This window comes from Athene noctua, chromosome 4 (assembly GCF_965140245.1).
Source record: "Athene noctua chromosome 4, bAthNoc1.hap1.1, whole genome shotgun sequence".
In the NCBI taxonomy this organism is placed as follows: Eukaryota; Metazoa; Chordata; class Aves; order Strigiformes; family Strigidae; genus Athene; species Athene noctua.
This window is the reverse complement of record NC_134040.1, coordinates 42,849,052-42,993,230: the sequence shown is the minus strand read 5'-3', so window position 1 is coordinate 42,993,230 and position 144,179 is coordinate 42,849,052. Positions and strand designations below refer to the sequence as shown.

The 144,179-nt window shown below is 38.3% G+C and overlaps 2 protein-coding genes across 7 annotated transcripts; both read left to right on the top strand.

Annotated features, from left to right (window-relative positions):
• The first annotated feature begins 29,112 nt into the window (after nucleotides 1-29,112).
• INTU (inturned planar cell polarity protein) lies at nucleotides 29,113-89,413 on the top strand. 2 transcript variants are annotated; one of them, XM_074903897.1, is made up of 16 exons: nucleotides 29,113-29,252; nucleotides 33,807-34,393; nucleotides 45,603-45,688; nucleotides 51,965-52,168; nucleotides 68,103-68,221; nucleotides 70,813-70,902; nucleotides 71,471-71,548; nucleotides 72,338-72,527; nucleotides 77,574-77,627; nucleotides 79,035-79,097; nucleotides 79,964-80,185; nucleotides 80,759-81,181; nucleotides 81,715-81,812; nucleotides 82,524-82,713; nucleotides 86,299-86,453; nucleotides 88,430-89,413. In XM_074903897.1, exons 1-16 carry the CDS (start codon nucleotides 29,113-29,115, stop codon nucleotides 88,539-88,541), a joined length of 2,811 nt encoding a protein of 936 aa, XP_074759998.1. In that variant the 3' UTR covers nucleotides 88,542-89,413. The 2 variants fall into 2 exon arrangements, with proteins under 2 accessions (XP_074759998.1, XP_074759999.1); XM_074903898.1 differs by lacking the exon at nucleotides 29,113-29,252 and adding an exon at nucleotides 31,149-31,234.
• A 14,023-nt stretch (nucleotides 89,414-103,436) lies between these two features.
• Nucleotides 103,437-131,106, top strand: HSPA4L (heat shock protein family A (Hsp70) member 4 like). Of its 5 annotated transcripts, XM_074905120.1 has the most exons (20): nucleotides 103,437-103,753; nucleotides 108,127-108,184; nucleotides 109,573-109,713; nucleotides 111,239-111,361; nucleotides 112,814-112,913; nucleotides 114,680-114,813; nucleotides 115,756-116,000; nucleotides 116,087-116,163; nucleotides 117,361-117,512; nucleotides 118,026-118,132; nucleotides 118,539-118,672; nucleotides 119,816-120,030; nucleotides 122,087-122,092; nucleotides 122,551-122,652; nucleotides 123,188-123,325; nucleotides 124,167-124,292; nucleotides 125,476-125,583; nucleotides 126,683-126,802; nucleotides 127,363-127,524; nucleotides 127,971-131,106. In XM_074905120.1, exons 1-20 carry the CDS (start codon nucleotides 103,647-103,649, stop codon nucleotides 128,163-128,165), a joined length of 2,550 nt encoding a protein of 849 aa, XP_074761221.1. In that variant the 5' UTR covers nucleotides 103,437-103,646; the 3' UTR covers nucleotides 128,166-131,106. The 5 variants fall into 5 exon arrangements, with proteins under 5 accessions (XP_074761221.1, XP_074761223.1, XP_074761222.1 ...); XM_074905121.1 differs by lacking the exon at nucleotides 122,087-122,092 and having other exon boundaries at nucleotides 103,438-103,753; nucleotides 119,816-120,018; nucleotides 123,206-123,325; XM_074905119.1 differs by lacking the exon at nucleotides 122,087-122,092 and having other exon boundaries at nucleotides 103,439-103,753; nucleotides 119,816-120,018.
• The last annotated feature ends 13,073 nt before the right edge of the window (nucleotides 131,107-144,179 follow it).

Sequence of the window (144,179 nt, the reverse complement as noted above, 5' to 3'; positions counted from 1 at the left end):
TATCCCAGTGGAGCCAAAACAGATCACATATATTTTGGAAAATAAATACATAGCCATTATATTTCTCTGATAATACAATTATGACAAGGTTTTCCTTTTACATACACAACAACCTTGGAGCTGCTTTCATGAGAGTTCTATCATAAAAACAGTCTGGCAACTTGAGAACTAAGAATATTGCCCTACCAGGAACATCACTGAGAAAGATTTCTTTTTTTAAAATATTAAAAATAGTATTTATAGTTTGGACAGATGTCTATGCAGCCATATTAGACACTGTAAACCTCAAGGAAAGATAGGAATAGTTTAGGTTAATACAGGACAGTATAAATCAGGGTAATGGGATTATTATTCTTTGTTTTACATAATAGTATCTAACTGCCTGAAACTGTAGGAGGCTGAAATGCTACACAGTATCCAAACACAGCAGGTCCTCGCCCTATTGAATCAGTTTGGACATCGAAGAGGAGACACGACAACTGAGAATAGCATGTGGTGGAGGCTGACAAGGAAAGACAAAGGAAGTGTTACAGTAAGACATATTGCTATGTTGGCTATACAGATATAGACATGCTTCTAAATCACATACAAATTTAGTGAAATACGTCCCTTTTGTTAATAAATCTGGATAGTAGCAACCCGCACTGACTCCTTCAACTTTTGAAATCAAAGACAAGAAATGGTGATGGGATAAAGGAAATATTTTCCACCTGTGAGATGAAATGCCCAAGCAAACAAAGCTGAGAATATTTTTACTCCTCTGGTCATTTAAAGTGAAAAGGAACACTATAAATAATACAGACCAAAATATTTAATAGGACCTGTTAATAGCCTTGTACTCTAAACACTCATCTTAATGTGCAAGAAAGGGGACCTCCAATGAAAAATAAAATGAGAAATGGGAACAACAAAGAATGAACAAGTGTCAGTAGTACAGTACAAGAAGGGAATTGGATGGAGGGAGATGAGCTCTTAGAAACTCTGCAAGGGAAGTGAGGGAAGAAATAGAATCAACACAAAGCCTGGAAGAACGGTCAAAAGAGAGAAAAAAAGGAAGATAGCATATTTTTTTGTAGAAAGAAATATGTTCAAGGTTTGGGGAGGAGGGAATAATCTAGAACAGAAAGCTATAAAATTATGAGTTATGGCCTGGAATTTCATCTGAGGTTTTGTGACTTGAGTTTCACTGTTAATAAATTAACTTAATAAACCCACCCACTATTCTGATAGAAAAATAGCCCCTCAGTTTATACTGAACTGTTTATTCTATATTTAATACTCCCTGTAGGTGATGGAACACTTGAGACTGCTGTCTGCCAACACAGCAATCTGACATTTAGTATTAATGAGTCAATAAATATGCCCTTTTTGTTATGTATGAAGGCCCAAGATGTTCTTCTGTCTTCAGTTTTTCCTATTCATTAACAATGCACAGTCTTTCAAAGCACTCCCTGTCAAACAGAGATAATGGAGATTTCATTGGCCATTGCCTTGCACATGCTGATATATCTTCTAAACAAAAGTGTCAGAATATTTACACAGGAGGAATCTGGCCAGCTGGAGGGCTTTACTGAAGAATAAAATATAAAATTAAAGCATTTGTAACTGTTGCATTTAATATAAAAATCTACAAAAGATAATGACTGGATGGGTAATTTAAAATAAAAGCATCAGCACTCAGAGAAATACAACTAAAAGTTAAGCAAGGGGAATTCTTGTTCCAGATCTCTGGAGAGCATAGTTGGAACATGGCATGTATTTTTTCAATACAAAGCAATTATGGGCATCTCCAAATAATAAAAATCCATAAAATGTTCTGGTGCTCTGATTCATTTTTTTCATTACATAATGTTGAAAAGTTACAGGATCCCATTGCATGTTGACAGCTCTCCAATCTGATAGGAACACTGGGGAGACATAAATGCTTATGTAATCAAATGCTTTTTAAATGTACCCATTATGTTTAGTACAGCATCATGAAAATGAATATATGAACTTGTAAAAATTGAGAACTGTATTTGTCCCTCAAAGAGTCAAATTCAGTGCCTGTAGGCATGCTGAAACAACTCAAAGTGCAGCCAGTACAAGATGTAAAACATAACAATACAAAATTTGGCCTATAATAAATCATCTAAATTGACTTTTGCAACCTACTGTTGATGGTGACCATATCACACACTGTGGGAAAATCATGAACCTTTTCTTTGCATTCTGATGAAATTTTTAAATACTCAAAAGTAAAAAAGATTTCCAGCTATTTTGAAAACCAGGATGACCTGCTTCCAGACTCACTCTATAGAGTCTAATCCATTGGAAATACTATTCTAAATTTTAAAAATTTTCTTTCCATTCAAGTTAATCAAGATAGGTTAAGCTGTTCCTAATGAAAAATTATAAATGAAAAGTTGATATCACACTCAATTAATAAAATTTCAAGTTATAAAGAATAGTAAAGAAACTTTCCTTGGTTTATATTTGGCTTTGGACCAGATTATAAATGGAATGACAATATGTTTAAATTTTTCAACTATAAATGAAAAAACAAGTCTTTAAATTATCAGTAAAGAGCATGTTAACTAGCTTTAAAAATGCTTTATTTATAGATCTCAGAGTAGATATCCATTAGAAATTTTCATTCAGTAAGACTGCATGTAATAGGGTTTTCCTGGCATTAGTACCAGGGTTATTGGTATTCAACATTTTTATCAATGATCTGGAAGTAAATATAAAATTACAATTGGTAAAATGTGTGGAATCCATTAAGAGTGTCAGACTTGAAGGAAGGAAATAATGCCAAATTCAGAGTAATATCCAGGAGTAAAGATGCAGACTTTATTTGTAAAATAGAGGCTGCAACTGCAGGTAATAACTGAAAAAGATTGACAGTCAGAGTGGAGGGAACACTTGTATTCCTTCTGCTGTCAAGCTATGGCTATCAGAGTGATTTTTACCTTTAGGTCTATGAATGGGGATGACTGAATAGAAATAAATGGGTGTTATTATTTGGTGTAATGTTAGTGAGATCAGGCCTGCAGTAATGCATCGTTTTGATGCCAGTAGTTTCACTGTGTTTGCAAAGCGAGACAAGGCAATGCAACAGGCATTAAGATGATACAAGGAGAGAACATGCCTTAGAGTGAGAGACTGTATGTAGGTCAACCTTTTTATTTAAAAAAAAAAAAAAAAAAACCCAACCTGAAAAATTGCTATCTTGTTACTATCTAAAAGACAAAAGATAATAAATTCTGTTTAACAAAAAAGATGTGGTATGGGCAATGGCTGAAGCTGAATTAAGACAAATTTAAACTGGAAATAGGGCACAGATTTTTAACTGTGATTAACTACTTGAATGGACCGTCCAGGGAAACAATGGATTTTGTATCCCCTGATATATTCACCCTAAGGCTGGAAGTGATGGTTTGGACAAACCAATTATTTGGCTTGGCGTGTCAGTAAGAGAGAAGTGAAAAGGACAGTGGTATACAGAACAGACTGAAAGCTGCAGAGATGTCCTCTAGCATCTAAAAAAATTTAAAATCTATTAATTTGTCCATACTTGTATTGTGAATTACTAAAACAATGAAACATCATAACCAACATAGGGTACACAACTGCAGTCACCATTAAATCACTGTGGGCCCAGGCTGCCCAATGTTCTGCAGGGTCTCAGCAGGTTGGAGTTGCAAGAAATAGGGAGCTAACGGGATATGCATCCTATCTCTGGCACAGCTGCAGGAATTCACACTGTTCTAGCAGGGCTCCCTCAGCTCCTTCAGAGTCCATGGCAGTTGTAGAAATCATTGCTGTGCAGTCAGAAATGTGTCTTTCTCATTCTCTTTAGCTGCTCCACATCCCAGTACACAAACCGATGTCAGGAGGAAACAGCTTAGCCTGCCCTCACTTCAAACCAGAACTCTATCCATCCCACTTTGCCTTTCATCAGTTTTATTTCAGTGTTTTAATTTTTAACGGCTTCAGGAGGAAGTGCCAAAATACTTTTGAAGATTAGACTTTACTGCCTATCTCTGATCAGAAAGATATCTAGATGAGGAGAAGGCAGTACTTTCAAAATTCCTTAGAAAAAATTAGGGGAAAGGTTGAACATCTTAAAATATTTGTAAAATCCTCACTGCAGGGAGGAATTAAAACACATGGGGTAATGCAACTGTTTGTCATTCTGTCTCACTGCTGCCTTTTAAAAATTTTTATATTTTGCTGGCTACCAGTATCTCACATGTGTTGATTACAACATTTTGATTCTAATAGCTAAAGGAATATTTTATTACAGACATTTGATATTGAGTGAGCTGAACATAAAGGATGTCTGGGAGCAGTGAGATACCATTCCTTAATCTTGCTTGCTACATAAGATGCAATCAGTGTTTCATCTGTACAATTTGTATAATTTGTTCTGCCTTACTCAGCTAGTACCTCATTAGTCAAAAGAATTCAGCTATAACTCTTCCCACTGGAAAAAGAGAAATTTCAATAATTTAGTAGTGTAAAACATAATCCTTTATATTTCCTTTGGTGGAGAAAATACAGAAATTTTTATATACCCATCTGAGAACTTCTGCAATTATTTCATAAAGACCTACCAGTACCCTTGTAAGTTTCCAGTTTAAAAAAAAAAAAGAAGTATACATATTATTCTTTGATGGAAAAAAAAAAAAAGAAAATAAATGTGAAAACGAATTAAATTATTTACAGTGGAAGCACAGATCCCAATTCCACACATAAAATGCTCAAATTAATAGGAATTGATAGTCCACTGATATCCCAAATGTGGTCTGTATACTTAACACAATTAAAAATTCATGATCTATTAAATTTCTATATCTTTTCTATATATGCTTCATAGTTTTAACAGCAATAGACTCATCAATTATAAAACATACTTCAGAATACTAATGAGTTCATCATTCTTAACCATAGAGGTACAGGAAGGTAGAAGTATTGTTCCATTTATCTTCTTAGGAGTTCTTAAACTGCCTTTTTATAAGAGTTAGAATGCTGGCCAGCAACTGAAGGGATAGCAGATGAGGAAGGAAATCTTAAAAAAAATTTTTTTTTTCTATTATACCTACAAAGTTTTTAACTACATTTGCCCAAATTAAGTCTTCCATATGTGACCCAGAAAACATGAGCAAGATTGTCATTGCTACAAAGACCTACAAGCTAAATTATTAGAGGTATCAAACACTTGAAGCTCCAATACACATTTTTGCATGCTAATTGATCACTCCTCTCTGATTAGACTACCAAGTAAATCATGTTTTCTTCATCCTTTTAGTTCCTGAGGAGTTTTCTCACTGAGTTTAATGGAAATTATAAATTTTCTTACTGTCCTCAAAGATGAATTTGCTCATATTAACACATAGTTTGCTTTCCAGAGATCCCATATTGTCTCACAGTGTTCACTAGAAATCTGACAAATACCCAATTTCTTCCTGAACTAAAAAAAAAAAGTCATATATTTTGAGCTTTAATAAAATAATAGCAAAAATTTGAATGTACTATCTTCATTTCACTAAATTTGTAATTTTATCTCATTGGAGATTGTTTTATTGTCTTTTGTGACAGAGTGGAGTTTTACTGTTTGGAGGCCAAAATGTAGCCAAACCTCAGAAATGCACTCAGACTCATTTATTTCTTTCATGTCTCAAGAAGCCTCTAGGACAACCAAAAGGCCTGAGTGTGCTACTTGATTGGAGGTATGTATTTTAGGTCTGAAGTGTCTCAAGTGTCACAAATAAAATTAAGAAAAAAAAGTGGGGAATAACTAGTAGATATCAGATCAGGAAGTGAAGTGAATCCCATGTGATCCAATGCCACTGCAAAAAAACTTTGTTCAGCATAGAATACATTAACCTAATTGTCATGTCAAAATCATGTAAAAAATTGCTCTATGAAGAAACCTCAACTAAATTCATGCACAGTTTCAGTCACTGTCATTCAGGAAAGATATAAACATGGGGGAAAGCATTTGGAGGAGTACAGGAAGGAAACACATTCAGAAAACATGATGTATCAGGGAATTTTGAAGGAATTGAGTTTATTCTAGAAAAAAGTGAGGGTAAAACACGTCTTTCAGTCTATAAAGAGTGTTTATGAAGAGTACAGCATTCAGCTATTGTCCATGGTAACAGGAAGAAAAAGACAGGATTTTTTTTTTTTTTTTAAATTTAAAAAAATGTACATTAAAATCCAGTTGGATGTTAGGAAAAAACCTTCCAAAACTGCCAGCATCAGGAAATTCAGGAGCAGTTCACTATGAAACATTGTGTTTAGTTTATTGAGACCCAGTTAGGCCAGCTGTTCCCTAATTAGGAGCCATGACCCCAGCTGGAGTCAGAGCTTTTCTCATCTGGTATGAACAAGCCCAGAGTTTTTCTAATCTGGTATGAACAAACCCAATGGACAGCCAGCTGCCGGAGGGGAAGGCAAGGCGAGGCAAGGCAGAAGTCACACAGGGAAAAAGACTTGCAAGCACTGCTGTGTTAGACAAACATCTGCATTTCTAAGGATCTATCTGATTGCCTAAATCTAGTTTGCTTCAATGAAGTGAATTAGATTAGATCTGCAGGATCTCCAAACAGATTCTCCTTGCAACAGATGTCCTTGAGGCCTCTGCTCACCCTACATGTCTAGGATTCTAAAAGTTCACATGCATCAGTTAGATTAGATTAGACAAAAAAGATAACTCTGCTGCCCTTTCCAGTAATGGTAGATTATGTTTTTACATAATATGCAGAAAGAATATCTCAGCTGTAAAGTCAGTAGGAAGTACGTCATGCTGTTTTCTAGTTTTACTGAGGAGGAGAGACATTGTCTTGTTATATCATAGTAAAAACCCTTCTGTGTTATCATTGCACCATCATGAACTTCATATTTCACATTTATATATTCACATTTCACCATACACAAAAATGTATCTGTGGTTGTAACTCTCTATAGCCCATACAAAGGAAAATCTGAATCTCACAATATTTAATTGTAAAGCTTCCTAGTTGTTTATCCAGTTTTGTAAGCTTTGTAAGCTTTCTTATTCTGCAGGCTGCTCATAGACATTTACTAGTAGACAAAAATATCTGGGGATCTGCAAAATGACATGTGTTATCACAGAATCATATAACAAACCAGGTTGCAAAGGACAGCAGGACATTAGCTGGTATGACACCTTGGTCAGAGCAAGGCTAGGTGCTCTGAGTCATATTCAATTAAGTTTTCTATGTTTCTAGGAATGGATAATCCACAGCCTCTTTATCTCTGTTCTACTCTTTCTAAAATGTCCCTTTTCTGGAATAATGTATCATTAAAATAAGATGGACACTGAACAATTCTTAGTACACACCACTGTGTTTTAACATGTTGGAGTTTTTTTCCTTTTGCAGAGCTTGGATATTTGGTTTATCAGGAAGGTCAAAGGTACCCAACCTTGTCTTTTATAGTTTTTCACTCCTGTGGATTTGCCCAACATATCTTTTTTTGGGTAGGATAATTAATAATCAAACCAAGGCATCTCCACAGGGCTGCTCATAACCATAACATAGAAAACTTTCATCACTTGACACAGTTAAAGCTATTAATTCCTTAAAGATAAGGCAGTAAAGAAACTGAATTTCAGATTAAGTGCTATTCGGATATTCAAGGGAATTTTTTTAAAGTACCTATTTCTTTATGTGCCACTAAATTCCATAAACTATGTCATTATTATTTGTGAGCCACATTTACCTTAATAAATCCATATATCAGAGTAATAAAAATTGCAAATTTTGTCCAGTTTGGAAGTCAAGCCACAACTGCACTAGATTTCATAAACTCAAGGTTGCTGCCCTAAAAATTTTCTAAATGCCTTATTTCAGGGGTCCTGCTTTTGTAACTAATTATGACACACACTGAGCTGTATACCGAGTCAGCAGGAATACTCAGAATGTACAAAGCTAAGCATGTGTCTTATAATTCACCCTACCATCTGGACCCAATTCAAAACAATGCATTGCATTTACTATATAATAGGGAGAGAGCGGGAGAGAGAAGGATCATGCGTGTTGTCACAATTCAGTCATTAAAAAAAAAAAAAGGCTTTGGCTATGATAGCAAATAATAACCTCTCACTTCAATATATTTATTTTTGTTTGTCTAATAGGTAGGTAGCATAGAAATGCATATCGAAGGATTTTGAAGATGGTAATATTGATGAACAATGAAGTAGTTACAATAAGAAACTATGTATCAGAGTTAGCTTTAAAAAAAAAGAGAAAAATTGAGGAAGAAATAAGGGAGAAAAGTAAGTACAGCTTGATGAACAGAGGGATGGACAGTGAAATACAGAGAGTCAGATTAGGATGGGGACTGTAAATGTTTTTGTAGAAACACAGGACAGAAGGCTATTGAACTGATACTGAAGCTTCTGCAAAATAGTGCTCACAGGTTTCAGCCTGCTATTTCCCTGAGAGGAAACATGCATGTGAAACCAGCAGTTGGTCTGAGCCTGTGAAGTAGATCTGAAACGTTAGTGATGTTTCAAAAGTTGCTGCGTATGTGTAAATCACCAGTAGGACATAATAAAATGCATCCATGGCCTCATAGGCAAAACGTTGGAGAAAGAGAAAAGATCTTCAAAAGCAGGCCAGAAATTCCTGTGGGAAAAAGTGAACATATCCAGATATGGTAGCCATAACAAATGGTGAGAACATAAGAGTGGAAATCAGATCTCCTGAACGGTATTCCCTGGTATTTATGAGCAAACGTTTTATCTTCCTGTAACCTCGTTTATAGATACGAAAATTGTGGAGAGGGACCGTTTAATGCAACTGGGGTGCTTAAATAATGGGAGCACTATTTCAATTGCTTTTTTCTGGCAAAATTATTGTTACTAGTATCCTATGTAGCACAAATCACTTGTGATATTTTATGCATATTCCATTACTAAGGTCTGTGCTAAAATGTTTGCCTTTGGCTTCCATGGAGGTACAAACAAGTTTGATGTGGGTTTTTTTCTGATAACTGAGTAAACAAATATTAAATAATATGGGATTAGGCTACAGCATATAACAGAAGCTTTACGCAGGCATCTTCACTACTAACAAGCACACTGCTCTTTCAGGATGCTTATAATTTTTCATTCCAACTATACTGGCATGAAGAGTCTTCAGAATAAGCTGATTTATTGTAAAAAAACCTTCTCATTTTTAATTCACTGGTAGGCAAGGGAGAGGTATCTTCCAGTTGTTTTACTACAGTAAAATAATCTAGACATGAGAGGGAGGGTTAGGATATTTTTACATAATTATGTAAAAAGGACACATGTTTTATATTATTCCGGAAGATACCATATTAGTACTGCTACAAGGCAGATAATTACTTATTTTGTTCAGAAAGATGGTCCATGCAACAGCAGAGAAAATTGCTCTTTCAAATATTGCTTAATGAGCCATAGTATAGAGAAAGGATATCAGGAACTTGTTACTGTCATTTAGGGGAAGTATTGCAAAAAAATACTTTAACATATGAAGTGCAAAATAATTCCAGGCAATTCTTGGTGAATAACAATATACAAAGTAATTTGCAGTTCATTGTTACTTGGCCTCTCTCCTAGGCTCAGTACTCAAGCAAAGTTCCCATGATTTCTGGGGAAGCAACTAGTGGGGACTGTGTTCAATGGTATCTGCAGATAAAAAGTGCAATTTACTCCATTAAATCCTGTACTTGATAAAACACTTTAATTTTGAGTGCAAAGCACAAGCTTGAATTTTTCATTTTATTTCAGATAAAACCAGAAAAGCTTTTGAATACAGAAATATTATTTAAAGATTAGCTATACTATAAGTTGTTGTTAGGTATAATTATGGGTAAAATTAAAAATAATTTATTACAACTGATGAAATAAGTCTTTCTGAGTGTTTGCTCTAATATATTTTCAAATTACACAATAAGAATTTTTTCTTTAGTTCTTTGTAAAATAGTATTGTCTGCATTTTCCAGCCTTTAATCAATAACACCCTGCTGTTACTGTTGGCCTCTTTTGTGGAGGAGAGCAAACTGGGATTCCCTCCAGAAATATAATTCCTGAACCGGTTAGAGGCAATTCTTAGTGTTCTCCCTTCACAAAGCTGCAAGAGCTGCCTCTGTTGCCTTGCAGAGTGACGAAAGCGATCAGGGCACAACCCCATCTCCCAAGGATTCTGAGAAGTAACGTGTTAGTATTTTTATATTCTTTTGGGGGGACAAAAGAACATCCTGAACTTGCTCTCTCACTCCATTCCTCAATGCTTAGGATGAAATCAGAGAAATTTTTCTTAAGCCCTATCTTCTACTCATATTCCGACCTACCTTTTAAAAACTTGCACACATTCCAAAATTTTACTTATTATGGAACTGAAGAAAAAAAATGACTGTTTTATTGCTTTCTTCATGGCAGATCTTAAAGCTGAGAATCCAAGTCTCCAAGTTTAAGAATGTCTTTTTAATTGCACTGACCAGCTGATATTTTCCTAGATCTTTAGCTATTCCTGTCTGTTCTGAACATTCATATTCAGTGAGACAAAAAGAAAACTGGATATTTTAACAAATCAATATCCAAAGGTATGCACAGCAGCACTGTGGTATTTGTCAATACAATAAAAGGTGCCAGAACTAGTAAGATCTGTGACCTTTAAAGTGTTTGTATATTAAATGCTTTTCTTTTAGAAGTATTTTTAAAAAAAATGTCCACATGTAATACAAGCAGAAATATTCTAAATGTATCAAATAATACTTCAGAAAAAAAAGGTGTACTTTATAGTTCACTGTAAAATGGAAACCAGTGCACAATCCAAACAATATGATTACACCTTACCCTTCCAGCAGTCTCCAGTAAATTCATAGTATGACTTCATCAGTTACCAATCAGAAAGCATAAGCCTAAGCTACAGTATGACTTTTATTGCATACCTTGTCACAGATTTATTATAATCATGAAGGCCTGTTATGCATCTTGACATAACTGGGCATTAATAAAAACAGCACAGCACTAGTTCTGCCTTTATAGATGTTTCTGGAATGAATTGGTATTATTTTGGCATGCTGTTTTAAATTGAAGATACGTGCTCTGCTGTAAAGCAGTTGAATTTTTCTTTATATAAACCACTTGTCCTTAAGAGAGCTCTAGTTAAACATAAGTTGAAGAGGTTTGTGCAGCAGGTACCAGATATTACAGTTTTAACTTAGTCTCTCTTGTTCCAAATTAACAGAAAAAGATTTTTCTTTTTCACTGTATAGATCACGCCGGTCTCCTTCAACAGACTGTGGAGTTTTCACATTGCTTTCCTGTTTGGCAATACACTGATGTAGTTTCTCATCTTAAAAGCTTCCTGACATTTAATCGGTAAAGAAAACAAGCTTTAAAGATAAATATAATGAAAAAACACAAGGTATTTCTGGTGCAGAAGGTGCAGATAACTGTGTTTCAGTTCTTGGAGATCTCTCACTTAGTAACTTCCATCTCATCAGTGCTGGGCTTTAGCTCATCTGCCTGCATCTAAATTCCCTATCATAACAGCTGCTAGGAAAAAGGAAAATCCACAGCATCTGAGACTCTGAACAGAAACATTTTCAAATCCCACAGTGTAACTGTTCTGGTGAAAACTATAGCTAGTGGCGACTCCAGCAGTTTGTCATAATGAAAAAGAAAGCTATTCAGAAAAGCCTGAACTAGCAAACACAAACCTGATGCTACTCCACTGGGAAACACTATGGGAGTTCTGGTCTTCATTTCGCAAGCTTCCACTGCAGATTTTCTGTAATTTCAAACATCTCTGTGTGCCTTACAAATTTTTACTGACAAATTGTGAAGGATGGAATAAGATGTTTGCTATTTTTGTAAGGCCTAGGGCATATGGCAGGTAAAGTCCATTTGATGTTCTCCCTTGCTATAAGTTCTTCTTAGTATCCTTGTTGTTCTCTGTATCCTTGTTGTTACCAGAAAAATATATGATATAGTATAACCTTGCCACCAGTGTTCTCAGAAGTGGTTATATTTCGCTTTTTATCTTTAATTTTGAAGTGAATTTGAAACATTAATCCAATGATGAAGAAACTTCATTTCCCTTTCTTTTCCCCTACAAAACATACTTTTTTTGAAAGCCTCATCTGTATTGCAGCTGTAGTACATAATTCAGATCTTCAAATAATTTATTTGCTATTTGTTAAAGCACGATTTTAGTCACCATTACCTTATGTACAATCAAATACTACATTCTACCCTGGATTTTGTACAAAAGCTTCAAAATAGCAATAGACAATTATTCCCCTTTGGAAAAGAAGTGTTGTCTGTTTGTTTTGTTATTGCAGAACATAGGATTCCTATCTACTATGTGTTTTCATTCTCTAATGGGAATATGCCATTGCTGGGACTGGTTTAAAGTCATGGGACGCAACAGTTTCATTGGAGTTGGCTTTCTATTTCTCTGTTTCGCTGTAGTGACACCCCCGATAAGGACATCAATGTGTGTATGTGTCCAGTTCTGTATAAAGTATGCTACATTTCCTCTGATTTTTCCAAAAGAAAACAAGAGTCACAAAATTGAGTAATGTCTTTTTCTTGATATGGAAATCTCTAAAATACCTAAGAACAGTTCAGTTGTGACAGATGATGTTAAATAGCTACATGGGCTGGGTAGTAAAACAATATGCAAAAACACTAAGGAAAAACATCCAAGCTCATTCATTTTTGATTAAACACAGAACTGCATACAAGTAAAACAGCAGTAAACACCAGTATTTTGGATCCTGGCCTATGATGGTGCATAGCTCTGTGCAGGTTTGCAAAACCAATAGGAATCAGAGAAGCAGGAGAAGGCTGCCATTACTTGCACCACTTTACATCACTCCCTCTGTGGCAGCATTTGCACTTTTCAAAAAAATACCCTCTTTGAAGTCTGCCATATACAAACACATACAGATACCTAAAACAGATAAAGAGGTAAGGGAGGGTAAACAACTTTTCTCCTCAAAAGAAGACTTTCCTCTGTTATATCTTATATGTGCAATGCTGTCTCAAGAACTCTTGCATCTTCAGAATTTTTCCTGTGCTATTATTTCCAGCAAGAAAGACCAGTGACATGTACTGTAGGACACAGAAGTTTCTGAAGAGCCTGCCTTTTCTGCAGGAAAATCAAAGAACCATCTTGCAAATTCTATTCCTATCACTGACGTATACTCAGTCTGTCTTTCCTTCACTCCTTATAAGAACACATGGAGTTTAGAACTCACTTAAAACACACCTAGTGAAATTAACAGTATTTTTCTTAAATTTTGAACAGAATTTGCCCAATGCAAGCAGGAAAAAAACATATTCCATTTCTAAGACCATAGATAGGCTGGAATATACAACCCTACCAGCTGCCAGTCCCACGTTGCACAATTCCATTTTCAGAATTGGCTGTACCTAATACTGTTTTGCTTCCATTTTCCAAGAAATCCATGTGCAACTTCATATTATGTTGGTTTGTATTGTGTGTGCTGCATGTGCTTGCTGACCAAAGCAATCATTGTACTTGTCATTTAAATGCCAGAAGGGTTTTTTTCAGTCTGCACATGGCCTCCACAGCTTTTTCCATCATGTTAATAATCTTTTATTTGTTAATCACATTGAGAAGACTGCTGTTAAAGTAGAGCACTGTGGAGTTACCCAATGTATGTGCACAGAACTTTCAATGCCCTCTAGTGTTTCTTGCTTGCAAATTAAAATTTATAGTCAGTGAAAATTTGTTAGTACGGTTGTTAGTGGGATTTTTAAGTCCTTCTATGGATACTGAAAACAAACCCATTGTAAATACAGCTATGTCATGAAACACAGAAGATTAAGTTAAACTGTCCTCAACTGTGATGGGTTGTGGAATGTTTTTAGCGTTTGAAATTAAAACAGGGAATAGCGGGCCTTTCTCTCGCAAACTGTAAGACTGTTTGTTGGTACATCCATGCATTCGGGAAATACCTGCACAAGAAATGTGATGTATCTGCAGTCATACAGTGAGAAAGAAGCCATGACGCTACCTGTAGCTAAGGAATGAGTTGTCCAGAGGTTTGCGTCACAAGATTAGGTAGCTCTGTTTCTGCAGTGCCACAGTCTCGTTTTGGCTGTGTGATCCTATGCACTGGATCAAGATGATCAAGTGCATCTGCTATACAGAAGAAATAGAGGAAGTAGGAGACTATGTCAGATCAAAGTGCCTTGATAAAGCAAATAGCTGAGATTTCAGAGACCAGAAGAAACTAAAGTTGCACTATAGTCTGATTAGAATTGTGTTATCACAGTTAAGAGAGAGCATTCTGTCCTAAACAACTCCATGATTGTCCTAATGTTTGTGTGTACCCAGTGACAATTAGCATGGGTGCTGGAAGACAACAGGCAGTCAAACCGAGACATGACACAATGTTAATTACAAAGTTCTCTCCCAAATGACAGAAATCATAAAGATTACATTAACATCAGGATTTTGTCATCTAGCTAGCAACTATCTAAGAAATAACAATTGTTTTTAGAGCTGTGAATGCTTTCATTTCCTGATATGTAGCACAGCAGCAGTAATGTACCATTACAGCACTTGCCCAAGCTAACCAGCTTTGAACACATTTTCAGGTTCAGGCAACTATGTCATACAGTATCTCTCTTATTGTGTAAGTTTTTGGCTTGGTAGTTGGGAGATCTCTACTGTCCTGCTGTAAGGACTTGTGAAGATATGCCCTTTGTATCTCTTCACATTAGCTTCCTGGTCAGCAATTTCTAAACATAAAGGTGCTTAGTTCTGCCTCATTAATCTGAAAAAATACCATTTTTAGTTGCTTTTAACATTTCAAATATAATCAACATAAAATTTAAAAAAAAAAAATCCAAAACAAGTTTGTGACAAACTCACAAACTGTCCCCTAATCATTTCTGAAGTTTACCTAATTATTGACTTATTTTATGAATGTATTGGTGTTTATTGTATGAATGTATTGGTTTTATAAAAAGTCATCTTTAAAAAGTACATTTATAAAAGTCATCTTTAAAAAGTAGGATAATCAAAATAGTGACACACGAAGTGATGTTTATGGGACAAAGTGATCATAATGTTACCAACTACCAGCCACTGAGGAGGAACAAATTGTAAACTGCAACACAGAAAAACAAAACATTAAGCAAAAATACACCTTCTTGTTCTTCCATGTTCTTCACAGCGAGTAACAGTTAACACCAGTTAACCCTTTTGCCAATTTGTGAAGTTTTATGGCAGTTTGGCATCCAATAGCTTCAGCATTCAAGTTTCAGCAGGAAAAAATTAGGCACTGTGTTTTTCCCAAGTGGTTTTATTTACTGCTTAAGGGCAAGGTAAGTTAGCAGAGACGCAGCTAAACTTTGCAGGAAAGGGTTTCTTTTCAGTTTTAATGATGAGATATTGGTTTCCTTTTATTGTTTGTCCAGTCTTCAGAATCAGAAAGCCTTAAGAGTGACAGTGCTGCTGGGGACTGAAATCTAAGCTATAATCCTAGGCAGCTTCAAAATGTAGCTGGAATTGTTCCTGCTGGGGTGTCACATACAAAGGATTTTTTATACTTTTCAAGGGCTTTGGTTGAGAACTATATAAATATCAAGCAGGAAACAGACTACTTCAAAATGAGATGCTATCTTTAATTCTTTTATTTGCAGAAATAAATATATAATGCCTAGAAATTGAATTCTTAGGGATACATCCTCAGGCACTTCCCATTGATTTTGACACATTTTAAGCATCTGAAGTCCTTTCAGGATGTAGGTCTTAACCTCAATTATGCTTTTAATTACAAGCACCATGAGGAAGCCCAAAAATAATTAGAAACAAAGAAAAAGAGTGGTGAAGTTCACTTTCAGCTGTAGTTACTTATTATCCTTAAATCAATAATATTTATCACCTATCACCTGAAGAAAAATCTAGAAATAAGATTTTTACCAATAAATGTTTACACATGTCCAGAATGTTTAAGCTTCAAGAACTTTTTTTAAAAGTCCCTAAAAAATTGGTAAATAATGGATAAAGATTTAGGGGGAAAAGGGCTTATTAAAAAAAAAAAAAAAAAAAGAGGGCAGGAAGCATTAATAATAGAGATAGCGATAACGTTATGTCCCTACTCATTTGACCTGAAATCATGATTGTGAAAGGCAGTAGTTTATCTGTACAGCAATAATCTCAAAAAAGGAATTGGAATTGATCGTGAAAACTTTGCTCAGCACCAGGTGGTGCTATTCTGCTTTTTTTCAAAATCTTGTGAGCTACTAAAATATTTAGATTTTAAGAGTAACCTCTGATTAAATGAGTGAGGAAAGCATCTATTTTCTCAAGCGACAAGTCAATTCTGTCTTATTTCAGTGTTATGCATTTATATACCTAAGAAGCAGAGGATTCTCAGCACTCCTGATAGGAAAATTTTAAAAATCTTCAGCTTTTAAAATAATCCTACTTACCCCATGATTAAACTAGTTATATAAATTATTTAATCCATAAAAATTCAACATATGCTTTCTTGAGAGTCTCACACAAAAAAGAAACTTCAGCTTAATCCAAAGGCTCTGGTTGTGAGATGGCACATACCAAGTATGAATAATTTGCTGGTAAATTTTTAAATTAAAGGCAGGCTGTCTAATTGGTGTTCCATAATTTTCCCTTCCTTCAGAGTTAAATAAGATTAATACACAACCTCAACATTGCTATTACATGAATATATTATAGAATATTTTTTTGCCATGGGTTACTGTCAATGATTGTGACATATACTGAACTGCTAGCCGCAAATATTATTTAGCATAAGTCAAATCATTAACCATTAGATTTCTTTTTAATTATGAGATCTGAAAACAATAAAAGCATGGTTTTCCCCTCTTACTTAGTACCAATAAAGTTGAATTTTCACGTTCTACTTTGAAACCCCTAGGACTAGGTATAGAAACAATTTTCTTCAAAGTAAAACTAAATTTTCACATCTCTGGAAGCTGGACTTGGAAAAAGTGCTTATTTTTGTAAAAACAAAAAAAAATCAAGAACAAACATGAAAGTAAAGTTTTTGCAGACAAAACCATAATGCAACAACATTATGCTGCTTGTATTAGCTGAGTCAGGCAAACAGGCCTACTTGGTGCTTGAAGAGAGAAAAAAGATGGAAGGAGAGAGCTAGCTGAAGACCAAACTCTTTGCCTCCCGAAACTCAGACAAATCTAGAAGGTGGGGATAAGAGGGAGAAAGAGCCTTAAAATCAGCTCTAGAAAATAAATCTGGGGTCAAAGTTCAATGATTTTTTTTTTAATTTAGTATGTTTGCCAGATATTCTTATACTTCACCCAGATGTTCTTATAAAACATAAGTTGCCCCTTTTTATGGTTCTAATCTATTTCTCAGAAGACCAGATGGTCACAAATCATATTTATAGACAAATTTACAAGAGCTTTATCAGCTTCAGCTTAACAAAATCTAACTGTATTTTATCAGTCTTTGCAATATATCAGTAATCTAATAATTTTTAGGATAGCTTTTTCAATTAGATTTAGGTTCCTCATTCATACAAAAACTGCCTTTGAGGAAGTAATAAGAATCCAGCAAATTATTTTAAAGGCTATGAAGTAGCCACATGTTGCCATCCTGTTCCCACTATTCTGCAAATTGAAAAGTCTTTGCAGAGGGCAACTGACAGATTCGTATGAAATGAGTGACATCATCTTACGCGGCTCTTCAGTTTATCACTTAATCCTTGGACTAATGGTTTACTTGTAGACTCTTAATGCCTATTTCCAGGGGTTCTTGTATTGCTGACTTTGCCAGTTTGTCAAAAGCATTGCCCTTGTGGCTGGTTTTGAAGAGATTCCAGAATTACAGGAAATTTGTTTGACAAATAAACTGGATTTTTTCTCTTGCTGCTGGAAGGCTGATCTGAAAGCAGACATGGCAAGTGCACACGGTGTTTAGTGCCCCTGAACTCTGAAAAGGACAGATCATTAAACTCAGCCTAACAGAACTAAACCTGCTCTCCGCAGTACAGTGCTGATATAACACAAGTCAGTTAACAGGACAACAACTTGGGGAATCCGGCTTTATCCATACAGACAGAAAAGAAGGAGCTATTCTTCAAGCGATGCAATAACACCAAAATCTCTGTGGGGAATTCTTTTTCTTTTTTAATACACATCACCCTCAATTAGAATAAAAAGCAAATCTAGAGGTGGATATCCATATTTCATCCTGTCAGAAGTGAAAGGTATAGTATTCCCTCTGCCTCCCATAACCATGGTAGCTGGTTAGGGAAAGGTGGTAGGGCCTGGAAACATCTCCTTCGCAAAAATACCCTACCAACCCCACCCCTCAGTCTTTTAAACAGCCAACAGACAGGAAGTAGCAGCCTCAGTATGCATCTTCTGGTGAATAAGAGCCTATCCTCTTACCCGAGAACAAATATCCACTCCGCAAAATTGCCATCACTATCCACTGTTAAGCAGCAGAAGATCAAATAATATTAGATACAAATCACTGTAGGCTTGAAGACTGTCACTATGATTCTGATGATTCTGAAGAACTATATTAACTAATGCAAATCAACGCTTTTTACAAACCTTTGCAGTTATTCTTGAGTTTTTAAGACAGTAGAAGCATATTTATTAATGAACTCAATTACCAGAAAACACAATATAACACAACACAGACCAATCCAGTGCTAACAGATGAGTTTCCTTTATGGGGTCTCATTCCATGTAGTAATGTAAAGCCCCTCTTGCCTACTACATCCAAAGATAAACAAACTCCTATTTAAAAGTAAAAGGTAAACTACACATGGCCCACTTGAGAAAAAAAAAAAAAAATCCTTAGGCCATCAAATCTGTGTTTTTCAGATGAGTAGAAAATATGGTCTCTGGTTCATCACTCCTGGATCCCTTTGGTCACCGTAGCTTAGCACAATAGATATGCGAACCTGGCACTCAGCTGCCACTGTTTATAGCTTGGCACAGCAAAATAAATGGCAGTAGATGGGGACTTAAGTTAATAGGCTAGGTGATGAATTGCAGCTGGCAAGATGCATTCTCAGTGTCTGTTCTGCTGCCTCTGTTACAGGGGTAGCTTCATAAGCAAAGAGGTGAGGAAGGGTAGAATAGCCAGGAAAGTAACCTTGTGCTCAAACAAAGGTTTGCCATAGCCCTTAGTTTGGAAACTGAGTACAGTAAGGTATAGTCTTATTACTCATAGGTATAATCAAGCAGAAAAAAATAGCTTTTTCTACAAATTTATTACCAGGACAAAAAAATGCTATGGCCACAAATGATCTAAAAGAGACAAATACTCCAAATCCTCCCTGCTCGGCACTCCTAATTTCCCTGAGTTCTTACAATCTTGTCACAAATTTGTCTTACCCAGATGGAGTCACAGTCAACCCACTTTCCTTCAAGCCTCATACTTAACCCATTCTGGGTCTGCAGCCAACAACAGCCCACAGCTAGCTACCGCCAGGATGTTGGACTAGGAAGTATGTGTTGCCTCAAGAGGAGTGAAGTGAGTAATAATTATCTAATATATTCCCCTTCAAATTCAGTGGAAGGAATGGAGTCTCTTCCAAAAGATTTCAACTATCCCCAGAGTGCTAACAGCTCACAACTAATGATATAAATGACAAATCATACATATGAAGTAATGATAATCTGATTTCCATCTTGCAGAGCCAATGAAAGCAGGGTAGTCTTTGATCCCTAGGCATGCTAAAACTTACTAGCTGAGCCAAGGAAGTCAAAGGTCTTCAAATATAGCAAAAGTAGCTTTACAACCTCTTTTAGTATTTTGCAAAAGAGTATTATGATTCAAAAAATTTCTGACCCTGTCAGCATAGAAAATAGTTTTGCGATCAAGACTGTAACAACTGCTTCTTTAAGAAAAAAACCACAATATCAGAAAGAGATCTCTGTCATAAGCACAGCATCATAATACTTTGCTATTTCTTTTTTTTTTTTCCTCTTTTAGATCAGAAACACCAGAACTGTTCTTTAACAAAGCAGAAGGGCTTTCATAAGGCAGTTCAACTGGCAGTAAAAGTACCACAAACAGGAGGGGAGCCCAGGCATACTACAGTCATTTTGTATGCAGGGTGCCTGTTAAAATTCTTTATTGTTGTCATTGCTCTGGTTTTAACCCGGTTAAATTTTCTCCTTCCCCAATCCCTAATGGTTTTGCTTCTCTGCATTGCAGAACTTTTTAATCTTTCTCCAGTTGCACGTATTTCATTGGATTCAGGAAATATGCTGCAATGCCATGTTCTCTATATGTAGTTAAATACAAGAGCTGACAGACTTCAAATGGAATGGTGACGTCCGTTTTTCTGTGGCCTATTGCAACCATGCTAAAATCTTGCAGAAAATACAATTAAATGACACTTTGTATTTTAGTGAAACTTCAATCTGTAAGACTCAACTAAAATAATTCTTGTAAAAATCAAAGGCTGGCGGATTTGCACAAGTTATGTTAGAGGATTAATGCTAGCTCAGAACCCTCTTTTAACTCAAGAATCTTATGCGTGGCTAAGGTAGCATACATATATTCAGGGGGAAAAAAAATATGTCTCTGAAAGTATCCCCTGTATCACTTCTGAATTTCTCTTTTATTTTCCAGTTGAGCCTAGGAACACTAAATGTGATAAAGGTTGTAATTTGTATCTAGAAAAACATTTTATTTGATTTTAAAATTAGTAATTTTGCCTGTTTTTCAGCAGCATGGTGCTGTGGGATCTGCCATTTCATAAGCTACACACCCTTTTTCATTTTGGCACATTTTGAGGCTCCCTATTTATCTTTACATGTTCTAGTTTTGATGAGTTGTAAGCAATTCTAATGAAGACCTTCACAATTAGTTTTAAACCCATGTAAAAGTACAATAGTAGTAGCAGATATGTTATCATTAAGCTCAGCATTAGGTCAGTAGTTGTAAGAAACACAAAAAATGGTCTCCTGTGAGAAGGAACCCAGGGACAAAGAAAAGCTGACAAGCATCTTGGAAAGGCCTTCTGGCAATGCAGTGTGATTTTTGATGGTAATGTTTGGGGTTTCTGTTGTTTTCTGCCATCAAATGCCAACCCTAGAAGTGGGTTTTTTGTGTTGTCCTAAGCAAACTGGGAAAACACAACCCTGTTGTGTACAAAATTAAACATCTCTGCTCCCTCAGGGCATAAAAATAGTACTAAGATTGAAAAAAATTATAATGAAGTAAACCTCTGCAGCTTTTTGTTCTGCTGCTGTTACATAACATTGTTCTGAAAACCACGTTGTATGGCACTGATGGGAATCTAACGGTCCAGATAAACTGCTGAAGTCCCAGATCTACATGAAATTCTAGCCTAAAATTTATAGCTGCAGTATGCATCTGTAGAGACTTTTGCTTCTCATTTGCTTGAGGAAAATACATACAGCTCTGGCTCCTAATCATGCTGCTGTTAGATGCTTAGCTGCCAAAGCTCTTGATTATGTCAAAGAGGAATTACAAAATATTTTGGAGTTAGCCAATGCTACCTTAAACATCAACAGATAAACTTTCCTTTTTTTTTTTTTTTCAATTCAGCATGTAGAGTGAGCATGCAGCTTAAATTGACCTGCACTGTCTCTTCCCCACTTTCACAGAGCTCATTTACCATAGCAGACACTGTGAAGACATCAAAGTAACTATATCTATGATCAGGAGGAAAATTTCTAACCTTGCCATCTGATCCATACTTCCAGGAACTTTTGTATATGAAACATCCTGAGCTTCAGACCACACATTGCCCATCGGTGCAGTCACACAGAAACATGAATGGTGCCTAAGTGTTTTTCTAGAGCAATGGGGACATGACCACCATGCAATTTCCATCAGCTTTCTGAAATCAAGATGTGAGTATTCCAGGAAGTTCTTTGCTCAGTTCCCACTGCAGAAGAATTATGCTTATTTTGATAATGTCCATCCCAAGCTCCTCCAGCTACTGCTACTTAGACCCAAAATCCTGGTATACCTTCAACTTCCCTAGCATCATAGACCTGGAGCTAAAGATGATGTTTTATGGTCATAATCCTAGATAGTACTGCTGCTGTTGCTCACCTCAGTGGATGATGGTGGATCCCACATCTTTGACAGTAGTAGAATTCAGAGGAGATTGTCCTCTTAAGATTTCTAGCTGGTATCAAAGCAAGCAAGCAAGCAAATTTTAGAAAGGAAAAAATGGTTAAGACACCTAAATAATTAGAGTCACACTACTTGGTGAGAATCCCAGCCACAGACTCATGGTGATTCTGCATTCACCTTCTCCAACGTGAGCTGTTACCACTGTCTACTCAAGCCAAAGTCTTCAAGAAAGCTGAAGGTTTTACTCCATATAGTGGCCAACTGTCCCATGTAGTTGAGTGCTAAAATATTCAACGGCGTCCAATTTGTTATCCATTCAGTATCATGCTGATAGTCCTCCTCTTAATGGTCTTTCTGAGAAACAACTTTGTTGTTGTGTTGCTATGATTATCTCAGACACGATGACTGAGAGAAACTAAAACTGATGCCTTTACAACTGATTGCAAGACTTTATTAGCTATAGATCTTAAATCATCTACAGAAGAAAATCTGGAGGAGATGACATCTTGAAAAATTCGAAACATTAGAGGAAACTGATCTCTTTCTAAGAGGGAACAGAGAAGATAAACGATGGCAGTTCATGGGTAAGAAATAAAAATGGCGAAGATGCGGGTCACACCACTTGTATATGTACATTCATGTAGCTGTTCATTCGACGCTGTGTCAGAATTTCGCAGATGGGAAGCCAGTAAGGAGTCCCGTAGCTCAGTCATCATCTGAAAGCACTTGTCATTACTGTTTTGTGAAAGAAGAAATCAAAGACCGGATTAGATTTTGCGAGATTGGTAATTTTTCATATTAATACTTCGGGAAATAGAACGAACTGGGCAATTCCATTATTTTAACCAGCGGGAAAATACGTGGGGAAAAAACTGTTTTCCCACATAGCAGGAGCTGTGGGTGAAGCTCTGGGAAAAAAAGTCTACGGCTGCAGCTTGGAATGATTTTCCTTCATTTGCCCGAAACTCGCGTCTCGGGGCTTGCTGGGTGCCGAGAGAAACAACACCGCAAACAGCGAAGGGCAGCCGCCACCCCCGGGCGGGCGGCGCGGGGCTGGGGCAGGCGGCGGCCCAGCAGCCCAGCAGCCCCGCTGCCGCCCCGGCGCGGCGTGTGCCGCGCTTCCCCCGCGCCCCGCGGCGTGGCGCCGGCGGGCTCCCGGAGGGCGGGGGAGGCGGCGCAGGGGGGCGGGCGGGCGGGCGGAGTGAGGGGCTCCCACCTGCCGCCGGCCGCCCGCCCGCAGTCCCCGGGGCCGCGGGGCGGGCGATGTTCGGGGCGGGCAGGCGCAGCATCCCGCGGCCCGTCACCAGGAACCTGGAGGACCTGGACTCGGTGCAGAGCGTCCTGCTGCACAGGTCGGTGCTGGGACGGGGCGGGGGGGGCGGCTGGAGTTTGCGCCCCGCTTACCGACCGCTTCCCCTGGGAAGGTCGGCGAGGAGGGGGCGCAGGCAGCGAGGCCCGCGGGGCGGTGACGAGCCCCCGGCCCTCCGGAGGGGCTCCCCGCGGCAGCCTTTTGTTGGGGAGGCGGGAAGCGAGAGGCGCCGTGTGTCCCTGCCTGCCCTCGCCTTCCCCGGGCGCCGGCGGGAGCCGGGGGCTGCCCCGGTGCTCAGGGCGGGGGGCGCCGGGGGCCTCCCTCTCTCCCGCCCTCCGTCCCTGGGCAGCGGCGGGCCCGCAGGTGAGGGGAGCTCCCCGGTGCACCTTCGAAGCCTGTGCAGGACTGCAGGGGAGCCCCGGGGCCCCCTCTGGATTCCTGACAGGCATAAGGAGTCGGGCTGACAGCGGAGAACTCCGTGGCATCCATTCCGTCAGCATTTTGAACCCTTCTTTAAGGGGAGGGAAAAAATTACATCTGAACTCGCGCACAGATCCAAGATGGGCACTCCGTAAGCGGATGTGCGTGAGAAGAAGCTGCTTTCTCCCCTGCCTTCACCGTCCCTAATGTGCAGTTCTCCACAGCGTGCCCCACAAAGAAGTCTCGACAAGCAGATCATGCCCAACAGGTCAGTGCAGAACTTTCAAAGCCACCCCCAAGGCCATTTTCTTTGCGCTGGACAAGAGCCGCTTAAACTTTACGATAAAACCACCATCCCAACCAGCAGTACCCAAGAGGAGCTCATCTCCAGTTGTTCGGTAAAGGGCCCGTTTCCTAACATGCTTTCTCGGCTACATCGATTGATTTCCTACTGCAGAGAGAAAGTACACTTTCTCTCCGTGCCAATGCCAAACAGCTCTTGGTACGGAAGCTAACAACTAATTATTAACTCGGCTTCTCTCCGCCTCAAAGTGTCAAACTGAAGAGTTGCTTAAAATCCATCCCAGTGAAACTGAGGATGAAAACCCTGAGTGCAGCAAGGAGGGCACGCCCGAATAAGCGTCCAATAAATGTGCCCATATGCTACCAGGGGGCCCTCTGGTAGCCGAAACCCTGTGCGTGCATTTGTCAGTGACCTAACAGAAAATGTTCCGTTTCAGAGTTGGATTATAAACGTGCTGCCCCGTGGTATTGCTCATATTAGTATACCTTCAGTGTAATAAGGTACTACTCATACTTGAAACATTTGCATGTTGACTGACTGCAAGTAATGGTTTTCTTTCATGCTTGACATGCCTGCTATGCATAGCAGGTGATCCTAAAAAAAAGCCTGTAAATTTAAAGTGAAGTAAAAACAGTAGGAAAAATCTTATTTGAAATTACAGCTGCTTTTCGTGAGAGAGGCAACTCTTAACTCTGTAAGACTGCTTTCCAAAAGAATGAGATGGGTTGAACCAGTCTTCCCCAACTCTTCAGGGCTGTCTTCCATTGTTTTTATGTTCTTCCAAAATACTTTCTGTGATACAGTTGCATAGAGGGAAGTTGATACAGAAAGCTTAAAAAGTCAGAAGGAACAGTCTGTTTTATTTATTGAGACTGGAGTGTTTTCTCACAAAATTTCTGTTCCCTCGGTCATAAAGGTAGCCTTCATTCTCCATTTAGTTTGTTTATATGTAAATATCCCAGTTAAAATGACAGTCCAGTATCCCTGTTCAATTCATGCCACCTTGCTATGGATGGTCTCTATGAAATAATGTCAGAAAAGCTGAACAGAAGATTTTGCTTATAATCACATTCTTACTTGTGTAGTTTTATGTAAACCTTGTAATCACAAAATCTTATTTATGAAGGAATGCCTGTGAAGTGTGCCTTTTGTCTCCTAAGAAAGACTTTGGCAGGGTAGTGGAAAGCTGTATTGTTGGCACTAATCTTTAAAAAAGATAAACTTATTTCCGTCTCACTTTTGCTGATACTGTGTACTGGAGGAATAAAAATTCAATAGGAATCAATAGCTGAAAAGTCTGGAATGTCACTCTTTAGCAATCCAGATTTTCTGTTAGTTTTCTTCGGATGTTTGAGTAGAGCAGGTGTTAGCAGCAAGAAACAAAACTGTTAAAGAAAGATGAAAATATTTTCCTCTTAGTTTTATCTGCTTGTAATATATTGTGTTGTATTTGTCATATATCGTGTTATGTCTGTCCAGTTGTTGATAGAGCCTTCCAGGAAATATTATCTGATTTGAAAACAGGCAGAAAGGAAAAAAATAAACAATAATAAGTCACTTGGGCCTTCTTATTTCTTTACTAATAATGAAGAGCTGTAATGTATGTATAGAAGGGGAGAGAGAAAGCAAAGGGGCACTTAAAATGCCATTGATACACATAGCATAAGAAAGACGGATTCAACTGTAGTCCAGGTACATCCAGTGAGATTTCTCTCACAGTATTACTCTGGCCTGATTATACTGCTGACGCTGTACAAAATTGCTGGAAAGCTGGCACACCAAGTCATTGGAGAATTCTCCCAGTTTGGAGCACTGTTCAGATAGCGCAGAGACAGCACTGCAGTCTGTACTCTTCCTCACCCATGCTGTCATGTAGCAGGTGGAATGACCCTGAAGAAGGGGGGATTGCTGAAAATTCAGGGATCTGATATAATTCCTGGATTTGGCACCTCACGGGCATAAGCTGGGTACTCCTAAATATCAGGTAGCATTGACTCATAGCAGAGGGAGCGTTAGTTTGCCCCAGTATAGCATATATGTTGAAAAGAGCTCAACTACACCCACGGTTCAGGCACAACATTGCTGAACGTCAATCAGTGAAATCAATCTGCCATATCATCAGTGAATCATGGGTCCTGGTAAAATTGCTAAGATCAGGCCTGACTATACAAAACCAAACATGACAAGTTAGTCATAAACACTAATCCTAAATTTCCCTGTGCTCTTCCATCTAGCTGGTAGGAAAGACTATCCAGTCTCATTTCTTCATCATCAGGTTGAAAAAAATGAGCTGTCAGTATGTAACAATGAAAAAAAGTTAGTAGTTTAAATTGGACAGTGGTTGGAGTAGGTGTTCATAAGTATCCATGCAACAGTACCAAATAATAGTTATGCCCTAGTTATTTTCCCTCTTTATTAGAAAGGAGCAGTATATCTCTTTGGTGTGTCTTACACACTGTCCTCTTAACTACAGTCTACTCCTGAATATAAATGTAGCTCAAGGTAGACTGTTTCTTAAAGCACAATAGCTTTTGAAGCAAGTTAAGCCAAAAAAGTAACAAGGAACTCTTGTTCTGAAATGAATTTCCACACATGGGTTTAGTTCCTTGCAGGAACAGCTAATCAGAACAACCTTAAGGCAAAAGACAGTGGTTTTTAATTACCCATTTAAAAATGCTCATTAACCAGTTGTCCAGTAAGGGTGAGCAGTAATATTGATGCCCATGATGCCCTGTGGCAAATTTTTACCATCTGCTTGTTAATAACAGCAACCTAGCATAGAAGGCTTACGGGTTCCTTAGAAGCATCAGTCCAACTACTTGGACTAAGTGTAAAGGATCTGCCAGAAGACAAATTATTTCAAGTCTTTTCCTAATATTTATGCACAAGAAATGAGAGGCCTTCCTCTCCAGTGGGATTGTGTGGGAAAATCTGTGTCTTCACTAAAATAAAATCCTGCTGTGTGAGATATATTATATCTCACAATCTTTAATTGTTCCCACAGCAGCAAAAATTCCACATTTGTTTCAGAAAAAGACTTAGGTGACTCCTAGCTACCTCTCTCAGTGGACCAAAATCATCATCCTTTTCTTCATGATACGGTTATCCCTATAAAATAGCAAGTAGTGTAAGATTGCCACCTCCTTTTTAGAGAGCCTTTTTTTCTCACTTATTGAGCAAACAACTGGAAACAATTAACCAACTCTTGAACTCAGTGAAATTTAATGTAACTAACACAGGACCATCTGGCATGGACTATCACTTCTCTACAGAAACACTTCAGTGTGCTGTTCAGCGTATTAAAAGTGCTTGCAAATATACAACGAATTAGGGAGGGCAGGACTATATCTCACCTATTATTAATATACTAATTCCTGCAGTATTCCTCTTAGAAAATGGTAACTCATTAGGCTCTTTGGGAAATGCTGTTTATGCAGACTATTTTGTTTTCACAGAGTAAATTGTTTGGGAAGTAGGGTACTTTTAAAATATTTTTTCCACCTGTTCTTCTGGAAGCGATAGAAAGAATGCACATTGGTGCATATCTTGCATTCTGACAGTCGGAAACAACAAAAGATCAGTTAGTTTTTGGTTGGGGGTTTTTTTAAGGAATTGTCTACCATGCATGGATTATAATAAACTTTGTGTGAAGTGGTTGTTGCCAGCTCAGATAGGAAAGAAAACTTGAAATCATCTACCATATCCTGTCCTAAACTGAATGAAACCATATTAAAAGAAACTTTTTTTTTTTCTTTAGGTAGGGAATGTTTCTGTCTCCTCCTTTGTATAGGTTTGTAGTCTTAAAATCCACGCAACAGTGATTTATCTGTAAAATCAGTTCTTGTACAGGCACTTCAGAATGGCCACAAAATTTAATATAGCTATCTTTAACTATTCCAGTTGAAGCCTTAATTACATGGAAACGAGCCCAAAATGTTCCTGTCTGCTAATTCAATTGAAATCACGCTTATTAACAAACACTTCCCTAAAACGGCTTCAAGCACAGGAATTTCATACCAGAATTCTGTGACTCTACATAGTGCTCCAGCACTATAAAACCTCACTGCTGAAGCTGTGCAAATATCCCACTGAGCAGAAATTAAATCCAACGCATTAAAAATGTTCCAACAATTATTCTCCATCCCTTTCCATTCACCATGCGCGTCGTGATGGGTTTACTGACATGACTACACAGCAAGTTGTCTGCAGGGTTGCCATGGGTCTTGTTTTTCATGGATGTGAATAATTGAAGTCCTGAAAACTGAGTAGTTTGGGGTTTTTTTTCTCTCTCGCTCTCTCTTTCGACTGAGCATGATTTTGCAGTTGTGGACAGCGTTGACTGCTTTAAGGTGCCAAATCATCTAGCTTGTTTGGGTCCGTCTCGCATCCTTGCCTCTCTCCTCCCTAACCTAACTGCTCTCCTGACTAACCTAAAGAGGAGTTATCTTAGTTTCTCGTGACTCCTTAAATGATTACAACAGAGTATAACATAAAGCATGGAAGTATTGACTTGATGAGAATTACTACTTACCTCCTGTTTCTTTCTCCAGATCGGTTTTTGATTATAAGCAATGCTTTGAGGCTCACCCCAGGACCATGAGTTTCATTAATAGTGTCTTTTATGGGACCGTTGCTGAGACCGTGATATCAGACCGCTAAATAGTCTGTTCTCCATTATGTGTTCCATATTGACCCACTGAAAGCCTTCCAAGGGACTAGTGAGACTGCTCAGCTGTGCGTTTTGAGGAGGTAAATGGGAAGGTTGGGCACTTTGAAATGTTCTTTGTTGTTCTTGCCAGCCAAGGGGGGCAGGCGGGCTGCCCTCTGGGCCAGGTGCAGCCCTGGGGCTCGGAGGCCCGGGGCCTCCAGGCTTCCCGCGTCGCCATGGCGCCGGGCCGGGCCCGCCAATGGGGAGGGCAGGGCGCGGGTCACGTGTCCGCCCGCCTCGCTGGGGTGCGGGTGTCATGGCGTCCGGGGGGCATGGCGGGAGCGGAGCTGCTGAGGAGGGGATGGAGCCATCGAGGGGAGAAGGCGTTGAGCGTGCGAGCACCGGCAGCAGCAGCGAGAGCGGCTCGTGTGCCACCTCGCTGTCCGCCAGCTCCGAGTAAGGGCGGGCGGGGCGGGAGAGCCGCGGGTGCCCCTGAGGCGGGGCCGGCGGCGTGCGGGCCGGGGCGGGGGCTTTTGAAGGCTGCCTTTCTCTGGTGGAGACCTGAAAGTAACGTGGCGAACGGCTGCGTGAGTTCAGCCAGTGGGCAGGCCGTGGGCTGATCCCAGTGCCCCGCCAGGCGCTGCCCGGGAAGGGAAAGAGGGACCTGGCTCCTGGTTATACATGGTTTAGCGTTGGAGGTGCAGTCTTCCGAGTTTAGTGGCATGTCTTTGGGGAGGTGGTAGGTGAGAGGACAACTCTAATACCAGTGCATATTTTGAAGTCGTGTGTGCAGCCACTGGGCTTTTCATTCATTAGTCTTTGGTGTTTGTTTTTTTTTTTAATTCGTATAAAAATTATTATCCGTTTGTTCCCTGCATTAAAGCAACTGTGCTTGACAGTTCAGATGTGTATTTCAAGGTCTAATCAATGACATTTGGCACGTTATTTTCATTCTGTAATGAAGTGAAAAAGGAAGATTTTTGTGGGAGAGGTTTTAAGTGTGTTTAAGTGCACATTGTCTTGTAGTTGTCCCATACCTGTGGCTCAGTAAGAGACAAAGCTGTTGAATGTACACCTACCTTATTTTGTTCCTGTGTTTATAAACCAGAACTCAACTGTAACACATATCTGCCTGAAGCTGTGCTTTTTTAAAAATTGGGGGGGGGGGGGTGTTTTCTTGGGGTTTTTTCCAATTCTTTCATCTAAAATGTTTGTTTACTGGTGTTCTTCATATGTGTTCAGGGGACAAAGTTCCACTGCTTTCAACACAGAAGATGATGTATAATACTGTTGGATAAATTGAAATGCATCTTTCCTATCACCACATCAATAGAACTGTAAAGCTTTAATTTTGGGTCCAAAAGTTCCTTCTGTTGAACCAATAACACCCCAGTCTTCTGAGTACAGAAACAAGAGATTAAGATGTGACTTGTAATGAAGAACGAGGGAGAAATAGAGTACAGTTTTGTAAAGAAGCAGGTACAGTGATAGGTCTATTAGCTATTTTAAGGTAATAGCATTTGTTCCTCTATAAATGATTTGTATGTGTTTTTATAATTAGCCATATTTGATTAAATTAAAGAAATAAAAACTTTGGGAATGGTTTTCTGAAGTAAAAGTTACTGACTTCCAGAATAAACTTCTGGCAGTTGAAACTGTGCTGCTTGATACTACAGCAAATGACAAAACCCAGATACACCAAGGAGCATTCATGCAAGACTAGAAATAGGAGTGATAGCAGTGCTGCTTTGTCAGAGCCTGGGATTTTGTGCAAGGCCTCTTTTCAAACAGAGCTGTGAAGTGAATGCTTACATATGCTATTGTGAAAGCAGTGTGTTAAGTTTGTTGTTTGGTTGGGTTTTTTGGGTTTTATATTTTTGTCTATTTTAACAGAAAAATAGTGACATTAGCTGTCACTTTTACTCACTGTGATGGATCAGAATCCCTGGAGGCAGCCATAGCTATGAAGAGGATGGCAGCTTTGCATATTCCAAACTGGTGCTTCAGTCTGAAGCTGTACTTTCTCATTTCGTAGGCAAAGGTTGGGAAAACTAAAAGCGATGATCTTAATTTGTGCAAAGTATCATATGGGTGGAATATATCATACGATGCAATAAAATAGTTAACCATTGATCTGGTGTTTTCTTTAACTGCTTTAAAACAAGGCTTGTAGAAGTTAACTGCTTAATTTTTGTGCTTTTTCTTGGGTGAGAACAGTCTTCTCTTGCTTCAGAATCAGAACTTGGATCCTTTGTTTCTAGTATATGTTTCTTCCATACGTGGACAACTTCAACTGGCACATTTTTTCAGACATGTATTCCATAGAAGAAATGCCTGTGTGGGATCAGTGGAACTGCTCTTAGAGGGATGTGGGTCGTCCAGATTTTTATATCCCTTGACTGAAGCTTCCAAACCTCTGTAGAAGCTCACGTTATTGTGTAAGTGCTTGTTTTGACACAAGGGAAGAGAGGTGGAAGTTGGATTTTTTAAAAAAGTATTTATTTTTAAATTGGTTTAAATCAATTGTGAAATTACAGCATTAGGGAAAAAACCTGTCACCTTAGGTGCAGATTTGTTTTAGACTTTGCATTTTTAGATGTCTGCACAGATCTGTATTCAGAAAGTGATAGTTCCTTTATGGTACACTCATCAAAATGCCTTAAAGGAGAGGAATTCATGGCCCTTGTGACACTTTTTCAGTCTTCTTCTGTCTTAATCAGCTTACTTGCATAGGGTGACTTTGCCATATGTGCTCCTCCTTGACAATCTTCTCTGGAGTGCTTCTGTTTGAGTGGACCCAGTATGAACACCACACACTCTTTTTTTTTCTTCTTAGTCCATAGTAGTTTCTAATAAAAATAGACAATGAAGCTGGAGACCAAGAGTGTATGAACTGACATCCCAGTTGAAATTTTGACATCTACCCCAAAGAAAGAGCTTTTCCAAAGGGCACAGTCTCTTTTGAAGAGGGAATAAAAAGGCTATCATGCATCACAGGAGTTTCTGCTAAACCCAAATGTTATTTCTTTGTAAATTTCTGATGTTTATTTTATGGATTTTGTTTTTTCCCCAATTTTGCTTACATGTACCAGAATGCAGGAGTACTTAAAAAACAAACCAAGGAAAAACTCTGTCATGTTATTTCTTACCTACCACCTTTTGAGAGATGTTGGATCAGATAACTGTCTGGCCCTAACAGCACTTATGTGTTGTCATCGTTCTGATACTTTTTTGATTAAGATACTCAAGGTCTTGAGTAGGACTTCGTAGAAGATGAAGTAGAAGTCTGACTTACCTGTGACCATCAGGAATAGCCAAATTATCACAGGTGGTGGCTCTTCTTTTAAAACTAGCAACTTGGGCAAAATTATAGAAGCCAAGAAAGTGCACAATGTTTTTTCCTGTCTGCAACATCTGTTGGCTTCTGTAAGTCACTGGGGTTCCAGGAAGAGAGTAAGGCCAATGTTTTCTGTGTTCTTGGTCCAGCCAAATCCTCTCTGAGCCCTTAAAGGTGCTTTGGTGCAATGTCTTCGTATAAAGTTCTCTGTTCAGCTAAACTTTGAAGCTGTGTCATTTATCAGCATATTCAAATTAATGTTCTATATGAATTATATAATACTATTTTAAAACAAAATTTGCATTATTTATTCAGTAACGTTAGCTAGTTTTAGTATAAAATGTATGAATGTATTTTAACTCTAAACAATTAATTATATTAATAATTATATAAGTCTCCATTGTAGTTTTTCCTTGTTTTGTGGTCCCAGGTTCATAGAAAGGGAGGCCTGTTTGTCACCTAGTCAGGAAGAATAAACTGGTTTTGTCTGTTCCTGAAAATTTTCCATACAGAAAACCCAGACATTCCTTATATCACTTGCTAATGCTGATATTTCCATGTGTGTGTGTGTGTATGTAATCAAAAAACTCTCTTAATATTTAGCTTAAATACTCTGGTAAATTTAATTTGACCGTGATTGATCATCATCCTTCTGTAAGCAATGCTCTGGTTCACCTTGGGGTGGGGGAGTGGACCGTTTGGCCTGTTGCCTCTCAGCTATCATTTTTTGTTTGTTTTTTTTTTCTCAGCCAAAAGAGTATGATTTCCTTTAGTCTGTTTTCCTTTAAAACATAGTCTTAATCTACTTACCATTTGTCTCTGTGTTCTGGACTTGTTCCAGTTCTTACATCTTTCTTAAAATGGCCTGTCCAAAACTGGACATGGTTGACACATCACCATTGCCAAATTAGGACAAAAAATTTTTTGTGCTGTGCAGATGGCACTTCTGTTACTACATCCTGTAGTTGCCTTGCCTTTTCTTTGCAGCAGCTTGTTGCTGGTGAATTGGTGATCGCTCTCCAGCTGCTAGAACTTTTTCTATAGCATTACTGCCTCTTTTATTTTTTTGTTTTATATGTTTGCACATGAGCTTGAGTATGCTATTTTGAACTTGTCTTAAAATGTGTTAACTAGATTTCATCTTGGGTTTTTTGGTTATATTGAGGTGGTTTTAAAATGCTAATCTTGTCTTTCCAAAGGGCTTGCAGTACAATCTGTTTTACAAATGCGTAAGGGAAAGAATAATGGGAGAGAACAAATAGAATGGCATTTTTTCTCTATGAGAAAGCCCCATCACGTCCATGAATGTAGTTACTAATTAAAACTTGTATGATAAAGAAATGGTTTGGGGTTGGGGTTTTTTACTTGTTTTCAGAAAAGGGGAATATTGCTTTTTGCAATGGCTACTTTCCTTCAAGGCATTTGAAGAAACAATTTTAAGATGTGCAAGGGATGTCCTTCCTTGCCATATCCATCAGTTGTCTGAGAAGAGCTCTTACCTCATGGCAGACTTAAAGCAGTTGAGCTTTCAATATTCAAGGAGGCAACATTTTTTTTCCTTTTTTTTGCCTTGCACTCTCCCTATCCCCTCTCTACTTGAAGTAATCATATGTCACATGCATAGCAGTCTTCCTCATCAGAGCTGTCACTGATCATTCTTCTTTCTTTCCCAGTGACCTTGAGCCTGAATGGTTGGATGGTGTGCAGAAAAATGGGGAATTATTTTATTTAGAATTGAGTGAAAGTGAAGAAGAAACTCTGCTTCAGAACAGCTGTCCAGAAATGCCAGCAGTGAATCATGTCAGGTTTCGTGAAAATGAAGCTGAAGTTATTCAAGAGGGATCACGAAAAGAAAGAAAATATGAACTGAAGAAATGGACCAAAATATTAAAAAAGAAGAATCTTTTACCAAAGCATTCTAGTAAGAAAGGCAGTGGAAGCTGTAATGCACGCTCCACTGCTCCGGCTTCCATATTGAAACACCAGTCTGCTCAGAAAATGGGTGTCACTGTTCAGCAAAAATACAAAGATATATATGTTTATGTAAATCCCAGAAAACTGTGCAGTGCTGGAGAGGATGAGCAGCACAGGTTGCTGGAGGCCTTAGTAGGGATTGTCCATCAGTCTTCATGGAGCAGCAGAAGAGCAGAAAAACAAGGCAGGAAGGATAAAGCAATCAGAGGAATTGGTGAAGAGAAGCTTGTAGTACATGGCTTGGTGCCAGGTAGTTCTGCAATGAAAACAGGTCAAATCTTGATTGGTAAGTAATCGAATGAATGGTTTGGTTCTGCACTCTTCCTTTAAAATGATGATTTTAAAAATTATTCTTTTTTTACTTCAGTATTACTGAGACATAAGCAATTACTTAAAACAACTATTTTGTCAGTTCTTGAGGGATTATTTCAATAAATGTCATTGCATCTGATGTTTTGTTCAATTTTAATGTATTAGTGGCTTTAAGAACATGTGACAGAAACTAGAAACTGTTAATATAGTAAGGAGATGAGCGTTCTTTAAGCATACAGGGAATGAGCAGCTTGAACTTGGAGCAACGAGTATACCACCACCACCTTTAGTTTAATGCAGAATTTGCGCAGTAGATAAGTGGGACTGGGAAAAAGCTGTAGTCTGCCAGATACTCTATTTTGTTTTCATTCTTTTCTGCACCATCCCCCCTAGATAAAAACCTTTACTGTATGTGCTTTAAATGGATTTTGTACCATAAAAATGAGGAGGAAATACTAAGATACATTCATATGTTTCAAACTTTCTGCACAGACTTGTTTGGATATTCTGTTCAGCAAGTATAACAGCTGCTGCTTCAGTGGTTGTGATCAGAAGGCCTCCAAATAGTGGGGCTGCAGTTTGAGGAGGCAGTGAGCCAGTGTAGCAGCTCTCCTTTGTGTTGGTTTGGCTCATCAGACACTTCCATGAGCTGATGGAACTAATAACCTGGCAGAAAAGTAATCCAGAAGAAAAATTGCCTGTCTGTTTTTTCCTGGTGTAGTAAGTTAAACTTGGGTGCTCATCATACCTTCTGTGACCCGAGTGTGAATAACGGAGGGGAATGAACTTCTGTGGCTGGTAGGGAAGGAGCAGAAATACTCCCACTTCCATCATCAAGAGGCCATTAAAAGGACTCGGCACTCACAAGACCCCAACCTCAGAGACAGTAAATGTGAGAGAGCTAGCCTACGTCTGTCAAGGGTGGGAGATTGTTTAGTTACCCTTGAAGTTGGTTCCTTGTAGGGAGGGAGCAAAGATGTGATGTTGGTTAGAAGATCATGAAAACCTTAATACTATAGTAGCACAAATCCCACAAAGTCAGCATGAGTGTTTTCAGAATTCCAATGTTGTGTGTGTAAAAAGGCAAATCGTGCTTTGACTAGCTGATTCTTCTAGCACGTGTTTTTGGTAAGGATGCTAAAGAATACTACAGAGGAAAAACTGGATAACTTTCAAATTTTAGCAGAAAGAACTGATTAGTCAAGAAATGGGGGATGCAGAGTGAGGGGGATGAGGGAGTAAGTTTCAGCTTGATCTGCTTAATGGTATTTAATCTAATTAGTGTAAGAGTGGGTATTTCTAACCTGTAAATTAATTTTGGGACACAAATTTGTATGTAACTACATGTTTGTAAGAGCAGGTGTGAAATCAGAACAGCGTAGGCAAATACCAGATCCAGGAGATAAAGCCAACCTTCGAAATGGAGATGGTACTTCATGTGCAGCACTTAATGCTTCCCAGAGCTAGTGAGGATAAAAACTGTGGGTTTTTTGTTTTGTTTTAAATAGAAGAACATTTACATTAATGTAATGAGTCTAGCAGTTTAATATGTCCTAGGCTATCATCAACCAATATTGCCTTGTTTTTGCACGTTGGAAACAAATACTTTCAAGCATACTGTAGCTATTCAGCTCTTAACTGGGAAAATGAGCTGTATTCTGTGCCAACAGTATAAAATGTATAATTTTCATATAAAAATACCTTAAAATGATATATCTGTAGTGAACACTGTCTACTCTGGAATTTTTATGTGGTGCCTAGAAATAGGGAGCCTTTCATAAATTAGATGCTCAGGTTTCAGTGCTGTCTGCATAAAGAATATACAGTAAAAAAAATTTTGTTCTGGTCAAAAAGCTGTCTGTTTACTGCTTCTGCATTGCACATCAGAGGATGGGATACCTATGGTATACACCAAAAGCCTGATTTAGAAGCAACAGTAGTTCAGTTCAGCCTCCTCAGATCCTCACAGGGTCTGAAGTTGGACGGGAAGTTCAAGAAAAATACAGTAGAACTTTTTCTTGTTGTTAAAAGTTAGTTTTAGGAATCCTGTTGTGAATTGTGGAAACAGTCAGTAAAGCATATTTCTGTGGTCAGCCTAAAACTGAAGTATTTGCATAAAAGTTAGCAGCTTCTTCAGCCATCACAAATGAGGCATAGCTCATCAGTGTAGCGTGATGCCTGCTGGCTGCTTTGGTTATAACGTTGTTCATTGACTTGCATATGCATGGCTACTAACCTGTTCTTGGTTTGCTTTTTAATATTTTAATAGCCTTCAATGGTGCAGACCATTTTTTTAATAGTATTTTGTGAAACAAATACTATTTTCCTTTTAAAATACATGCTTTAAAGTGATGTAGTGTGGTCTTCTGGTGACCAGTTTGCAACACGTGTGGCAGGCAAACAATCTTGACTCAGAGTTGTTACTGAATTCATGTTTTTGCCAGTTAGCATAAAACTTCAGATCACTGTTTCAGGTACTAAGAAGATCAAAACACAACCCCAATTAAGAAAATGCCTTTTTCCCTGCTTTCTGCAGGCTCAGCTTCAATCAAACACCTCTCCTCTGCCCCTTCCTAGTCTCAGGTACCCTTGTTTTCACTGCACATTAACACTGTACATCCCAACCCCTTTGGTGAGGTAATGGGTGGCACAAGAGGCTGGGGTTGTGTGTGTGATGTTTTCCTTCTGCTGCTCCTTGCTGTTTACCTGTTTTCCTTTGCTGCATCATGACTCCTCTGCAAGCCACAGCCCTTCAGGGATGGGTCCCCTCCACGGACTACAACCCTTTCCCTAGTGACCACTGCTCCTTCTTAAATACATCTGGGCAGAGGTGCTATGGCTCCCCTGGCTAGGTGATGTTTTGGTATGCAGTAAGTTGCTTACCTACAAGGAGCACAAGGCAGCTCATGATGTCCTGCCACGCAGGTCACTCACTCCTGCAGCACCCCTGCTACTAAACTCTGTGAGTTGAGCCCAATAGAATGTTCTAACTCTCCCAATTTATTTAAAATTTGAGCTCTCTAGATTATTTTTCCCAAGACTTGGGTTTGTAATATGTTAAATAACCAAGTTACTGACTACTTTGTATTTTCATTGGCAAATTAGTTAATTTGTCTGTGATAAACATGGTAGCCACTTAAATGGCTGCCAAGGTTAAGTTGTGAGGGAGACTAAACTCTCTTTGTTTTTTTCACTCTGAATAAACAATTACAAAGTGGTTATTGCTTTAACATTTTTTAGCATAAATAACTTCCCCCCCCCCCCCATAATAACTTTCCTGAGGTGGCTTCTTCAGTTTATTCTGAAAAGTGTATCCCTTACAGCTTTGAACACTTAAAACATCTGTTTATTATTTGTGCACTACATTTCAATATTTTTTTTTTAAGATTGCATATGGAAGTCATAAGTCTTGTTGCTGTACTTTATTAACCAAGTAGAATGCAGGCGCTGACCGATTGAAAGTAAATACAACAGTTGCAGGCTAAAAAAACCCTGGTGCTTGGTAACTCTGTAAAAAGATGCCGCTCTATCCATGTGTTGTTTATCAGTACAGTTATCTTTTTATATTGAGCACTTCAGCATCCATCTTAAATTTTCAAAACAAAAAAGCTCTCATTGACTTTTAAATTCTTGCCATCACTTCCATTATAGATAAGATGAAATACAGTTGCTTTTATCTCATGTTTTTTAAGTGTCTTATGTATTTCTGGCAAAACTTTTTTATTGTTTGATTTCATTATTAACAAAATATACAAATCTTGGTCTGCGATCTAAAACTTTCTAGTCTCATCTTTGAGCATATCTTCAAAGATAAAAAGCTCTACTAAATATTGTAGACTCAAACAAATAAGGGTTGTAATAGGAAATGCCATTAATATTTTTTTATCCCCTCTTTGAAAACTATCCAATTCACAGCAGGGGATATGTCTTATAAATGCTGATGATCATCATCTTTATTATAGTACAAATGGAAAAGTAATTCCAATGACACTGAAAACACAGGAAAGCTCTTTTCACTAGCAGAGCATACTACTGTTACCCTCTTTGAAATTGTCTTCTGTTCTTATTGCTCTCATCACCGAATATCTAAACAGCTTGCATGAATTCTCTCACCTGATCAGTAAGTATACAATTGTTAAAGTGTGAGGACTACCCAGTGATGGGGATTAATCTTGGATGATAGTAACGACTGGCTCTAATAATCCAGTTTTGAATAAGTATGCAAAAGATGCAGGCTGCTGTTGCAAGCTTCAGTTGAAAGGTCCAGATCCCATCTCCATTTACTGACAAATGGTTTTCTATGGGTTTCTAATCCAATAGTTCTCCTGATGTTATGTGAGTGGGTTATTTGTTTGTTTTCCCTGAATAAATAAAAGTTTAAGTAGTACTTTTTGCTTGTTTTAATAGTAAAAACACAGATACTGCTGTTGAATTTCTGAAGTTTATGTAAAGAAGGCCATCATTGCTAGAAAGCCAAGTATATCTGTTAGATTTCTATAGCATATAGAAATATGCTAGAAATAGTATAGAAATATAGCATATAGACTAGTGATTTAAAACAGTAATCTATTTACAGAAATTAAGCAACTTGCAGTTATCTTCTGACAGTCAGAGTAAATGCTGCTGGTTTTGTCATTTGCAGACCATGGAACTTAGAGTCCTGTCAGAACAATGTCCTGAAAGGACCAAAATACTGTAAGAGTTTGAGATTTTAATGAGGAATTACCATATATGGTGTATTTGTTGAAAAGGCTCTCCAAAGTAGAAATGTTGGGCATACAAGACAGAAATGCAGAGTTTGCGTAAGCTCTGCTGTGTTCTCACTGTGGAGTTTGGGATGTCGTTTATGTTCTTTTAATCTCCTCTTGAAGCATAACAGCATTGGTTTGGGTAAAAGCAGCCTGCTAACATATAAAGCAAGTAATTGATCTGGCTTTCTTCAGTAGAATATGTTCCATACTTTGCCTTTTTTGGAAGGGAGTATGTGAACATCTATAAGTAGTTCCACCAAGTCATTACTAAGAACAGAGGAAAATAAATATCAGGATTTCAGTTAAAAAGTGTCCTCAGTCCTCTTCCATGTGAACAACATGGTTCAGATTTTAATTCAGCCAAAAATGTTCACTTTCCATCACAGTATGGAAGTGGTATTCACTTACTAATCCATGTCCCCTGGCTTAATGCAAAAATCTACTTTTAGAAATGGTGCTTGCAGGTTTATCTCTGGGGAATGGCTATTTAACAAAGTAATAGTCCTGTGCCTCCTGTGGCAAAGTGATAGGTAGTTCTGAAATAAGTATTTTAGGGATGCCAGCAGTCCCAAAGACTTCTAAAATTTGTCTTTAAAAAAGCAGGAATAATTTTGTCAGCCTTATGCAAACTAGGTGTTTGATATACACTGTTCTTAGCTACGACTGACTGGATGTGAGAAGTCTTTTCTAATAAGAAGATGGAAAGACAGCAGAGAAAATAGGAAAGAATTCCTGACTGTCTTCTCTCTGTTCCATCACTGTAGTAAAATTCAGTTCTGCTTGATGTTGTGTGGAGAACATATATGGACATCTTATAGTTTCTTTGTGGACAGATAATCTTTTTATAATAAGTGATAGATCTAAAAAGCTTTACTCATTATTATAGGATTAAAACCCCACCAACTTTATTCCTTAAAGAGAAGGACATGTATTTTTCTGAAGATAAATTTATTGACTAAATGTCTGATATTCTGGAGCTGCCTGAAAAAAAATTATTTTCTTTATTGCAGTTGCTTACTGTGTCTCTAAAAGTATAACTGAGTGAGACTTTGTTCTAATGTTTTCAGCTTCTAACATGTATACCGGTGACTTTCATGACAGACAATAGTGATTTCATTGCTGGTAGAAATGCAAGCCAATAAGAGCAGGTCAAGTGCTATTCTATATAGTATTATACAGTAAAATTTTTGTATATAACCAAATTGTTGAAAAAGCTTAAAGAAAAAGACAATTTTACGTTGCTTTGTATCAGGTTTGAAAACAACATTTCATGCAAGTATGTGCTTCCTGTCTTAAGTATATACATCTATTTGGGCAAAAAGGGAAAAGTTCACTTTGATCTCTGTACTTAAGAAAACACAGTTGGAGGGGGGTTTTCACCCACTTCATAGAGCACAAGAATGATTGAAAAATGTATTTGCAGTACCATCTGTGCAGCTTTTTCCTCTCCACTAATGAAATGTCTCTACATCTGAAATTCAGCAACGTTTTAGTCTGGGAAAATTTGACTTAACTCTGCAAACCGTCAAGTTAGATCAACTTAAACAGTTGCAAACACCGTTTACCCTTTTATTTTATTTAACCTAAATTAATTAAGCATTAAGTAAGTAAAATTAGATTAAACTTTATACATTTACACTTTTTTAAGACTTCATCAGTCTCACTTTCTTTAAGTTTTTCACACTGCTAAAGGGGAGGAAAGAATTCTCAAAGAAGGTGTAGCTGTGAAACTCTTAACAAAGGAACACTTGCATATGTAAACTCTTTTGCTGTCATTAATTATCACACTGGATAGATTTGTGGTCATGTTCAGCTTTAAGATACTCCATAGTTTTACATACTTCCTATTGTGCTGGTGATGTCTTCCATTCTGTTACTTCATAGTCTCTACTCTTTTAGTGCTGTTGTGTTTGGCTAAAAGAAAAGAAGGAAAAAAATGCAGACACGCCACCACTACCACCTCCTCCCTACTGGCAGGTGTAGAGTTTCTCAGTTGTACACCAAGTTCCTGTAATAGTGATACGGCGTTTTCTGGCAAAATGAAGGCAGCGTTACAGGACTGCTTTGCCTGTGTCTTTTGGAAAGCTGTTCCATTTATGGTGCGTGATTACGTTTTTTACAAATTGAGTAGAATAAATATTTACATCTGCAATGAAAGTTTTACATATGTACATTAGGCATTGAATAAATAAAACACTTTGAGTATATAACATGTAAATACTGATGGATCTTCTCCTTTCAAAGTGTCTTTGTATATTCCACCCTGGGAGATGTGGTTCAAAAATATTCCCATAAGTGCTAAGGTGCATATGTCTTCACTAATGTCTGCAGCTGGTTTGAATGGCTTTGTGGATTAGATGACTTGACTGTTGTCTTTACAACAGAATTGGTAAGGTCTCTAGTAAAACAAACAGAACACAAACAACTTTTGTTTGAACAGTGCTCCAGATGAGTACAAGAGCGATTTTTGCTTTCTCTTGTATTTGTGAGTGATGATCTTCAATACAGCATTCTTCAACAAAGAACACTGTAATTCTGTTTATAATTGAGTAGCCTGAATGCTCTGCTTTTGATTACTAATTTTCAAGTCCTGGGGCTCTGGCATGGACTTACTGAGTTGCTTTTAAATGCTGTTTAACTTTCAACTTTCCCGTCTTTGAAGATTGGGTAGGCTAAAACTTTTACTGTGCTGTGCATCAAGAAGCACAGAGGTGAGGGAGAGAGCTACTCTTACTTGAAATAGCAAAAAACAATTTAATTAATTCCAAGGAATGATAACACTTTTGTGTGTGTAATAAAACTTAACCTTTTCTTGGTTTTGCTGTAAGAAAGAGTAGGAATGTATTTTCCTTTAATGTAAAATAACAGTGAGCAGTTGGTTGTTGCCTACTGTATTAAAAGGGACCGTTGCTTGCATTTTGGGGGGATTCAGTATTTCCTTACTGATGGTTAGTTAAGAAGAATGTTCTTTCTCTCCTTAACCTTAATTGTGTTTTGCAGTGATTTTGAGCAATTGACCTAGTACCTGGGAGGAATTCTAGTTGTGTTTGTTGGTATTTAACAACAAGATAGAAGATAGAAATGCTAAACTGTCAGAATTCTTAACTTTTAGGTTCTGTTGATTTTGCTAGATTCTCTGGAAATAGAGAGACCTTAGAGACACAGATTCTGCTTTTCCTTAGTCATTATCATCACTGTGTTAGTTTGAGCTGAGCAAGGCTTCTCCCTAGAAAACTTGAAATATGTACTGAACCTCACAGTTTTTACAGTGCTTTATTTCTGCAGCTGAACCCATTTTTGTTGCCAAGTCAAGGCGTAAAATATAATTATACTACATGCACATTTGCTGCGAATCCACATCCTTTTACACTGCCTGAGAGAGTGATGAGCACTGCTCCTACTACCTGGCTGAGGATTTCTCTGTTGCAGGTGTAGCTGAATACTGCTGTAAGGCCGTCTTTGGCTTTTCACATGTTCTGGCACAGGAGAAGAGGTGTCATGACTGCAGCTTCTAGCCTGTGTGTGCCGGAATTCATATAATTCCCTGAACCCTGCAAGCACAGGGGGGCACTAGTTGTGATGGACATGCTGGTTTATTTCACCTTTTTCAGTAAGGCTCACTTAAGTGTCATGATACCAAATAATAAACTATGAACAGAGGAAATAATAAACTGTCCAGCTGTCTTTGGATTTACATTATAGCCATATACCTTCACTATGCCAGTCCCAGAATTCCTCCCCTCATGCCTCTCCCCACACATGGTACTGCTTGTGTAATACTATTCCCTCTCCTGGCCTCTAACAGCTTTTTGGACAAGTAGGTGTTTGCTGTGTCTGTGAACTGCCCTTGTATGGACTGGCCAGCCTGGAGCACAGACAGGGCAGGTGATGAGCTCAGGGTGCAGCTTTACCTGGGGCAGGAGAGGAAAGGAAAAGGAGGGGCACTTCTCTATCCAGCAGTCCATTAAAAGAACTTGTAGTGAGTAACACAACTTTGCCTTCCCTTCCAGCTTTGGCTGAAATTTAGTAATGGAATCAAAGCTATTTGTAGTACAATTGAAGAAGCCTCATTTCCTTAGAAAACAAAGCTCAGGAGTTCCTAGTTTGAAAGAAAACTGAGTACCTCAGTCACTCCTTTTTTCAGTCATTTATTAAGTGTCTCATATTACATGTTACGATCTTTTAAATGCTAATAATCTCAGAGAGGATGTGGAGGTACTGTTTAAGGTAGTCTTTGTGCAGCTCGAGCACAAAGCTTGGTTTTCAATTTGCTCTTCCAGAGCAGCTCTTGGTATTTTTAGTTCACACCTGTAAGTCATCTCATTCATGAGAATGACCTTGGAATCAAGTCACTTTCAATGTTAAGAAACAGAAAGCAGAGACAACTGAAAGTGACACCGAAGAAATTTAAGTAGAAAATGAGGCCTATTTTGTTACTCTGAAGTTGAATATTTGGCTCTGGAAGGGACCTAAATGAACCATCAAGTCCTATATCCTGGTGCCACTGGTAGTCACTTCGTATAGTTCTTTCCATAGCTCTATGTTACCTCATCTTGGGTACTTTGCCCTAGATAGCTTTATCGGAAAGCTTTTGAGAAATTCTCTGTTTTGAGGCTGCAGAACCTTCTGATTTCTATTCTAGCTGCTTTCACACCTAGCTTTTACTCACCTAATCTGTAACCAAAATAAACAGGTTCTCCATCACCAATGGTCACTGCAGTATTACTTCTATGTATCTGATAGCTTTTTATTTCATTTTTCTTGAGCACAGGTGGATAGAATTGTAAGGTGTACTCTGGATGGGATCCTGTCAGGTCCTAGTCATACTCACCTCCATTCAAAGGAAACCCTTTCCTAATGCATCCAGGTGTTGTGTTTGTCTCTTTCACATTTTGTGTTACTTGACTACCTTCTTGAGAATGAATACACTATTTATTTCCATTATATTTCTGTTATTCCAGTAATATTTATTGGTTTCTTCCTCTGTGATATAGTGTTTCTTTTATACTGAAAAATGCTTCCAACTTTGGATGTTGACATTAGAGAAACTGTGAAGGACTATCCTTTACTGACTTAGGTTCAACCTAAAATCTCACCTTAAATGTTGGACTGATGTTCTAAATTGCTTGGTTAAGTAATCAAATCTTTTGGTTGATTTGAAGTCCCACTACCATACCAGAAATATTTTTAGTATGTATCCTTTTCTTACTGCTGCTTGTTTTTTTAAAAAAAAAAGTAGATGGATAGCCAAAAAAACTTACTTTTCAATTTCTGTTTCCTTTTGATAGGTCTCAGTAGTTTTATCTTTTAATGTTAGTTTCACTTTATGTTTTCTAACTATGTTTTTTCATGGTCGGTCTCATCTTTCTTACATGCTTCATGCTTAAACATGCATCTTTTTGAGGGGGATGAGGCAAAGGTTATCAACTAGTTATGGCTGGGATATTTCCCCTCACTTTAGATAGAAATCCCAGTTTGATTTTTGTACTTTAATGGGGATTTTAAGTTTATAAGCTCTAATTCGGTTCTCTTTGTGTTTATAACTAGTGCCTTTAATTTTTCAAACCTTTTCCATTTGCAGTTAAAGACTTTTTCTTTGGGATACTGAGATTTTTCTCCCCATTTCCAGTAATGGGAAGAGTCAGATTTAGAAAATGCAAGATGTCATTAGGCAAGAAGAACTGGTAGATAAAAGCATAAAGAGGGCAAAATAAGGAACCACAGCAGTGGACAATCTCCAGCAGTATGGAAAAGAGGAGAAAGGACTGAATTGTGATGTGGCTTGCAAGACAAAGGAGGGATGAAGTGAGGAAGAGTGAATGGTTTTCTGCCAGTTTGGTGAATTAAAATGAGTTACTAAGGTACACAGTAACTGCCAGGACTGCTTCAAAGAGAGGGGCTCAGGGGTGGTGGGCTCCTCTGATAGATAGGCTCAGCCAACACTTGAAACCTTTGGTGTAAGCGATGGCCTAGAACTTGTAAGCTGCTACAGGAAGAATGAGTTCTGAAGTACTTTTGGCAAGAGAAGATTTTATATCAATGGAGGCAGCAGTGGAGAAGGATTGTCAAGTGAACAGAGGTGGTTTTGGAGGGGGAAAAAAAGTAATTCTTGTGCGTAACTTCATTGGTGAAGTTGTTGGGTTTTCTGATCAAGTAACAAGAGTGATATAAGCCTGGATGGAGGGGAGAGGCTTAGACAGTTATTTTTCTTAAATGACACAGGCGTGACAGTAAGACCTTGAGAGCATAGATGTAATAGAATAATGTTTCCAAACGTAGTTAGCATGTAGAAACCGTCTACTTAAATGTAACAAAAAGACATTTATGATTCTTTGAATATTGTATTTATTTTTTAAAAACAAAACACTTTGGCTTTGTATTATTATGTAATACCATCTAACTTTCTCATGCTTTTGTCTGTTTTATCTCCAGGAGATGCTCTAGTTGCTGTAAATGATGTTGATGTGAATTCTGAAAACATAGAAAGGGTTTTGTCTTGCATTCCAGGTCCTATGCAGGTACAGTAGTTGAACATTTATTCCAAATGTCCTCTGTGAAAATTAATATTGTTTCTAGCATTTTTTCCTTAGGAAACAGAGCTTAGGTGGGCTTTTTCTTAGAATTTCCACATTAATTTTTTGAACACATTGGTTGACTTCAGTCAAACTTAGAGTAGAAATTTCACAGTTTAATTCTGGTAAGTTTTGTGAAAATAGGTAGGTGCAAGTAAGTTACTCAAGCCAATGTCCCATTAAGGGACATTAGGCACAGTCCAGCTGTTACATATTCCGTTCGTCATCAGCCAGAGTCCAAAAGCACATGTAACATTTTGCAAGAGGTAGCAGCATACTTGTAGGTTTAGACTAACCGTAACACCTGATTTTTTTTGCCAGTGTGAGAATCAAGGTATTCTGTGCTTGCAGAATTCTGACTATTCATGTTTCTCTATGAGAACTAGAACATATATATGTGAAAAACCCAGTTGTATTACCTTTCCTGCTCAGAAAACAACTTCATTATTATGTTACCATTTGCATCAAAATTAATTACTTCTTTTTGAATACAGAGAAGTAACTCCTTTGACACTGGCACAAATTTTAACCAGTGATAGTTGTAGTTATGGGCAAAAATGGCAAGTATGGTTGCTTTGATAGTTGATATTGGGAACACTTTGATCTCTGCAAATGAAGGACAAGGTATGTAATGTTGTGATGCCTCACACCTGGTGGGTGGTAGAGCTGGAGATGTGCAATCTGGAAATAGTGTGTATGAAGCAAGATGATGTCTAGCTCAAAAATAAATGTAAGCTGCAGAACAGTAGTGGCTTTTTTTGTTAATTACCATTCTTAAAATTGTAATAATTGCTGTGAAAATAATTAAATAATTATATCTTCATCAATATAAGAGAAAAAAGAAGCCTGAATTAACAAGTGCTATTAAGGACCCTTAAGAACATTTAAATGGAGAAATTGATACCACTCTCATATTTAAATAGAAAAAATAATTCTTGTGTATTTAAGAGCTTTGAGATTAAATACTTGTAAAACCTTCCAAAATTGAACAGTGATGAAGATTGATAGAAGTCAGTAATAAAAATTGGTACAAAAAAACCTGCCAAAAAACTGACATGAGTAATGTTTCCTCCCCCCAACTTCTTCCCCCTACTGCATGTATTTTCTCTTCTAGCTGAATAATAATTTTAGAGTTATAATGAAGACCTATCTATCTAATTTTTTATTAGTTCTTTATTTCAGAATTGGGAGAGTGTTAATTACGATCTTAGTAGCGTAAAATTAAGTATATTGAGTTACTCTGCTTAAATCCACTTCCTGGTGGACAGGAAGACAAGGTAAAAGTTGCAATTTATGAGATGGAGCAGGATAAAATGATAGTGTCTCTTACAGTGTGTCTTTATCTCTTGGTAGTTTTTCTTCAGGTAGAATATATGAGGTGATAATAATAGAAATGTTTTACTGTCCAGTAAGACAAAAAGAAGTGGAAATTTTAGGTTTTGTTAAACATGCTTCTGTTCACAACTTACGTAGTGTAAGTGCCTGTAGAACTACATCTGTAACTGCAGTGAGATTGAGTACTAGTTTGTCAGTTTGGGAAGCTTTCCAAGATATTTGACAGTATGAAGCTTGCCTAAGCTACCAGAGTTGTGGTCAGGTATTGGCAGAGCTCCATGGCAGAAAACCCTTGTCTTGCCTGTCTTTGACCAAATATGGAGTTGCTGTAACTGTTTTGAAATACAGAATGATTAAAAAAGCAGAGATTATATAGTTTATTTAATTGTATCCTTGCTAGATTAGAGTATATACTTGTTGCTAAAATGCAACGCAACTCTTTATATAGTAGTTAATTTTAATGCAACATTACTGTTTACATTGTCAGTAAATCTGTCAAGTAGACAACGATTACTTGAAATGTATAACTGTTTGTCATGCTGGCTTTCCAAAACCTTTTATTAAAGTGCAATTACTCCTCTTTTACTGTGCAGTTTGATTCAAGCCAGAAGAGTGACTGCTGAAATAGACCCATAGAGAATTTAAATACAGAGTTCTGGGTTTTTTTGCAATATGTTCATGCTGCTGAAGAAACAGAGGGTTGTTGTTTCTGAGATTTAGTAATAAAGATAGCTGTTACACAAGCAAAATTGTTAATGTATTGTTATTCATCATAGGTTGCAAAATATTAAAAAAAGATACAGTTTAAAGCTGGTTTACCGTATAAGTTATTTACATAAGTGGAATCACTGTTCTTTTGGGTTCAGTGTTAAAAATTACTGGAAGTAATTTCAAAAACTAACTACCTAGATTCTCAGTTGCAGCATGTGGCATAACATCTCTCATTATTATATTTTCAGGATTTTATTTTCCTTATCTCAGTTTAGGCAAAGTAGTGTCTAGGCATGTAAGGGGTAGTTTAGTGTATTTATTGAGCAGTAGAAGTCCAAACACTACATCAGTCTTTTCTAGTTTTTTTAATGGCAGAACTGTTTCTGTTTGGGTGCTTGCATGTCACCTAATAAGATAAAGTCCTGGTTCTGATTAAAGCATTGGGTATCTCATTTAGAAGTTCTGTAGTAGTGACAGGCCAAAGAATACCCCTCAATCAATGCTTGAGATTGTATGATAAAGTTATATGCTGCAGTTTATACAATTTTTTATGTTGCTGTAATGAAAATAGCTGCTGTTTCCTAGCACCACAAGACAGAACAGGAAGATATGCGAAAAGAATATACTTTTCCTTACCCTGATACTCAGAAGTTGCAGAACCATTTTACACAAAACTTTCTAAAAATATTCAGCCTGAGGCAGACATTCGGAATCAGAAATTTCAGCCTGAAATTTTGAGTTACAGTTGCGCAAACCATAAGCACATGGAAAACAGAGACAACAGGAAATGGCAGACAATCTTAAAAGACAGGCAATGTCACCGTCTCTCTCTGTAATAAAATCCATATTCCAAGACTTACAGCTTTCTTACAGTAGATAAACAGAAAGCATGCCTTTCTGGGTCAGACCAGTGCTATAACAGCTGTATTTTCTGCTCTTTATGTTGACAAATGTTTAAGTGAAGAGAATTAAGAAGCAAATTAAATACAGAGTGACTTTCCCATCATATTTTCCAGCTTCTAGCAGTCAGTAGACTTGCTGGATCACTTACAGGTTTGTACCTTCTCCTTTTTTAATCTAGTTCTTAAAATTCCTTCGACCTCCACAGTATCCTGTAGCAGTGATTTACATAACTGATTTGTTATGTTCATTTTTGTTGTTTTTCAAACAGCCATCTAATTAAGTGCATTTCATACCCCCAGGTTCCTGTGGTATGAGGAGTAGTTAACTGTCCCTTTCTTACTGTTTGTATCATTCCATGATTTTGCAGAGCTCCGTCATGTTCCACTTTGTCACATCTTCCCTAACTGGAAAAATCCCCATCTATGTACCTCATAGTTTGCTGTTACTGTCACCTTCATCAGTGCCTTCTTGCAGTTGGATTAAATTTTTCTTGAGAACTGTTCTAAGTATTGAGAATGTGTGCATGCTATATATCTATAGAGTGGAATACTAATATTTTCTGTGCTTTTCCCATTCATCATTTCATTTCCCTTTTGTTTTTCTGACGTGCATTGCACTGATTTTCTTTAGGAGAAATGGAATCGAAGATTTCATAGTATTTACAAAAGGGTACTTCAGTAGTCACAGATTTAATCAGATCCAGTGCACTGCTCGGGATGAAAATTCTTTTCTCCTCCACAAAAAAAACCCAAAACAAAACAAAAAACCCCAACATTTTTTAGTGTATGTAGAAATGTAGTCTCTTGGTCATTTTCTATTACAGCATTTTCCAGCCTAGATGGCCTTTTCCCAATAATTTCTTTTAAAAGGCAAGAAACTTGGACAAAAGTAGAGAGGGACAGAAAATGTCATGTTTCAAGCTGTTAGAATTAAGATTTGGAAAGGAGCTTATAGTCAAATTGTGGAGAGAGGTATTTCTCAAAATAAAGTAACTTCACATCTGAGCAGTGTGGTATTGCCCACAGTGATGTGGGAGGCAGCATGAATGCCTACAGAAGGCGGGAGAGTTAAAGTTTTGTTCGGTCCTGTTTGTTTTGAGCTTTTGCTTGGAGGGCCATATGGTTGTGTCTCTAAGACAAGACAGACTGAGATTGGTTTTTTTTAAATTGAGAGACTAAAAGATAGACTGCAGCAAGAATGACATCTGTGCGTCATTAGTGTAGAGACTGTAGCTGTGATGACTGTGTCATCGATAAGTGTCCACGGGCAAGATCTAGTAGAAGAGAAATAACTATTGAGCCTTGAGGAAATCTGCAAGAAGTTAAACAAGAGTATGAGGAAAATCCTCTGAAATACATGCAGATGGCATGATGAAGGAAGAGAACCAGGTCACCGAATGCTGGAGAAGAAAACATACGTCTAAAAAACTGTGAATGATCAAGTTAGTCTTAAAAAGCCACTGCTTCTTAGCTGGGTGTTTCTGCTCCTTGAGTCCTGTTAATATGCAGTGTAACGGACTGAAACTGAAATTATGACAGAGCAAGGGATGAGTTGCTGTCAGAAAAGGAAGTGGTAGCACATGGCAGGAGAGCAGGATTGAGTGCAGCACTGTTCCAGAGAATGGGAAAAGAGAAAAAAATCCGATAGCAGCCAAAACAGGAGAGGAAAAGATTAATGAGAAGTGTAAAGTAGGGTGGAATGGGAAGGCGGCAGCCAGTGACACAAATGTTGTAGCTGGAAGAGCTGATGATGGCACTTCTCTCTGATCTAGTTTGACAGGCAGTGGGTGTTCTCAAGCATCGTTATTTCTTGCTGACACTCCTCTCTTTAAGTATGTAAATACACATACACAATTACAAAAATGTAAATTATCTATATTTAAGTGTGTAAGTGGCCTCTGCTAGGGCTTTTCAAATTTATTGCAACTGGAAAAATAAAAGCCTTTTTTCTTGCATCAATCATTAGGCTAAACTGTTGCTGACCTTAAAGAGAAGTGGGATTTGCTGTGATGTATTATGTTTAGAACTTCCCAATCAATAGGCATGTTAAGGATACCTTAAGACAGACAAACAGTCTTGAGTAAAAACATATGAAAGAGGGAACATAGAGCATGTCTACTTAGTCCAAATAGATATATTTTTGGTCACTTTGAGCATCATGAAAACTAAGCTATCATCCAAGAAAATAAATCAATTTATTAGAATTTATTTATCAATTTATTACAAATTACAATTTTATGCTCAGTCAGGAGCTACGTATTTCTCACATATCCATCTTTCATTCTTAGGTTGAAGTGTTCATTCACAAAAAAATAATAGTCTTATTTCATCACTGCTGGAACAAACAATTTTTGTAAGGCAGTGCTCATAAAAAGGAGGTCTGTAAAGCAAATTATGAAACATATTTCCACATCAAGTTTGGATTTTGTGTTGCTTGTGAGCCAGGAAATAGACATTTATTCTAAGATTCCTGGGTTTTACATTATTTGGGAAATAAAGAACGGTAAACATCATGTCATTTTTTGACAAAGTAAGCTTGACTATCTGAACTTTATTTTTTTTAAGAGAAAATGCTCTGTTTATGCTCGAGAGCACAGCAAGTGATGTAAACAGTTTTTATACTTCTTGCTGGTTGTATACAACTGTAAACATGGCAACAAAACTCATATTTGCTGACTTCACAGTTTTAAAAAAAAAAGTTAACATAGTGAAAACATTGGCAGATTGAAAGAATTGCTACTGAATAATAATGAATTAACAGACTTTTGTAGTCTAATAGAGATTGATTTTCCTGTACCTGTCGTGTATTGATGTACCTGTCAGGGCACTCAAAATAGCAAATGCAGGCTCATGGAAGAACACTGAGGATGGATACTTATGGAAGTGCTGACATTGTGAAAGCAGTCAAATTCTGTGTGTGTTTCAAAAGCATGGTAATGGGTTTTGTGTTCAAACAAACCCAGAGCAGTAAGTATGTTTTTCCATTCTCAAAACCATAAGAATTAAGTATGAAAACACACCAAACCACATGCATACTCGCATGGTTCATAGAGCATGTAATAGCTGGTTTTGTCCTTAATAATAGATGGTTGTGTAATGCTGAATATATAATAGGTTTTCTTGAAACAGCAGGAATTTTTGAACACTTACATCTTTGTCAGTAAAGCTAAGAAAACTTAATCTCTTAAAGGGTTCAAACTGCCTTGCTTCATCTGGCATTAGGATGTAATTTTAAGTACAGTCTCATTTTCACAATAATTAATTATCTTAATAGGTTAAACTAACATTTGAAACATCAATATTTGAGCCCGAAGGAACTTCTCAGCAAAGGTCTAAACAGGCACAGTCAAGTATGAAAAACCTGGTTCGGCTCTTGTGGGGCGAAGATAGTACAGACCTTCAACAGGCTATACAAGACGTGCCTCACATTGTTATGTTCCTCACAATGAAACTGGACTCTGAAACATCTAAGGATGAGGTATGTGGCTAACTAAAACTGAAGATGAAAGGTTATAACTGACAACAGCAACTGCTATTCCTTTTCATGTAAAAATAAAAAAGTAAAAATATGCCTTGGTAATGATTTTGAGTAGTCTGTAAAATGTACATTTTGACAGAAATAAGGCCTGAAATTCCAGGAAAATAGTTAACATCACTGCTGACAAACTCTAATTGGACTTAAAATCACTTCAGTGCTGCTGAATGTCTTTACAGAAAGAGCAGGCTAGAGGTGTTAACAGACAAAGCAGAGAGAAAGAAGTTCATTATTGTTTCTCAGATGCTCACTGTGATGTTTTCAGTATGCCTCTCAAACTTGAACTATGAAATTTGCCTAGTCAAAAAACTTTTCTCCAGCAGGAGCTGTTGGCAGTCCACATACATAATCTGTCTAGCTCCTCCTGTTTTGAAATGCTAATGTGCCTTTTCTTAGAGGACTTTTGCATGTCTGCTGTTTGCAATCAACTGTTGGTTCCTGCTTGGACAACATTTTTGAGCTACTGAAGTACTTCTACTTTGTCCAGTAAAGCTTCCTTTCACATCTCTTTTCTGAGGAACACTGACTTGCGGAAAAACTAACTCCACAACTGTTAAGTTGTAAAGTAGGTATGTTTATTCAGCGCCGGGCGCATGGGGGATCGCTCCTCCACAAGCATGCGCACCCCTTGCAGCTCTCGTCCTGCTTATATATTACAAAATAATGCATATTCATAGAATGCTTATACATAAACATAATATTTCCCCGCCTCCCCTCGCTTCTCATGGTAATTAGGTCTCCTCCTCTTGCGTCTGCGCGTTGAGCTCCTTTGGTGGTCGCAAATTCCTGGGAGAGGGTCGTATAGATGAAGTATCTCCTCTTCCTCGCTGATGAACTTTTTACCTTATTCTTCTGCGCAGCCTCAGTTGTTCCCTAACTCCTAGCTAAGCCACAAGGCCAATTAGTGTTAGGATTTGAGGTGATCTATTGCTGTTCTGTACTACTTCAAGGACAATAGGAAGCTTCTGTTTGAGCCAGAAGATAATATCTTAGCAACAGTCAGCCTCTGGTATGTCTTCACGTATAGCCCCCTCATCTTGGCGCAAGCTCTGCACCATCAAACTCAAATTCTTTAAATTCCCTATCTCATTCCCCCCTTTTCTTCTTACTTAGTAAATTCTTTTACTACTCAAACCATCTTACAGCTTACTTTTATAACTAAGTTGTGTTAGTCTTCACTATTCTTTTGAAACTCAGGTTATATTTTATCTGTTATGTGCATTTGCTGTCTTGATGTTTTGCCCTGTATCATTCCTTGCTTTGTTCAGTTAATCCAACATGTTGTATCTAGCATGTAGTTTACATCTACTGCTTCACCTGATGGCGTAAAACAGATTTGTACTGTTTGCCAATCAAAGTCTACTGCTGTATTAATCATTTAAACTTTATATACACATGTATTCTTGTTTATATTTAGGATAGGTGCTTTTAGGCCTAAATAACACATGCACGTTGGGCTGGGGGCGTGGAAATTCTTTTCTTGCTGCGTATTTGGACTTCCATTTTGGAGCTTTGGAATCTATCGCAACCATGAATATGGATTGCATTTCTGCGCTAGCTTTAATTCTTGTTTTATCGGCTATTGCCTTATTTGTTATTGTAATGTTTCTTTTTTGTCGGTGTGAATGTCAGTTCTGTAAGTTATTTTCACGTTCTTCTGCTGCTTCGCCTGAATCTCCTGAGCAGCAACCACTGCAATCCTCTGTTAATTCTCCTGCATCTCCTCCTCAACTATCGTCTTCTTCTGCCACTGTTTTCACTGCTACTATCCTTGAACCTAAACCATCGTGTTCTTTTGTTGACTTTCCGGAATCTCAAGTTTAGTTTATACGATGTTTTTGTTCTATAAAGTTAGAAATAGTAGTATTGCTTATTTGTTCCGGTTGAAAATCAAAATAGAACTTTCTAGTCTCACATGACGCATGCGCTTTGGGATTAAAAAGGGGGTGCGGAGAGCCTTTTCCCACTGCGCATGCTGATCCCGAACCCAGCAGACCAGAGCAGCCGACCGCGTGGATCTGCAGGGCCGTAATCAGTTTGTGATATCTTTTGTTATAAGAATGGATCACCTTTTGGCATTAATTTTGATTCATGTTGGTTTTTTTTCTTTACTGGCTATTATCTTACTTATCATTATTATACTTTTGTTTTGTCCTGGTAATTGTTGTTCTTGTAGAATGTCACTTCGTCCCTCTACTGATTCATCGGAGCCTCAAACTTAGTTTATAAAATGCTTAGGCTTTGTAAAGTTAATTAGTTTTAAACATGTTATATTTGTTAGATAAAAATGTTTAAATATTGTTAAAATATGTGTTTGTTAGATAAAAATGTTAAAAATAGTGTAAACTAAAATGATTTGTAGTAAAGAATAATGTTAAAAATATATACTTATTAGTTACAGTACTGCGCTTTTCCTAGCTTTTCTCTTTCTGTACTGTTATCTTTCACACCACCACGACGGCAGCAATGTTGAGCCATGGAGTGGTGTAGAGACTTTTGGTTTGTCTCAGCATTGCTGCCTCCAGGTATACCACTTCCTGGCTACAGCATCGTGTTGTTGTGGAGGAGTACGTTTAGGAGGCGACAAATAGTCCCTGGCAAAACCACGACATCCGCCAAAGGTGAAAAACAGCAGCAGCCTTACCAGCACCCACCGAGCTGCACCTGCGCACGAGCCAGGTGGAGGGGAAACCACGGCGAGGCTGAAGACGCCACAGATCGGCCCCTCACCAGCACGACCACCATGGACACCTGGGCATGCGCGTATGGAGGACCATGGGGCGGCACATAGAACAACAAGCCCCGTGGAAATGGGCGGACAGATCGTGAGGATGGGGACTATAAAAGGACAGACTGCGTACTCCTTAGTAGAGGGGAACCAACTTGGAGCCAGGAACGTGGAGCGTCATCGGGCCGTCAGAACATCGCTGGATCCCTGGTCGTGGTGGTGGTAATTAGTTGCGCTTCTATCGTGTTCTTGCTTAGGGATTCTGACTTTTCCTTCTTTTTCCTCTCTGTCCTATCGCTTTGATTAATTGTTATAGAGAATAAAGTTTCTAGGGTTATAAAGCATCTGACCTCATTTGTGTCTTAATCTCGCTTTTGGCTTGGTTTGTATTCGTAAAAGAGCTATATGGAGAGATAGAGGCCAAGCCAAATTAGTCTCCTATAACTAATTCAGTGTTAGTAGAATCTACCCCAGTCTTTTAAAACTCGGATTATGGTATAAAGCTTCATACATAATTTGCAGGCGTTTTGTAAGTCTCCAGTTCCATATATATATAGTTACAGTAAGAATTAACAAAATTACTACAGATATCAAAAGAACTACTACTGGGTGAAGGATTGCGTTAAAAATTCCGGTTGCCGTTGGTGACCATCCAAGGAGGGTGTCCCACCAATGATGTTCTCCTACCTTTTGTACTTTCATCAAAATCTCGTGAATTTGCTCCGTATCATGTTTTACTACTATTAGCATCTCTTTCCCTTTTTGTTTTACTTCTTCTAGAATAGAAAGTAAGTCTTCGTGCTGTAGCATCTCCTTCACTCTTTCCAAATTCATTCCTATGGGGGTAGAACCTATTCTTCGATACAGAGTATATTTCGTTTCTATTACTTGGGAGCTCAGAACAGGGCTGACATAGTTAAAGTCACAACCTTCGATTTTTGTAAAATTACATACACAATGATTAGAGTGGTTTCCTATTTCCATTTCATCACCATCGACTATAAAGCTCTTACAAGAAGTGCGTAAACATATGCACCCCCCTCCTATGTATATTAGAACTGTATTGTGGTTAGGAGAGGGTTGTACTTCAAAGTTGCACTCTTTCTGGTGGGTGTCCAGGCACATATCTTGAGCCTCTATGGAGTTTCCTTCGCAGACATATCCCTGATGTCCCATGTTAGTGCACAGATCTGTGTCAATAGTCTGCCATTTATCCCCTTGTTGCCACACCCACCCTTTATGTCCTACCGGATTGATTATTACTCCCTTATGATACAATCCTATGGCAGTAATAGGGTAGATTTTATACTGTGTAGCCCTTGATATGGTCAGGACGAAGGCGATTATTTTATCATTCTTATCATCATACGTGAAATTTACCAATTTCCACCAGGATTGCAATTCTCTTTCTTGATCAAGTGCTTTATCCCAAACTACCTTCCGAATTTCCTTAGGGAGGATTCCTTCCTCCCCTTCTCTCAGAATATTGGAAATAATCGATTGTATCCACATTTGTGCTTGTATACAACTAAGAGCCAAGGATGTGTCTTTCTGTAGAGCCTCCATCCCTTCTACCACTAATGAATGGTCTTTGATGTTAACTCTCTCCCAATCAGGGAGAAGTTTTGATGTTAGCCATTGGTGAGTCCCTAAGGCTAATAAGGACGATTTTAGAGGCCGTTTTAATTGATCCAGTTCTTGAGTTGCTGTAGCCAATTTGTTCATTATTACTTCTGAATCTACACTATTCAATACCCCCAATCCTGTCCCTAAAATTCCTGTCACATCCCTTTTTTGTCTTTGAACAGCCCGAGCCTTTAGCCAGGCAGCCCATCCCCTTTGAGTTGTTTCCAGATATGGAAGGCACTTTGGTTGTATGTCTGTCAGATTCACCTGCAAATGCACTTCCACCTGTTTTAGTGACCACTGGGGATTAAACAATAGGACTTGCTGACCAGTTTTCCGGATCACATGTGGACCTATTTTAAAGATTCTTGGTTTTGACTTTAGCACTTGCCCAGCAATTGCTTTTGTACCTCTTACAGACGTGACAGGTGGCAAAGTGGTTGCAGTAGACTGCATGGGGTCAATTCTGACCCTGTAGAACAATGCCTGTCCCCTTGACCCTTGTCCTAAGCATGTTACAAAAGTTATCTTGGTTAAGGTAAAGTTAAACCAACACATTGATTTCCCTTTGCACGATTCTCCAAATTTATATGGGGACCCTATCATTCTCACACCTATCATAGTGTCTTCTAACACTGGAACTAGACCGTCCTCATGATATACTTGACAACCCACTGTTATTTCATCCCCCGTTTTTCCTTCTAATTGGTCGATTTCATCCTTATCGTCCCTTCTCCACTGGTTCCCTTGGTATACCTTATTGTTGTTAACAACCACCATGGCTAGTTTTGTTCTTAAGTCCACATCCTTCACCATCATGGCATGATTTTTCTGGGCGTGATTCCAAGGCCAGTCTTTGGGTTCCTGGGCACAGGCAAGAAGGATAATCCTAAAACATATTAATAGTTCCAACTCACGGTTGATCATTTTGAGGTCTTAATCCGAAAGTTTTTGTTTGAATTTGAGTTTTAATGGTCCAGTTTCTGTCACCTCCCAGCGTTGTTTAGGAGCCTTCTTGATCCTAGTATGATGTATCCATGATGTGTGTTCTTTAATTTTCACTGCAGTAAAGGTCGTAAGCAGCACCTGGAATGGCCCCTCCCATTGTGGTTCCAATGTTTTTTCTGCAAGAGACTTAACATACACATAGTCTCCAGGCTGTATATCGTGTACCGGTCCGTCTAACCCTCTACCCCGAGTTCCGAATACATGTTTCCCAATTTTGTTAAGTTGTTTGCTTAATGCTATCATGTATGAAGTCATAGTTTCCTCTCCAATTTGCATTGATATACCCTTTTGCACTGCGTAAGGTCTGCCATATAACATCTCAAAAGGACTCAACCCTTCTTTGGCCCTTGGTTTTGCTCGTATGCGCAAGAGTGCCAATGGGAGAGCTTGGGGCCAGGTCAGGTTTGATTCCTGACCGAGTTTTACTATTTGCTGTTTAATCAAATGATTCATTTTCTCTACTTGGCCACTGGATTGGGGACGATATGGGGTGTGAAGCTGCCAATCTATGCCCAGATAGTAACTGACTTGCTGGACTACTTTGGAAACAAAGTGCGACCCCCTGTCTGAGGATATGGTCGCTGGAACCCCAAAACGTGGAATTATTTCTTGCGTTAATACTTTTGTCACTTCTCTGGCTTTAATCGTTCTGGTGGGGAACGCTTCTGGCCAACCTGAAAAGGTATCTGTTAATACCAATAGGTATCGATACCCCCCTTTTCTTGGAAGTTCTGAAAAATCAATTTGCCATTGTTGTCCTGGTCCGTTCCCTTTTCCAATCTGGCCTACTTCTAGATTAGGGGTATTCTTAGGATTAGTCTGGAGGCAAAGGTCACACTGTTGAGTCACTTGCCTTACTATGGTATACAAATTTCTGGCTCTAATATTCCTAACTAAATATCGGTATAGGGCCTCTGCCCCCCAGTGTCCTTTTCTGTGTTCTTCCCTTACCAGGTGTCTGGTCAAATAAGAGGGAATTACTATCTTTTCTTGGGGAGTGACAGCCCAACCTTCTTTATTATATGATCCTTCCAGATCTGCAATAAGCTTTTTGTCTTCTTTTGTGTAAATAGGCTTACCTTCTAAAATAGTCTGTCCATCAGGGACTAAAGCACCCTCCATTTTTACCTCTCTTTTGGCTGCTTGTTTTGCCTCTCTGTCCGCCAGTTCATTTCCTCTTTCTAAGTCGGAATTCACCTTTTGGTGTGCCTTAATATGCATGATTGCCACTTTTCTTGGAAGTTGGACAGCTTCCAGTAGCCTCAGAATTTCCTTCCCATGTTTAATGTGTTTCCCTTGTGAATTTAGCAGTCCTCTTTCCTTCCAGATTGCTCCATGAGCATGAACTACCCCAAAGGCATATTTTGAGTCCGTATAAATGTTCACAGTTTTGCCTTGGGCTAATTCTAAAGCACGGGTCAGAGCGATTATCTCCGCCTTTTGTGCAGATGTACTCACAGGCAGTGGTTCTGATTCCAGTATCTCTTGGGTGGTAGTAACAGCGTACCCAGCATATCTTTTACCGCTCAGGACATAACTGCTCCCATCTGTAAACCAGTTCTCTGCATCTTCCATAGGGCTGTCCTTCAAGTCTATGCGGCTTGAATATGTTGCCTCGATGGTCTCCAGGCAGTCATGTTGCACTGGTTCTCCTGTGTCTCCACTAAGGAAAGAAGCTGGGTTGATAATGTTAGTCACTACAATCTCCACATCATCTTGTTCTACCAGTTCAGCCTGATATTTTAGGAATCTTTGGGGTGAGAGCCAATGCCCTCCTTTAATTTCCAATACTGCTGACACTGTATGAGATACTAATACAGTAATCTTCTGGCCTAATGTGAATTTTCGTGCTTCCTGTACATTTAGGATTACTGCTGCAACCGCTCGTAGGCATCCGGGCCAACCCTTAGTGGTTGTATCCAGTTGTTTGGAGAAATAGGCAACTGCCCGACGGTATGGGCCTAAGTCTTGTGCCAATATTCCTAATGCAATTCCCTGTTTCTCGTGTGAAAAGAGAAAGAATGGCTTACTTACATCTGGGAGTCCTAAAGCCGGAGCTGACATCAGGGCCTTCTTTAGTGAGTCAAAGGCCCGTATGGCCTCTTTATTCCACTGGAGGTTCTTCTGTTCAGTGACAGTTAGTGCATATAGTGGCTTAACAAGTAATCCATAGTTATAGATCCATAGCCTGCACCAACCAGTCATTCCCAGGAATGTTCGCAATTCTTTCACTGTTTGTGGTCTCGGAGTCTGACAAATTGCCTCTTTCCGAGCTTGTCCTAAGGTCCTTTTCCCAGCACTGATTTCGTAGCCCAAATAGATCACTTCACGCTGCACTACTTGGGCCTTCTTTTTAGATACCCGGTAGCCCTGAAGTCCCAGAAAATTTAAAAGGCTTACCGTCCAGGTTACGCAGGCCTCTTTCGTCTTAGTGGCAATTAGGATGTCATCTACATATTGCAGCAGCTTTCCCTCTTCAGGTGGAGTTGGGGCTTCCCATAGTTCAAGGTCTTTGGCTAGTTGGTTGCCAAATATAGTGGGGCTGTTTTTAAATCCTTGTGGCAGCACTGTCCAAGTTAACTGAGTTTTACGTCCACTCTTAGGATTTTCCCATTCAAATGCAAATATTTTCTGACTGGCTTCGAGGAGAGAGAGACAAAAGAAGGCATCCTTGAGGTCTAAAACAGTAAACCAGATTAGTTCAGGAGTTAGCTTTGTTAACAAGGTGTAAGGGTTTGCTACCACTGGGTAGAGATCTTCCGTTATTTTATTTATTGCTCTTAGATCCTGAACTATCCTGTATGACCCATCGGGTTTCCGGACAGGTAATATGGGAGTATTAAAATTAGATTCACACTCCCTTAATAATCCTATTTGCAAAAACTTGTCTATAACTGGCTGGATCCCTTCCCAATCCTCCTTCTTTAAAGGATATTGTTTAATTCTTACCGGTTGTTGTCCTTCTTTAAGGTTTACCTCTACAGGTGGAGCATTCTTCGCCCTCCCAGGGGTATCAGTGGCCCATACTCCGGGATACACTTGATCGATAATTTCCTCGCTAATTTCTCCTTCTGTGGGGACACTAGTTAAAGATAAGCTCATGATTTGTATAAATTCTTGGTTGTTTACCTCCAGAGTAATCTCTCCATGGTTAAAGTTAATGGTTGCTCCTAATTGTTCTAGTAAGTCTCTCCCCAGGAGCGCTTTTGGGGAGTTCGGCATATACAGAAACTTGTGTATGCCTAACTGCTTTCCCAATTCATATTTCAAAGGTTTGCAAAAGTATGCCTTTTCACTTTGGCCAGTGGCTCCCACCACCATGATATAATCTTTCTCCAGGGGTACTAAATCCATGTTCAAAACTGAATATGTTGCTCCAGTATCCACTAAAAATTCTACTTCTTTTTGTTCTTTCCCTAGCTTTATTTTAACCAGCGGATCCGCTAGGGTAGATTCCCCGGGTCCCCGTCATTGTTCTTCTAAATTAGCTAATGTCTGCCGTTTTCGGCGGTTTCCCCTTTTTCCTGTGTTTCCCCATTTCTCTGGACACTGCCTCTTCCAATGTCCGAACTTTTTGCATATAGCACATTGATTTCTGTTAAGCGGCTGTCGCTCCGATCTCCTTTGCTCCCCTTCTTTTATTACAGCCAAGATTTTCTTGTGCCCTTTCTTGTAGTCCTCTTCCCTATTCCGAAATACCCTCCATGCCTCCTCCAATAGTGTCTCTAAGTTCCTTCCCCCAGGAGGAGGTACCTTCTGAAGTTTTCTCCTAATATCCCCTGTGGCTTGCCCTAGGAATAGAGATACCAGATGTTGTATCCCTGCCTCTGAACTCGGGTCTAAGGAAGTGTTACTGCGCATTGTATCTCTCAGCCGATCCAGGAACTCTGATGGGGACTCGGATGGACCTTGTTTAATTTCATAGAGTGTTGCCCAATTTATTGTTTTAGGGATAGCCCTTTCCATTCCCTTTGCAATCCACTCTCGGTATGCTCTTAATCTTTCCACATGTGCAGACCGATTGGGATCCCATTTCGGGTCATCATGTAAGGGGAGGAACTCCTTATAGTCCCCCCCAGTAGCTCTATAGTGATCCTCAGCCAAATTTTGTGCTGTTTTTAAAACCAGCTGTTTTTCGGTCTCAGTTAAGTGATCCAGTAGCAGCTGCATGTCTTCCCAGTCAGGGTTGTGCTGCCTTATAATGAACCGAAAATGCCTAGTCACACTCTCAGGGTCATTTCGGTAGTTTTTAGCTTTCTTTTCCCATATCTCTAAATCAGAGGTAGAAAACGGCACTTTAACCAACATAGTGCCCTGGGGTCCCACCGCCTCTCTGAGGGGTGCTTGGAGAGCTTTAGGAGTTCTTCCCCGTGTCCTGGAGGAGATTGGGCTATCTGGAGAAATGGACTGTTCCTCCGAGTCCTTGTCCTGTTCCTGGGACTGAGGAGGGGGTTTGAATAGGTCTTCCAAGCTCTGCTCTTTCGCCCTTCTAGTCTTATCTGTTCTAGTACACCTCTGTCCGATGCTGCATGACGAGCAGCACCTTTTTAGTTTTCCTTTAATTTCTCCCTTATAATCCTTTTCCAGGGCAAGCACTAAAGGGTCTTGTGGTGGGACTAATCCACAATCCCTCTGCCACTCCGGGTGATTCCGGAGGGTGAAAAACATATCTGCGTAGGACACCTCGTCCCACTTCCCCTCTCTCCGTAAAAATAACATTAATTGCAGCAGTGTATGGTAGTCTAAGGTCCCATTCAGTGGCCATTTAGCCTCCTCTTCCAGTTTGTAAAGTGGCCACCACTGATTACAATATTTAATCAGAATTTTCTTGCTTTCTGTGCTTCCCCTCCCCGCTATGTCTTTCCAGTGTGTTAATATACAATCTAATGGGCTTTTCTTTACAATTCTTCCCTGCTTATTTCCCATTATTATTTCTTCTCAAAATCCTTTCTTTCCACTTTTCCCAGCACTCTGCACACCTCGACCTCCTCTTATCAGACGCACAGTACCACTTACATTGACAATCTACGCACTCTGCTAATACCCATACTTGGTGAGAATTCCCTTACCGGGGGGGCAGGAATACAAAGAAAGCAGGGGATTCTTCCACGGACCCGGGGGTATAATCGGCTGGTTGTTTCCAATCCAATGCTACCAGCTGCCCAGAAGGAGTTGGTACAGTCCTTCTAGCAGGTATAAATCATCTCCCCGTGCCAACCATTTATTCCTTCTACACAAATAATCACTAGATTCCAACCCAAACCAACGGAGAAGGGATCCGCTTTCCCGGTTCATGCGATGTTTTCACAAAACATACAAAGACAGTGCATTACTTAAACAGATAGAAACTTTTCACTTGTTTTGCAGCGGCTGCGTCTCACTCACGCCCTGCAGGCTCTCACTCATACAGCAGCGGCTGCTCTCACTCACACCCTGCAGGCATGCAGGCACACAGACACGCAGCAGCGGCTGCTCTCACACACAAAGCCGCGGCTGCCTCTCACTCTTAAAGGGCCAGTCACACCTTCCACTCACACCACAAAATAAAACAACAACTAGGTCCGTGTAGCATATATCATAAACCATTAACAATTTGCCGTAAGTTCAAAACCAGTATATCCACAAGTAGTGCACTATACAATAACAGCCCGGAAAAATAGGGTAAGATCTTACAGGTGACGGTAATTGGTAATTACCAGTGCCCTGCCCAAATGCAAACTGCCTCTTATATACCAGTCATCGGTAGTTTGACCCAAAAGACCTTACACCTTTCCCTCGGCTTTCCAAAACCAGAACCAAATGGGTATACCCCCTCCTTGGGACTACGCTGTGCGCCAGACGTCTCTGCGCGTCTTACCAGCAGCCCGTTACCCTTTAAACATACCTTTGTCCGCGATTTAGATGGTCCTTGTCTACTCCCGCAGTGGACAGCTGGGAGCGGAGTTCCTCCGAGAAAAGCTCGGGGTGCGCACCTAGGATGTCCACCCCTCAGCAGTGTCCCGGCAGCCGAGTAGAGAGTCCCATCTGGGTCGCCAAGTTGACTTGCGGAAAAACTAACTCCACAACTGTTAAGTTGTAAAGTAGGTATGTTTATTCAGCGCCGGGCGCATGGGGGATCGCTCCTCCACAAGCATGCGCACCCCTTGCAGCTCTCGTCCTGCTTATATATTACAAAATAATGCATATTCATAGAATGCTTATACATAAACATAATATTTCCCCGCCTCCCCTCGCTTCTCATGGTAATTAGGTCTCCTCCTCTTGCGTCTGCGCGTTGAGCTCCTTTGGTGGTCGCAAATTCCTGGGAGAGGGTCGTATAGATGAAGTATCTCCTCTTCCTCGCTGATGAACTTTTTACCTTATTCTTCTGCGCAGCCTCAGTTGTTCCCTAACTCCTAGCTAAGCCACAAGGCCAATTAGTGTTAGGATTTGAGGTGATCTATTGCTGTTCTGTACTACTTCAAGGACAATAGGAAGCTTCTGTTTGAGCCAGAAGATAATATCTTAGCAACAGTCAGCCTCTGGTATGTCTTCACGTATAGCCCCCTCATCTTGGCGCAAGCTCTGCACCATCAAACTCAAATTCTTTAAATTCCCTATCTCAAACACAAAAAGGAAAATTTTGCCAGTGTGTGTGGTGTGTAACCCATTGTAAATTTGTGTAGACGTTGTCCATGGTGTAGCTATAGCTACAAATACTCCGCTCAAAATGCAGGGAAGACACAGAACAGTGTGGAGGGCCGAGTTAGCCTCTTGCCTGATCTGAATATGACAAATGGACAAAGTGGGCTTCTTAGGAACAGACATTTGAAAAAGACTCTTTCCCCTTCTTTCAATTCTCCTTAGATTTAGCATAGTGCCCCAGTGAACTGTTATCTGTGATGCGATGACATCAAATGAAGCACAAGTTTTGTCAGTCCTCAGGGACTGGGGTGGTGGGACAAGGATGTAGTGGGGAGCAGAAGACAGACATTTTGCTTTCTCTCCTGGAATTAATCCTTAGATCCAGTCACTGCTCCATCCCTTCTCTGAGATGTCTTTATTTTTCTGATACTGTTTTTCAATAGATAGAAGTCTGTATTGTTCAGTTGGTGATGTGTAATAGAGAAAAAGTGTTACAATTACACATAATGGATTTTAATTTTCTTTAGAGATAGGCCTGGGGAGGAGAACCCTAGAAAATTACATGATATGATAACATCATGTAAAAAATAACATGAAGTTTGCAGATTTAAATGCTGGAAAGCTTTATGGCTACTTGTGCAATTTTAATTCAGCCCTTTTGTACGTATGCAGCATGATATTGTCTTAAGCATTACATTTTTTTTGAAAGATGCCTGCTTTCTGCAGAGGACAAGATGGACAGATGAGTGTATAATTAAAGCTTATTAAACAACCATAAATCCAGTACTTCATAATTCTGGAATACTTGACTTTGCAATATAAATCATGCTCTTAATGTAATATTTTTAAGGTAATGAATGCCTTATTGCATATTACAGCAAGGTATTAACACTGTAAGCTTCAGTTTGCAGTTCTTTCCAGTCCTGTTTAAGACTGCATTTTTTCATGAGAGGTGCCAGCAGAAATAAGTTTATACAAGTGTCTCTTAGAATTTTTTTTTTTAATAGTCTTGCAACTAAGCAAGGTCATTCAGTGCTCTCTTTTCCCACCCAGAGACTGCTTCCATTAAAACATATGATACTGCAGTATTTTTCTGCTTTGGTATTTCCCTATAATAAAAATGAAAATAGCTCATTTAACTGTGAATTAAATAGACTTTAGAATGCTTTATCAAAGTTCACTTAAATATTGCAAATAGTTCTTTTTTGTCTTCAATTCTAAGTTTGTAGTCCAAGATTGCTACATTATATGGCTAGAACAGCTATGGACAATTGCTGCAGACTTAGACTGGTACTTTCTTGGTTGGATAAACTTTATGAAATAATTTTTTAATACTTCAGGGCCTCTGGCTCCTCTGTTGGTAGATGAATAGGTATGCAAATGCCTAATTGCAATTCCTGCACTTCAGAGTAAATGGAGTACTGCTTTTTTTCCCCATTGTTTCTTTGCCCTCCCAAGAAACAGGATTAACCCTGAATGTTGAGCTGAAGCAAAAGAGGGATTGTAACGCACTTGTTCTCCCTTCATACTGTGGAACAATTGTTTCCTGAGAAGTCTTGGCAGTTATGCAGCCCCAAATAGTCTCTAATGTTCAGAGATACATTGTTGGTGTAATCAAGCTCTTTATAATATTTCCTAACAGAAGAATGACACCTTCTTCAGGGCATTTTTCTTTAATTCCATTTGGTGAAGAGTAAGCAACATTTGTCCTGTGGATGTACTGTTCCTGATTTAGTTTACAGTAGTAATTCAAATTAGCAGGGAAGTTACTATACACCTTGCCATACTGCACCATAAAAACAGAATGATCCTTTACTAACCTGCTCTACCCATATCCAGAGGAGGTATGGTATGCAGATCACATCCATGTAAACAATGGCAACTAGAACTAGTAACTAATTCTTCCACTTGTGAGCTTTGGCACCCAAAAATAGAATTAATGAGCTCCAAGACTTGTAAGCCTTATCTAGTCAACTGTAAAGGAAAGTAGTATTAGAAATCATTTAGGTTGTGTGCATGCATGTGGTGGGGAGTGTCCCATATGATTATGTTTTCAGTGAGTGTCTTTTTTTATGGTTTAGTTCAAGGTAGGTACCAGCATACAACTGTAACATCTTCTGTGTTTGAACTGATTTTGATGGTACCATGTCTTAAAAGGAATAATATTCCTATTCCTTCTACATGAGTGTGTTACTGGAAGCATCTGTTTATCATGCTTGCAAAGTAGGTACTACTGAGCAGCTCTTAGGGTAGCTTGGTTCGTACAGACACTGATTTATACTTCCTGTAGCCTTTCTCCCTGGTTTTATTATTTCTGAATTAATCTTTTAAGAATTCATAGTTGTCTTTCATCTGCTGTTTCTTTTTTAATCTTATGTAAAATGCAACTCAAAGCCTCTATTACCAGTGCTCTGTGTTTGAAGATTATAGGTTTTTAGCTCGTTGGCACCATTTTAACAGAGTTTCTTCTAGCCATTTCTTATGTTGTCAAGACTGCACTAATTATTTTTTTAAATGTTATTTAGGCTCAGTTTGAGAAATTAGTAAATTATTTTTTAAAAGCTGTTTGTTAAGCCCTTAGTCTGTCCAGGTTTAGTTTTTTGTGTTGAGGGAGGGTTTACACTGTTCAAGAAAAGAGCTACTTCTCATTTATTAATTCCATTCTCATTGGTTTATGACCTTCCACCTTGCTTGGAAGACAGCTGATCTTGTATGGTGGTGTGTGCTGAACCTTGATAACTCATTTATATGTATATATATATATATATATGTGTGTGTGATGAGCTATGACCTTTTGTTACAGTTGTCTTTTCTTTCCCTGGGAAAGGGTACAGATAATTCTCAAATGAATTTTGTGTAAAGGCCCCAGTTCAGTGAGGAGAAAAAAAAGGCTCTGTATAGCCCTTTGTAGTGCTGTAATTAGAAAATGGCAGGTTTTTTCCCAGCTGAAGGATAGATTCAAGAAAAAAAATCCTTGTCACTAATGAGTATTTGAAAATAGAGCTAATTAAATTGGTTAAGAATGAAGTTTGCCAGGTCCTTCTGTAATGAAACTTTACATTCTTTTAATCTTCAAAGAGAATTTTCTAACGGGTATTGGCTGGATGTGCTTAGTGCCATAAATAGGAAAGTTAATCATGTCTGTGTTTCTTTGTGTAGAAGGATAATTTACTCTTTGCACTGGATATGCTTAAGATTACATGAGTTATTTCTGGCTCATCATGATTTGTCAGAAAGCAATAAATGTGGGGGAATCATATGTTTGCTTATTACTGGATTTTTATGGTTGCTGAAATAAAATGAAAATGCTTACATAAAAATTTATTTTAAAGAGCTGGTTAGAAAAAAATTATCTCAAATATTTACTGATCTTCAGTTTCAAGATGACTTCTTTAAGAGTATGCTAACATAGATGGTCAAAGGTTTGGTGATAAAATTGTTAAAAGTGTATGTTATTTGAGTATACACCTCCGTTTATATTTTGTGCTATACATGTAAAGCAATTAGTGTTATAGAGAGACTGGAGTTTTCATATTCTTAATGTTGGTTTTAAAGAGCTGTATGTTTGAGGATGATTTAAGTCACAATTTAAATACTGTAAGAACCGTACACATATTAGCTATCTCTTGCAGTCAGATTTGTTAACAGTGTACTTCAAGCTGCAGAATGCAGTGGCCATACTATTTGTTATTTTATGTTTCTCCTTATAATAATGGTTCTAAATAAGTCCTACTTTTCTGTAAAATAGAAAAGGTAGAACTGTCAGAAACTTTAATGTTGAACTTTCAAATGATGCCAGGAAAAAAATTTACTTTTTCTGTGGTGTGCTTTTTTTTTGTGATTTTGTTTTTGGTTTTGCTTTGCTTAACTAACAGCTAACTTTCTTCACAGCAAGAAATTCTTTATCAGTACCCCATATCAGAAGCATCCCAAAAACTTAAAAGTGTGAGGGGAATATTTCTCACACTATCTGACATACTGGAAAGTGTTACTGGTACCCAGATTATCAGGTAAAAGTATTTGAAATGTAATGTATTACTACTTCTATTCTTTTATACATACGTGTACAGAAAAACACACATGGGTCATGCATCAAGTTCTAGACAAAAGAAAAGCAATTCTACCAGTTAGGCAGTAATGTTTCAGCTAGAGGAGCATGCCTTAGGTTGGACTGCTCAGCCTGGATATATGTTGATTTGAAGGAATTTCTTTGTCATGGGTGGCAATGACTAGGATTTTTATTTCAGTGAAACTGGTTTTAGATCCCTTCTTAGAGATCTTAAAACATCCTTATCTAAACTGGGATTCTGTGGCACTGTACTATGGCAGACTAGAAATTCTATAACAGTTTATATCAAATCTTTAAAAAAGTAAAAAATTATTTAAAATATAAAACGTAATTCAGTTAAATACACAAGTGGCCGCTACTTTTAAATTCATTTTATTTCACGTTCAACTTTAGACGCCTGAAAGATTTTTGTAGCCACAGACCAGGACTCTAGTAAGAACTCTAATGAAAATTAGTCCTGAGTTTTTGGAGCAGCGTAGGGGTGGTGGTGATGTCAAAAGATTATTGAATATTTAAAGATAGATAATTTTCTGATGGAATAATTAGAAGTGAGCTAGGAGGTATCACTTCTCAGTTTCACACTTCTTCCCATTGAAAACCAATATATGAGTCTCTTCTGCACATCAGTGCCTTGTGTGTTAGACACAAGACCTGGATGGGTATAAAAAAGCTAAATGTAAGTGGCATTTCAGGCCCAAGAATACAGAGTGCAAGCAGTAGTGCAGTAGTGAACAGCACTGGCAATAATAAGGAATTTCTCAAAAGGCAAAAAGGCTGTTTAATATCTTTAAGTTGGGTTTTCCACTGATAAATGTTTCCTTAAAAAGAGTTCTTGAAGTGCTTTTGAGTATTTTTCTTACCAGAAAATTAATGCTGGTTAATTTACTTTTGTTTACATTTGTTTAATTTTTTTTTTTTTTTTCTCAGACTTCTTGTTACTCAAAATAGCAGGATACCAAGTTGTAATACTGTGCTTTAACCATGCTTGTAACTTTCTAGTTAATAAGATCCTAAAAGTTGTGTGACTGATCTAGTGGTCAGTAGGAATGTGGATTGACTCCTTTAGCAGCAAGTATCAAACACAGCCTTTTAATCTTTTGCATATACCAGTATTTTAATGCAGTGCCACATTAATTAGCATGGAGGTATGTTCACTCTTCTCAAATGCTTCTGCATTATTATTGGAAATTCTCCCATATAGAAGCATTTTTGGACATGTCCAGATTTTCAAACACATCCAAAACGTCTCGTTTGATGATCTATACCTGTGGTATCATCAGAAAAGCAATACAGAAATCCATGATAACATAGATATACCTTTCCTGTTAAGGTTCTCAATTTCCCATTTTTGAGTTCTGAAAATGTAAAAGCACTTCTGCTGGTCTCTGTTGACTGTCTCATATCTTCAAAAAATATAATAATTAGCCCCAGCTCTCCTGTGAAGCTTTTTCTGTCAGAAGAGTAAATGATGATTATTGTGTCTGCACATGTATTGTGTATCTTGGGATGGGGATGTTTTTTTCTTTGTAGTTAACTGCAATATAAATATATAACTTTTTTTGTTTGGAAAGCACTTTTGGTTACATAAAGGATAAAAATTTTCTGATGACCTGTGGAAATACTAAGGTATTTCTTAACCAGTGAAATTACTATAGTATTAGTCAGTTCCATCAATTTTACAGTTCATCAGTGAAGAAGTTAATCATGGAGCCATATCCTAAAAATTAAATTCTTGAATCTTTCAAGATTAAACTAAAGTTACCCTTTTTTTTACATCGCAGCAGTGTTATCTTGTTACTTAAAAACATGATAGTAAGAAAGGTGGGGTTTTGCTAGAAATTTAGTGTTTGAGATATTTACAGACCTTGGTTTTAGAAGCAACCAGTGCATTTAATCTGATAGTCTGGTGTGTAATGTATGGTTTATTGCTAATTAGAACACTGGGTCTAATTCTGTGTTCTAATCCACTCTGTGGTTCACATGAAAGTTCTCTGTGTCTTTCTTGGATTGCTGGGCTTCAGAGAGCAATTTTCTATACAAGGAGGTAGCATGAGAGTTCAATCTTATGTTTATTGCTCAGGTACTATGTTCAAATATTGTTTTCAAAACCTGTGTGGAGTCTTTGGAAATTATTTTTTTGAGTTACTACTATGTTCAGAACCTTCATTAGTACCTTCAGTTACCTCGCTGTGATCTTAAATGGCATTAATTTCTTAAGCTGATTGTGTTAAAAGCTAGGCAGGAAGAGTTTTAAAGAACATCTGAATCAATCAGAAGACAACTGTGGTGTTTCAGTAGCAGTTGTTCATCCTTTATATTTGTATACTTGAAGATGCTGTTACTGCTGGTGTGATCTGTTTAGCATAGAAACCAGAGCGTCTTTGAGTTCTGTAATAATATAATTACCTAGCCCAGTTGAATTCATGCGATTAGATTTTGCAAATAAAATACATATAATTCATTCTGGTTTATAAGGCGGTCTTTTATAACTTCATAGTACTAACAGAAGTATTTCTGGTTTAATTTTTCTAGTTCCTCCCTTTTCTTATGTGGAAAACTGGTTCAAGTTGTTTACTGGAAAGAGTCTGACAAGCTGCTTGTAATTGGCCTTCCTGAAGAAAAGTGAGTTTCAAGTAAAATGCTTTGTTTTCCTTTTATTATGTTTTCTATTATGTGTTCTCAAATTGTACTCTTCTATCAAAAAAGCAAGAAAGGAAGGGCTTACAATGTACTTTTTTTACTATAAATAGTTTCTGTACCTGTGATTCCACTTTTTGGATTGAGTTTGTTCACATCTTTTATGCATCTGTTGCTACAGTTTCTTTTTAATTTCTACTAAAGGGAATAAGGTCTCATTAGATCTCAGAAATACATGTAGGCTGGAAAATGGTAATTTTCAGTGTTTGCTGAAGTCAGGTCCTGATTAGAGACTACTGAATAACAACAGTGATACTACATATTTCTGTGTTTTGGGAGAACTTTGTCACGTGTGTTGTGTTCACCCCCCAGCTTTACTACTGTCTGTGTCATCACAGGCAAGTCACTCAAAGGAAATGTCTCATATAGTCCAATGAAGAATTTTCTTCTCTGCACTAGATCACTAGTTAAGAATAGAGCTCTTCAAAAGATGACTATGTTTATTCATAGTAAAGATGTACAAGCATAGCTGTATGTTTGAATTATTTTTTAGTGTGCCACTTCCTCAGCTGAGGAACATGATTGAAGATGTTGTCAGCACCTTGAAATTTATGTACAGTTCTTTAGACAGGTGAGTTCTTTCAAAAGTATTTTCTCTTCAGTCCCTAATTTTTCATTGATACTCACTGAAAAAGACAGCTAGTAGCATTAATTTTAATGTTTACATGGAATTGCTTTTCATTTCTGGTCTTCTTGCCTTTTTGTTTCAGTCTTAACACTAGTAAGACTTGTGAAACTGCTTGTCTTTGTTACTTCAGAAAGTTTTGTCCTTGATTAGGTTAAATCATTCACATACTCTATAAGTCACTGTGGATGTCAACAGCACTGCAAATGTTACCCTTTGTGTTAAAGCACTGTCTGTAAAACGTACATATGAATCAGCATTATATTTTTAATAAAGTAAACACTCCAGACTCCTCAACTCTATTTGGCAGACTGACTGTCTTTCTTGGCATTTGGAAATCACCCAGAAAATTTGCAGTCTGACTGTAACCTAAATAAAATTGCCAAGGTAGGCTATTCATATGCTTGCATTCAATTCAGAGTTAAAGTGTGTATGTCATGAAGAAAGAAAAGAATAATCTTAATTTCTGAAAGGATGAAACCGATCAATGTCTTATCTTAAGTTGCCTTAAGACATCTACTATAATACTGCACTGCTTTTGTTTTTAGTTTGTTTGTAGGTACTGCCTGAATATTACCCTAGTGCGTTTTTTCATGTTTCAAATGAATGTTAAAAAAAAAAAAAAAATCCAAATGTAGTATCATGCTGTAAAGAGACTTATATAGCACAGAGGGTTATATAAACAAGCTACAAGTTTCTCAATGTTATTCTAACTTGGAGTTCATGTTTGTTCAGTGCTTTTTGCCAGGTGGAAAATGTTTCTCGCCTGGATCATTTTTTCAACCTGTTCTTCCAGCGTGCGCTTCAGCCTGCAAGGCTCAAGTCAAATGCTAGCCCCAGTGCTCAGCACTATGATACCTGCAGCGCATTATTCTTAGACAACCTCCCAGGCTTGCGCTGGCTGACGTTGCCTCGGGAAATCAAGGTAATGTCATTTTCGGATCTCTCTAGAAAAACTTGTATATGAGAGGCCAGAAAATTGATGCAGGTGTCCTCTGCTGTTACTGTGTAATTTACGTAAGTGCTTTGCCCATCACCGACCCACCATTTTCCTACAGAATTCTTTAAGTTTGAAACTACATTATCATTCCCACAGGAAACAGGTTGTTATTATGAGTGTAGTTTGGTGACTTTAGAGTTATCTAGGAAGAGAACATGATGACAAAGGAATTAAACTTTGTTTAAAATATATCCATACCCACACATCTCTAACAACTAGCATATGCACTAGAGAAAGCAGCCCATGGTATGTAGTTTTATGCTTGATTTTGACCAGGTAGATAATATTACTCCAGAAGCCCATGCGTAACTTGTCATTTAGGAGAATTATAAATGGCTGTTACAGAATCACAATAAATATCCGTACATCATTTGTTTGACACCATACAGGTAGAGCTTTTCTGAACCATTTCACTGTGTGGTTAGTTCCCAGTTAGAAACTGAGTTGTGCTTTAAGCAGTAGTAAGACAAAAGCTAGACCACAGTAAATAGTATTATAGCTTTCAGTCTTAAACCTCATTTTCCTGACTTTAAGAAGTTAAAATAAAGATTATTAGGATAATTATCAGTAAAGTAATATTTTTTTAATAAAAATAATAGATTTGATGTATGTGTGATGCATAATACCTGCCAAGTCTTCTCTGAAGTGTTTTTTCATATACACTGTAGAATTAATGTTATTAGACCAAAATCTGAAACGGTGATTATTTCTCCAGTTTGAAACAATTGTAAAAATTTTTGTACAAGAGAAAACAACCCCAAGGAAATTCAGCAGTGGAGTTGAGGCCAAGACATACTTCATTTATCCAGAAATTTATGCTACTATTTGGAATTACCTATTCATTTGAATGGCACAAAATGAAAATTTAATTCAGACTGAACTATGCAAAATGAAATCTGCAACAGGCGTTGCAACTAGAAAAACTTTGTCTTACTGGGTGGAGGATTCTGTAACACATCTCCAGCATAGTTTGGCTCTGCATTGATAAGCAAGTCCTAGCCGTGTTGTACAGTAGTTGTCAGACAAGCTTATTATAATAGCTTTTATCAATGTAGTAAGGATACAGTTGTTACAAAATGTAGGGGAAGACTTTTATGAAATTACATTTATGACAAAAGCTGTTAATTGTGTCTTAGGTACAGAAAGTTCCTCTGAAATGTTTTTTCTCATTTTTTTTTCTGTTGTGTATCCAAATCATCCTTCAATCTCTTATTTTTCTTTATTTTTAAAGGCCCTGGGGATATTTTTTTGTTAATTATGGTGTCAAATGTGTTCTCTAATAACACAACTGTGTATGTATTTGTTTAGAAATAAACCAGAAGACTTCCCTTACTCCTTCAGAAGGTTTGAAAAGGCATTGCTAGAACATGTTTTGATCTGACAGTAGGTTTAGGTGTCGATAACTAGATCTTGCTAGGTGCAGTTTGCTTCATTTTCAGTTATATTGGAAGGATGGAAATCAATGTGTACTTTCAAGACATGGTGATCATGAAATGATTGCTTTTAAGTTTCTCACCAGAAAGACCTTCTGGGACTCTCGTGTGGCACAGAGTAGATGAAAGCTCTCCTATTACTTTTTCTTTCCCCCTCCCCAACCTACTCTGTTCTCTGTTTTCTTAAATGAAAAGTTCTATTCTTGGAAGATGGTACAGACCACTTGGATAAATAAAGCATCTGCAAGAAATTATTTTGTAGAGCAAAAATTTAAGCAGGGCTGAAGATATTGTAAGTACCCTGGCTCTTTCCTGTCCTTTTTTTTTCTTTCCAATTTCTGTAATCTCATCATATTAGTAGTTGTTACTCCCTTGTAGGTTTTATTAGTGTTTCTTATTTTAATCCTATAGAGGTTGGGGGTTTTTCCTAATTAGGTTTTTAGCCTCAGCAAAATAAGGTTAAAAATAACGCAGAATGAAGCTTGTTCACTTCATTGAATTTCTAGTGACTTGGGGTAGCATCCATCTTACCTTCTTTTAGAGCCATGGCTCTGAAATACTAACTACAGCTGAGGTGCTAATCCTGAACTCTTCCTGTTATTTAATGGGGAAAATCTGGTACTTTAACAGTAATTCACCTGCTTGACTTTAGCTGTTCACTTCAGTGTTAGCTGAATCATGCCCTAGGACTCCTGTGGCTTCATCTGTATTACCTATGAAGAGAACCTGACGTGAAAGGACTAGCTCAAATAGGGAATATCTACACTGTAGGTATTTAATGAAATGAAGTCTCATTCATAAAACTAAACATATAGCTAGTTACTATATAAATCTGCTGGCCTTTAATGAGACAGCTTGTAAAATCAGACCTCCTTTTCTATTTAGAACAATCATTTCACATATATTATAAAAACTCTAATATCTATGATTCTAGTTGAGAACGTAATTTTCCATACAGCGCATATACTTAAAATGCAATTTGGTAATATTTTATGTATAGTCCTTCATTCAAGAAGTGTTAGGTATCAGGCATTGTAGTAAGGCACAGTAGACCTGTTTAGATGATTAGTCATTTCACTTCAGGGCCTAAAGTGGATGAAAGAGAGATTGACTGCATTTTCATTTTCCATCCTCTTAAGCATTAGTGAATCTAGCATTCATTTTTGCCTTTGTGATTTTAAAATATTTTCAACTCCACAGCTAGGAAGTTATTTTCCGTATCATATGTAGAGTTTTTTGCATATCATATTTGAATCCATACCTGTATGGCAGTTTCTCCAAAATCTCACAGAAAAAACTAATTTGTAAGATGGAATGATGTTTAGAATATATTGGTCTTGCCATGGTAGAGTTTGTTCTTAAATGAGTATTTGCCATGATTTAATGCAAATGAAACAGATGGGAAATTTTAAACTGAGAGTTTTCTTTCGTGGATAGATTCAAAATATTCGTAAGCTTGTAGATAACATAGTTAAGGCTTGTTCTAGTTCTTAGACAATTATTCTAATGGGAGCTGACCATAAACTCCATTATCCAAACTTAATTCATCAGCAACAGCAAAAGAAAGGAACATTGTATGCACTGAAAGAAAAGAGCCTGTATGGAAATGGAAAATTGAAGGTGCTTCTCAGAATGGCTCTGCCAAAGGACTGAGTTTGGATGTTTGTACTTCTGCAGTGGCATATTCTTTAATTTATAAGGTCTTTATTTGAGGATATCAACTAGGACTTTCCTGGTTTTCTGACTTTTATGTTTAATAAGACCTCATTTACTACTTCCATAAAAGTGTGTTTGGAGGGGAAGGGATGAAGGGGTAAGTCTTTAAACTTTACTATCCACAGGGTTTGCAGAATTATTTCAGGTGTGCTACTATGCTGTAATAGAAGTTGTTGTGGACATTGCAAGCTGGGTATCAGTCAGTGCTATTTGTTGCCAAACAGATTTCTGTTTGCTGGTGTAACCTTCTCTCTCTTTTCTCTGCAATATGAATTGTCTTGCCCTTTATCTTTAGTAGCAGACTAATAATGATTTAGTTCTTTCCACCCTTATATGTCTAGATACATTTTTGCTAAATGTGCTTGAGGCCACTGTGTTTGCAACTATTTTAGTCAGACTTCTGCTTTTATAATACGTATGTATGAACACCCTGTTATATATGTTTTAGCTAGAAGTACATATTTATGGGGTGTCTTAGAAAAGTTTCTTCTCTGTCATAACTCCAGAGCTAAATCTACTATCCAGGTGAAAAATGTAGACGTGCGGATATAGTCCTGTAACACATCCATCCACTCACTTGCAAAATCCATGCTATCCATGCTCCATAACTGAAAGGAATAGAATGTTTATGCAACATGTAATTGCAGAATACAGTCAGCAACCTAATATATGTTTGAAATGCAACTTAGTTGCATTTGTTGTCGCACATTTTCTTCCTATCCAGGAAATTAAGACCTTTTTTCTTGTACTGTTTGGAGATCTTTTTTCCCATCCTCCATGCTCTCCTCGCGCTTCTCCTCACACTTCTGTAGAGGGACTCTATTACACTTTGTTCCCTAGCTTAGCCTGCAGGCTGTTTCATTCTTGTAAAATGTAGGTTTTTAAAGGGATTTAGAAAACAAAGTAGCCTGTATTTATGACACAGACATTGCTTTCCAAAATTGCCTTAGATCATCCATATTGTCAAGAAAACTTTTGTTGCTGCAGAAGATGAAATTTCCAGTTAAGTTTTGGTGACGATCTTTATAAGGAATATAAAACTCAAAACGTCAGTTCTTTGTTGGGCAGAAAGCCATTTAAATTTTAACTGGGGAAAAGCTGAGAGACTGGTTAGTTGTCGACTGCCAGCAGCCTTGCTGACATTTCTCTGTTTGAAAAACTGGCTGTATTTCAATTAGAGGCTGCCTGTTAATACAGCCCAAGAACTTTGTAAGTTTAGTTTTAGGTTCTTTTCGTTGAGCAGCACATTTATGTCATAAACTTCAGTCGCTAGTACCATGTTCTTTAAAGGAAAGTGTTCTTAGTAAAACTTAACATTAACCAATAGTTAGAGAAATAAGCAAGCCTAAAGCAGTTTCAGTAGAACAAAGATAATATATGAGAAAGTTTTGGCAAATTCCATAGAGACAAAAACTACATCTATTGTGAAAAAGATTTTTCTGATAATTCAGCTGGGTACAATGGCTTGCTTCAGGGTTGTCTCTAGCCTTCAAGGGGTAGTATCTAGACCATGCTGAAAGTAAGAGTGACATCTCCTTTATACCAAACAGTAAGCTCAGCACACACAGAAGAAGAGAAATTTTACAGTTTCAAGAGAGAGGGAAATACATAGCAATTAAGAAGAATTTTTCTTTAATCTGATGAATTGAGGTGGTTTTGATATTTGATATTACTACTGAAAAGTATGTACAAATTTTCATCCATTCATATTGTACTTGTGAATCCTAATCTTCTGAGATTATTAAAACAGAGCTAACTGTGCTATTATTGTAAATTCATGTGTTGGAAATCTCTATTAAAATGTACTATTTAAATATTTCAGATGGAAATTGACACAGCACTGAGTGATCTGGAAGCTGCTGACTTTGCAGAGCTGGTAAACATTTTTATTGTTGGCATTGCACAGCATCTCTTTCTTTGCCTTGGTGTCGTATTGAGTTGTTTAAAAAAGCAGCAATTCCAAACTCATCCACTTTTTTTAATCAAGTGGGAGTCAAAGGAAAAGTGGTATTCTTGTTTTAAGATAGCTCAATTTTACCCTTTCTGTTTTATCCTGAATTTCTCCCATGCATTATAACTGTATTATAATCCTATAGGATTAGTCACTGAAAACCCATGATTTACTATAATTTAAGTCCATAGGATGTCTACAAGAACACTCTAATTTCAATATAGCTGATTGTTGTTACATTTCTTTTTTCATATAAATAGCTGTGTCCTTCCCAAGCAATTGTGAATAAACCTGAAAACATCTATGGAGCACTGAGAACTTAATTTTCCAGTTTACAGAAAGCAATTTTTAATACATAAAAATGCATATTTTTTAATATCGTTAAAGGAGAAGATGGTAATTTATTTACGTATCACGTGCTGTGTATGCTCTTTGCTGCATAGGACAGTGAGGTGTAAACATACAGAAATTTCAGTTTTACTTTCTAATGAAAGAGCTTTCTTAAACTCAAGTTCCAGAACAGTTATTTTTAAATTATGTTATTTATAGGTATATTATAATTGAGCATAAAGAGAACTTGTTTGATCACATATTTAGCATAACAATTTGGGACATACATATTCTTAATCACAAAAGATACATAATGATTCTTAAAACCTAAAATACAAGGTAGGCAGACATATAGTCCATCTTGCAAAAGAATAAAAAAGAAAGCATCACTGTACTTGTGAACACTTGCAAACAATGTGGATGATTATTTACAGAAAGCAATGTTTATAAGTTACAGTTTATTGCACAGAAATTGATTGCACCCCCTTCATTTAAAATACACTATATCTACCTAAAGATAGTGTTACAAATCTGAGAGCACTGGGTATCTAGATTAAAAGATCAGCGAATGCATATATTTTGAGTAAAATGTCAAATACTGGAAAAAAATGCTTTGACTTGGAAGTTTTACTCTAGGAGGGCCTCTGGTGTCAATAGTTATGCTTCAGTTACTTTGCTGTTAAGAGCTCTGAGAATTAGCATATCCGAACAAAAATAGTTTATGGAAAGATAAGAACTAAACAGGAAATCTGTTACTTTGAGGTGGAAATTGTTAGAGAAAATTGGAGTGACATGGAAATCAGTAATGGAGGCTAAAAACTTTGTATTTCACTTAACTGTTCAGTATTAACTGCCATACTGATAATAAGAAGTGGTCAAAAATTAAAGTATTAAATAAGATATTGATTACAATTCACTTGAATTAGTTGACTTGCATTTGGTAAATAAATTAAAAATTCTGAATTATAAATTATACCACTTTTTTTTTTTTTTTTTCCCCAGTCTGAAGATTATTATTACATGAGAAGATTATATACGATTATGGGCTCTTGCCTCTTCTACAAGGTAGTATTAGTGATTATGGCCTAAAGATTAAGAAAATGTATCTGGAAATCTAACTCAGTCAGGGAGTGACTTTTTTCAGAACCTCACAAATATGAAAAAAATGTATGATTGCTTTGAACATGTATTTCTAGTAACAAATCTATAACACGGTAACAGAAAAAATTGATGTCAGGAAGTGATATGTAGTATATGATCACAAGTTTCAAACAAGTATCTTTAAATCAAAGATAAGAAATTTGATTGACAGGTTTTTTCACTTTGGCCTCATTTGTAAATTTATTTATCTTTATTAAATGGTATAGACAGTGTCTTCAGCAGTATAAAGAGGACGATAACAGTCTTTGCTTTAAGGAAACTTACATTTTAAGGATTTTGTCATGCAATCACTCTTCATGCTTTATTAGCGCAAATGGAACTGCACAGTATCTATCATGACAGTGCTTTAGCTGTAATACCCTTAGTGCTAGAAACACTGTTGTACTATATATCTTCTTTGGACATTTCATGAATTTGAGTGGAGGCTCAGGTTTTTTGGAGAGAGAATTAATGGAGAATTAAAGCACCTTAACTGTAGCTTTTTTGCAAGCTCTTAAAGCCATGCTTTTCCCAGATCGTCTTCGGTAACTTGCATGTATGCTGATGTTTTATTTGTTTATATTTCAGTATTTTAATTCTTCGGATGTGGTGCAAAAGCTCAGTATTATCTGTTGTGCAACTGTCTACCTAAAAGACCATTTCTGGCCAGATTCTCCACGATCTCAGTGCATGTGGAGCATGGATATCTCTATATGAAAAGTACTCTTAAGTGATAAGTGATGGTGTTGTAATTCTTACTGAATTAACTTCCTTTTCTGTGTTTAATTAAGGGTTACTTGATTGGTAATCACTTGCCAAAGGAAGATCTTATTGATATAGGTTTATATTGTCGGCACTATTGTCTGTTACCCTTGGCAGCAGAGCAGAAGATTGGTCAGTTAGTGATATGGCGGGAAGTATTTCCACATCATCATATCCAGGCATGTGAAGCTTCAAGTTTTACAGGATACAGGGAACCTGAAGCAAGATACTTTTTACTGATAGTTGGCTTGGTAAGTTAATATCTATAGTATGCCTATTCTCTGATGCTGTTTTGCTGCTGTGTGTTGTCTATTCTTCAGCAAGATCAGCACTTTCCATGCATTTTAGTAATTTTACAAAATATTCTTATTATAGCTGTTTCATGGGGTAGACTGTCTCAGAGAGTAGCATTTATTATACATTGGTAAGCTTGCAAGTTTAAGTATAAATTCTAGTTATTTTTATGCCTTTTCACTTCAGCTGAAAATGTTTCTGCTCTCACAATCCTGTCTTTTCAGACACTTAATTTCAGAAATGTGTTTGGATTTTTTAAAGTGTGGATTTTTTTTTTTTTAAAGCAAACAACTAATGAGTTTGTAAATGATAGCTTTTACATTTGCATGATTAACTTAAATAACATGATAAAAGAAAGATCTCCTTGGACATGATTTGATTAGAAAAAAATAAGTAACTCCTCCAGGGATGAGGAAGAAGTGTTGGATATAGTGCTGTATCTTGCCCGAGTATCAGAAGAGACGTATATATAATACAGCGCATACTGTATATTAAACCAGAGGCTAATGTTGCTGCCTCCATGTTTACAGAGACACTTCATGCTGTGTGTCCTGCTAGAGGCAGGAGGCTGTGCATCAAAAGCTATTGGGAATCCGGGACCAGACTGTATATATGTCGATCAGGTGAAAGCCACTATACTTCAACTGGAAGGAATAGATGCCAGCATAGAGGAAAGGCTAGATTCTCCTTCCATTCCACCTTTATCTTGTGCCGACTGGTTCCTTCCTGCAACACGTGACAAACTGGAGAGCTTGACCACCTCACCCATCCTAAGCAAGATACAAAATACTTCCAAATCAGTAACCACTCCAGCAAGCAAAAGGACCCTGTTTGGTGACTCCTCCATAATGACACGTAAGCCGAGCCCTACAAGAAGCAGTGGAGGACCCAACCATGGTGACGAAGGTCCTGCAGAAGATGAAAGCAGTAATCCACAGTCTGTAGTGGATCAGGTCTGAGCACAAAGACAACAAGAACTGATAAGGTTCTAGTGGGCTTGGGAGAGGTGGCAATTCTTTGAAAAACTCACTCAAATAACTGTTGTTTTTAAAAGCATAGTACAAAAGAATCAATCTAAGAACCCCTGAATTCAGTAGAAAATACTTCTGTTGCTTTGGGAGGCGCTAGGTCAGCCTCAGAGCCACCACGATTTTTTATTCTATCATTGCTTGTAAATATTTGCTTTTTTCACATCACTAAAGTGGGCACAGCTGCATTGGAATCAGCAGAAACAATTGGAGAATATCCCCAAGATAATAATGGTGTAAACATAAGTTATTGAAACAAATTGCTGTACAGTTGTACAACTGCTTCTAACTCATTCTAAATTAGGCTAAAATATATTTTTATAAGTTGATGCAACTGTTTGGGCCTTTTTAAAAAAGGCTATGTTATTTTCTTCTGAGTAGGTGATTTGATGGTTTGATTCTGCTTGTATTGTTAGCTGTGTTTTCTATGTTAGTTCATATATCTGTTTATTTTTCAGGCCACTAGAAAAAAACATACCCTACCAAATCCATTTCATTTAGGAAACCTCAAAAAGAACCTTTCAGAGAAAGATACAGAACTTCTTAATGCTATCAAGTAAGAAATTATTTTTTCTGAAGTATTTAATTTTTAAGGCCATACTTGGGTTGGTCTTTGAATATGCATAGATCACAGTAGTTCTGCATTATTTTATTCTAACTAAAACTTTGCTATGTGAGGATTCTCAAAAGTAAAGCTCTTAAATGGAGATCTTAATTAGAAAAGACGACCATTTCTCAAGAATATGGCAATAGAATATATGCATGTCCCACATATAGGTGACCTTGGAAGTTCAAATAAAAGTTTTTGGACCACACGTATACCTTGTGCCTCCCTGGTATCCCTAGGTAGGTGTACAAAGGGCAAAGAAGCCGTGATCTTCTCAGTTCCCACTTGCTGCTTGTGACTTCTTTGAGCTCTAAAGAAGGCTTTCCTCCCCCCCCCCATATAAAAACCCCCAAGTTTTTATTTTTCCTCTCCTTTTTTCATTCTTTAGTGAGAATTTGGGAGAACACAAGTGCAATACCAAACTAGTACCATAGTTTTTTGTGGTTTATTTTGGTCTGGTTTTTTAATTAGTAACAGTCCAAATTAGCAAGACTTCCTTGGTATAGAAATATGCACCTTTTGTATAGCTGTATCCATGTTTGTACTCCGTTGTAGTTACCAAAAAAATAATTATGACTTAAGAAACAAAAGTATATGTTTTTTAACTGAAATTTCTTGCAAAATTTCCTTCATATTAAATGAATTCTCTTATTTTTTAAGGTTGACATCTGGTCCTGAGAATACCCTCTTCCACTACCTATGTTTGGAAACGATGCAAGGAATTTTTATTACTCCAACTCACAAAGAAGTAGCACGGCTTGGCGGCTCCATCCACCCTCAGCTAATTGAGAATTTCTATCGTTGCTGTCTTTCAATTCGTTCCGTTTTTCAGCAGTCCATGAGGAAAGAAGTATGGAAGCTTTGGTTTCTGTTTTTCTATTTATTTTCTATTTCTGTTCTATTATTTAAATAGCACTAGCAGCTGCATTTGCATGTGTGTGGTTGTTTTTAAAGCTCCTGATATTTTTTGCTGTTATGGACAGGTTCTTTCTCTGACCATCCAACTAAGTATGCATGCAATTATGGCGCTCTCACCAAAAATGCCCTCAAAATAAATACTCCACGTCTCCAGTATAGTGTTTTCTTACTCTGTTTCATATTAAAACCCTTGTTTGTAACTTAGCAAAAAGTTTCACACACTGAGTTCAAGAACTGTAAGTAGCAGAAGAGGGGGGTTTTAGCCATTTTAATGCTAGGAGGAGGGGATTTCAGATTGTAAGCAAAAAGAAATTCAGGCCCTCTTCTTTTATAGAAAACTTCTCGTATGAGTGGTGACAGCGCTGTCTCCCCTCACTGTGCCATCAGTGTGTCTGAACAATGACCTGAAGAGGGCCTCTGACAGCAAGGGGGTTGTTCATCCTTAGTTTTTTTGGTCTCTGTGCTACACAGGATTGCTTACACATTTGCCATCCACTAATGTCTATGGTTTAAAAGAAGACTGGCTATAACAATAAATTTCCCTTAATTATGCTGCCAGATCTCTTGGATTTAAGATTAGGTGGGATGCCAGAATAGGTAAGGCTTTTTTTCTTTACAAAGATACCAATTCAGGTCTTGCTCTAGGCTTCAGCTGCCAGAGCTTTATGTGAATACTTGGTATTTAGATTAGACTTTAAAAACGTATGGATCTAATGTCAGCAGCTACTGCCTTGTAAAAATTTCTGTTTACTCCAAAGGATCCATCTGGAGTAAGATGATAGTAGTAACACAGAAATCTAAACAGTAGGTGTAAGAATCAATTTGTGAGATCAGTCTATTCAGATCAGACATTTTATGTTCAATGCACCCTTTATTTTGCTAAAAGTCTGGTTTGCACAGTTGATTTTTATTGACATGAACCAAATTAGGGTAATATTTCATCTCTGCTAATTTTGTGACCTGTTTAGTCCTTTTGGAAAAGATAAATAATTAACTATAAACTCAAGCGGAATACTGTCTGTTAGTTGTGGTTTTTAAATCCTAAAGTGACAATCCAAGTGAATTAAATGAGAAATGGGAAATAATAGTGCATATTGAATGAACGCAGTTTGCAAACAGCAGTATAATTTTCTTTAATGTTTTCTTGAAGTTACTGAAGAAGTCATTTCTGGTTAGACTGATGTGCCTTGTGAATCATCTAGGAATTTTAAAACAAGTTAATTTGTTGGATTGTTCTGTCAACTTCATATGACACTGGGGTTTGGCTGAGTGGGACTTTGGCGATGAGTCATGCATTTTGGGTGCCTCTGTTGGGAGATGTAGAAACCCAAAAGCAAGCAGAAAGGACACACAAATATTTATTATCATCAAATTGCCTTTGGTTACAACTGTTAAATAGAGGGTTTACACTTCAAACCAAAAAAAAAAAAGAAAACATTCAACCATTAGGTATAGCTCATAGAAAGTGAAAAACTCACAGTTGAAAGTCGAAACTTATGTTTTGGCTGCAGCTACTTCAGCACACGCTTTTCTGGCTTCTTCAGACATGAGTACAGTAGGCAGCAGCTGGGTTCACTCTGCTCTGAGTATCAGAAATAATTGGTGAACATATGCTGCAGAACAAAGTTTCTCTTTTAGAGAAATTTGGGGTAGTTTTTGCATGTTGGCTCCAACAATTAATGCTGGAATGGGCAGGTTGCCTTATGGCATGAGGAAAATGTAAAATAATAGAAGTTTTCCTTGTTCATAGTGCATGGCAAAAAAGATAGAGAAATGTACCATTACACTGCCTGTTCTTTGACATCAGCTAAATATTGTAGTTTAGGATTCAGACAGTTGCACCAATAATGCAAAATTATTGTACACTGATCAATAATTAATTTTGTCTCACTTTGAGAACTCAAAATTTACTATTTAACTCAGACCCTCATAGTTCTATCAGATATCCCCTAGGGCTTAATACATAACTTTTCTTGGGTATTTTCAGTATGAATAGCATAATGTAAGATGTGCTAAAATATAAACAAATATCAGCTTGGAAATTGCATGATAATGACCCCATTTTTTTAGTGGGGAAGATTATTAAACTGAGTAGTGTTAAGTGGGTTTTAGTAGCAGTATTAGCAAGAAGAGGGTTTGAAACAATTTTACATACTAAGGAAAGATACAGGAAGGGTTAAGTCATCTATTGTGAAATTTCTTCTACTCTGTGAACTAGGATTAATTTAGAATATGCATTATGAATTTAATCCTAAACACATTTAGGGAAATTTAAAAGACATTTTCTTAAGCAAATATTAGCCATTTTGTTTCTCAAATGCTGAGGTTCATTTCACTTTTTCTTCCACAATTTTTGAGAAATAAAGATAGTTGTGATGTTTTGACCATCTTTTGACCACCCCCATGCCTTCAATATTGTAGGCAGACTGAAAGATGTGGTTTCTGCTTCTGCATATAGCAGACAGAAGTTCCTTGAGATTGTTTTTTCAGGAAAACCTTTTCTTTCCCTTTGAAGCAACTGACTGGAACAGAATTTTCATTGGCAGATCCAGAGATGCTCTGGCTTAGCAATTCTCTTCAGACAGATTTGTTTGAAAGGGATTTACACTCCTGTTTCCATAATCTCATCTCACTTCTCATGCTTCAAAAATTAAAAAAAGATTTAAAGCTTGTTTCTTCATTAGTATGTAGACATTTACCAAAGGGTAAAAAACTTTGTTTGACCTTGGTGAGAGAAGAGTTAAACTAGTGACAAACCCTTTCAAAATTCCTCCTTGTTTATCTCCATGCCCATTCTGGTTTTTTTTCCCCTCCTATTCTGGTGAAAGATACCAGGGATTCACAGGACTGTTGAGCACCAAGACAGAGCAAAAACAGAACAGTAGGTTTTGTGCACAGAGTTTGATCCTCACCAAGCAGGTACTGGGAGTTCAGTTAGGAACAACTGCAACTTCTGCAAGGTTTATACAAAAGCTCTGTGCCCTAAAAACTCAATGAAACAGGAAAGTGTCTTTGTTTTCTATACATCGTATGCATTCAAACTGAGTAAGAGCAACAAAAGCTCTGAGTAAAATGCTTCAACTATTTATTTACAAAAAGAAATGCGCATCTGGCAAGAGTTTATTCCATAGACTTTTACTATCACAATTCTTAATTAGGGAGGCACACAGAGAAAGAAATATGAGGGCTTTAGCTGTTGTAACACACCTTTTTAAAGAAGGTGTATTATCTCAGATTTCTTAGAGAAATAATGTTCAACTAGAAGGAAAAAAAAAAAGGTCAAAAAGGAGCACGTGTCTACCCCTAAGTTATACAACAATGGAAAAGTCTGTTGATGTCAAAGTAACAAAACTGTGGAGAAAAGAATCATGTAAGCAAGTTACTTCTGTCTTCTAAGTCTTGGGTTTTGACAGCAATATCATTCATCAGAGTTTCCTGAAGAAATCACAGTTATATTTGGTAGTGTTTATGTAAAAATATTTCATTCTATACTAACGTTTCACTGTTTATTTTACAGAAAATGAAAAAAGCAGGTGGTGGGATTTCAGAATTCAGTAAGGCAGCTGAGGACCTTGATACGGTGAGAGAGCATGGAGTTTTGTTCGAGTGCTCTCCTGATAACTGGACTGATCAGAAGAAACCACCACCAACAATGAATTACTGGGTTGTGGGGTGAGTTTACAGGTGCATGCATTTCTCCCAAGGTTTTCCATTTTGCCACTGTATTCTTTCAGAATAAATTTAACTGTAGCACATCACAGAAGTACTTGAGCTAATTGAGGTAGCTGTGGTTTGGGATCTGGGAAGTTGCATTGTCGTGATGTTCCTTCCGCCTGCTGTAAAACACAGGTGCGTTAACTCAGGTGAGCAGCGTGCCAGCACCTTAACACCACAGACCTGACACCCCTGGCGGCGCTGCATCGTGCTGTGCAGGTCTGCTGAAGTGCTGTAGTTGTACTCTTAATACCCTGCGCCTTCTTTATGCTCCTCGCACTCCTCACCTCTCCATTCCCTGCTTTGCAAGTAAATCCCACCCGTCTTGCCACCATGCATAATGCTGACTCCGTGATACAAAGAAGTAAGGTGAGCAATTGTAGTTGTTGGTTGGTTGGCGTTTTTTCATCTGGAAGATCAAAGCAACCTACCAGTCTATTTGAGATATTTCAGGGAGTTTTCCTTTGCTTTTGAGTTCTGCTATTATCATCATAAATGGATTGTGATTTGTGTTGATATTTAAACTTAGTTTCATTTGATACATATTTTTATTTGATACATATCATTATTGCTACATAGCTAAGCCTTATTTGCATGACAGAAAAGCACACTGCCCTAGGCATTAAATATTTTAAAAATACTCTTTTTTTAAGTAATTAAAATTAGGTGTAACAAGAAAGTAGTATATATCGTTTCTTCACAATTCAGAACATATCAGATCTTGTGATTGTTTAAGTTCAGGCCAGTAAGCCCTGTAGCCACTACTTTTCATATGTTATTCTTTCCTACATCTATATTTTGTGCTGTCTGAATTGAAGCTGCAGTAAGCAGTCAGTCATATTAGGAGCAGTCAGTCAAGAGGATGTTTCCTTCTTTTCTACATTCATCTTGGTATTCCTACTAAATAAACAGAAAGAAAAATGCAAATGCCCTGTTAAATGGAAACTGTGCTTTCACCATATGAAAAACAAATTCAGCATGGATTTGGGGTGAAACGAAAATAAATTATTATGCTTGATTAATTCATTAAATTATCTACTAGTTCAACTATTGCACAAATAGAAAAGTCAGAAAACAGCAAAACACATTTCAGAATATGGCATAAGAACTTTTTTCTGATACAATAAGAGGAAACGTCATCCACAGGTAATTATATTGTCTGGGAAGAATAATGTAGAAATTTTTTAACAGAGCTTTTGTTCTACCTGTTTGCCTTCAAGTCAGATGTTTAAAGAGAAAAAAGAAAAACAATTGTTTCCCACCTTGATTGTACATAAATATAGTTTGAGTGCTATCCTCAGGGTTGGAAAAATTAAAATCTTTAAATTAAATATTTAAAAATGTTTACACTGCTGTTGATGTCTTTTAAAAAATAATTTTTCATTCTCTGCATTACCAGACAGTGTGTTACTTCAGGGCAGTCTATTAGTATTTGCAGAGCTATATGCTATGCTATAATTCTACACACAGTTATGCACAGGTATTAACAGCTTTTCTATTTTAGCTCTTTCCCTAAAATTGCTTATAAGATTGACATGTGTGAATGTACCTACCCACATGGATAAAGTTTAAAAATCAGTAAATATGTGAATAGTGGGCTTGCTACCAAGCACCTCGACTGCAGCTTGTAGCATGGAAACTTGGATTACTGCAAACACACCAGTACCATACAAATAGATCCTGAAAACCTGAAGAATTTTTTTCCATACACAATCTTGAGATAATAACTTGATTTAAAAATCTAATGTGTTGAAAGAAGTAAGATAATGCAAGAGAGCTACAGAAATTTGCTAACTGTCTTACACAGCAGTTATTTTTAACATCTTACTGAAACTGCTGAGTATAACCAGAATATATCAAACAGTTGAGGAGAAAAAGCTAACACCTATGATCATTTTCTTGGTTTTTTCTTTCTTTTTTTTTTTTTTTTCTAGGAGACTCATTCTACATCCAAAACCTCAGGAGTGTTATGTCTGTTTTCATGACTCAGTCACAGAAGCTGCTGTTGAACTGGCCTTTAAACTGTCCTTCGGTTTAGCTACATAGATGAGCTTCCTGAGCATTCATTCAGCCATCCTGCAGGGTGTTGTCATCTCTTTAAAGTACTTCAATACAAAGAGAAATTAACTCTACTGTGGTGCCCACCCATGGCGTATCATTGAACTGCTCTTTAAAAAATAAATCTATTATACCTTGTGGTATGACACAGGTAAAACTTCAGTGATGATTCTTACAATCTCATGCTTCAAAAGATTTCAGAGAACCAAAGTTCTTTTTTTGTATGATGTTGAATTATTTATCCTGATCATAACTTTATTATATGACATCACATAATTTGTACATTCACTGCTGTTCAGTGTGTCATATGCAATGTAAAATGATAAGCTGATATCCTCAAAGTACTCTCTGAATATCTGGCAACTGGTGATGGGGGGGGAATGTTTTTACAATTAATTAAAATGTTGTGCCTCTGGGCATGAAAAATACTGAATGTTTTCAGTAACACTGTGTTAATCAAACCAGAAATAAATCTTTTAGCCAATTCATGGCACTTAGCCACACAAAACTAATGACTTATCATTTTTGCCAGTATGGTCTCCTGCACACTCAAGGCCTATAGTGTGGTTAATGTTTTACTTGACTTCATGAGTTTTAACTATAAATAATACTTATTTCTTAAAACACAATTTTGAAGGCACAAAAGAAGATGCAGGGCAGGGGGATGATGGTTTTAAGACCTATGCATGGACTTGGCTTATTTTATAGTCATAGTTTCATAATAAAAAAATGTGTATTTGTCAAAGACCAGTAAACCGTTATTCTATTTTTTTACTTAAAATACTTTCTCTTTTGTTTATTTAAACAATATTTGTTTAGCTAAATCTTCCAAAATTTACAGGTGGGTATTATAAAACATGTTAGGTTACATCTGTATAAGGCAAGAGAAGGCAAGATGTTTGCAAAATCAGAATTTTTCTGCAACATTCATCTTTCCTACAAATTGTTAAAATGTTTATAACCTATAGGCCAGCTGCTCCTAAAGCTTTTTTTTTTTTACTAAAGTTTAGTTTAAAATGCAAGTGTTCTTGGGGTCTTTTTACCCCAGCCAGCATATTTAGATCTGGTCATCTGCATAGCATTTCTTCATGTTTCATGTTAACAATGTTTTTTTTTTTTTCTTTTTTTCTGCTGTTTCTACTTGCTTTTCATGAGTGCTTTTCATAAAATGCATGACTAAAGTTACATTTTAAACAACAGGATCAAAAAGTTTAAGTATTCATGAAACTAGATTCAGTTCCGTAGGCTCTCATGATCAGATTTTTAGATCTTGTTTTCACTAGTAAATTACACTGTTTAGAGTAGTTCTGAAGTAGTCAATCAAATGCTTTTAACTGCCCACTCTCACAGAGTGAATCACAGCTTATCCTGAAACACTCAACAATTGCTTTAATTCTGAGCAGTAGAAGTTTTAGGCCTGAAGCTTAAGCATATGATTGAAGATTTTGTTAATCAGCCTTCTCCAGAATTTATGGGTCCTAGATGAGAAATAGGTGGTATTTCAGTTTGAGACATACAAAACTGAGTTATATCAATAGTGCTTTAGATTTGTTCCCCATCTGTACATCAAGTGATGAGAGATTTACTGTTTGAAAAATAAAAATATGCAATAGCATGGATGACATCTGAACAGCGCCTTTTAAAAGTTTAAAATACATGGGGTTTGAGTATTAGATTTTGTTGTAGATGGAAGAAGGAACACAGAGAAGCAGGCAGGCTTTATTGCACTGCCATTAGCACGTTTACAGAACCTGTATGTGTGGGCACATTGTCTGTATCTGTATGGAAAAGGGTAATTTTGCTGATGTTTGTCTTGTTTCAGTCTTTTAAAGGCTGGGCTGTATGGTTTTAATGCTAAAAAAGAAAATATTCAAGTGCTTTGAGAAGAGGACAGCTAACTTCTGTCTAGATCCTTGTGTTTAGTCAGACCTAGGTTACTCTGCTGCCAGTGTAGTGGGTTAAACCCAGTTGTCTCAGCTGGGCCAAACACACAACTGCATCAATGCAGAAGAAACTGAGTATGTAGATGTGTGTGGAGAAAAGAATAGCTGAAGGAGGGTGGGACTTCTTCAGTACCAATCAGCTTTTTGGATTGGCTTGCTCCTTCATAAGAAACTGTACCTGAAACAGAATGAAGGTCATCCAGGTATGGTACAATTTTTATACTCAAAGCAGTGTAGTTCAGCAACAAACTGCTTCAAAATTTGCATTAATTGTGTTGATACTACACTTAAGGAGATTTTTATGGATTACTTTATTAGTCAACTGAGCAGAAACTGTATTTTTCAGATTTTAAAGAGTATGTTTAAAAAGAGCCCCAAAGGATGGTAGTATTTCATTTCCTACAGAACAGATTTTTATCAGCTATCTTTGACACAAATCTTGTAGCTTTGTAATTTTCAGAAAGATTATAGCTGTGAATCAGTGTATGGAAATAACGTTAAAAGGAATAGATACAGAGAAGCTACAAAAGGAGTTAAAATGGTTGTATTAAGGCTCAAAAGAAATTAATTTCTTTTGCCTTTATTATGTATAAAAACTGTGAGCAAAGCAATGTTGTGTACAACATTGAATGAATGAAGCAGCAGGTTTAAAATTACTCATGTCAAGGGAATGGAAGAAACAAAAGTTAGCATTTAAAAGCTTCCAAAAATTAAACCGACTGAATAAATATGGTGTTTCATGCCTTCATTAGTCATTAAGTCAGGAGACATAAGGGAGGTAAAGCAATTAAAAAAACAATGCTACCAGCAATCTAGAAGGAATTGGTACTTCTGACCTGCAATAGAACAGGTATAAATAACATGACTGAAATTCATTTACTTGTCATATATAATGTTTATTAACCCATAATTCGATATGATCAAAACCAAACCCTTTGTTACCTGGATTTTTATTCTCTAGTTCCTGGTGGGGAAGAGGGGCCATTTCCCACAGCTGACAGGGGCTTCTGGAAAGTTCCCGAAGTCTCTGAAGGCTTGTGGCCTGCGGTGCCGGGAGGGTGGCCCTCCCTGGCACGGACCCGTGGAGCAGAAGCAAAGGGCGTGGGTTCTGGGCCCAGCTGCCCCTTGCGGCTCCGCTCTGGGGTACCCTGAGACCATCAACTTATAATTTATAATTTATAACTTATAATTTTTGAGGAAACAGAAGCCACTTAGGGGCCCACCGGCCATGTGCCTTTCAAACAGCGGGGGGTGGCTGGGGCGGTGCCGTGCGCAGTGGCGGCCCCACAGGGCAAGGGCCTCTGCGACCCCATCTCCTTCGGGAAGGACATGCTGGCCAGCAATGTGGCAGCCGCCATCTCCAAGATGGTGGTGGTGCCTGTCGAGCAGGTGGAGCTGTTTCTGCAGGTGCAGGCCTTGTCCAAGCAGATCCGGGCAGACGGGACGCACAAGGGCATGGTGGACTGCTTCATGCGCATCCCCAGGGAGCAAGGTAGGGACCCTGGGCCGCTCCCCTGTCCCCACACCCTGCCCTCTCTCTCCCAAGCCTTGTAAAAACAAAAGCTTTTAGAAATGCCTTTGAAGCGATAACAGTGGGGCATCCCTTGTCATTGTGGGCCACGGGCATTCAGAGAAGTACGGATACAGGTGGTGAGCAGGGGGTTGCTGCTGGCTATGTCCCCGCAGAATTTTTTTTTTTTGGTAGTAACAAAGTCATGCTAGTTGGTATTTCTGGACAGTGTAAAATACCTTTAACGTTTTCCTTGTGATAGTTTTACAAAAGTACTTATTTGGGATTCTCCTGTTAATGTATAGGAAAGCATGATAAAAATAAATGAAAACCCAGCTTTGAGTTTTCTTTGTCTTTAAGGAGTTTTTTCCTTCATTTACAGTAACACAAGAAAATTAAGATGTCTGAGTGAAAAGCATGGCTACACATTACAGAGATTCCTTTGTTGTCACTGCTTAGCAAAGTCTAACATGGTCAGCCAGTCCAGTGTTCATGAATATCCTCACACAGGTTTTTTTTCTCATAATCCACAGAAGATCTGCTGCTGCACTACCTCTTCATCTCACTTAGCTTTTTATACATTTATTTTAGTGTTCAAAGGGATCCTTTCTTTAATTTAGAAGAAGAATGTAATTACAAAAGAACTACCAAATTTCTGATAACCTGTATAAACCGTTTGTCATTGCTTTAATATGGGGGGTGAGCACCCCCTATAGAAGCGAAAATGCATAGGCAGGCTGCTTCAGGGGAACAATTTCTACATAGTTCAGTGAAATATTCTTTTGCAGTTTACATAGGTATTCTTAACCTTAGAAATGTATGAGGTAAAGCAGCTGAAAATATTACCTATTTCTCAGCATTATTGATGTTTCACTTGCAGTTTTAGACTTTCTTGTGCTAACACCAAATGCATGCATCTGCTGGTAAGTGTCAGAATAAACCTAGATTTCCAATACCAAAAGCCTGAAAAATAAAGGACCTGAAAAGAACATTTTTGGCCGTTGTTACAGCTCATACCAGAGTAGAAACAACAGAAGGAATATTATACAATATATCTGGTGTAGTATAAACTTTGGTATTTTACAGATCCATTTCTTTTTCTGTAGGATTTTTCAGCTTTTGGCATGGCAGTTTGGCAAATGTTATTCAGTATTTCCCAACACAGACCCCAAACTTTTAAGGACAAGTACAAACTGATTTTCATGTCCAAAGTGGATAACTGGTAAATAAGCTCTTGCATATTAGTTCTGTTTAATAAACAAACTAGATCTGATCAAGAGCTCTGCAGTTCTTTCTCTCAGCATGGTTGGTAATTAGTGGTGGTATATTACTAAGATTTTATAATGAGTACATTTTATAAAAGAGGAACAGTGAGCATGGCTTACTGTGTAATTTATTGTTGAAGGTAATGAAATCTGGGTTTTGATCTTTAGTGATTAATAACTTCGTGAGGTGCATGTAAGCAACTGCTTATAACTGCAGTCAATTTTCACAGTTTTGTGCAGGACGTAATTATTTTGGAGTTAACTGACGCAAGTATTAAGATGGTTATTAAAATCTTGGACTCGGGCACCTATGATTCTGGGCTTTGTCAAAAAACCCTCTATGTTGTTACAGTTAAGATTGCATTAACCTGCACTCTAGTCTCAGAAAGCTTTATGTTCCTAATTTCAGTCATGTGAAATTAGTTGCTTTTATTCTAATGTGTGAAGTCCTTAAATTGTGTTGCTCGAGCAGAAGTCTCTCATTTTAGTTTTTTTCACATTATTTTCTTGATAATCATTAGTATGTGTCAGAAAAAACATAAAGATAGTAAAGTGTATATTATTGCTGTAGATAAGTAACACTTCACACTGAAAACTTAGAATAGTTAAAGCATTTTAAGAACTTAATTTTGTACAATGCACCAGAAAAGAAACAGTTGTAGGTTACAGCTCAAAAAGGCAATTAAACTTTTGGGCTATGCTGTCTTACCTTGCAATTCTGTATACTTGGAAAAAGTCCCTTAAGTTGGATGGATTCTTGAAAGACATAGGTCTACACCCATGGAATTAATTACAAGAAATCGTGGTCTTGGAATGTGAAATGTTGATATTGACATTTGACAAATTACATAGAATTCATTCATATCAGCAGACTAGCAAGTAAGTTCTTTGTATCTAATTTGTTTAATGTAAATATAGCTGGGAAATCTGCTTTATTTGTGTCTGTCTTAGGTTATCTGTTTTAGGATTTCTTTGGTTAGGTTTTGATAATTTAAACAAAAATCCAGTGTTCTGTGTTTCCTCTTGTTGACAGTTTTTTACTGCAGTGCCAGAAACTTTTCTTGCCACAGGCCTTTCTGGTCATGTTGACCAGGAGGAATGCTGTCAGTCATTAAGAGTTTGATTAATGTCCTTGTATTGCATGCAAATTCTTCATCATTCCTTCTTCAATTACAGTGATTTTGTATGTAAAGAGTTTAAGGTTGCTGGTTTTTTTCTTTTCTTACTGTGGAAAAAGTAAAACATGCATGATGTAAATAACACAGTGTTTACAGTTCTTCAAATCTCCTATCTGTCTCCTACGACTGTTTCCAGATGGCTTGCATGTGTATAAGCTTGTGACTCAAATTTTAGAAACATTCCATAAATAGCACTTGAGATTAATTTCTTAAGAAGTATAATATTTAGCAAAGTAGTATATCCATTGTTGAAGCTCAGGGTCTTTGGGTGCTTTCTTCCATGTTTCGTGCAGCATAGGAAATGGGGAAGACAGTATCATTACATGCATTAGTTTTTGCTTAGATGGATTATCTCTAAAAAAAAAATAATTAAAAACTTTAGATTGTAAAGTCCAAAGGAACTTCTGTTAAAGGAGACAGGCTATAACTACATGCCAGACACTTGGTATTGAAGGTATTACTGGCACAGTCAAGCATCTTCAGATTGCAGATGCCTCTTCTCCTGCTTGCAACTAGCAACAGTTTATGGGGCAACATGAGCAAGGGCAGGTTGCAGAGCCTTCTGTACAACTAAAATATCACGGCGGTTAAGCTATTCTGGACTCTATACTACTACAGCTACTGTGTTGCTGTTACTGAACCCCCAAATAAAAAGTGATTTTGGGTACATCTACCTGCACTGCATTTACTACACAAGATGTTCCTGTGATGCCATTTAAGTCAACAGAGCTGTATGTCAGATATCACCACCTAAAAAAGCTATGCAAAATGCTTTTTCTCCTGTGATTAGCTTTTTATTTGGTAAACAGTATGAGCCACAGTGAAAGTAAGTACCTTGATTTTTCTCATCATGGAGAACTCATGGAGAGTTGATGTACAATTGTTATACCAGGGAGAGCCGCAGGCCAAATGTTATGGAGGTCTGGATGATTAGAGATGCTACCTGGGTCATAAGCGCACCTTCTAATTCAGAAGTGGAAAAATAAAATAGCTTATAAATATTTTTTAATAAACGTAAGAATAGCCAGGGAAATCTTGTGAAAATTTTGAAATACCCCAATATAGGTCTTATTTGGAGAATGTCATGTTTCTTTATTATTTTGTAAGTAATACAGTGTTGTAGATCTTTCTCTTCATGCTTTGAAGTTTCATTTAGTGTCTACAACAAAGGTCAGTATTATAATATTGTAATACTGTATTTTCATAACCGCATGCAGGCAATTATTGTGTTTCCATTCTGGAAATTGTTTTTAGCAAACCTGTTTTCTGGCGGAGCAGCAGGAGCAGCATCCACCTGTGTAGTGTAACAGTTAAGACTTCGCATGAACTTGTTTAGCTGCTGGTACTGGGAAAGGGAGTGAAAACTCTTAAATGGCAATTCCAGTTTTATCTAATGTGCCTAAGGTTGTTTATATTTACTTCATTTTAGAAGTAGACCAATATTTAACAGTATTAGAATTCTTTCTATTCCTTAAATATTTACCATTGCACAATTACAAACCTGAAAGTATTAAGAAATGTAAGATCTTTATTGAGAAGGAGAGGATGAAGGTGAGTGAAAGAGGATTCTTTGGAAATAGTGCTAAAGCATAGCGCTCAAAGTTTTGCATTATTTTTGATTCTGTATGGAGAAGTTTAACTTAATTTTGCCAACTTTGGATGCTGGAAACTAAAGTAGTTTGCTTTTTGCTAACCTATGTTTTTATGGGGTGTCATTTAAAGAGCTAATGACCATCCTTGTCCTATATCAAAAATACCAACTGAAGGTTTTCAACAAAGATTTTGGGTAGTGTATGCCTCTAGATGTACGTTTCATTCAAATAGATAAAATTTATTTCCCGGGAACAGTTTCTGGAAAGCTTTGCAGCAGATAGAAAGAAATTTCTACCTTCTGTATTGTTGTTGGCTTTCCTGATTTGCCTGCAATGGCTCAAGTTAACCCGAGTTGCTGTCTGCGCTGTGCTGGGTCGTCCCGGGAACTGGCTGCTTGACTCTACCTATTGCTTTCTGTGCTCTGCACTTGGGCTAAATTAGTATTTTCATGATACCTTCAGTATCTGGATCGGTTTACTGCTTTCTGTGTTTTCACTTGTAGAGAATTCGAAGAGCTTGGGTGTAGTTACCTGTGGAATGTGGAACAGATGAAGAATCTACAGATAAAAAAAGTGGATATTTTAAACTTTGTCACAGCTTGTGTCTAGTGTTCCACTACAGGGAAAAGTTGAATGCTTCTAATACATTTGAGTAAGAATGTGTGGGGAGAAAGAGAAAGCATGGTATTACGTAGAAAAAATTATTTCTGTCAGAGAGAGGGTAAGAGAATGGATACAGAAGCACTCTGCTGAATGAGGACAGAATTGGAATGGTAGTTACTTGTTCTGAAAGTGTTTCAGTGACTGGATACCACTATCTGTTTGAATAAACTGTCTTCATCTATCCATGTGTCTCGATTTCTTCTTTATGCTTGGTTCACAAGTGGAAGGAACAATGATCTATGTTTTTCATATAATTCTGATGTTAAATGTTTCAGTCATGCAGAGTAGTTTGTACCAAAGAGAAGGGCTTCTGTAGAGATAACAATGTGCATACATTTCTTTTATATTAGGGGCTGCTGAGCAAGAGTTCCAGGGACTTGGTGACTCCATTATTAAAAGAGCAGACCGGTGAAACTTCCTGGCCTGTACCAGGGTTTTGGAGTTACAGTTGTTACATAACAAGCCTCCGATTTTGGATGTTATGACACCATTAATGTAGCTTTTACAAACAAAAACGCACACATTTTAAATCTTTATGATGATATTTTAAATATTTATTATGAACTAATGAGGGTGTTAGTTACAGCTTTTGTCTTTAACAGTTATTTGTGCTCAATAGACTGTATTACTGAAGAGCCAAGTCATTTTACAGTAGGATTCACAACAAAAAAGTTCAAAATTACACATGATATCTGCTAGATTTGAAATACATTTTACAGAATTTGTACAGGCTTCCATTTTTGCTTTATTTTTCAGCGATTATTGCCAAATCCAAAACAAACTCTCATTCATTCTTTTTCACTGCTCAAATCGTGACTACTTGCTCAGGAATGCTGTCTTATCCTTTTGACACTGTCAGAAGACACATCAGCGGAGCTTCCAATCCTTTTTTGAAGTTTGATGTGCCAACTGAAGTGCTGTTTAGCCTTACTGCAGGTGAGACTCTATTCAGAAAAGAAATTAAAATATCTCCAGAAAGAAAAATTAAATATTAGTATGGTGGGAGTCTAGTAAAAAAGTATGTTCAGTTCACAGTTTGGTGAGAGCTTTTGGTAGAAAGACAGGATCTGTTTTCTTTTTTCTAGTCTGATGTCAGGTATTTGGAGTTAGGTTTGTAGGTAGAATATCCTTTACTAGCCCAGCTAATGCAGTTCAAAAATAATCTTTGAGACACACAGCTGTTCTTAAGGTGTGAGGTAGAATCAGTAATCTTCAAAGCTCAGTACAAGCTGAGAATTATTTCTCGGCATGTGGTGGGTATGATAGCATATTATTAGCAATTAATGTTGGATCTTGTTGCTAGCTATTGGGTAATTTTACTAGGTAGTTCAGTAGCATCTGAAGTACATATAATAATATAAACTACTGCTATAATCATCCTCAAACATGAAATAAAAAACCCACAAAAATGCTTTTGAAAAATCGGGACCTTGTTCCCTGCATCCCTGAGAAAGTTTTGCCATCTGATAATAGAAAGGAGCTGTTAGTTCCAAAGAAGTGTCTCTATGTTTTGTTTCAGGAGTATCTTCTTTTTTCTAGGAATTCCAGAAACTCAAAATCAGAATAAATGTTGGCACAGAATTTGCTTGGGTGCTTTCAGGAAGTCCTAGGAGATACTTAGATTCTTACGTAATGCCTGCATACCTCTGGTAATCTGTCCTAAATAACAGAAACCTTGACGCTTGCAGTGAGCATTAGCACTACTGACTTCTTCCTTTCAGACTAAATATGATTTCACTGTTTCCTGATTCTGCTTTATCTGCTTAATGAGCAGTCGGCCTACAATTAATGCTGTCTTTATTCCTAAGTACTGTGCTTCCTGAGGCCTTACTAAAGCATTGCCTGTATCTCTGGTAATTAGCTTACCTCTAGGACAGAGAATGGTATCCAGAATATTAAAAGCATAAATTATAATCATATGAAATAAAATAATGGGTTGCTTTACTAGCACAAAAGATAAGAACGAGAGGACATACATATGTTGTGGATGTGTGTTTCATGTGGTGTCCTTGTTTCATTAATGTAGTTTTGAAGCTTCGGGTACAAATCAAGCTCATCGATGTTATTTTTATCAATTTCCCCTTATCATTCTACTTATTCTGATCCAAGAGGAAGCCCTGAATTAAATAGAGCACCTTTTATTTCTTCAGTTAAAAAGTATATTTGCTAGATGGGATAACCTTCTGAAATAATGAACACAGTACAGTTACTGCTTTCTGTAAAGTTGATTTCTGTCAGCTAAGCATTAATAACCATTACCAAATATCCTTTCATTTGCATATATTCCTGTCAATTCAAACCAAAATATTTTAAAGCCTTTATAGCTGTGTTACTATACTTACTTATATTGATTTATGTGACTATTTATCATAGATGTATTTCTGTATTTATTATGTTCAGGAACTCTCTAGTGATCTCGTACTTTGATTCCTAAGAGATGTAACAAACTGTAACAGTGTGTTCATCAGAAAATTCAAACTTCACTTTATTAGCTGCAGAGTATATATCACAAAGGCCTAAACTAGGCAAGATTATCTTTCTGCCATTATAGAGAGTCTAGAACCTTACCTTGAGTTAAGATGTAGCTAATTTAAATCAAATCTTCAACATAAAGTAAGAAAACCTAGTGTCTTCTTTCCAGTAGAATTTTGCATAAAGATAGGGATTTTGGATTATCAGTTCCTAACACAATCCTCCAATCCTGAAGAGACTGCAGTTCCAAAACAGGAATTGTCTTGACAGTTCACCAAGCACACCTACAAAAACCTGCTTTGTCAGAGCTGCGGTGTTACTCAGAGTTATCTGAGAGATTTGCTGTCGTCACGATGCCGAGTTCCACAGTGGGCAGGAGTATTTCCCACGTGCTCTGCTGTGCAGAGAACAGCTATACAATGTTCTTCTGGGCAGCCTCTACTCCGCTGTTGAAATTCCCAAAACTTAAAGGAGTTGGCATGGTTTTCACTCATGGTGCACTTGGAAAAAGCTGAAGGGAGGGCTCAGTGCTGCAGCTCTGAAACAGTCGCGTGTGCGCATGTGAACATTCACTGCTTTATTTCCTGCACCTGTGAGCACCTGAAGCAAGGTTTAGTGAACATGGTGCTGAGGTCTCTAACAAATCCTCCTTTTTGCCTTTTTTTCATTTGTCAAGCAAATTAATGCTCAGAAACAAGGTGGGCTAGACAAAAACTGGACAACACTCCTTCTCAGCCTTCCTATGTTTTTACATTATCATGCTAGTCAAGACATTAACGTTTTTTAGAGGACTCTGTTGATTATTAGTGAACTGGAATCTACTTGGTATAAAACTATTTCAGTGGTACCAAAGAAGGAAAAAAAATGAGTTGTGGAAGTTTTAACATCATTGAAACAATTCAGAGCACCCTTAGGACTGGAGTGACGTCATTTAATTCCTCAGCCTTCTACTTGCCCAGTAAAGCTCAAAACAAGCATCAGAAGGATCCCAGCCTTTCTAAATTTAGCTATTGGAACCAGCTACCAGAGCATTACATCAGATAAATAATAATATTTGTTAACAGATCACTCCTTTGCAGTAAGTGAAACGTTAGGGAAAAGTTCCTTAGTGTTCTTTACTAAAGAAAGACTAATTTTGCTGGGCATCTAAGTTTCTCAGTGCCGTACAGTAATGATTTATCTTATTATTTGTGTGCAGAGCAGGGAGACTGAACGTCAATAGAAAGTAACTGTTGACTGCTTTACGAGAATATACGAATGAGAGGGACTTAATGCTTTCTTCTGTGGAACATTCTCCAACATCCTTTGTGGAACAGGAAGAGCCTTAGTGCTAGTTCTTTATGACAAAATTAGGCCATTTTTAATCTCCATGTTTTCAGAGAGTTCAGGATGTGATAATGAGAGTTCTATCATTAACACAGTACAAACCGAATAGATATTCACTCACTATTTTAATCACATCCTGATTGTTTGCATACAATATTTTTAGTTTAAATGTTATACAAACAATACTTTTAAGAAATTATTTGGATGTTTTTGTGACTGAGCATGTGCTAAATTGAATTATGTTTTCAGGGAACTAAAGAGCACTGTTTTCATTTTATTCAAGCAATGAATCCAAGAAAATGCTTGCCTCTTGTTTAAAATTCACAGTGTTTCCATTTTATTTGTACTAAATGTTACACATATTGAATTTTAAATGATGGCCTGTACCTGAATATATTTTGGTAATAGCAGTTTCCCTAGCCTGGCAGCAGAGCCCATCGTAAGTAGGTGTACTTATCAGCCTGCTACAGCTTCTACATGAACCACAGTAAAAAGCTGTTTCTAGCCTGTAGATGTGTTTTCATTGTATTTTAAAGCATAAATCAAGACAGCAAAGGAGTTTACATTTGTTTTGGTTGTGTTTGGGGTTTTTTTAATTGGCATTAAGAAATACAGCAACTCGCTTTTCTCTGTCCCATCCTTCAAACATGGAGAAGACTGTAGTCTGGCTGGCAGCATTTTAAGCCAAAACATAGTGCAATAATGTAGAGACCCAAGCACTTAGAACACCTAAAATTCCTCAAGAAATAATTAAAATGGATGAGGATTCTTCTTAGTACTGGGGATAAATCTTAGAGCATACATAAATGAGGAGACTTTTTTTTTTTTTTTTTCTGAGATAACAATTTAGAATAGGGAAAGGAAAAAGAAGCCAAACCCTGAGTAGTATTGGTAATTTAGGGACCAAAGAAAGCATTTAGGAGGCCTTTATTTAAAAGTCTGGTTTTTGAATTAAGGCTAGCACTGTTTCCAACATTTTTCAACAACCATTAAGTTTGACACAAAACCCTTAGCTCCTTGAGTTAGTACAAGTATTTTTTTAGCTCCTGAAAAAAATCAGATGTGATCCACATGCCAAGAATTGGAAAGCCTCGGACAAGCCTAATTCCAAGATTGCTATTAGTGACAGCAGATGATCAGGGGGATATGCTCAGGCAAGTTTGTGGCTAATCTGGCTTGACTGAATTTTGTTCATACTCACAGACTGGGCAGTCAGTAGAACACTGAAGCACGTAAACAAGACTTTTATTAAATACTTCAAGAGTTTGGCTTATCCTGCTTGCAATCTCATCTCCAACTCATAACTGTCCTACTCTGGACAAAGCAATTAAGAAGTCCATTAGCACTTTCTTGTCACTATAATGGATGTTTACACAGGTCCCCGTTCCTGACTGCAGCTTGAAACCAGCCAGCTCGGTTGCCAGAAACAACCATAAAGCTGCGTAGGGGCTGATTTATTCTGCTGAGGTGCGAGACATGCTGGCACTTCTGCAGTGATGGCTTGCCGGCCTGCTGCAAGGTTGCACAATTTATTCTGGGCCTGGTTTAGTAATGCTGCATGGCTATGAGAGTATTTGCATATAATCTCTTAGCTCAAGGTTTCTTTTCAGTCAGGAGTTAGCCTCGGGTGGTGCCACACAAGCGGGGATGCTGCAATACCTTGATTCACTAAGAACTGGTTTTGTAACAGGGACTGAAACAGCAGAGCAAAACCTGAGTTGGGATTTGTCTCTTGGACTACTGCAGGTGGGCCTGGACCCAGTTTGCCTTTCTGATCCTAATACTAGTAAGGAAAATGAGGTGGTTAAATTATTGTACTAATTAATAGTAGTTGTGATACAAATAACTTATTTAACAGTGGCTTCTCTTGATTCTGGAGGTTTTAGAGGGAAATAGCATCTGTCAGCTTCACTAGGAAACTTATGGTTGTGAAGTAGACCAGTGGAACAGTAACAAATGGAGAGATAATCAAAACTCTTGACAGGAATGCGGATCTAGTTTAGTACTTATTTTTAGTCTCTCTGGTGGAACAAAACTGTGCAGCACAGTATCGCATGCTGTGTCAGGAAGATGTCATATTGCTGTGTGAAACTGAGATGTCATTTTTAGAAGCAAATGTATACTTCCAGAACTGTTCCAGCCTGTAGGTACGTTTTGTAGGTTTTCGGTCCTCCATACTTAAAAAGGATATCCATAGAAAAATGGGGTAACTGCAGTTCTCGGGTTTGAAGACTTTTTTTTTTTTTTTTCTAGGAAAGAAAAATTACAAAGATGAGGGAACTTCTGGGAATATGTAGGTACAAACTGGGGACAGGTTCTGTATGTGCTGACAATGGGAAGGAAAAAACCAGGACTTGGAAGGTGCCGAGTCTCTGCCCATCCCTGGCACCAGGCACACCCCCCCACCTCCGTTCCGGACACCACCAACGCCTGGGTTTCATTTTCGGTGCCCAACGTGGCTGTCGCCCACAGGGCTACCCCTGTGCCTTGGCGCTCTGGGGACTTGCCAGGTTTTTCCACCTCCCGCGGGGCCTTTGCCCGCTCCTCGCCTCGGCGGGCCGGGCGTGCCGGGGTGAAGGGCGGCCGCCCCGCAGCCCTGACCCCCGCCGCCGAGGACGGTGCTATCTATCGCCCTCATCGTCGCCGGGCAGTAATTGCACTGGATGGCTCTAATCACCTTAAACCACGGTGTGTTGCAACGAACGTTTCTACCCAGGCGGCAGGCGAGGGCAGGCGACGGTTTGGCGCGGCGCCGGCCCCCTCCCCCCGCGCTAAGGGGCGGCCGACGGTGCCCCGCGGCTCCTTTAAGGGGGCGCGGGGCGTGTCCCAGCGCGGCTCTGACGTCAGGGCGCGCGGTGTCGCTCCAGAGAACGCCCCTCCCTCCCCTTCCAGATCTTTCTCGAACGCGCGTCGCCCGCAGCCGGCGCGGCCCGAGCCCTTCCGGAAAGTGCCGAGGCGGCAGCCGGCGCCTGGCGGGTTCCCCGCCGGCCGGCCCAGAGCGCCTGCGCAGAGCAGCGTCCCCGCCGGTTGGTGCCCGGTGCTCCGCAGTGGGGGAGAGGCGGGCGAGGAGCCGGGTCTCAGCAGCCCCACACGGTCGCCGCCGCCGCTGTAGTCCCAGGCCGGCGGGAAACACCAGGCGCAGCCATGTCCGTGGTTGGCATTGACCTCGGCTTCCTCAACTGCTACATCGGCGTTGCGCGGAGCGGCGGTATCGAGACTATCGCCAACGAGTACAGCGACCGCTGCACCCCGTGAGTACTGGCGCTCTCGGGCCGCCCGGCTCCCCCCCCGACACTTACCCGGTGAGCCCGGCCGCCCTTTCCCCCTCCCCCGTGTGCCGGGTCCCCCGAGGCGGCCGGGCGGATCCGCGCGTGTCCCTGTAGGGCCTTGTCCTCTCCGCGGCCCGTGGGCGCTCCTCCCGCGGCTCTGGCGCGCCGGCCCGGCGCCGGCGGGCTCCTCCGGCTCCGCAGGCGGGAGGCGAGTGTGGCCGCGCCGGCCGGCGCCGGGAGCCGGGCAGCGGCCGAGGCCCGGCGCTCTCTTGGGAGCCGTGTGCGGCCGATCTCGCCGGGCGAGCGGCCCCTTTCCCGGCAACGCGGGAAACGTTTGAAGTAGGCGCAGAAATGGGGGTGCTGGGGCGGCAGGCGAGCCCAGGAACGCTTGGTCCTGGCCCTTCCCCCCACCCCCCCCCAGCTTTTGACTCTTCCGTGTCCTTGAAATACCGCGCCGTGCTGGAGGTGCCGCACGGCTCTTGAGGCACAATGGAAATTTTTTTTTTTTTTTTTTCCCCTTTTCCTATCCTTGTTACACTTTGGTTTCGTGTAGCAAAGATCTCAGCTAACGTGTGTGTGTTTCCCCAACTAAAACGGTTGCCTGGGCTTGAAGCGTTTTCATTAACAATTTTATGATGGAGTGAGTGGCGGTGAGACTGGGGAGGAGGAGGAGGAGGACGTTGATTCACCGGGAAGTGGCGCGATGAGTTCCCTCTTCTTTAAGCCTGTTCCTACTTGCACGGCGCTGTATCTGTTGGCCGTGCAACACCCAGGTCTTGTAAGAAAGGGGGGGGCAGCGGGCAACGTCCGTGATGATGGGATACGCAAGAGTAGGTGGAGATTTTTCTCTTCTGTTTCTATGGGATACGTCTAGGATTTTTCGAGCTCCATCTGTGCATAATTTTCGAGGAGGATTCAGGAATTCGTATAATACAAAAATCGGGGTCTGAGTGGTGCTTCCTTTTATAAAGGGAATTTGTAGTCAGCAGCAGAAAGCTGTTTCTGCGGTGAGAGGTCATACTACCTTCAGCATTGCTGTCTTTTTGATCTCAGAATTGTAGGTTTGTTTTTGTTTTCCAAAGAGTTTTTATAAAAGTACAAAAGTTGAGTGCTAAAATGCATTCTGTCTGCATTAATGGGAATGCTCTTTAAAATTCTCTTTACTACTTATAAAAATATACTTGTCACGTTAGCTCTCAAGAAAGCATTATTCTTGTGCACCTTCTATAAGAACTGAGATTCTGGGACCTGTCGAATTCTGTGCACGGAACCCCTGAAATTGCTGCCCGGAGCATCCTCGGGCAGCTGCGGTTTCCTTCCCCTTTCTGACGAAGAGGACTTCCAATTCTTAGCGGTTCTTGGAGTGCGTCCTTTGCAGGTAGACTTCACATAGGTTTCCCTGCATTTAATATTTTTTCACATTAGTGTCTGAGTAACTGTACTTTCCCGATGTTTGCAAAGTGATTACGAAAGGGATTAAAAGCACGGTTAACAAGGTGGCATCTGGAGTGCACAAATACTTAAAAGCTGTGGTTACTTTTTTTCCTGGCTTTTTTCTACTCTTTCTCCGAAATGTCTGGGAGAACACGAGGAACTTCCTTTCTAATGCTGTTGTCTTGAGGCAAAACAGAAAAGTAAATAGAAATATAACAGGTTTATTGCTGTTATGGAAGTTTATCATAGTAACTAAACCCTACTTCAAGCAGGAATTGAGTGATGTAGGCAGATCTGACAAATCATCAAAACTTTTCTGCTCTTTACATGTAGCAATGCGGTAAACGAACTCTTTATTTATGTGTTCCTACAGAGATGCTTATGTTTTGAGTCAGTTGAAGTTAGCTAATAGTTAACCGTTGATGGGATACGTCCCAGATACTTGGGAAATACAAAGTGTTAATGTTTATGTCTATGTAGTGTGGTACAAAAATACCTGAACTAGCTCTGGACAAGCTAGCACACTTTTAGGGGCAGAGTGCTCTTACTAAGCCATGTAAAGATACTGGGTTATGTCCTAAAGATAGGACAGTCCTGGCTGCGCTCTACAGAGCTAATTGCTCTTTCTGGAAAAGGCTAATTAGTGCAGCCAGCTTCCAGTTTTGGAGCTGGTTCAGGTGTCTGAAATACTCCTGTGAGCAGTGCAGCGTTAGTGTAAGCGTACTTAAGTGCTACAGATAAAAGCAGTGTAGACTTACAGGAGATATGTGTTATCACAGCTTAATACAGCACTCAAGTCATAAATACAGTGTCCCAGTTTTTAAAACATTCAGGTGATCCTTTATTAATATTGTTTCCTAAAACCTACATCCTGTAGTCTAAGGCATGGGAGCGTCAGTGTTTGTAAAATCTGTATCATCTTTGAAGCTTTAGCGCGAGTGTTCTAGATTCTGCCATTAAGCCATCCATTTCAGAAGAACTTGCAGTTTTTAAGGCTTTTGGCCTTAGTGTTTCTTTTGGCTTTTTCTGAACTGGGAACTCCAGCAAGTCTGTTGTATGCATTTCTAGCACCCTGGGCATGTTCAGCTGATGGCAAATGGCCCTTTGGGTGCTGTGCCTCACCACTGTGGTTTTGTTGAAAAATAGTTGATTGTTTGTAGCTGAACATTTTTTAGTAACTTTTCAGACCATGTGTAATTAGTGTAATCACAGGCTAATTAAAATGATGCAGTAGCAGCATCTTCAAAACAGTGCATGGAGAGGATCAAAATGTCCTGGTGAAGAGAGTTGATACCTTTAGAAAAGTCTGTGTACTGCTCAGAAGCTCCCTTCAAAGCCGGCTGAGGGTAGTGGTGGGGGAGGCGGTTCAGTTGTCACACGTGCATCTTCACAGTGGATGTATTTCCTAAAGGACTGTCTTGGATACAAGTGAAGTGTCTGGAGCCAAAGAGAGCATGTTCTATTCTTTGACATCTCTGCTTCCCAGCCAAGGGGGGGGGGGGGGGATAAACCTTCCATCTCCTTGTGCTGGAACAGAGCTACTGAAGCAAACCGCTGCAGGAACTCTGGTGGGCGAAGTAGCTTCTGACTTGATGCTTCGTGCCCTGCATAGGGATATCTGCAAGTAATGTGTCAGCAAATTCCTGCACTGAAAAAGTGTGATATAATAGCACTAGCGTGTATTAAATTAAATTAAAGCGTATCCATAAAATAAATGTCTTGTAAACCATTTGAACCTTTTCTAAATTACTTTTATCTGACTTTTCTTAATTATTACAAAATATAATTGGGAACTGTATTGTTAAGCAACATTAAAAAATTATAAAGGCTGTTTGTGAAAGCTGAAAATATTTGGAAATGGAGAGCGATGCATTGTCTGTTTGCAGCAGTTCAGTTAAATCTGGAAAAGGTTTTGTGTGCTCAGTGTGGTGCTACAGCAGAAGAGGTAGCTAAATAATAATGAAATTACATACAGTGCCCTCATAGTGATGACGGAGAGGAGACAGAAAGCAGTCTACTATAGTGACATTTACATGTTCATTAAACAATTAAATTTGAACCATATGAAATCCGGGTTGTATCTTGTTACTTACTACTGAGTGGTTTTAGTTAGATCAGGTCCCTTTTGGGGAAAGAGTTCTATTTCAAATCCGTAAAGCGGAAGTATGGCAATAGTAACTTAAAAAAATAAAGTTTCTAAAGACAACAGTGAGGTGGTCAGGTGATGGCTGGAGACCTGGGGCAGCCTTTGCTAGGGCCAGAGGTGAGGCTGAGAGGAGTGTGCCGTTGTAGCCTGAGAAACAGCAAGCTGGTAGGGGCTAAGGAACCCTCCAGAGCTTCCCATGCCCTTGGTGGCTGGGGCTGTTGCCAGACACCTCCCCTTCTGCAGTTGGCAGTGTGTACCGTGTAGTCCTCAGTCATGGGATGTGCTCAACAGTGTATAGAACTGGGCTGCTCAGCTACCTTGGGCTTAGATGGGGGGGGCTTTATTGTTGTTCTAGGATTATTGTTGCTAATGGCTCTTAAAGTATGAATGTGGTACTATAAGACTTCAGGGTTGTTGAGTCAAGAAAACCTGCCTGGTAAAGTTCAGGTCTTTAAGTGTCTCAGGCTTCTTTGGTTATAAGTTGTCACCCAAAAGTAACTATTAATTCCTTACCTTCATGGTAGGATCTGTAGAACATGTATGCTTTTAAAGAATTCCTTAAATTATAATGAAAACAATTGTGGTTGCTTGCAGTTTCTAAACTAATTTTCAGAGAACAAAATAATTAGTACTCGATTGCAATTTCTTGTGCTTTATGCAGTAATGTTAAGTGCCACATCCATGTTCTGCTACTTTAATTTTTATTGGTGTTTTAAAGTATGGAAATATTTTATGATTTTTGTTTTTTAAAGCTGAATTTCTTTTTTTTCCTTAGAGCATGTATATCTTTAGGATCCAAGACCCGGGCCATTGGGAATGCAGCAAAGAGCCAGGTAAATGGATCAAAAACTCTTGTATTATTTACCTCACTTGTCTCCTCTTGAACTGTGGGAAGAAAATTAACTAAAATAGAAAAATACCACATTTATTAAAGTAAGTCTTTTAGAGTAAATATACCTTTCACAGTGCTAGTTACTGCTTCAAGAGTATTTTCATGTATTAAAAGACACAGTATTTCTGCAGTGTTTTGTCAGAGTAAAAAATTGGAAGAAACAGAAAACCTTGTTTCTTCCCCATTAAAAGATTATTTTTTTTTTCTTGCTTACTCCTGATGGAAGAATAGCGTTCATAATTAAATTGCATTGGGGATGGGTAAGAATACTGTACATAGTTTTAGAAAGTTTAAACTCAAGTTGAACAACATAGGTTTGGTACGGATACTGATTGTTGCTTATAATGTGAAACAAATGCACTGTCTCACTCTGGAACTCACTTGCAGACTAGGAAAACTTCCCTTTGGAAAGCAAATATATATAAAAATTCATGATAGCCAGTGTGACTGTACAAATTCAGAATACATCAGTTACCCTCTTTGTGTGCATCCATGCATCATGTTAGCGCACCAAGGACTTCCTTGCCCTTTGAGTGTCAGTAACTGGCAATTTGCCTGGCAGGTATGAAGGTAGTAGAGCTCACTGGTAGTACCATGAGCAGTCGCTATACACAGAGGCTGTATCCCTTTCATTCTGAGGAAACTTAAACTTTTTATCTGAGTTCAACCCCAGACTTTGCTGGGAAGAAGGTGTCCTGTCAGTACTCTTCCCAGCTGTGAAGTTTACTATTTAGACTAGTAAACTAGACTAGTTAGTCTTGGAGAAGATTACTTTGGAGTAATTTCTTTTGATAGCTTAAATATTGTGTTTGACGGGATTTGTTTATTCTGGTCCTTTCTCTAATTAAAAGTCTGTCCTTAAAGTGTTTAGGTTGAAACACCGATGAGCAAACAGGAGTGGGGAGGCTTTGTGTCCAGATGGGATCTGAATTAGAGGAGAACTTTAAAGGCAGTGAAATGTGTTAATTTGTTGAAGCTTCATTTAAGGTGAATGTAGGTAATAACTTCATTTTTTCTGCAGACAGCCATTGCAACTATATGTAACGTCATCTCAAATATTTCATACTGTATCAGAAAGCTCTTCTAAAATAAGAAGTACAGTGATAACTGATGGCAGCAAGCTAATGGATATTAAAGAGGAAAGTGAATTTGAATTTTTTAAATGGAGACCATAGATGAAAAGAATAGATGCTTCCTTCTCTCCTCTCACCCTTTGCATTCCAGCAAACATGTGGGGCTTGACATGGGTCTTCAGTATGTGCGTTAAGCCCAACATAACAAGAGTTCCTTTCAGGATGGTGTTCTATAGTCTGCATATCTTTTCCACAGATTGTCACAAATGTAAAAAATACACTGCATGGTTTCAAAAAACTGCATGGAAGAGCATTTGAAGATCCTTACATACAAGCTGAAAGGGCCAAACTTCCATATGAACTTCAGAAGATGCCGAATGGCTCCGTAGGAGTAAGGGTGAGTTAGAGCTTTGTAGAGTATCTTTAATGGTAAGGATGAGCACTTTGGACATTTGTCACTTAACTTCCTACTTGAACTGATTCATATTTTCCTTAAGAAAACTCTAAATATAGTCTTACTCATTTTGAAAAGAAATGTTGGGTGATAACCAGTACACCTTTTACCTTTCACAGACCCTGCCTTAGCATAGTTTTGCCATGTTTCACATTTCTCCTTGTAATGCATTAGTGTCTTCAAGTGCTCAGGAAGATTTGGAGTACTCACTCTGTATTACATGCTCTTGTGTTCTAGTAATAGTCATGTAAAAAAAGTATTGCATTGTCTCCCATGCAGGTATGCTATAAAATGTTAATAGCTCTCACACCAAAAAAGGTGAAGTTTGTTTCATTCACCTTCAATAAAATTGAATGTGTAATAAGCCTGCTGTTGCCAAGAGATGAAGAACATTTTATTCCCTGCAGTAACATCTGCTCAAGTGCTGTACTTTGAGAGATGTCTGTTGAGGTTTCTCGTCAATTGTATTGGCTTTCTATAGTCGCATTAGTAGCTTTTCACCTTAATTACTGCTTTCAAATACATATAATTGCAGTGTGTGATTATTAGTCTTGTCTGAGTTTAGGTTTTATAGACATTCAGAGACCAAGTTTCAGGAAAACAAGATAACCCTCTGAAGATGTAATCTGAGCAAGTTATTTTTAATTTGCTTCCAAACTAAATGGTTGGAAAGTGCTCTTCTCAAAGGCTTCTTGGCTTCAGTCTCTGAATGTGTCTGTCTTAGCATTTTAATTTGGACCAGAAGTGCACTTCTGAAGCAAGTTTCCCAATTGTCCTCACTTAGTGCACTTTCAGCTGCTTCCTGGCAGGGCTTTATACCACACAAAGTTAGGTTTTTTTGTTCTGCATACCTGCTCTTATCATACTAATTGCCAGTGCAAATATAGTTGCTGCTCATCTTTCTGGGTTTCCCTGCACAGGAGTGTTTGGGATTGCTAGAGAGGCAGCAGCCTGTCAGGAATTCAGGACATAAAACCGTATGTGAAGGCTGAAGATTCTGATGTGCTTCCTGAGCAGGGCTGTTAAGAGTTGCCTCGTTTGCCCCTTCCCTGCCTCAGTGTGCTTGAGTGACCTTTGCAGGAAGCAAATGTTCCTTGCGTTTGCTCCCAAACTCTTTTATATTTAGCTCATATTAGAACAAATGAGCTTCTATGTGTATTACGCATTTTCTTTTTTTTTTTTATTTTAAAAAATTACAACAAAAATACTGTAGCATTGTGAATAGCCCCTCAAGATAACTCAGGTGTTAAAAGTTTCACACAAAACAATTTCCAGCTAAACTGAACTGTTACGATTTGTTGTAGGGAGCACAAATCCTTGGCATCAGTTGATAACGGGGAGTTGTTTGTGTCTGGTCTGGTGTTAAACTTGGGTCTTACTGCTCAAAAATTACAAAAAAATAACGGATTTGTACATCGTAGAGAAAAGTTGAGATGATTATTACAGTACTGCAATTCTCTTGTTTCAGGTGAGATACCTAGATGAAGAGAGACAGTTTGCAATTGAACAGATTACAGGAATGTTATTGGCCAAACTTAAAGAGACTTCAGAAAGTGCTTTGAAGAAACCGGTGGCAGACTGCGTGATTTCAGTAAGTTGTAATAAATTTATTGCAATTCTTTCTCTAGATCACTTCATGCAAGCTAGTACCATTTTTGAGGTGGTGCAATGCTAAGAGATGCAAGTAGTGCATAGAAATTGCATTCCCCCAGAAATAGGCCTTTATTACAGGTTTTTCCAAATGCGAATGCTTTTGTAATCATGTGTGAGAAGATAGAAAATTTGTTAAATCGTGTGTCTGCAAAAAGAACATACTACTTAAGCTGATCCAGACTGGCTAACTCCCAAGTGCTGCACACAGTAATCATGATTCCTGTAGTTCCTGTTATAAATGGGGACTGTCCCGTGTGTAAGCATATCTTCCTTGATTCCAAAGAATCTTCCCAAATTCATGTTAGATTTCTTCATTGTTACATAGTTGAACACCGCTGGGTTGTAGCGTAGTGGAGAGTTGCCTGAATTTCATGGCTCTGAGGGTGATACCAGCAATTTGAGAACCCAAACTACCTGCATTTGTTTGAAAAGGTCTTTTTATTTGGCTGGTTTGCTTGTGTTGGGGCTTTTAGGTAGTGTCCTTGCCCATGGCAGGGGCATAGGAGCCTGAAGATGAGGTTTTGTTGATGTAAGTCCTAAACGTCTGCTTTTCACAGTGTCTTTGTTTACTGCTTCAATTCTGCTCTTGCTCTGAGAAGTCTGACGTGAGGTATTGCTGTTATCCCCCCTTTGAGAGAGGCACAGAAACTGGAAAGATGTATACCTGAGCTTTTAGAAACCTGCTTTGATCTTTTTCCTTGCTTCCTCATGATATACAAAGTCACTTAGAGAGAATACCTCCCACACAAACAAGGATCCTTGGTAATACACCCCAGTGGTAGCACTATGAATGTAGATCTAGGTCTTAAGCTTGACTGAAGCTGAAGATGTGCCAGCTGATTGCAGCCAGTTTCTAAATGGGCTCCAATTGTGCTTTGGCTATTTTTGGTGGAACTGAATATTGTAGTACACTGTGAGCTGGCACTGATAACTGTGAAATGGATACAGCTTCAGTTGTAACACAAAGTTTAGTTTAGCACTAAGTTTAGTTTCAGCACCACTGTAGTGTTTCCGCAGTAGCTTATTCTGGGGCTGCATATGAATATTTATTGTGTTGCCTTTGTGCTGCACAAATGTTTTCAGAAACTGGTAATGATTTTAAGATCAAAGATTCATCAGAAGAATCTGAGAAAGCCCCTTCAAATTTTATTTTGTGCTTAAATCAAGCCGCTCTGGATGTTACTTCATTTTTGTCATATTTTGAAATTTTAATTAAAGTATGCACTAAAATGAATTACCTAGCTGTTTTATTCAGACTACCTTACTAATCTGAGGTTAGTTTATAACAGTCTTGTGGTATTGAAATTTATAGCGTTACTTAATTTAAAGAAGTCAGACTTATCCATTAAAAAGTCTGTATTTCATAATATGTAATCACTTTTGGAAACAGGTACCCAGTTTTTTCACTGATGCTGAGAGAAGGTCTGTAATGGCAGCTGCACAGATAGCAGGATTAAATTGTCTGAAGTTGATGAATGAAACTACAGCAGGTAAAGGGAAGCAACTTTTTTTTTTCTCCATTCAGACTATTGAATGTGTGAGGGTGATGACGTACTCCTGTTACACAATTAGGAGCTTGGGGAAAAACTATCCAGGCCAGTACTGCCAATCCAGCTTGGGAACTGGAAACACAGCAACTATGCTGGTGGGGTGGTGTTTGGCACTTAAGAGACATGATGAGAGTTTGGGCTTGCTAACTTGAATACAGTGCCACTTGAAAATAGCTACTCTGCTTCTGAAATAAAGCTGGTGTCTGTGCTTAATCTCTCTGCTGCACCGTGGAGCTCTACAGCAGCTGTATCAGGAAGGCCTGAGCTGGCATCAGAATCTCTTAATGATCTGGCTGGGGTGTGTCCCTGACACAAAATCTCAATTGTGGTATTAAATAATAGCATGCTGCAGTGTTATCAGAGGTAACCTGCATCTGTCTGAAAGATTACAGTAAATACATTATTTAACATAGGTGTGTAGTGGGGTCTTCTAATTTTCTTTCCAGCTTACTGGAAGATGGGTGTTCTGGAGTAAAAAGAAATCTCATGGAAGTATTAAAGAAATCCTTTTTTTTAAATCACAAGCTAATACTTTGAAATTAAATACACTGAAAGGAAACTTTAAAATGTGTAATCCGAAGATTTTTCACTTTTAACTACTTAATATGTTTCCTTTAAAAGCTACTTCTACACAAACTGCATTTTTATGGAGCTTTTTCTGAAAGGAGACTTGCTGATCATATTTAGAAACAACTTGAACTGTATGATGTTTCCAAATATCCTAATCAAGTCAAGCATAAGTCTGTAGGATAATGACAATTTAAACTTGGTGGCAATCCTGTCAGCCATAGCATTGGCACAGCTGTTGTTTCTATACAGTAATTTATTTACTGTCATGCTCTAGTTTTGGCAAATTCTAGGGTAGGGTGTAGAAAACACATTACACATCATGGGAGATAAAGTTGGAGCTATTTAAACCAGTAAGATTTTTTTTTTTCTCTTGATTTAAACTCTCTTTGCTTTTGGAAAGTCTCAACCAACTTTTCAAATGAGTGCTGGTATTGGAATTTCAGATTCATATAAACTAGTCTTCTAAAACATTTTTTAATCTCTTGAACATGCTTGAATTTTGCAAAGCGGAGCTAAAAAATACTGAAAGTACGGCATTTCAAAGGAGAGGCGTAAGCATGAGATTAATCTGTGTAATTTCACAAATTACAATGTTAATTTGGCTACAAGCAGAACTGAAATAAAAGGGAATGCTTTAGTAGTGTTAAACCTTCACTTGACATCTGCTTCCTCCCTTGTCAGTGAAAAATGCATTTTCAACATGTTAACTTCCTTTGATAAGCTTGATGAACATAATTCTAAAGCAAAAATAACCAATCTCATAAATCTTGGATCTAAAAATTTAAATTTATGATGGTGCATATGCTACTGACTTTTAAGTTAGTGTTTTGAAGGTACACACCATGCAGTTCTTGTTGGAAAGAGATGTTAGGTTATACAGAATACTTAAATGTCAACTATGTGAATGAACATGAAATACTTTAGTAAAACTATAAATCGGACAGTAAGAAATCAATGTGGCAACTTGTAATGGTCTAAAACTTGTGACCTTTTTGACAGTTATGTTCAATTTGAGCAAAGTAATAGAGGTGTTTAGAAGGAGTAAACATAAGTGGTGTGTTTTGGTAGTGCTTTTAATGCCTGCTTTACAGTTGTGTACAGCTTTCCCTTAACTTGTGTGGGTTGGTGTTTTTCAGTTGCACTAGCCTATGGAATATACAAGCAAGATCTGCCAGCCTTGGAAGAGAAGCCAAGAAATGTGGTCTTTGTAGATATGGGACATTCTGCATACCAGGTTTCAATCTGTGCTTTTAACAAGGGAAAACTGAAGGTAATCTTTTCAGTCATAAAGTAAAATTCTATATTCCTGAAGTATTTAATTGAACAGTACTCAAAATACTGTTCAGTAGAAAGGATTTTTTTTTAAGCTAAATAAATGTCTATACCAGATATTTTTGACATGCTGAATACAGAAACTTGGTTATTTTTTGGCTATTCAATAAATCAATCCTCATAAAATGCAGAAATGACATACCCCATAGTGTGTTTTGAAAAGTGCTTGACAAGTGTACTGTGTGGGTTTTGTGCCGTGTTGTATCACGGAAATATTTGCATATTCTGGTAGTCTCATAAACGTTGTAGCTGTCCAACAGACCTATGTCAAGCTCTTGAACTCTATGAATTGCTCTGATTTTTTGATTTTTTTTTTTTTTTTTTTTTTTTTTTTCCTTCTGCCATCCATGATGGTTCAAAATCTAAATTCAAGAGGATGTGAAGTAAAACTGAACAGTTGTCACTTCCTGGTCTGGAGATTTTTGTTTGTGAGCTGTTGATGGCTGAATGTTATTGTAAACTTGTCTTTGGTAGCAAAATGTAGTCATCTGAAGTCATATGGACGATGATAGCAAGTTTTTCTGTTTTGACTAAATGACACAGAACTAGTAATAATAAAAATCACTATCCTAGTCTGCCTTTTCTTGAGTGAACTGTAAACAGAATAGGGGCTGCAGCATGGTAGAAAACAGCACGGTGGATGTGATAGTATTTTGTTTGGGGAGGGCAGAAACTAAATAATTCAGGAGCGATCTTTTTAAGTTGTCCTATCTGGCAACTGCATAGAAGATAGTGAGAAAACCACAAAGAATTTTCCCATATCAAACCTGTTTTTAAAGGTGTTAACTTCTACAACTAGTATCTGTATGAAAGCTCTTCCTGTATCTAAACAAATATTGTCTAATTAACTTTTAATCTCTGTTCTTTCACTTCTGCGCAGGTCTTGGCTACTACCTTTGACCCTTTTGTAGGCGGTAGGAATTTTGATGAGGCTTTGGTTGACTACTTCTCTGAAGAATTTAGGACAAAATACAAGCTGAATGTAAAAGAGAATCCCCGAGCACTGCTACGATTGTATCAGGAATGTGAAAAACTGAAGAAGCTTATGAGTGCAAATGCTTCTGACCTTCCACTCAATATTGAGTGCTTCATGAATGACCTTGATGTCTCCAGCAAGATGAACAGGTACTGTGCATTACATTCACTGCAGTGCAGTGAAGTGTGGTCTCTAACCTGTCTTGTAATGTGAAACACTTTCCCCGTTCCTGCAGAGCTCAGTTTGAGCAGTTATGTGCTCCCCTTCTGTGCCGAGTGGAACCTCCTCTAAGAGCAGCCATGGATCAAGCTAGTAAGTAGGAGTGTCAATTTAGGTAGTACTTCTGCTTCAAGAAAGTAACTAGTATTCGTTATCCTAGATCTCTTTAATGATTATCTTTTTAATATATTTTTGTATTTATTAGAATTGCAAAGCTAAGTACTGAAAAGTTAAATGTAAGTTCCATTCATATGCTTGTCATGTATGCATGATCCCATTCCTGCCTCATTTAGTGCACATATCACTGCAACCTTGGTTTATTGACCCTCATTCACCCTGTGTAATGGAAGAGGTTGGCACCCTGAAAGATCATTTTATTTCAAAACACAAATCAACCAAACCAAAACTATAATGGGGAAAACTATTACTCTTTACTGCAACTATCTGGCCAGCCTGTTCCATATGTGATACATACATGTCCTCACTGACCTGAGAATTTGGCAGCATATTCTTGAAATAATTTATCTGAAGCATGTGCAAATAACAATTTTTTTATTTTTTTTTTTCCTAATGTAGCGTAAAGGAGAGAATTAGACTTTCACAGGAAAAGGTTTTACCCCTAATTCCAGCATCTTCAACTAAAAGAAAGGGAAGAATTTTGCTTATCTTATGACTTGGCTAGATAGCTACTGGGGGAAGCAAGACCCTGAATAACTGCTGAGCAGAGCTGTTTAAGGACTGACAGTTGTTTGAGATCACTTTATATAGATGTATCCTGAATTCAGAAGTAGAAAGTTACCCTGCAAGCACAGTCCAATATTTATTACATATTCTTAGTTAAGGGGTTTGCTTTTCTTTGTTGGCAACCAAAATTAAACCAGACATAAAACGGAGGTATATTTGATTTTCATTCTTTTGTTCTTGTTTGGGAGGGGTGAGGTATTGTCCAGTAGTGCCAGGCTGCCAAAGAAAACCTGATTTCACAGCCCTGAGTTTATGCCCACCAGAAAGGGTGCATTGTAATGCATTTTAAAGAACAGCTGTCCTCATTGATGCTTGGCTTCTGCATTTTCCAGGTTTCTGTAACTAGAAAACTTTGTAGCCTGCAGGAGGGATGAAGAGTTTGAATAGGACACATCATGACAAACCTGGTTTTAAAGATCTTGTTGGCTGTTGAATATATTCAGCGCTTGTTACAGTGTCTAGATACTAAGAGAACGTTTTTGGTTGTCCAAAGACAGCTTTTTGATAGCTTGATGATAACTTAAGGCCATGCACTCTCTTTTCTAGAACTTCAGCGTGAAGATATCTACAGTATAGAAATAGTAGGTGGGGCTACTAGAATTCCAGCAGTAAAGGAGCAGATCTCTAACTTTTTCTGTAAAGAGATAAGCACCACGCTAAATGCTGATGAAGCTGTTGCAAGAGGCTGTGCCTTGCAGGTATAGTTATTAAACTTCAGTATTGCTTCTTTAACATCGTGGACTAATGAAATACAACTAACGAAACAAAAAATACTATAGCTGAAACAAGATGCAGAGTCTTACTTGTTCTTTCAACAGTTGGTGACAGTGACCATGTCAGAAATTGTTACAACTGTTAATTTGCTGCTGTGTCATGTTAGAAGGATAATCTAGTTTGAGACCTGTTAAATTTGATGACCCAAATTGCACTGATCCACTTCTGTGTAGTCATTTGGAAGTTTTGCTGGGTAGCTTTACTGACAATCACTAGGCTTCGAAGTAGTATCTGTTACTATTACTTTAATTTAGTTGTCTTTCAGTTTAGTTAACTTCCTACTAAGTATAAGAAGCTACTGTTAAAAATTCTGTGGTAAGCAGAACCTCCATGTGACCTATGTGCATTGTAGCCTTATTGCACTTAGGTATTAACTATTGTACTTGCTATTTATTTGACTACATGGATATAATAAAGTTTTGATCTTTGTTTTCTAGTGTGCAATTCTTTCCCCCGCTTTTAAAGTGCGTGAATTTTCCATCACAGATGTTGTTCCTTATTCTGTAACGTTAAAATGGAAATCATCTTATGAAGAAGGAACAGGGTAAGTTGTACAGTGCCTGCTAAAAAGTGTGTGTTTGTGAATATAAAGAAAAATTTTGAGCTGTGGGAAAGACCAGGCCTCAGACTTGTCAGACACTCGAGTAGGGTTAATTTTCTTTTTTGCATTACACTGCTTGATTTCTAACTACTGCTTAATAGTTGGAAATATTTTTAATTTAAAAAATGTTGGTGTGAACTTGCTTAATTTAAGAAGTGTGACACAGAATGCATAGTCCAGATTTCAGACCTACAGGCCCTCAACCTGCAACTCTTGTCATAAACTGACCTAAACTAAATTATTTAGCTGCTTGGTTAGCATGGCTGCTGATCATTAACATACCTTAATTCTGATTGTCAATTATGTTACGGTCAGTGGTTTAACCTTACTTAATATTTTACTGCTTTAGGGAATGTGAAGTTTTCAGTAAGAACCATGCTGCTCCATTCTCAAAAGTAATTACTTTTCACAAGAAAGAGCCTTTTGACCTGGAAGCTTACTATACCCATCCGCATGAAGTGCCTTATCCTGATTCCAGAATAGGTAAGGACATATGAATAAAAACCGCATAGCAACTCATGTTGATAATGGGAAAAGTGGTTCTCCTTTTTTTTTTGTGCTTTAAAAACGCTCAGCACAGTCTTTTTGGTTTAGATGCAGTAATCAAACAGTATCCATATTTTCTTTTTGCACTTCCTAAAAAAATTTAGTTTCTTCATTCTGTATTAACTGTTTCTGAATGCTTAAAAAAAAAAAAGTATAAGAAGCTGAGTGCTCTATTGTCTGGTTCTTTCAACTTCTGTAAAATGGATAAGGGTCTTACGTGCCCACCAGCCTGGATTTTTCAAAGAAATTGGATCAAAGGAGCTCTCAGCACTAGACAGTTATCTGTCATGTCTCTTTCTGTTAATCTGAGAACATACAAGACAGGCATTTCCTGAAATTTAGCATCTATAGTGGAGTCTAAAGTACTAGGTGTTACGAATAAGTTTACTGGTAGCTAATACTACCTTACTTGCACTTATAAGTAGATTCCTCAGGGTCTTTAATTCACAACTCTATGTACTTATTTACATATCTGATATAAACTTGGTGCTACCTATTTAGCTGTCTATGCAAGAAGTCAGTTGTCTTTAGGAAAGAATATTCTCCTTTACATGCGCACAGTTTGCATTCTTTACACGCAGATTTCCAGCAAGTTGCAAAATAAAATACCAACCTTGCTGCTTCCAGAAGCTTTGATAAGCACTGTTCATTCTCCAAATTGTGTGGTGCATTCATGTTACCAAATTCAAATAGAATCTGTTATGTCTGTTTAACGCTTTGTTTTTCAGTGCAAAGTTTAAGTTACGTGGATGAATGAAGAGTAATTTCTCTAGTGTGATAGTTAGAGAAGGCAACAGAGAAGTAGAATACCTAACAGTGTTGTTATCTTTTGTTATGAAATACAGATCAAGGAGGAACATCTTATTAATTATCAGTTAACTGATAATAGTGGGGGAACAGGTTTTAGTTTATCTAGCTGTGACTTACACTGTAGAACTGACAACTAAATAGGAAGTTTCCACATAGTTTGTTACACAAAGTTGCTATTTAAATTGACACCTTTCCAGGAATGTATTTCTTCTTTTTCCTCTTTCACTACTTGTTGGAACAACAATTAAAAACCATTTTCGTTTTTTCAAGGGCGTTTTACTATTCAAAACGTTGGTCCCCAACATGATGGTGACAATTCCAAAGTGAAGGTTAAAGTGCGTGTCAATATTCATGGCCTTTTCAGTGTGGCTAATGCTTCTATAATAGAAAAGCAGAACATAGAGGGAGATCACAATGACACACCTATGGACACTGAATCATCAAGTAAGAACCAAGGCAGAGATGATGAGCTGGTATGTAAACTCGTAAATATCTACACTCCTTGTAATTCTAACAAGAGAGCCAATAATTAAGATTAAATCATAGTGTATAGCTTTTCACAATTAGTGCTTCTCCACCCTTAGATTATTTCTTCAGTTATGTAATATATTTCTTCATGTTTATTATTAAAGCACTGGTGACATGTGGCACTAAGAAAGCAAAACAATGTGAAAACATTCTAAAGAAAAATAATTTTTTTCATTGTTCTTTACCGTCTCTCTGGTTTTAGGATTATCAAGTGTTGCTGCCAAATGGCAGCATATTTAAAGAGATCTGTTGACTAATTCTAAAAGGTTTTTACTCAAGTACTACATTTTCATTGAGTAAAAAAAATACGGTATTTCTTTTGTGTATGGAAAGCTTGTTCTTTACAAATATTCTTTCAGCAAGGGCACTTCTTTATGTACTTCAGTACTACTAGTTCTTACAAACTGGCTTACAAGCCCATAGGGGAAAATTACTGGAAATAAATGTGCAACAGCTTTGTCATTAATACTGAAAAATGAACAAAATGACCTTCTGTCATTCTAGTGCAAGGAGGATCAACTTTCCTGATAGTGCACTGCATACTGAAAGTAGATCACCGAGGGAAGCGAGGGGCAGCTCTTACATTTGGCACTGGAGTTGAGGGCTGGCTGCCAGGGAGTAGCACACCAGCGGTGGCCTTGGCAGCCTTTCTTTTTCACTTGTGCCCTTCTACAGCTTGGGATTTTGGTTACGTCACAACTCACAGGGAAGAGAGATGATAGCACAGAGAAAAAGAGGATAAAGCAGTGGGCAAGCTGCCGCCTTTCTGCGCTTGCAAAGTGCACAGCAGAATGACTGGTCTCACAGGCTGTCAGATGTACTGAGGGGGGGGTCCTTAGGGAGTAAGGTTGGACCGAACGCAAACACTCAGCAGCTTTATTTGAAAGAAGGGGTGAAGTAATTTCCTGTCATAATCTTTCAAAATTTGTCCTTAGCAGCTTTTCCCACTTTGGCTGAATATACTACAGGAATTAGAGCAAGTGGTTACACAATTAGCATTATGTAATTGATAAAAGCAACTCCTTAAACATTATACTGCTTTCCAGGAATTTGAGCATATTTGAAATGCCAAACATGACACATGTCCTTGTGGACAAATGCTCTGCATCTGATGTTTGTATACAAGTGAAAAACAGTTTCAAGTGACCTAGCTGGCATTTAGTATAATAGGCGTACTGCATGTAGAGTACGAAGATGAGAACTCTGTGTTCCGTACAAGAGAACCACTTCCATCCTCAGGCTTTCAATCTGTGGTACTTCTATTCATCTAACACAGTTTCTGAATGGTGCTTGTCAGCAGTTACCTTTCATTATTGAGGATGATACCCTCAACTCTGAGGAGGAGGCTTTGTGGTGTATATATGTACTGTTTTCCTCCTCTAGCTTTTCTGTGTAGGCAAAACAACCTTCCAGTTGCCTTTTCTGTGTGAACAGTAAGAACAGTAAATGAGGATTTTATTACTTTTTTTTCTACTCTGAAGTGACAAAACTTCTTGTTTTCAAATTTTACCATCAAAAACTTGCTGAATCAATTAACATAGCTGAACTGCAACACACACACCTGTGCTAGAGTGTGAAATCCTTCAGTAATTTTTCTCGTATTTTACAGAACTAACAGTAAATTGGCTTATATGCATATGTAGTTTGTGAATCTAGGAATCTTAATTCCTTGAAGTCTTGGATCTTTCAGACCTCAGCTACAGCTTGTTATATTGATGTTCTGGATGACCAAGTATTGGACTCATCCTGAAAACTTTAGACTTATCCACTACTGTGTTATTAAAAGTTTCTTGCAATGACAACAGGGAATTGAATTACTTAAACTAAATCAAGTGATCAGCACTAGTAATAAGTGAAGTCTTTAAGATCCTTAAGTTTGGAACAAGGCATAGGTGAACTACAGATAAATTTAAGTGAAATGATCTTAATTTTGGGTGGCAGTGAGGGAAGGCAGTTGGTCATGTGCTCCAAGAGGCAACTGCATAAACTGATTTTTACGGTCCTGTGAGACAGATGCAGGTAACAATTGCGGTGACTAAATTACTTCTGCTTTGGATTACAAACTTCGAAATTTAGGTGAAAAAATGGTATGAGGTTGAAGTTCTGGCTGTTCCATAGAGAACTTATTGTAGTGCCTGTGTTGGTGGTGTGTTTCTAGAACATTCTTTGCATACATTTTATATGTACTTATTTATAATATCAAATGAAGGGAATATTTACAAGGCTTAATATCATTCTATAATGGGGACAGATGGCAACATCATAATTATTCCAAGGGGGACAGGCAGAACAGAATTTTCATTTAATTTGAGAAAGATTAATAAAAGTACTATATCAAAATGCCTGTTTAAACATGGTGAATCAAGTTCTTAAAATTGATTTCTAAGTCCATATATTGTTTGTGACCTACTGTAATTGACATTAGTCTTAAATCATACAGCAAACCTTTGCATTCAGTTATGTAACTCTTTTTCTAGGATAAAATGCAGGTTGATCAAGATGAAGGTATTCAGAAAAGTCAAGCTGAACAACAGAACCAAGCAGATGAGGAAACTGAAAATGCAGGAACTGAAACAAAAGTTTGTATTCAGTATTGATAAGGAAATGTCATGTTGCTTCCCTTAGCCTTGTTTTTTGCCCAGGATTCTCAAAGTCATTAATCTTAATAGTTGCAAAACACAGGACTGTATTTAGAGGAACGCAGCTATACTGAAACAATTAAGTTAGGAATCCTACCTTAGGACTTTGGTTTTCAACATAGTATATGAATAAGACTTTGAATTAAGTTTCTGTTACTTAACATAGTTTTATAGAGAAGATGGAATCTAAGGAAACTTTGAAAACATTATGAAGAAGAATATGCAGTGCCATTAGCTTTTGAACAAGCTTGCTCAGCAGCTCTTTGCATTATGTTTAAAGAAATGAATTTCTACCAGTTTGCTTCAAAACTAAGGGACTGGTGTTTCTGAATAGCAGAGGAATAGTTAGGTGCTTCATTTACATATGATTAATTTTGTAGCTGTTTTACTAGTTTTATTTGTCTCTCTTTTTGAGCATAAATTTAGTAACATTTCTATTCTTGAAAGTTTCTTAATGGCATAAATCTTTTTATAGGCTGCTTCTGGTGACAAGCAAGATCATCCAGCCCAGCCAAAGGCTAAAGCAAAAGTTAAGAGTATTGACCTACCTATACAGGCAAGCCTCTATAGACAACTGGGACAGGATCTTATCAATTGCTATATAGAAAATGAGGTAAGCAGCATAAACAGATGACCACTCAGTGTCACTGTAAATAATTATCCAGAAAGTATCTGCAACCATAAACTTATTATCTAATTTAGAATTCTTTGGGGGGATTGCCCTTAATTGTAAGGGGGTTTGTTTTGGTTGGTTTTTTTAGTGAAAATTCATTTCACTAGACTTACTACCCAGCTGTCTGACCTATGAGCCTGTTAATACCTGATGTATCAATTCCATTTTTAGGCAGGAATTGCCTAGGACTGCCAGTAAAGGATGCACAGTATGTTACAGGAATGCCAGTTGTTATTGACTGACCTGATACTGGTGTGTTGGTGCTTTACAAAAGCTGTGCCCTTAGTTATATCACATTTTTGCCCTTCAAGTCCTACATCAGCAGGAAGGTGTTACAACATGTAGAAAACTTGCCTTTCAGAGGATCCTTTCTAGGTATCTTGTCTGTGAAGATCCCAGCAGCATAATCTCTTTTTTGAAAAATGGTCAGTCTGAAGAAAAAATTACAAAGTAATTTTTGTAGGGCAGAATGATTCCTAGTGACTTCTAAACCAGAGTCAAGACTTTACTTCTAGTTCTGTCTGTTGTGGTCAGATCATGATTGGAACCTGATCCATTTACGTTGGACCACTTGCCGAACAGCTTCCAAATATGAATTCATTCTTTCCCTGTTCCGGTTCTGCCTGCAGTGAAGATGTCTTACACAGAGGTGAAAATTGTAATCAGTAATTGTGAATTAGCAAGCTTCTGCGAAGTTCTTTGGTACAATTTCAAGAGAGTAATCATTAAGGTTGACACTTTCATATGCTCTTAGTTTTAAATAAGCTTTTCTCCACCCTAGGGGAAGATGATGATGCAAGACAAGCTTGAGAAAGAAAGAAATGATGCTAAGAATGCTGTTGAAGAATATGTGTACGACTTCAGAGACAAACTCTGTGGAGTCTTTGAGAAATTCATCACTGAAGAAGTAAGTCTTGCCTGTGTGTTTCAACTGTGGGAAAAAATTCCTTTGCATTTGTAAGTTTTGAGTGTGGGTTATGTGGAGGCCACGGGGGTCTCTTGGACTGGTTTCTGGATTAACTTCACAGAAGTGAAGTTCAAACTACACTTATCCCAGGCATTTGATATGCAAGCTTGCAGAGTTTTGTATCAAAGTTTCTCAGTGACCAGAAAAAACTCTGGATGCAGGCAGAAAACAAAAGTCCTAGTGGGGGTAGGAAAGTAGGACAGATCACTGTGAGCTTCTAAATGGTGTGAGTGGGTAGGAATGAAATGAAATGAAAATGAGCAGAAATGGAGTGTCTGTGTAGCGCTGTTTTATTGTCTTAATTTCATTCCTTTAGAAACATGATTGTTTCTCCACTTCAAAATATTTTTACCTCAGCATGCTGTAAGTAAAAGGTGATGAAGAAAGCTGTACGATGGGCTTTTGCAAAAGCAGTATTGAAAGAACACTTGGCCTGTAATCATTTCTCTGTAACAGCTATCTAAATAGAAGTGGCTGGTACACAAGCAACCAGTTGTTGAAAGAACAAACGTCCAGCAGCAGTTTTAAGGTCTGCTTCCTGGATTACCTGGTCATCAACCCAGCCACACAGTACAGACACTCCTCCAGTATAAACTCAAGGATGTGAGGCTTCCTTTCCCATACCAATGTCAAAACAATCTCTTACATTTGTTATAGGGATAGATGTTTATTTCTAAATAGTTAAGTATTAAAATCTTTGCTTCTAGCCAGTAGAGTCCAATTGAAAACAATTTTCACTTCAACTGTATATATAGTTGTCCAGACTTGTGTTTTCTTCCATCTTACTGAGAACCTGAGAAGCAGAACTTCCCATGTGAAGATAATAAGCGAGAATGTTAAGAGATATGTGTGCTTTCTTCCAAAATGAATCCTGAAGCTATGTAACTCCCATAAACTTCACCTGTGAATCAGATTCATAGGGCTGTCCTGCCTCTTACCATTCTGTAAAATCATGGCTTTGAAGTCTGTTAATTACTGTTTTCCTTCACTATCACCTTGAATATTTTAAACTGATGAAACAGACTTACTTTTCTGAGTAGGGAGCTTTCTTTGTGTGCTGGGGGGAGAAGTCTCGTTTGTCATATTCCCCTCTGAACTAGAGTGTCCCTGACTTGCTTCACAGGATTCAAACAAGCTGACCTTGATGTTGGAGGACACAGAAAACTGGCTATATGAAGATGGAGAGGACCAGCCAAAACAAGTATACATGGATAAGCTTCAGGAATTAAGAGTAAGGTTTCAAGCCACTTTGTAGAAGAAATCATGTGTTGTTTGGGGGCTGGGGGTATTTATATCACAGAACCATCTAGGTTGGAAAGGACCTTGAAGATCCTCCAGTCCAACTATTAACATAACACCGACAGTTCCCAACTACACCAGATCCCTCAGCGCTATGTTGACCCGACTCTTAAACCCCTCCAGGGATGGGGACTCCACCACCTCCCTGGGCAGCCCATTCCAACGCCCAACAACCCCTTCTGGAAAGAAATGCTTCCTAATATCCAGTCTAAACCTTCCCTGGTGCAACCTGAGGCCATTCCCTCTTGTCCTATCGCTTGTTATAGTATAAGTACATATGGTTAAGTAAGCAAAGCTCTTTTAATGAGGAATGTCTGTGTGCATACTGCTATGTGAATTTTGTAAATCCATACGGACACTCAGGTTGTATCTGGATGTAGTTTAGTAATGAAATGAACATAACAGTTAGAACTAAAAAGACAGTTTGTTTTAATGTTAGTTGTCCTCCTAATTTGAAAACAGTCAAAATTAAGTAGACTGTCACTAGTGACAACAGATTTAATTGCTATGGGAATTCTCTGTCAGTCTTGTTACAATCTGAAAGAGGCTCTGGAGTAGTTCAACTGCTCTCCCAGGTGTTCAGAATTACACTCCAGAATAGATGCTCTGGTTTTCAGTGGTCTTCTGTAGCTGTATGATAGAACGGAATTTTTGGTCTAGTATCTAATGATAAAACCTGAAGAGTGCTTTAACAGTACCTTCTGCTGTACTGTTTAATGAGTAATGATAAAACCCTAGAATACTTCAGATGAACTACTTTAAACCATCCATGTAAATCCTGGGTTGTTTTTCTTCCAAGCACATTGTTCCTAAGGCTCATTTTGCTGAAAATAGCAAAATGCTAAGCCTAATAAGGACAGGCACTGTTCCTGTGTTTAAACTTCTGGGCTTCTTTTGTTGTACTAAAGCAAAATGCAAAGCTGAAGCCCCGAATGGGTAAGAAAAGGAGTTAAAGGCAGCCTTCCTTTCAACGCTGTGTTTTATTATTAGACCAGACTAAAGTAAACTTGTATTTGTGCTTATGTTTCCAGAAATTTGGACAGCCTATTCAGGAAAGATGCATGGAACATGAAGAGAGACCAAAAGTTTTAAATGAACTGGGAAAGAAGATTCAGCTCCTTATGAAAGCAGTAGAAGCATACAAAAATAAGGTAGAAGCAAATTATTTGGGGAGTAAACTATTACGGGTATCTGAGTTTGGCTGTATATTTTTTTGTGTTTAAAAAGGAGCCTTACAGGATTACTGATTAAACTGCTTTAGAATGGCTGTTGTGCTTCTGCTCCTGAGAACTTCTAAAACTGTTCTGGATTGCTAGCAGAAACGGTTTCTTCATGATAAACATAGTCACAATTTTTTATGGTGGCTTGTACATTTGAAATGGGTATGTCCAGTCACGGCTGTTGCCGTTGTTTCTATAACTAGACTATCGGGGGTGGGATGGGGGTGGTTAATCAAACTACAGTAAACCTCAGGTGCTTTGTTTTTTCTTGCAACTTCATTACTATCCTGTGCTTAGCAGCGTGGATTTATGATCAGAATCTCAAATGTCTAAAACCAGTGTCCTGTCTGTCTTGTTCTATAGTTATTCTTCATACTAAACGCTTGTTAAAAACTCTGTTGGGTTATAGCAATGTTACCCTATTTTGTGTGCATTAAATTCTTAATTGAGAAGCATATACTAATTGATGATATAAATACATCTCTCTTTAGGATGAAAAATATGATCACCTAGATCCTGCTGAGATGGAAAAAGTTGAAAAATACATTAGTGAGGCTATGAATTGGTTGAACAGCAAAATGAATGCCCAGAACAAACTAAGTCTAACTCAGGATCCAGTTGTCAAAGTGGCAGAAATACTGACAAAATCTAAGGTAAAAAAACAAATCGTACATGTTACATTCTCGTAAGTTTCTCTTTAACAAGATTTTGGCCTCTGTGTTGAGGTAGAACATTATACCTGCAGATATTTTAAAGCTAGGGAAAGATCCATACAGAGGGAGCAGCAGTTTTGTTGATGTTGAATTCTGGCTCTTGATTGACAGGAGTCAGTACCTTTGAATAACCCTTTTTAAAATACCCTGAGTTACAACATCAGGCTTGCTAGAAGACGGATTATCATACAGGCTTTTAACAGATGGGAAGCTCATTAGCTAGTGAAAGGTTTTATTTTAAGTTTCTAGACTTCATAGAATTGAAAAGTCTAGTCCTTGAAAATGAAATTTCAGGTCATGAACTTGAAACAAATCTGTGACATTCTAGTTTAATGCAATTCCTGTGCCACCAAACAAACTTGCTCTCTCACTTCTGTTACAACTAGGAGCTGGATAGCTTCTGTAATCCCATTATATACAAGCCCAAACCGAAGATAGAACCTCCCAATGATGGGCAGTCAAAGGCTAATGGTGAACACAATGGACCAGTGAACGGACAGAGCGGTACCGAAACAAAACCTGAACCAGTGAAGGACAATTCTCAGCAGACCAAACCACCTGGAGAAATGGAAGTGGACTAAATCTTGCATTTCTTTTACTTAATTAAAATAGTGCAAGTAACCACAGGGTCCATTCTTTTTGCCTGGTACACACCTCAAATGTTCAGTTATTCTTAGCCAACCTTCTGTCATTTGTTGCTGAGTAGTTTTGAAAGTGTTTTATATTAAGTACACCTCTGATGTTCATTTCCACTGATGCTGCTTATGTGGAGCTTTAGCCAAATGTAGATTGTATAAGTCAGTTTAAGCTTTCCCAATATATTTTATATCAAACATACAGAATTGATATATAAATGGCAACAATCTACCTTATTTAAAGCTTTTATTGTGGATAAACCTCAGCTCCTTTATTCAGGAAAGGATACTGTATTGCACTACTGATGCTCAAGTGTAGATCTAATTGCATCTTTATTTTGGAAAAATATTGGAATTGAAGTGGCAAAACTTGTCACTTGAAGCACTGACCTTTTCTAGTTACTGTATTGTTATAATTTAAATATTAAAATAGAGGTTAGTTGGCATACTAGTCCATCTTGTTGATGTACCATGAGAATTGTATGGTCTTTTTCATATAAACTGAATAATACAAGCTTAAACATTTTTTAGATTCCCATACCACTAACAATCTTAGTTACAAAGTGCATAATGGCTCTGCCATGTGCTGAAATAAAGCAAATGGTCTCAGTGCACATCACAGTACATAACGTGCTGTCCTTGCAACAGGATGATGCTAATGAGAATAGTTTGAAGGGGTAGAACATACAAGAACTGTTGCATAGCTTTCCCTTGAAAATGTCTTATTGCACATGTTACTATTTCCATTTCTTTTGTTTTGTGTGAAATCTGCATCTTGATCACATCTTGTGCTGGGGAGGAGAAGTAACAGAAATTGGGCTGTGTGAGCTGGATATTAGCGCCCTGATTTTGAGGTTGCTTAAATGCTGTTTGTTGCAAACTTGAAAGAAATAATGAGAGCTTCGTTGTGGCTTACAATTTCAGCCTTGGTACTCAGCATGTAAACCTTTTGTTCAAGGATCTAAACAAAAGAGCTTAAAAACTGGATATTCTTACCCCAAAGATGGAATCTACTTGATGAACTTGCGTAACTTACCAGTTAAATCTTAAGTCGTTTACTTGATCTGATGAAAGCATCTATAATGTATTACACAGTTGAGTCACTGTTTTCTTTGATACATCTTAGATGTTGTCAAGGTCCAATGTATGTACTTATATTCTGAAAACTTCTGTCAGTCACCGAAGTACTGTAGCACTTGCTAGAGCAAGTCACTTTTCTTTAGATTTTAAACAACTCTTGTATTACCAGAATAGGAATGGGCTATTCTGACTATGAATAGTGGTTTCTTTAGTTGCCATGTAACACTTCAGTGACTTGAACTCCGCTGCAGAAATGCATTTAGGTGTTCAGGTGTTAATGGGGCATTCCTGCAGCAGCTCTCATGTACAAGCTTGTTGCTGTTGTAAACAAGTGAAGAGTCATGCTCTTGTTTCTGGCTTTGGCAGCCATTTTAACTCCAGCCGTGCCCTTCATGTTCCACCACTGTTCATGCTACAAAGAGAGTAGTCCATGGCCCAAGTTCTAGAGTTGGTAGAGGTGAACTATCCTCTGATACCTTCGCAGAAAAATGAAGCATCATTTACAGCTGTATCTAAACCTGTTAAACTAGCTGAAGTGCTAGGATTGTATTTTCATGACTGACATCAGGTGACTGAGGTGCGTGTACTTTGCTCTACTGTTTCTCCTCTACAGAATCAGTTGTGGCTGGTCTGGCACCTTGAGTTTACATATTTAAAGCCCGTGAACATAAACTGACTGACCTTTGAAGAGAGCTGCAGCTACTCTGCAAAATCAGTCTTGAATTCAGCCGCTGTAGTCACACATCTCTGGCACTGGGGCGGTGACACTACATGTCAGTTGTCCTAAGTTTAAGTCAGTACATGACTGAGCTAGCTTTGGTCCCGTAGGCTTGAACATCATGAATATCTTAATGGCTTTACCACAGCAGTGTAATGAGTAGCATTCGTAAATATTGGCTTCCTAAATCCCATCTACTCATTAATTTGTCTAGTGGACTTCCTGATACCTGGCAGAAGAGCTCAGTAGAAATCTCCAGTGTAAGTCCTCCAGTAGCTAAAAGGTCCTGTGTAAGAACAGAAAGTCTTCTGCTCGTGGTCATCACATGCTTAATACTACATTACAAATGTTTGAGGCAATTCTTACGCATAAAGGCTGGAATAATTCTACAGCAAGCTTAAAAGCAGATATGGTTAAGATAAGCAATTGTGTAGCAAGGTTTTTTTACTAGAATAGTGGGGTTTTTTGCTGTGCATCTGCTCTGTCTCTAGATCCCTAGTGAAGAGGAATGCTGCCCACAGACTGCTGATAGCACCTGCTTGTTGATCTACATGTTAAGAATCCCATTTGGAAGGGCAAAATTGTTCTTTCCACAGGGAGTTTCACATTAACATGTGAGCCTATGACTTGTTCGCATGTAATCTGTTTTCTGTTACAAAGACAAAATCTTACCAGGATGCAGATTTAAGGTTTTCAGGTATTTATACATGGTATGCACAACTTGAGGATTTGTGTGTTGGACTCAACTGAGTTACCCTGTGGCTACCCTGACAGTACCCGAGTGAGTATCCTGCAACAGAAAACAACAGGTTTTGTTAAGGAACCAACAGTAGTAAGCTGCTCTGCATCTTGTATATTTTAAAAGCAGGTATTTGTTGCTGATGTCTTATTCGAGACTTTCTATTGAGGGCAAGTTACATTTCTGATGTTTGAAAATGTTCCCTCCATCCCACAAAAAGAGGAAGCAACACGATCTTTGTAAAGGCAGTAGAGTTTTGTTTGTTGAAAAAAATAAAAAAGTTCTGTTAATCAGTTTACAACTTCATGTAAAAGTTTAAAAACATAATACATATTTTATTTTACCAATAACATCTTTCTGCTTTCCTTTAAAGGGGACTTACTCTTTCCTGTCTTGAGCATTATGGGACTTGCTCAAGAAATGGCTTTAAAATTAATTTGCTTTACTAAACTTAAGTTGCTGCTGTCTTAAAACTGATCCATGGCTTCCTTCCCATAATTTTTTATTACAGTATTTTAAATGTCAGGATTTTTTTGGAACTTTTCAGATGTGACATAAACAGATTTCTAACAAACCCTTTAACTTAAACTTTTTTACTCATCTTTCTTTAAACTGACAAGGGTGCTACATGATAAAATGACCCCGCACAGCTGACTGCCTTGTTTGGTCTGAATTGGAATGAAGAATCCTCTCCCTTGTTTGCCCCTGGCAGTGTCCTCCTTTCACTGCTTAAAACTGCCTTTGGGGCATGCTTGCAAAATGTACAGTAAGCACTGGGTCCCCAGTGCTGGAACCGTGCAAGGGGTTTGGGTGAAGCACCTCTCCTGTGCTGCTGCTTGGCTTCAGGAGACGAGGTGGTGGAATAAGGGGGAAGGAAGGTGCCCTTGTCTCTCGGTCGGGGTGGCAGCTTGAGGGGCCCTGGAGGTAGTGGGGTGCTCCTTCTGAAGCACGCAGCCTTTTGTGTGCCTTGTGGGCACCCCTGCTGTGTGCAGGCTTCGGTTCTGCCACTTAAAAGTGAAAGCTCTTAATCTAAAGCATCCAGTCTGGCTGTTGATAACATTCCTTTGTATCTTCAGCCTTTGAAATAGTATTTTTTTGAAAGATCTCAGTGTGCTGAACTCCAGCCTCTGCTATAGATTCTTACTGTTCTCAAATACTATTTAAGTGAGTTTTTTCTCCTGTAAGGATTATGTTTAACTGTAATTTCAGGGAACAGGGAAGGAGCTAGCAGGAGACTTTTGTTCCCAAGTATTTTTTGACAATAATGAGAGAACTTGACAGCCTTAACAAACCTTGGAATCTTTTCACAATGCTCTGGTTATCCATGCCTTTCAGCTAACCGACTTTAGCTGAAAACTAAATCAAAAACATGAACTCCTTTTACAAATATGCTGCATTTGCTGGTTCAAAGCACCTAGCCAGCTGCTGCAGGAAAAGAAGCAAAATTCAATTCCCATAGATCGGTGTCATCAAGAACCTCATTCCTCAAAACAGGGCTTACATTTTTGTGCTACCACACTATAATACTTTACTCCTCTGAGCCTTTCTCAAGCCCAGATGCCCAGACTTCAGCAGTGGGTCAGTATAGTGTCCACATACTCAGAGGATACTTACATGAGCTACCACTGACGGTGAGTTTTCTTTAACCGGATGGAAGAATATTATGTTGCCTGGTACACTTTGTGATGCTAAATTTTCTAGCCTTTCAGGCACCAGAAGACAGAAGCTCTGTCAAATGAGGTAGTAAAAAACATGTTGCTTAACAAAAGGCAGTTAATGCCTCATAAATTTTCATTTCAACTCCCAGGATAACATTTGGAGTATAAATACACTCTCCTAGTAACTCTAAGTGTGTGGTGGCTGACTTAGCTGAATTCTTAATTCTACACGGATGAAATTTGAAGACTCCAATGTCTTATTACACGTGTAAATAACAGTGAAAACAACTGAGGATGACTATTAGCACTGAAGAGTAGTAAACCAGGAATGCACTCGTGACTTATCTGATACAGATATTAAACCCTGTTTTCCATCTTCCTGGTCAGAAGGTAATATACATCAAGCAATGAAAAGCAGGAATCACTGTAATGGGATCTATGAAGAATCATTTTAAACAAAAATGCAATTAAGAGCTATACTCACTGGCCACCTCTACAATGTGCTGAAATAGTTTAATTAAATTAATAAAAAAGGTGGTAGTCCCTGAATGTTGCATAGTTGGAAAAGTTCGTTTACATAGTCCAAACATATCTCCACAGGATGGGGGGGGGGGGGGGGAGGGAAGAGAGGGGAGTGTTAGAATTTAAAGCAGTGTTTTAAGTATGCAAAATGTTTACTATGTATGTAAATGGGATTCTTATTAGTGACAGATCATGTGCAAATTGACAATACTTCAATTTATTTTTGAATGGCAATATAGATTGTCAAGGTTGTGTATAATTATAATAAATATATAAACTGCTACTTGAACCATAAATGACCACCCAAGACCTCATTTTTTACATCAGTGTTCTGAAAACCAGTCTTGTCTCACCTCATGGATTGATACAGCCCACAGATAAGAAATGGTCAATTTTTTGTGTCCTGCGGGCTTAGTCAGGTGTGGTTTCTCTCATGCTTCTCTGCCCCAGTCAGCTGCCGCCTCTCTTCTCCCCCCAGACTCCACCAGAGGAATTAACCTCTGGACGCTGGGACTCTTTGCTCCGCCCTCTGCAGCCCAAACACAATACTGCTTTGCCTCTGGGGAGCACAGCTGCAATCACATCACATGCCTTTGGGTGAGCGCAAACTGCCAAATTTCAAGTAATTCTTCTCTCACGAATTATTTACTCCAACATACAAACCAGTTCAAAGTAGTTTTCCAGTGTCTTGTACCGTTGAGGGCTTTAGGCATTGTTGGTTCTCTGAGAAGATCCTGCAGTGCAGCAGCTGGTGGGCTTCCTCCAGGGGCTCTGTCGTGTCTCAGCAGTGCAGTGGGAGTCCCTCCATCCTCCACCAGGATGCAATGATTAGAATATCTGTGTAACCTGTGCAAATGTATCAAAACACAACATGACTCAACCTGTTTATAACCATCTTCCTCAATACGCTTTAAAAGCTTCACAAAGTCTGAACTACTTCCAGGCTCTGCATACTTGGATCTGAATAAAGTCTAATAAAATATTTCAACAATATCATTCATTTTACAGGCAACGTTTGGGATTTAGGGGTGGGGAAAGATCCTTCCTAGGGGAAAAAAAAATATATATATACATGTATGTCTGTATATACATACATATGTGCATATATACAAATGTACAATCTGAAAATCAACTCTATGTACTTAACAACAGTATAGGGGGAAATACTGCCCTTAACCTACTTTGCTTCTGAGCATCTCAGACTATTAAACCATAAACTTTAACTATAAACTTTATAAACTATAAACTTTACACTCCAGTATTTACCAGCTATGTAAGGATGCTCTCCATCAAGAAAAGTATTCCACCATTACACTGCAAAAGAGGAAAATCAACTATATTCTAGCAAAATTAGGTGAATGCAAAGACAGCTGAAACTCGAGGAATTCAAGACGTAGCCATGATGTCATGCTAATGGTATTTGCATCAAAATACTGAAATGCATTGTGAGGCTCTAGATTTAAAATTTTGTCTGAAAAATGGTTTTTCTGGCATTGCAATATCCTAACACTATCTCAAGGGGCTGATTCGGTGCAGTTTCAGGGAGAAAAGAGCTGTTTACAGAATAAAACCAATTTATTTCCAGAGATTGTGTTTGTCATAGAGCTTCTGAAACAAGAGTGTCCCAGTGATTGTTACCATGACTGCAAGTAAATATTACCCTTTACCTTCTCAGATTAACTCTGTCTTAACTTCTTCATTCCCCCTACAAATATCAGTGTGCTCTTCCTTTTAACAGTTATTAATTGGATTTTCAATAGTGCTGAAGCACTTTCAATCATAAAGAAAACGGCACTTTCTGTAGCAAATACAACATTTAAAACTTCTAGTCATGAGTATTTTACTTGAAAATTTCTCAAGAAAACACCCTCATCTTCAAATATTCAAGGAGACATAGCTGGTGGGAGATGAGTCAGCAGAGAAAAATAACTCCATTATCTGTTGGACACAATTAAAAGCTCCCCAAACCACCACAAAACAGATGTGAGAGTTCTGAAGATCCTGATTTCTCTCTCATATGTATTTTTTGCTGCAGCACCAGACTTGGATAACTCTTCAGTAGAAAAATATTCTCCGCTGAGACACCCTAAATGGCAAAGTTAAGACACCGGCCTGCCTTACTGCATGCCCCTGACACTGCCTTTCATGTTTCTCCATTGCTTCTGTTGGTACTAGTGGCCAACAGGAGCACCCGGAATGACAACACCAGTGGTTTTGTCTCCCAAGGCTACTTTTTTACAAGCGTCTTTTCAATCCAGCTGGGAAACAGGAAAAACACACAACCTGAACAAAAGGATTTTTAAAAGTACTAAATTATCAAAGCGGGTTCCCGAATAACTTTACCACTATGCGTCCCGACTACTCCCGCATCTTGCCTGAGCACTAACCGAACTACAGTTTCTTTGCCCTACTTTATGTGCTGCAATAATAACATTAAAACCAGAAGTTTAAAGAAGAGGATTTTAAGTAATAAACCACAACAGCCTGAGAATTTTCAGGACAATAGTCTAACCCCTCAGCAGTTTCATGTCTCTTCTCTCTTCAGAGGAGCGGATTATGAGCAATTAAGCAGCCACAGCAAAACCAAAAATCCCTCAGCTATCAGAGGACTCGGATTTTACAAGATCAGGCCTGTAAATATTCTGGTGCTTCCCATAGCATGGGTATCAGCAGCAGGCCACCCAGGAACAAACACTGCAGTGGAAGTTGATCCACAAGGGCCAGCAGTTCCCAAAGTCTGGCCTGTGCAAACATTTGCCCCTATGCCCCAGAGCCTCACACACTGAGGAGGACAAAGTAGGGCTATGAGCTTTCTCCAAAAATCACCCATGAAAATAAGAAAGTCGGGGGCACTGGTCACAGTTTTTTATTAACAGAAGTATTTTAGGCTTCTGAGTCAGCTGCTGTTCTGTCTAGAATATAAACACCAGTTTCTAAAGAAGGTGGTGGCAGGGATTTTTGTTTGCTTGTTTTCTTTTAACTTGCCTTGAACTTTCACCTTGAATTTAATCTTGAAATAAATCCGAGACTTGCAGAGGGATATCCAGTTGCGGTTGCTCTTCCCTCCCTACTCTTCTTACTTCCATACCATCCCAAACCACAACAGGTTCTGCAGGAACCTCTAATTAACCTTCTCCTTCTAAACGGGAGGGCCACTACAGGAGAATTCAGTGTTCAGTGCTGAGCTGAAGAGCTGGCTGAAACAGGTCCCCTTTGCTTACCTACAGCTTCAGCCACCTGTGGTGTTCTACTTCAGATGCTGCAAAGTAGGAAAGAACTGGCATTGTCCACAACACTATGTGCAATGACCCTCATTAAAAGTGGTAGCCCACAGTTTTAGAAAAAACGTTAAAACTTACCAAAAATTAACAAGAGTCCCTCAACTGGGTCATTTTCCAGATGAACTGCATAACAATTTAAAGTTTCTCAGTGTCTGTAAAGGTGCATGGTCTAACAGTCCTGCAAATGCAGAGTACACCCTGGAATGGTAACATCCGTATGTCAGGATGTTCATCTGTCGTACACACTATGCCCATTTTAGAAATAACAATGGACATTTTCCAAGCATTGCACAGGTGGCGGTAAATGTGCATTACTACTTTGCCTCCAAAGCAGAGTAAAGTTAGGTGGCTCATTCCAGTCACACAACACCTATGACAAGGGCGAAACACATTGCATTCCCAGGACCACAGCTGTCCTCAACACCACGAAGGCAACAAACCTGCATAAAAATCCTAGGCCAGGGCTCTGAGTTCCTTCCGTAGAGCATGGCAGCAGCCAGCACAAGAGCTACTTCTGGAAACTAAAATGACAAAGCAAAACTAGAAACATTTGTTGTGACAATGCAACAGGAAGGTGTTGCCTAAGAAGTTTTCTTTCTCAACCAAAAATAACCTTTCCCATGTTACTTGCTCTTTCCACATATTTCAAATTCTTCAGGACTTTGTTGCAGTAAGTCTTCCCCATCTACCTGCACTGCAATTGTCTGCAATACCAAGGCAGGTCAAAATACCCTTATGAAGGCAATTTTAGCATAGAAAGTGGAGATTGACATGGCATCTGGGAGGAAAAGGTCATCCTATTTATGACTGCTTTTCTAGATCTGTGCTTCAAAAAGTCACGGAAGAGATAATAATCACACAAGCTCCATCTTGCAAGTTTCTATGAAGTAAGGATTAACAACCTGCTCACCAGATATTTCAGGAAAGTCAGTGGCATTAACTTTGCTGCTTTTGAGTGTTAATTTACAAGAGGTAAACAACCCAGCTTATCTATTGCTTGTGTGATCTATACTCATCTAACCCAATACATGATAAAAATAGCCTCCTGCCTGTATTAGACTAATGCTCTTGAAAAGCTGGGGCAGGTGACCACTCAAACAACATGAGGGAGTGGAAAACCAGTCTCCTGCCCTACATCTATTGAATTTCTGTTTGAAGTCTGCAGTCAGTCTTCTGTTAGAAGATCTGGGTATTCTGATACTCAGAAAACAAAATCTAAACGAAAATAAAAAAGAATCACATTCCCACCTGTAACAGTTACCCACAGGCACCAGAAAGATATCTCTACCTCCACCCAGAGCGCTCAGTAAACTGTATGAGTAGATACATCCATACAGTAGCAATAGCCAGTTTCACAGACACCTGGTGTGAACTGTGTTAGCTCTGAACTGTCCATTTTCTTTAGTATGTCCATGAACTATATTCCATTTTTGCACATTTTTTTCTTTCTTCCCCTCTGCTAGTAATTTATTTTATAAAAGTTCTTATTTTATAAAGTTTTTCAGTTCAAACTTTGTAAAGTTCTTCAATTCAAATCCAAAATTCTCCCTGACTGTTGCTTTTTCAAAAGTACTTCCCTGTAACATCAAGCAGTTCACAAAGACCTGATCAAACTTATCAGGCTGACATCTCTGAGCCTTAAAATTACAGTGAAGGAAGTATTCAGAGTCAAACAGAAGAAAGCAGAGTGCCCAAGAGAAAACAGGGGTTTCTCATTGCTTCCTCTCCAGCCCCCATACGCCTGCTCCCTCTCCACAAAGCACTCCAGCTCGTGTCCAGGCAACTCGCCACACCCAGCCACAGATGTAGTTATTCCTCTGCTTGCTGTAATCAGAAAATACTGTTTTCCTCTAGAGAACTGTTTCCATAAAGAAACTCAGGTTGTGCCAGGGGAGTTTTAGGTTGGATATTAGGAAAAATTTCTTCACCGAAGGCTTATCATACATTGGAACAGGCTGCCCAGGGAAGTGGTTGAGTCACCATCCCTGCAGGTATTTAAAAGACCTGTAGATGTGGCACTTGGGGACATGGTTTAATGGTGGACTTGGCAGTTAAGTTTTTGGTTGGACTCAGTGATTTTAAGGGTTTTTTCCAACTAAATGGTTCTATGATTCTGTGATTCTAAACCCAGGCCTGTTCTCTAAGGGAAGTAGGAGAAAAGTAATGCAACACAGATTTAGTCAGGGAGTGATGAAAACTGCTCTCCCCAATAAAGTGTACTCAATGACTACCCCTCTATAAGTGAACTGAAAACTCAGTGTACTACTCACATACTCACAGAATATAAGGTGCTCAGCCAGACGGTCCTTAAGCCCTGGTACCTTGCCTCACTGCCATTCCCTTGTACTCAGGAGAAGCATAAGTACACCATAGCCCTGAAGTAGTATGGGTGAAAAGCAATGCCTGTTAGGGAGAGAGGACTCGTGGCACACGGGCTAGGAGCACACCTTAGCAGGATACATCATCTTCTGAAATGACAGCAGGCAGGGCCACGCAGCACTGTGGAAAGAGTACCAGCTACATTCAATCCTCCTTAGTCCTTTCCTCTCCCCAAATCTTCCCTGAAGCAAGGGCTCTAATGGGCTGTGGAGAAACTCACTGTTAACTTCTGCACTCCTAAAGCCGTGAGCTCCTTACAATATACAACTCATAAAGAAATGTTTTTTCTACAAGAACTGACAAAATAGTGGTGTGCAGAGAGTTGGCTGCCTCGCAGACTGTGGAATCCACAGCAAGGGAAATAGTTTGTGAGGCTTCTTTTGTACTGTATGTATCCATAATTCCCACAAATTATATGATTCAACATTCCCTTAATTCCTTCTACCCTAATCCTTGTTTCCCAGACTCCTCACTCCAGGCACCGTGACATTCTCTACAGCAACAGAGAGGAGACTCCACCATTTCTCTTGTGCTGCCCACAATATGCTGGGCTTTATTTCCTCAGTAAGAGCAGGAGTTTGAATTCAAGTACAATCTAAACTCCCCCCGATCAGGAACGTGCTATTCCTCAAGGAATCTCTCATTTACATAAGACCTTCAATGACTTCTCTCTCAAACATTTTCATAATTCTACTTTTGACCAGCACTGTCGACTCAAGCAACCTTCAATGCCCCAGAAAAGAGCCACAGGCAAGAGGTACTGTACTTATTTGATAGTCAAACACATGTTTTGGGAAAAAATAAAAACAAAAATCCCAAGCAAAATCTCCAACCTCAAAGGCAATTACTTAAAGAAGTAAAGGCTGGAGTAGAAAAATACATTTACATTTACAAGCAGAGAAATATCTAGAAACAGAAGTACAGTATATTTTCCTCTTGAGTATAAAAACAAAAGAAGAGTAAATGCAAATTTCCAACTCAAACATTTTCAGTAAGTCAGCAAGTAAAATTTAATAAAACAGCTCCATTTCTAATTGCACTTTCCAGAACAGGATCCTATGTTAAAATCAAGTAGAAGCTATGACTGAAGAGAGTCATAAGACTTCTGAACACACTCTGTATAGGTAGCCAAAACTACTGCAACTGCCAGAGAAAAGGCTTTCAAATAAAGTTTACAGATACTGTAGATATCTACACACACAGATAATTAGGTAGGAGCAAAGAAGACTTTTCATAGCTCAGAATATTTTGCAGACAACTTTTTTATACACTGATTTAAATAAGAAAACACAGAAATGCATTTTTCCTAACTTTTAGCTTACCTAAATCTTGTAGAGCTATCTCAGAGGGGGCTAACCTCTACTACCTTCTTGTGATCTGCTGTCACCCCATCCTAAATTCCTTTTGACTTTCTCCCAGGAGGCAATGGCTTTACAAATGTGTAAATAAAGGCTTAGTGTGAGCTTGTTATTATCCTTACAAATGAAAAAAAAAAAAAAAAAACAAACCATGTAGTTTGACTCTCAAATCAATGAAGTTCTATGTAGCCAACAACTGCAAAAGAATAACTTTGTAGTTATATGGCGTATGAAGTTGAAATGGAGGTCACTGACCAATTCTGCAAAGACTTGCACAGATCCTTACATGAACATGGTGTGATTAATCCTACTGATGTTAATAGCACTGCCTGCAACACACACTCTTCACCAGATTTGAGCCTAGGACTCCAATGAAGAGGACTCATGTAACTTGCTGCCATGGCTTTCCAACAACAGAACAGTATTTTAGGGCTTTGTATGCTAATATCCTTCAGTCCAAACGCAACTTTTGGTCTTCAGTTCTGAGCCCCTTCTTAAGCATCTACACTCTGCGCTCTCTTTTCAGAGGGTAGGACCAAACAAGTGTATGTGAAAATATGGATTCTATAATTTCTTACAAATCTCTCAAGTAACAGCTTGTCAAGTCCCAGCAGACGCTTTAAAGAGGGGCAGATGTTAGTCACTCATCAGTTTAGCCATAGGCACAAGAACTGCACCCGTTAATATTTCTATTCTGCAGGCAGTCAGAGAGTTTCATTTGCTTCATTAATATGGTAGTCTGAATTCTTTGCACATTTTAAAAGATAAGTTGACACAATCGGAAGCACATTAGAAGCAAATCACGGAATATTTTACTCGGGAAGCTTAGTCACTCAAAAACCTTCAAGTGACACTGTACAGGAAATACAAACCCCACTTTGCAACTTTTTCTTTTCTGGGCAGGCCTTTTCTTCCATACAGGTGTTTTTTTAAAGGACAGAGAATATTATTGGTCTGGCTTTACCACCAAAAAGGCAAGCTGAAGTTGACCATAAGGTAAAAAAAATAAAATAAATATTGTTGTTGACTAAGAACTCCAAATTTGTGTACTGGGGCTTGTTTTCCATTCATGCAATGGAAGCACAGATTTCCTACCCTGCAATTCCAGCTGGTGGGATGCTCTCCATTGCAGTTCCCAGAGGAACGCACCCTCCACCCACACCACAGCCACTCCACAGGAGGAAGCAGCAACTGCAATTACTGAAGAGCATGTGCTCCAGGATGGCCCACTGGACAGAGCATTCGGAGACACAGGTGGAGGCACACCTGGTCTCCTCTACCTGGTCTGACTTCAGGCTTGAGCTAGCGATGGAGCCACTCAAGCTCTACTGTCCTGAGATAGTGCCACGTACACATGTGAAACAACTCAGGACTGGGAATCTGAGAGCAAAACAGCACTACATTTGGAGATTTAGTTGCTTTCGAAATTAGGCAGAATTGGTGGTTTTAGAGATCACCATTGCTTTAGACACATTTTGGTTTAGGCATCCAAAAGTCCACATTAAGACTTCAGATGTTCAAGGAGGATTTATTTGACCTGGTTTATCATGGGAAAGTTTAATTTTCTTCCCTATTACAGAAAGTATGAAATACACATTCAAGAATATAATTTGACAGGTAGAAATATAAAATGTATCTAAGTCCACTAAGTTGCCAAGACTATGGAAATTTTAAAAATAATTTTCCTATAACTTTACATGACAGAAATACAGTATTTGCATCTGTCTTTGCTTGCAAGGAAATAAACCACCACAGTCCAATTTGCTAAATTACCATGACAATGCTTTTTCAAAACAAACTAACTGAGCTGAGACAACAGAAAGAGATTTTTCAAGTAACTTCTTGCTACATCATCTTGGTGATATAACAAGCCAGTACATAAATATTTTGCCTTGCTTTCCTTTAGTATCATGGCAGAAAAAACACCACAATGACCTGTTTCCCATAAAAAGGGCACTGAGAAATCATTTGTCTGCTGATTTAATTCCTTTGTAAACAACTGATCAAATTTTATGCTCAGGTTATGCTCAACTTACAACTTTATGCTCAGGTGACATTTTGTTTTCATGGCTAATGTCAATAAACCAATTTTGAAAGCCAAAGTGGCAGACACATGCCCTGATGGTGAAGTATGAAAGAAAAAAAAAAAAAAAAAAATCTATTATTAGCATTTCAGTCAAGCATACTACAATGTAATTGATATTTTGTTGAGGAAGCTTTCAAATCTCACAGTGCATCCTTTTTTATGCTTTTTAAATCCACCTGAATGACTTTAGCAGATAGCACTACCCAAGGGATTCTGCTTCTTTGCAAATCTAGCTGCTTGCTCAGTTACTAAGTGTTAGTTACAACTAAAAATTTACAAAAATAGCTTCAAAAGAATTCAACAAAAATTTCTGACATAATAGCCTAGAGAAATACTGACTAGATTTTTATTTAAATTGGTTATTAGCTCTAGGTATCCAAATAGCAGTGTTGCTATGCAAAAAAATCTGTCCTCTAGTTTTAAGTTTGTATCACTTCACAAGGCAGAACATCACTTCTAAGGGGACACAATGCAAGTGCTAACTTCTAAGTATCTGCGCTGATTTGAAACTCATTCGACTGTGTTGTGATGATGTTATTTTCACTTTGGTGTGAGGAATTCTTTTCACTGGTGTAAGGGAGGTTTGTGAAGATTGTGTGATGACTTTACTGATAATTCTAGACCAAGCAAGGTCTTCTTGAGAAACTTCAAATACTGAGACCACCCTTTCTCACAGAATTTATTTTGCCTTTCAAAAGTCTCCTCTATTAGAAACTATCACTTAGTGGTCACAAATACTGTACAATCAAAAGAATCACAGAAATACACATGGAAACAAATTTTAGAGGTTATCTAGTCCACCTAAGTGCATCAAGACAGAAATAAAAAAAGGTATACATGTCCTAGCAAATGTGTGATTTGTTTTTCTTGAAAATGATGGATTTAATAATCTAAGGAGATAATCTGTTATAGTGAGAATGTATTTCTGGGTTCATAGAGAACACACACAAAAAAACTCCAACCAAAAGCTTTTATAGATGTGTTCTTGCTAAATGGATTTTACAGCTATTTTAAGGGATGGGGCATTAGCTATTACTGTCAAGAGTGAGAACTAGCTATACAGCATATACAGCACCCAGCTCTGCTACAAATTTCCAATTTGACTGTGAACAAATGTCCTTTTTGTCAAGTCTATGTAGACCGAGTTCTGCAGGAAAAAGATATAATGTGCATATGCCAAACACTAAGCACTGTTTGATCTTGACTCATCTAGAATCTCTATTCTTTACTGTCATGCAGTTAAAGAGTAGAAATGTTGTTTCACTTTCAAAAGCTATGCAGATACACATATAAGGCCCCATCCCTTAAAACAGCTATAAAATCCATTTAGCAAGAACACATCTTTAAAAGCTTTTGGTTGTGGAGGGTTTGTGTGTGTGTGTTCTCTTACATTTGCTCTACAGCAATAACACAAAGATCATTCCATAGTCAATGTGTCTATCACACACTGATATCCAATGATGACTTATAAAGAAGGTTGCAAACAAATTAGTCAAGAGTGAGGAAGTAAAATCAGAAAGATATGACTTCCAAATACAGAAGACTAACTTACTGAGAGTCTGACTGAAAAACATACACTGAATTTCCAGAGAAGACAATAAAAAAGCTGTTTTCACAGTGATTCATGTCCTGCTTAAGAACCCAGCACAATCTGGTACTGTGTTCCATACAGCAACAAATATGGCAGACACTTACAACCAAGGCAACAGCTAAACTGACAAAACATACCAATGACCTAATTGTTTCCATAACAATATAGGCATGATGTCAGCCTGGCTCGAGTGGTAAACCAGTGACTAATCTTACACTTATCTACAGGGACAGGACTCAACTATAGCACACAAAGTTATAAATACAGGAACATCACTATGATATGAGGAGAAAAAAGCTTATGCTGGCATAAATGGTAAAATTCCACTGGACCACCAAATGCTGGCATTGTAGTCCAACACAACTGGCAAAACCAGAATATCCACCTGGCTTTGACAGCATTTATACAAACAACATAATAGTCCTGTAACTGAGATTTAGGGACACTGCTGCAGGGCCAGTAACTTGATAGGAGGGTTCAAAGTTGGAATGTCCGTAAAAATACATTAGTCATTGAAACAAAGCCTTATGACATACCAAGGATTTTAC

Coding starts and splice junctions, on each gene's coding strand:
- HSPA4L (XM_074905120.1), top strand. CDS start 103,647: ATGTCCGTGGTTGGCATTGACCTCGGCTTCCTCAACTGCTACATCGGC. Junction 103,754..108,126: donor TACAGCGACCGCTGCACCCC/GTGAGTACTGGC, acceptor TTTTTTCCTTAG/AGCATGTATATCTTTAGGAT. Junction 125,584..126,682: donor ATAAGCTTCAGGAATTAAGA/GTAAGGTTTCAA, acceptor TTATGTTTCCAG/AAATTTGGACAGCCTATTCA.
- INTU (XM_074903897.1), top strand. CDS start 29,113: ATGGCGTCCGGGGGGCATGGCGGGAGCGGAGCTGCTGAGGAGGGGATG. Junction 72,528..77,573: donor CGTTGCCTCGGGAAATCAAG/GTAATGTCATTT, acceptor TAAATATTTCAG/ATGGAAATTGACACAGCACT. Junction 86,454..88,429: donor ATGAATTACTGGGTTGTGGG/GTGAGTTTACAG, acceptor TTTTTTTTCTAG/GAGACTCATTCTACATCCAA.